The sequence below is a fragment of the Vigna unguiculata genome, chromosome 8 (assembly GCF_004118075.2).
Source record: "Vigna unguiculata cultivar IT97K-499-35 chromosome 8, ASM411807v1, whole genome shotgun sequence".
Lineage (NCBI taxonomy): Eukaryota > Viridiplantae > Streptophyta > Magnoliopsida > Fabales > Fabaceae > Vigna > Vigna unguiculata.
In genome coordinates this window covers 11485570-11629748 of record NC_040286.1, presented here as the reverse complement: position 1 = coordinate 11629748, position 144179 = coordinate 11485570, and the positions used below count along the sequence as shown (strand labels likewise).

General features: G+C 35.8%; 8 protein-coding genes and 2 long non-coding RNA genes across 10 annotated transcripts; 5 read left to right on the top strand and 5 right to left on the bottom strand.

Moving 5' to 3' along the window:
- Nucleotides 1-5699: 5699 nt before the first annotated feature.
- Nucleotides 5700-10406, top strand: LOC114193215. Its single transcript, XR_003606237.1, has 3 exons — nucleotides 5700-5805; nucleotides 10064-10245; nucleotides 10326-10406. It is a non-coding gene; the product is annotated as an uncharacterized LOC114193215 (long non-coding RNA).
- A 10391-nt stretch (nucleotides 10407-20797) lies between these two features.
- On the bottom strand, nucleotides 20798-23021 carry LOC114194834. The gene is made up of 3 exons (XM_028085245.1): nucleotides 22278-23021; nucleotides 21632-22214; nucleotides 20798-21543 (listed from the first exon to the last, which is right to left on the bottom strand). Exons 1-3 carry the CDS (start codon nucleotides 23019-23021, stop codon nucleotides 20798-20800), a joined length of 2073 nt encoding a protein of 690 aa, XP_027941046.1.
- Nucleotides 23022-28758: 5737 nt separating this feature from the next.
- Nucleotides 28759-31264, bottom strand: LOC114193673. The gene is made up of 2 exons (XR_003606291.1): nucleotides 29476-31264; nucleotides 28759-29331 (listed from the first exon to the last, which is right to left on the bottom strand). It is a non-coding gene; the product is annotated as an uncharacterized LOC114193673 (long non-coding RNA).
- Nucleotides 31265-70721: 39457 nt separating this feature from the next.
- On the top strand, nucleotides 70722-76662 carry LOC114194697 (alcohol dehydrogenase 1-like). The gene is made up of 10 exons (XM_028085065.1): nucleotides 70722-70924; nucleotides 72038-72174; nucleotides 73834-73880; nucleotides 74318-74643; nucleotides 74815-74897; nucleotides 74995-75070; nucleotides 75292-75353; nucleotides 75449-75544; nucleotides 75642-75803; nucleotides 76291-76662. Exons 1-10 carry the CDS (start codon nucleotides 70888-70890, stop codon nucleotides 76405-76407), a joined length of 1143 nt encoding a protein of 380 aa, XP_027940866.1. The 5' UTR covers nucleotides 70722-70887; the 3' UTR covers nucleotides 76408-76662.
- Nucleotides 76663-81991: 5329 nt separating this feature from the next.
- Nucleotides 81992-83920, top strand: LOC114194832. Its single transcript, XM_028085244.1, has 5 exons — nucleotides 81992-82368; nucleotides 82616-82748; nucleotides 82869-83417; nucleotides 83505-83696; nucleotides 83756-83920. The coding sequence occupies exons 1-5, from the start codon at nucleotides 81992-81994 to the stop codon at nucleotides 83918-83920; spliced, it is 1416 nt and encodes a 471-aa protein (XP_027941045.1).
- A 693-nt stretch (nucleotides 83921-84613) lies between these two features.
- Nucleotides 84614-85006, bottom strand: LOC114194831. Its single transcript, XM_028085243.1, has one exon. It carries the CDS (start codon nucleotides 85004-85006, stop codon nucleotides 84614-84616), a length of 393 nt encoding a protein of 130 aa, XP_027941044.1.
- Nucleotides 85007-85163: 157 nt separating this feature from the next.
- Nucleotides 85164-86024, bottom strand: LOC114194830 (protein MAIN-LIKE 1-like). Its single transcript, XM_028085242.1, has 3 exons — nucleotides 85933-86024; nucleotides 85803-85839; nucleotides 85164-85724 (listed from the first exon to the last, which is right to left on the bottom strand). Exons 1-3 carry the CDS (start codon nucleotides 86022-86024, stop codon nucleotides 85164-85166), a joined length of 690 nt encoding a protein of 229 aa, XP_027941043.1.
- An 8189-nt stretch (nucleotides 86025-94213) lies between these two features.
- On the top strand, nucleotides 94214-106852 carry LOC114194677 (probable methyltransferase PMT10). Its single transcript, XM_028085040.1, has 9 exons — nucleotides 94214-95061; nucleotides 96369-96518; nucleotides 101746-102016; nucleotides 104395-104505; nucleotides 104701-104860; nucleotides 105144-105401; nucleotides 105542-105664; nucleotides 105945-106022; nucleotides 106098-106852. The coding sequence occupies exons 1-9, from the start codon at nucleotides 94444-94446 to the stop codon at nucleotides 106300-106302; spliced, it is 1974 nt and encodes a 657-aa protein (XP_027940841.1). The 5' UTR covers nucleotides 94214-94443; the 3' UTR covers nucleotides 106303-106852.
- A 1367-nt stretch (nucleotides 106853-108219) lies between these two features.
- Nucleotides 108220-130166, top strand: LOC114195482. Its single transcript, XM_028085970.1, has 6 exons — nucleotides 108220-108419; nucleotides 108756-109770; nucleotides 119402-119734; nucleotides 127525-127614; nucleotides 127743-127787; nucleotides 128990-130166. The coding sequence occupies exons 2-6, from the start codon at nucleotides 108868-108870 to the stop codon at nucleotides 129899-129901; spliced, it is 2283 nt and encodes a 760-aa protein (XP_027941771.1). The 5' UTR covers nucleotides 108220-108419; nucleotides 108756-108867; the 3' UTR covers nucleotides 129902-130166.
- A 1149-nt stretch (nucleotides 130167-131315) lies between these two features.
- Nucleotides 131316-136366, bottom strand: LOC114193383 (tetratricopeptide repeat protein 33). Its single transcript, XM_028083149.1, has 5 exons — nucleotides 136080-136366; nucleotides 133588-133726; nucleotides 133351-133382; nucleotides 132535-132621; nucleotides 131316-131773 (listed from the first exon to the last, which is right to left on the bottom strand). The coding sequence occupies exons 1-5, from the start codon at nucleotides 136266-136268 to the stop codon at nucleotides 131639-131641; spliced, it is 582 nt and encodes a 193-aa protein (XP_027938950.1). The 5' UTR covers nucleotides 136269-136366; the 3' UTR covers nucleotides 131316-131638.
- Between the last annotated feature and the right edge of the window lie 7813 nt (nucleotides 136367-144179).

Below are 144179 nucleotides of genomic sequence, written 5' to 3'. Positions count from 1 at the left end.
ATTGGAGTGTCTTGATGGATGAATATAAGTTAGGATTTTTTGACTTATAATTACACTGATAATTTTTATTGTAGGTACACTATATTATAAAAACTTTTTATATTTGTATACGGGTTGAAGCACACCCCTAGTGTTCCAAATATATACATATATATATCCTTTTGCTGATAAAAGAAAAGTTGCAGATTAAAGTTGTACGAAAGGATACTTTGAAAGTTTAAATTCTTTTATTTGTTATGAGTTTCAAACTTTGAAAGGGTTTATTTTTTTATTTTCTTATCAGCTTTCAAAGGAAACATTAAAAAAAGTTAGTAGATTAGATCTTTAAATAAAATTATCTTTTGTCTGGTTCCAATTAATCAGAAGTGTTCCAATCCGAAATTCATGATAAAATTACAGTTAAGAAGAAAAAGAAATGTACTTTTAATAACCATGCAATGCTTTCTTTTAAACATCGCACAGGGCTAGGGCTGGCCCATTTTTCTTCTTTTCGCACATGTTCACTTTCTGTGTGCACTCCATTGAGTTGACTTCTGTTTTATTTCTGTTTTGGGCTATTACAACATTTTTATCCCCACAACCCATTTGTATGGGTATTGCTTCCTGCACCCCATCAATTTCTTCATGTATCTATCAGTTTTTTTTTTTAATTTCATTCCTACCCTACTGATTTTTATTTGAAGTTGTATCCTTTGTGGAGACTATCCCGTGAGCAGAAGTATTAATTTTATTACAATAAAACTAATAATAACATGACATCAATAAAGTTGAACAGTAAATGGACAACAAAACAATAATAGGAGGGTAAAATGTAAAATTAAACCAATGTCTTTATAATCTTATGGAATATTTAGTAACCTTTTTTCCTTTTCATTTTGAATATTAAATTTAGTCAAGTAATTTAAATTTATAAAAATGTTCATTCTGAATTTTTATGTAATAATAGTCACTACATTTAAATAAGTAAAGTTAGTGTATTGACATATGTTTGACTTGAAATTTAAATAATATTTTAAATTATTATTATTATTTTTTACTTAAATAAGATATAAATAGTCCCTTTGATCTTTTAATACCAGACAGATTTGAGAAGAAATTAATTGCTCTTTTTATAAGGCTTTTTACAATTTATATAAAGTATTAAATTTCTTTCCTTTTCTTTTTCCTATTAATGAATAACGAAATTAATTAACATTAGGGTAAATATGGTATATTTGACCTATTGTTTTAAAATTAGAACAAAACAAATAAATTAATTACTATTTTTTATTTGTTCGATTATGTTAGAAGATCTAGAAACTATATTTGGGTAACCTGGTTGTAATATTTCAATATCATATTTAAACAATTAAAACTCTTCGTAAATTTTATAAAGTTAGAAGAAAAAAGTGTGTCAAATAAATCAAGGCTTATCGGTTACTAGTGATACATTATCCTTTAAGATTATTAAAACAATGATATGAAGTTTTCACACAAGGTGAACTTCATAATGAACTCGGTTTACTCGGTTTATGTGACATTCTTCCAATTGTGTTGAAGGTTCTTTAACATTATCAGTTAAAGTTATGATTAATGTTCTTCTCTCAACATGAACATTATTATTTTGTTTAATGTATATTGAAATTGTGTCTAATATGAAACGTAGTAAAATTAAATTATATAACACAAAAAATAAGTTAATAAAAAGAATTTACGCTTGTAATGTATTTAGAATTTTCAAAATGTTAGACTTCTTATGTAATGAACACAAAAGAACCACAACAAACTTTTGAGGAAGAATTACCAACAACGACCAATGAAATTTAATGTATAAAAGACATTCTTACTCCTACAAATAAGGCGCTAAGTACACTTCTTTTTTCCCAACATCAAATGTCTCTAATAGGTACTTTTGAACCTTTTCACTTTTATTCCCAACGCCTTGAATGGCAATAGGATCAATAAATCCATGTAAATACCTTAAACATTGAAAATAAATCATATAAGAATAACATATTGAATATATTCAAACTTCATAAAAGTAATAAAAGTTTGCTTACAACAACCAAAGTTGTATTACTGATATACATAACATATCAGTGCCAAAGAGAACTTCAAAAATATCCTTTTGACATAAAAAAGGGGTGTTGAAGGTCCTATTTGTGGCTTGAAGAAGCACTTCTAATTGTATAGGTTGCAAGGCGATAGTCGCTGCCATTGCACCAAGTCATTCTAGAATTGTCGGTTGTGGTAATGATTCATTCACATCTTCCTTTTCTTGTACTCTAATTTGTTATACATATTTAAAATATTAAATAACATTAATATACACTTATGTAAATAAATTCATAATTGAATAAGTAAGAGCAATTACCTCCTTTGCAATTACTTTTACTAATCTAACTGGCCAAAGGATAAAATTTCCAGGGACCTGCTCCACTGTCTTAACCTCTTGAGTGGGTACTGGGACTCGAGTAGTAGCATCTCAAACATCTATAATCACTACTCTCGTAATATCATTTGCCATGGTTGCATGGTGTATGGCTATTCATGATTGAAACTAACAACGTTGTTTAACAACATGTGCAGGCTCTTCATCTCCATAACTGTAAAGATGGAATACTTAGATGGATGCAGTGGCGGAACCACGAAGGGACGGGGGAGCCGTGGCCCCCCCAACGTTTTTGATTTTTTTTATTTATATTATATGAATTTTTTTTGTTTTTAATTTTTTAAATTATGTATAAGAAATTTAATGTTTTGGAATTTTTTAAATAATAAAAATATATATTAGGAATAGATAAATATTAAAATAGGTATCTTTTTATTTATTTTATAAAATATAATATTTAATGTTAATAAATAATAAAACATAAAATTAAATTTAATAAAAAATAAATAAATTTATTAAGATATTTTTTATTTTGTCTCTCACTGTTTTTTGAGTTTCTTACGTATTGTATCCACTTTAGACTTTTACTTGTTTTGTTTTCTTTTGTTTATGAAGAAAAAAAGAAAGTTGAACACAAATTCATTATTTTGTTCTCTCATTTTTGTATGCTTTCTTCTATTATTGAAGAGAAAAGTAATTCTTTTTTCTCAATTGATAGTGAAATATTAGTTTAATAATTAATATTATTTTTTATCTCACGAACATTTGGTATATTCATTTTTATAAATATTAAGAAAAAGCAATGCACTAAGTGTTTTTTAATAACTGGTTTTTAATTGTGACTTGATTATCATATATTTTTCTTTTATTAATTACATATCACAATTTTTATTTAGATTATGATAAATTATCTTTTAGTATTTTTTTTAAAACATAAGTATATTGATGAAGAAATAAAAGAATAAATTAATTATTTAAAAGTGATAAAATGGAAGCTAGTGTGAGGAAGAAAATAGAAAAAATCAATCTTTGACAAAAATAAGAAGTCAATTACATCTATTTCATTGATTTTTTAATCTGTCTCGTCTTATTTTAACTCTTCTTGTTTCTACAACTATATCAAAAAGATAATTTTCTACAATGAAAATTATTAAAATAAGACTGCAAAATAATACGGAAGGTGAATTTTTTTTGCTGACGATATGATTATTTACATTAAAAACAAACTATAACTACAAATTTTAGTATTGATTCAATTATTATTAAGTTAAATAATCTTACGGATCCATAATTAAATATATAAATTTTAAATATATTTTGGCACCCCCATAAATATCGAACAAGTTCCGCAACTGTCTATGACAGTTTCTAAAACTTATTTCAATATTATTACTTTTAAATGTCATATATAAAACAATTTATATATATAAATATTTCATTTATTTATGAGATTTTGATACATATATGCAGATTGAACTCACTGCACCAAAAGAATTTGCAAGCCAATGCCCTCTAAATTCTTTCAAATTCTTCAAAACTAAGGAAAGTCCCACTGGATTCTTTGAGATCCAATCCGGATCAACAAACATTCGAACACCTTGGTGGTAAGATTTCTACTTTACATGAGCCAAAAGTTAAAAGTTAATTTTATCAAAGAAAAAAAGAAGATAACTTAGATGAGAAGAGGAGAAGAAGTTAAATTTAAAAAATGCAACTTGTGTAATGGTTGGATTTTGGGTGCAGACGTACATGCATGCATGCACAATGTTCAATGTGTCGGGGAACGTATCCGTAATAAAATAAATAATAAATATTAATATCAGTTCGGAGGCCTCAAAGGGCGGAAAGTTGTCATTTGTTTAGAGTTAGGTTGTCTTATTCACATGTGTACATATCCTTAGTGGGGTGGTTTTTTGACAGTGATGCTTCTATTTGGTTTCAAGTGTACTTTTCAAGTTTGTCAAGCTAATAATAAAAAAAGAGGACATTTTCATAAAGAAATATATAAAAAAGTAGCAGATAGGAAACTTATAGCTATAGTCTCTTAGAATGAAAAGATTTTTAAGTTGCAATGGAGAAGTTTTAGAGAAAGTGAGGACTTCCCAAGATGGAAAGATAAAGATATCAAGTGATGGAAACCTTCTGCATGAGGAAAATGGAACAGCAATTGCAGGTGACATCCGCAACAGTTGGGCTGGTGTTTCAACTCTGCAATCCCTTTTCATTCAAGAACACAACGCAGTTTGTGATTCTCTCAAGGTATAATGATCATAAATTTCATCATGGAAAAAAACATTAACCAATCTTATTAATGAAGAGAAAACACTAACTGATCAATCTTTCAGAAAGATTACCCTGATATGAATGACGGAGAACTTTATCGCCATGCAAGATTGGTGACTTCAGCTGTGATTGCAAAGGTTCACACCATTGATTGGACTGTGGAGCTTCTTAAAACCGATACTCTGCTTGCAGGGATGCGTGGCAATTGGTAAGCCTCTCAACACCACACAATTTTCTCACTGTTTTTTTAATTTATATTGAAAATGTAAAAGAATTTATTTCTTTTTTTTTTTTGAAATTATTGTTTATATTTCAGGTATGGGCTATTGGGGAAGAAGTTTAAGGAAACATTTGGACATGTTGGTGGATCCATCTTGGGAGGATTAGTTGGTTTGAAGAAGCCAGAAAATCATGGTGTCCCATACTCTTTAACTGAAGAATTTGTGAGTGTCTATAGAATGCACCCACTCCTACCTGATAACCTGCAACTGAGAGACATGTCTGCAACTCCTGGCCCAAACAAATCTCTGCCAGTAATCGAAGAGTATGACTATAAAATCTTATCGTAGTCAATGACTACTGAACTGTTATAAATGGTTAATGACAAAAGTTTTTCCATTTGGTATTGTAGAATCCCTATGAAAGACTTGATTGGACTAACAGGAGAGAAGACATTAAAAGAAATAGGAGTTGAAAGACAACTTGTGTCTATGGTGGTCACCAAGCTTGTGTCTTGATAATTGATTTTTAATGATATAAACAAATAATACAACGATATTTCGTTTTATAATTACTATTTTGGTAAGGACAATAATTATAGTGAAGTGATATATAAAATAATAGAAATAGGAAAAAAGAAAGAGATATAAGCTAATTTTGGGGAAACAACCTTTCTTTTACTTTTTCTTTCTTCTTCCCACAAATGTGAAATTTGTTTCCAGCACAACACATGCAAATGTGAAATTTGTTTCCAGCACAACACATGGGCACCATACTCATAATACATGACTTCTCATCTTTATAATCTAACACCTTTTCAGTTTTCTCTTCTTATAATATCCATTCCATTTTCACTCTTCATACACTCCACCATCAAGGTTCGTCTTCTCCGCACCGCCTAACCCTTGCCGGAGTGCCTCTACCGTTCTCAGGTAAGCCCAATCCTCTCCTGGCCTTGCTCTCTATCAGATTCACTGCTTACCATTTTGTTTCATAATTTTTGGATGGATATGATTTTAGTTAGTACATGTTTTTATGATTCTGTGAGTTTTATTTGGAATCGGAAGAAGCCTATTTTGAATGTTGGTGACGTGACCAGTTTCCAATGGAAGGATGCTTTTGGTTGTTGGAGTGAGGTTCTGGAAAATCATTGATTATTTGTTCATTATGGATTGTACCAGTTGCGTTTTCTGAGTTCATTTTTGTGGTGCGTGTGACTTTGCTAGGAGATCTCTTATTAATCCTTTAAGTCACGGTTCTACTTGATACTGATCTCGCATATAAGAAACATCATTTGACTCTTACGATTTAAACATCATTTTCGATATGATTATGACACTGTATACACTATACTGTATAATATGTATAGTATTTATGTATATTAGGATGACTATAAACACTCTTTGTGTTCTATATTAAATCTTAGATATTTTGTAATTTTAATTATTATATACGAGGACTTGTTTTCATGGATATATATATATTTTTAAGATACTTTCAAGAATTAATTAAAAAAATTTAATAATATTTTTTTAATTTAAAACAACGAACAAAGTATGTCTTGCTCATGCTTTGGAAGCATGAACTATGTTTATGATTGATTAGGATCTTTATAAGGATTCATCCTATGTCTAAAAGTTGAAAAAATCATAAGTTGAAATTATTTATACTTTAAAATTAAATCGATAATATATATTCAATTTGAATATTATGAAAGTAACTAATGAAATGTGGGAAAAAAATGTTGATAGTTATTTATTTTGATACCAAATTATAGTAAAACATTTTGGAATAAAATTTTGTTCAATTAACAAATTACAAAATTTAAAAACACTCATTTGTTAAGTTTGTTTAATTAGCTCTCAAAAATACACGAGACTATAAATAAAGATCAATAGTTAATTCATTTTCCATCAACATTCGATCATAATGAATAACTTCATTTTTGCTTTTATAATGTTGTTTTTAGTACATGGTCCTACTAGAGGATTTGATTATTGGAAGATTGCAAAAACTTGGCCACTATAATTCTGTCACAAAAGTCTCTTTATGATTACAAAAACAACATCAATAAAGTTTATTATACATGGTTTATAACCATCTAACAATTTCTTCTCAACAATTTCTTCTCATGACACTCTAATTGTAAATCTAATAAACTACTAGAAAATTTTGACATAAAATTTTTATTTAAATTTATAAACACAATAATATTTTAATATAATACTGAAAATATGATACATTTTATTTTATGTGAAAATATGATATATATTATACTCACCACCTTATAAAATAAAAAGGTATCATCTTTCCAATATCATATCAAAATATTATTGTATTTATAAATTTAAACGAAAACGTTATGTCAGAATTTTATAATAGTTTATTAAATTTATAATTAGAGTGTTGTGAGAAGAAATTGTTAGATGATCATAAATCATGTATAATATACTTTATTGATTTTGTTTTCGTAATCATAAAGAGACTTTTGTGATAGAATTTTGGTGGCCAAATTTATACAGTCTTTGGATGATCAATCCTTTAGTAGAACCATATAATAAAAAAAAACATTATGAAAGAAAAATGAAGTTATTCACTATTCATGGAGAATAAATGAATTATTGATAGCTATTTATAGTCTCATACATCTTGTAAGAGCTAATTAAACAAATTTAAACAGTTAACGTTTTTACATTTTGATTTTATTAATTAAACAAAATTTTATTCTAAAATGTGTTACTATAATTTATATATATATATATAAAAAACATTGAACTGAACTATATGTTTTTCTCCCATTTCATTAGGAACTATATCTTTTTCTCACATTTCATTTTGAACTTTCTTAATTACAAAATATCTGACACTTATTTCTATTATAGCTATCCTAATATACCCAAATACTATACATCTCATATATTTAGTAATTTTAATTATTATATACAAAGACTTTGTTGTCATGGATATATATATTTAACATGTTTTCAAGAATTAATTAAAAAATTTCATTAATATTTTTTTACTTTAAAACAAAGAACAAAGTATGTCTTGCTCATGCTTTGGAAGCATGAACTATGTATATGATTGATTAGGATCTTTATAAGGATTCATCCTATGTCTAAAAGTTAAAAAAATAATCATAAGTTAAAATTATTTATACTTTAAAATTAAATCGATAATTTATATATATATATATATATATATATATATATATATATATATATTCAATTTGAAAATTAAGAAAATAACCAATGAAATGTGGGAAAAAAAATATTGTTGATAGTTTTTTATTTTGATTTAAATTATACTAAAACATTTTAGAATAAAATTTGTTTCGATTAACAAATTACAAAATTTAATAAAACTCATTTGTAAGTTTGGTTAATTAGGTCTAAAAAAATACATGAGACTATAAATAGAGATCAATAGTTCATTCATTCTCCATGAACATTCAATCATAATGAATGACTTCATTTTTGTTTTCATAATTGTTTCCTTATTATATAGTATTATTAGAGGATTTGATTATTGGAAGATTGCATAAACTTGGTCACCAGGATTCTACTATGAAAGTCTTTTCATGACTACAAAAACAAAAGAAAAGTTTACTATACATAGTTTATGACTGTCCAACAATTTATTCTCACGACCATTTAGCTGAAAATCTAATAAACTACTAGACAATTCAGTCATAATGTTTTCATTGAATACAGTAATATTTTGATATGTTATTGGAAAGATGATACCCTTTATTTTACAAGGTGTTGAGTATGATATAAATAATAGAAAATAGGAAAATGATATTATGACTCCCAATTTTTAACTCTCATCCTTTATTCTTTGACGTGACTTAGTGTGGACTATTGATTCTTTCAAAAAAAAAAAAGAATGGTACATTAATCAATGTTTCATACTAAATCACATAAGGGAGAAAGTAATAAGAGTAAAAAAAAAATAGAAGTTGTAATATCATTCATATAACTTGAATTATACATGGAGGACTCTAAAACTCATTCTCCGGCCACAACAAATTTTTTATTGCTAATTTGGTTGCGATATAAATAAATGTTAATATACACTAATTTGTAACCACTATTAGGTGGCTATATCAGTCATATATTTCCAACCAACTTTTTCTGTTGCAATTGAGATGATATGATTTATATCATACTCTCACGTAAAATAAAATATATCATCTTTTCAATATCATATCAAAGTACTATTATATTCATAAATTTAAATGGAAATTTTACATCAAATTCTCTAGTAGTTTATTAGGTTTATAATTAGATGGTTGTGGAGAAAATATTTTATGGTCATAAATCATGTATAGCGAACTTTATTGATGTTGCTTTTGTTGTAGTGATAGATTTTCATAATACAATCCTGATGATCAAGTTTGTACACCAACAAAGTAAATTATTCATATTAAGAGTCTCAATTTTAATGAAAAGATCATTGATTTGTTTCGAAGAATTTAACGAAATTTATCATAAAAGATCGAATTATATTAGTTTTTTCAAAAATCGGGATCAAATTGAGACTAAAAAAATTGGAGGACCAACTTAACATTTTTAAACCAAAACATGAATCAAAAGAATAATTAAACCAAATATTTATTAACATAATTTTTATTTTCCTTTTTATTGTCTTTTTAATTTTTCACAGATTGTAATAATCTCTCACTCTCATATGTCTTCTTTTTGTTTTTAAAGAAAAAAAGTTAGACATAAACTCGTTATATTTCTCATTTATCCTCTTCCTTTCCCGTCTCTTGTCTTACTTGATAATGAAAATATTATTTTTTTATTTCATGAGCTTTTTGTATAGTTTTTTTATGAATATAGAAAAAAATAGTGTATTATGTATTAATAATAATGAATATATTTTTCTTTTAATAATTACATGTTTAAATTTTTTATTAGATTATGATCAATTATTTTTTAGTATTATTTACAAAAAAGGTATATTGATAAATAATGAAAGAATAAATTAATTGTTTAAGAGTGATGAAAATGAAATTATTGATTAAAACAATATAGATTCTACCTCTTCACATATTTTGAAGCATTATACTAATGATAAAAAATGTTCAGTTAAAGAAGTCATTTTTTGAAGCATTATACTAATGATTGAATCTAATGATCTCAAAATTATATTATTTTTGTCCCTCCGACGCTTTTGATCAAGATCCACCACTGGATGGATGCATCACATGAACAGCCCCATAAATCATATAAGCGTAGACATGTGCAATGGGTTAGAATTCTCCCATGTTAACATCACTGCACCAATGGAAAGTCCAAACACCAACGGCATAGATATCTCTGGATCATCCAATGTCTTCGTACACTCTTCCACCATTCAAACCGGTAACTAATCCACCCTGATTCCTATATCACTCTTCATCATCACTTTCCATCCATTAATGAATACACATTATTCATCACAGGTAATGACTGCATCGCCATAAACTCGGGTTCTTCCTTCGTCAATAATATAAGTGACATTTTTTGTGGATCTAGTCACGGCATCAGGTAAGTCCAAGTCCAAGTAAATTACTACATGAGTATTATTATAGTATTATTAGGAGTGTTGAATTCCCTTTGTGGTGTGTTTGGTGAATGAAAAAGAAAGTGTTGGGAGCCTGGGACGTAACGGAGATGATGCCAGAGTTGAAAATGTACACGTGCGGAATTGCACCTTCCTGGGATCTTCGAACGGAGTGAGATTGAAGACATGGAGGGTAAGGATGAAATTAAGGTTAAATGAAAATGAATTAATGAATGAATGATTAATATGATGTTGTTTTTTGGTTAACTAGGAAGCACAGGGTTATGCGAGGAAGATCATATCCATAATGCTTTTATTGTAAGAGAATGCATCATACTCAATAAAATTTTTAATCTTTGCATGACTTTCCTGATAAGATAACAAATATCCCCAAAACAGTGTTTTGGACAATTGAGCAGAGAGGATTAATGTATTTTGGGCATGGCTATACAAAAAATGGGGTATCTACTAACACTCAGAAGTAATGGCAACTAGGTCAACATCTATTGTCTATTGATCCCAAGTGATCTTGGGGATTCCTAGGGCTAACTAGTTATCATAGGAGCTTTGCTTGAGACTACGGAAAAATTGCCAAACCTACAAATCTACTCTTGGAAAAGACAACTTTAACTGGGGTTTGGAAATGCCGACAGTGTTTAGAGTAGAGGTGTCAATTTGGCCCAGCCCACAGGGTTTGGCCCTAGCCCATGTGGGCAGGGTCAAAAAAGCCCACATTGAAAAAAAGCCCTCAACAAAAAAGCTCACAGGGCCAAAAACCCTACAAAAGCCCTGTAGGCCAGGGCCAACCCATGGGTTTTCATCTTCCACACGAAAAATATATTATTTTTTAAAATATATTACTATCTGTGGGATAAGCCCAACGAACCGGACAAGCACGACGACCCGAATAGGTCTAACGACTCGGACCTGCCCTACGACCTCGACAAGAACGACGACTCGAACAGGCCCGATGATCCAAACAGGCCCAACAACCCAAACGGGCCCGACGACCCAAACGGGCCCGAATACAGGACAAACCCGACAACACGGACGGGCCCAACGACATGGAAGGGCCCGACGAACCGGACAGGCTCGATGACCTGGACGGGCCCAATGACCTGGACAGGCCCTATGACCCAAACAAGCCCGACGACCCGAACAGGCCCGACGACCCGTATGGACCCGACGACCCGGACGGGTCCTACAACCCAGACGGGCCTGACGACCCAGATGGGACCGACGACACAAACATGCTCGACAACCCAGACGGGCCGAACGACCCAGATGGGCCTAACGACCAAGACAGGCCATACGACCTAGACGAGCCCGACAACCCGGACAGGCCCGACAACCCGGACCGGCCCAACAACTTGGACGAGACAAACGATATGAACAGGCCCGACGACATGGATGGGCCCGACGATCCGAACGGGTCCAATGATCCAGACAGGCCCAACGACCCCAACGACCCCAACGACCCCAACGACCCCAACGGGCCCGACGACCCAGACGGGCCCGACGACCCAGACGTGCCAGACGACCCGAACGGGCCCAATGACCAAAACGGGCCCAATGATCAGAACGGCCCCGACGGACCCGACGACTCGGACGGGACCAACGACCCAGACAGGCCCAATGATCCAGACATGCCCAACGACCCGAACGGGTCGTCAGGCCCATCCGAGTTTTCGAGCGCGTTCGGGTCGTTAGGCCCGTTCAGGTCGTCGGGCTCGTTCGGGTCGTCGGGCCCGTTCGGGTCGTTTGGCACGTCTAGGTCGTAGGGCCCATCTGGTTTGTCGGGCCCGTTTGGGTCATCGGGCCCGTTCGGGTCGTCTAGCACGTTCGGGTCGTCGGGCTCGTCTGGGTCATCGGGCCTGTTCGGGTCGTCGGGCCCATTCGGGTCGTCAAGCCCGTTCGGGTTATCTGGCACGTCTGGGTCATCGGGCCCGTCTGGTTCGTCGAACCCGTTCGGGTCGTCGGGCCCGTTCGGGTCGTCTGGGTCGTCGGGCTTGTTCGGATCATCGAGCCCGTTTGGCTCGTTGGCCCCGTTCAGGTCGTCAGGCCCGTTTGGATCGTCGGGTCCATACGAGTCGTTGGGCCCGTTCGGGTCGTTGGGCCTGTCTGGATCATTGGGCCCGTTCGGGTCGTCGGCCCGTTCAGATCGTTGGGCTCGTTTGGGTCGTAGGGCCCATCTGGCTCGTCTGGCCCATCCGGGTTTTCGGGCCCGTCCATGTTGTCTGGCATGTCCAAGTTGTCATGCCCGTCCTGGTCGTCGGGCCCATCTTTGTCATCTGGCCCGTTCGGGTTTTCGAGCTCGTCCGTGTTGTCTGCCATGTCCGGGTTATTCGGCCTGTCCTGGTCGTCGGGCTCATCTTGCTCGTCGGGTATGTCCTTGTCATCGGGCCCGTCCTGGTCATTGGGCTCGTCCGGGTCGTCGAGCCTGTCCGGGTCATCGGGCCCGTTCGGGTCACTCAACTTAATCTTTGACTCTGGCTTAATGTAGTATTATTTAGGGGGCTAACCCACCTTAGCCCTAGCCCTAACCCACTAGAGAGGGGGCTTTGGGGGTTGGGGCTTTTTTTTGGTCCCCTCATTTGGGGCCCCCCTAAAAGGGGGCTTTATGAAGAGTGGGCCAGGGCTGGCCCATGAGCTAGGGGCCAAATTGACACCTCTAGTTCAGAGCACTTAAAAATGCTTGACAATCCGGCCATCAATCAAGGTAACTGATTTCTATAAGACTTTAATCATAGAAACAGATGCACCCAGCAGAGGTTTAGAAGTTGCACTAAAACAAGAACAGAAACCAGTGGCTAAGCTTCATTAATAAGGGCCAGCCAATTCAATGCAGTGTTAGGGCTATGGGAAAAAAGGGAGCTAGTTAATATAGTTAAGATATTTATTAGGTTAAAATACTTGGTCTTGTTGCAAAATTTTAATTTGGTCATCGTATTTTTATTAGTCTCAATTAGGTCCTCATTTTTGTAAATTAGTATCAATTAGGTTCTTTCCGTTAGTAGAGAACTAACATCGTTAAGTAGGTGCCACGTGTCAGTTCCTCGTTTTTTTGAATTTTTGTTGAATTTTTGAATTTTTTAAAATTTTTTTAATTGAAAAAAAAAATTATGCCACGTGTCAACCTAATATGGTGACATGTGTCAAATTATTGTATGAATCTCAATTTGGTCCTCATATTTGTTAATTTGATTTGATTTGAGTCTCAAATTTTTTTAAAAATTTTCAATTTCAGACACTTCAAATTTAGACCAAATTTTACTTTTATATAATGTTATGATTATTTTTATTAAAATTGATATTTTTATTAAATATTTTAATAATATTAATTGTATTTAATATTAAAATTTTAAATATATTTATTTTAATTTCTTATAAAATTATTTTAAAATTTTACATTTGAATTTATAAAATTTTTATTTTTAAGCCAACTCTAAAATATTGTTGATATAGAATATTATACAAATATTTCGAATATAAATTTATTAATCTATATATTTATAATTTTAAAATAAAATTTAAATAAAGTTTAATGTAAAATATAAATTTAAATAAATTAAATATTGTTAAAAATATGTAATAGAAATATCACTTGTAATAAAAGTATCATCATTACATTTATAAAAAAAATTAAATTTGTTCTAAATTTGGAGCACATGAAATTAAAATTTTTTAAAAAAATTTGGGACTGAAATCAAATCAAATTAATAAATATGAGGACCAAATTGAGATTCATACAATAATTTGACACGTGTCACCATATTAGATTGACACGTGACACACTACAAACCTGACACACGGCATAAATATTTTTTTAAAAAAATTCAAAAAATTCAAAAACAATTCAAAAAATTCAAAAAAACGAGGAGCTGACACGTGGCGTCTACTTAAGGATGTTAGTTCTCTACTAACGAAAAGGACTTAATTGATACTAATTTACAAAAATGAGGACCTAATTGAGACTAATAAAAATACGAGGACCAAATTGAGATTTTGCAACGAAAACGAGAATTAACGGAGTATTTTAACCAACGAGTTAAACAAATAGGAGAATGTAAAGGAAAAAGGGGGAGTTAAATCTATATTCATTTGTAGATTGAGCATTAGCTCTTTGTGAAAGAAGAAATCTTTTGCGAAGGAGAAACACTTGGAGGAGAGATTTCTCTCCTATTTATTCTTTTCATCCTATTCAATAAAAATCTCTTTTCTTTCTCATTTATATTCTTTGTTCTCAGCGGTATATGAATGAAACTCAATTGCTATGGCGGTAGCTGTGAACAAATGGTATCATAACTTGTTTGGTCTCAACCAATTTGGATGGTTAAGACTTGGATCTTGACAAAGCCCATTAAGAAATACAAAGCTCCTTTGGTACATAACATCATTTATACAAATGGGTTGCCGCAGATTCCTATAACTTAGCTCACTCATTTCAAATACAAATATGTATTATTTGCATGTCTAGCTCCGAGAAAATTAGCCACTAATTTCATTATTCTTACATTGTAAGGCATCTTATTTCTTTTGGTAGTTTCCATGAGTCTAATATAAAGGAATCAGTAGAAGCAAGGAGACTAAGGTTATATCTAGAGCATAGTTTATGCAGTCCTTAATGAGAGTAGAAGAGAACATCGTGTACTGGAACTTCTACAAATTTTTTATCTGGAAAAAAGTAACTTTTTTATTGTTTGTGGTGTCCTACTCATGGAAGCTTCAATATTGTTATAATCCTAGATTCATAGGGTAATTGAAAAGCCTTGTTGCATTCAGGGAAAAGAAATAACGGGAGGACAAGTATGTAGTATTGTAGGACATAATTGTGTCTTCCCCCATGTTAAATCTACATAATGATAAAACCAATTAAGCCATTATCACCAACCCCAGCATATATAAATTTGAATTTCTTAAAAGAAATAATGTGGCTAGTAGCCACTATCATATGATACATATAAGCTTGGACTTGCATTTCTATCAACTACAAGTTAGAAACATCAACAAAAAGACTATAAAGCACCAAAATACCGATCAGAGCAGGAAAAAATGGCAAAAAAAAAAAACAGAAAGTGCCTTGCTTGTTATAATCAGAAAAAAGTTGAAAAGACGGTCGTATAGTTTCAAACACGTATAAAGGTAGATGTGAAGGAAAAGGAAGGGTTAAATCTAAGTCCCATACTAGTGGAGGGACATTTCCTTGTTTTATCTGTAATGCAATCACAACAAAAGTATGACAAATGATCCCTATAATAAGAAATTTAGATATCAAAATAAACTGCTTTCACAACCTAGCAAACTAGCCACCACAACAAAAGGAAAGGAAATACATATTAGGAAATACCTGAATGCAAATTACATGATAATCCTATAGAATCACCCCATCAACTCTTTTGCTAGCCTTTTGATTCCATAGTGGGATCTACAAAAGTTATATAAGTGTAGCTGGAAAACTCTTCAATCAAATATGTAGTGGTAGTGGTAAGAAAAAACATGGATAAATACTTGAACATGCAATTAGTACTCTGCTTGCTTGTAAGCATTACATAACTAGGAAGAAAGCAAAATATATTAAAGATAAATACTGACAATATTATCAAAAACTTTAACATGTTTTTCCTTCACATTCAACTTGCACAGTGAAAGAGCCATAGAATTATTCCCCATCCCACTATTACTCTATATGGTCACTATTTAGCAACAGTAAGCAAGGTATTAATTATATCTTAGAACAGAAAAAAAAAAGCAATTGACGAAAAAAAATCAATAAAACATCAAACAAAAAAACTCAAATACAAAGAGTGTCAAAATTACTATTCACAATAACAATTCTATTCCATAAATTGTAACATCCCTAAAGAATATTAGTAATATTTAATAAATAAAATCAGAAATAAAAATAAATACCTCATTAATAATAAACCATTTCCCAAAAACACAAGAAATTTAAAACTTTAATATACATGTAATAAAAGCAGGAGTCCATGATTATAAAACTGAAGTAATATTCAAATGGGTCCCAAAAGGGTTACAAAATTAGCTCAAAACCAAAATAATAAATATATATATATAAACAAAATCCCATGTTATCCCTCACTCCGAGTCTATGCATCTCCTGGTCCACGTGTCACATCATCTGCTCTCGGATAACGAGTTATCCGTTCATCGCCAGACACACACAGAAAGGGTGAGCTATGCAAAATATACAAAACAGATGCATGAAGTAAATATGTCACCCATCCCAAAATAACATAACTAAAATTTCATGCTTTTCAAATTACCCCACCATGACCTCATAGTCCTTCATGAGTCATATACATGAACTAGGTATTGGGACTTCACTATGCTCCCACGAAACTAACTCATTCGTGGTCTAACCCTATGAGCCTATCCCGCTCATAGTCCTGCCCTACAGAATCATCGTTTGTAGTAAATCATCCAAGCCTCCTCAACTTGGACCCTGGCACGCACGCAATCACCATACTATGGACTCCTCGCCCAATAGTAGCCAACGGGAACATATCAGTTCCTTGCCCATCGCGCGCCCGACACATGTAATCACCATACTAAGGACTCCTCGCCCATTAGTAGCCGATGGGAACTCAACCAGTTCCATGCCCATCATGTGTCCAACCATCAAGCACATCCCAAACCCCTATTGGACTTAGTCCTTCAAGCCAAAATACCACACCACATGCATATACTTCCTATACTTAGGAAAAAGTAGCCAAACTAACACACACAAGCACACACAAACATAGTAATTTGCTTAAACTCGTTGAAGCCAAGGACTCTCGCCCAAGCTAAGCCCTCAGTCTCGCTTAGGCTAGTTCACCTCGCCTAAGCGAGCTTAAAACAATAGCATCAACACATCATCTCGCTTAGGCGAGATCCTCTAGCCTAGGCGAGGTCATCTCTCGCCCAAACACCTAATTCAATCTCACCTGAGCTACAATGCAAGCAAAACATCATACTTGACCACGACATCTCGCTTAGGCGAGACCCTGGTTCGCTCAAACCCACAAAACTCCTCGCTTGGATGAGGTTTCGCGCTCAGAACACCCAGGTCACCTCGCAACCTCGCTTAGGCGAGTGTCTCTTGCCTGAGCGAGAGACCAAGTCGCTCAAGTACCAAAATAGTCGCTTGGGCAACACACTCGACCCCTAAACTAGTAATGAAACCCTGCAACTCTTGCTTAGGCGAGGGTGACCCGCTTGGGCGAGAATTGCAGTATCCCTCTCTTGGTCTTGCGCGAGAACAAACCACAACCATACCAAAATCCAATTTAGGCAATTTCCAAGCATTCTACCCCATCAAGCCATCACAGTAACATGGTTCAGACAGGTTTGCATCAATCAAACTAAAGGTTTGGCCAAAAACCACAACAACAATACCCTAAACCCTTATACCATTCATATAAACCACCCAAAATGACTTTGTGCCTAACTTCAATCCGCCAATTCTCAATTACAGTGTATATTATACCACAATCATACCCTATAGAATCCAATTGGAAGCAAAACGCAGAAAAACGAGCATTAATGGTATACACGTAATACAACACCCCTAACCTGGAATTAGTTATCGAAATTGAGAAAGACAGGACCCTTGATTCACAATTGCCTTCTTGCTTCAGCTCTTGCACACCCAAAACTCAACCTACACTCTCAATCTCGTGCTCCTCTCTATACAAATTCACCACACTGCCAAAACTCTTCCCTTTACCTAAAAGTTGGCTTTTATAGGTGTCTTTAAGATGGGTTTTAAAACTAAAACGAAATTGGGCTTTTTAGTGTGTTTAATTCTCATTTAGGGGTCATTATAGGATGTTTTCCAGCCCCTCTTGGTTCCCCCTTCTAGGTTTCCTTTTTTGCCCTCTCATATTCCCTCCAAAACTACACTTTTAAAAAATAAAGTTCCAATTTCATTCCCAACAAAGTTTGAACCCATGACCACTTAGTCACCCTTCAAGTGCATAACCAATTCAACCAGGTCATGTTAGTGATACACTCTAATCATGATAAGCTTACAATACCAATTCCATACTCATACATATTATTAAAAATCAATAATAAAACAACAACACATAATTGGCATACATAAGACTCAAACCCAAGTTCTCTCACACAATCAAAGTACTCATTTGAGCTAGTACTTTTCCATGTCACATTAAACAATAATTAATGCCATAAAGGCGCTTTCTACCCACATTTATTAATTAATTAATTATTTAATTAATTAATTTTCACAGGTCTTATAATTCCCCCACCTTTAAAAATTTTCGTCCTCGAAAATAGGACTTACCAGCAAAGAGGTGAGGATAAGACTTCCTCATGAGATCTTCCATCTTCCAAGTCATCTCCTGAGTTGCTTCGTCCTAGAGAACCTTCACAGTTCGAATCTCCTTCCCTCTCAGTTGTTTGACTTGAGAATCTAGAATTCTCACTGGTCCAACTTCCAAAGTCAGATTCTCATGCACTTGGACATCATCCTGCTCCAGCACATGAGTAGGATCTGCCACGTACTTCCTCAACTACGATACGTAGAAGATATTGTGCAGGTTTGCCAAGTGAGGTGGCAATGCAATCTTGTACGCCACCAGTCCAATTCGTCTCGTAATCTGATATAGACCGATGAATCGAGGAGTCAACTTCCTCGACTTCAATGCTCTCCCAATACCCGCTGTAGGTGTAACCCTGAGGGACACGTAGTCACTAGCCTCAAACTCAAGTGGCCTCCTCCTCTTATCTGCGTGGGATTTCTGTCGACTCTGAGTTGCACGCATCCGATCCTGTATTACCCTTACTTTCTCAGTAGTCTGTTGTAAGAATTCTTAGTGTCCGACATCTCCTGCCATACAAGGCCTCGTAAGGTGTCATCCCAATGCTGGAATGGTAACTATTATTATAAGTGAACTCCACCAGTGGTAGAACATCGTTCCACGTCCCAAGATGATCCAAGACACATGTTCTCAGTAAGTCCTCCAGAAACTGTATGGTTCTCTCATACTGGCCATCAGTCTGAGGATGATATGCCGAGCTCATTCTTAACTGAGTGCCCAAGGTGTTCTGCAGCGACTGCCAGAACTTCGATGTAAATCTCGGATCTCTATTTGATATGATACTCGCAGGCACACCATGTAATTTGACTATCTCCCTCACATACAACTCTACTAGTTTATCTAGAGACATCTTCTGATTAATGGGTAGAAAGTGTGCGCACTTCGTCAATCTATCCACTATTACCCATATGGAATCATGCCCCCTCACTGACCTTGGTAGATGTGTAACAAAATCCATGGAAATGATGTCCCATTTCCACTGTGGAATATCAAGAGGCTCCAACGTACCACCCGACCTTTGATGCTCTATTTTCGCTTTTTGGCACACTAAACAGGATGCTACATAGTCTGTCACATTAGTTTTCATGCCAGTCCACCAAAAGGTCGCCTTCAAGTCTTTATACATCTTAGTTATACTTGGATGTATGCTAAGACGGCTCTTATGCCCTTCATCCAAGAGCATCTTCCTTAATACCCGACTCCTGGGTACACACACCCTCTCTCTAAAATGCAGGATGTCGTCTTTATCCATCCTGAAATCTTTTCTCTTATCTGTACCTAACTTACCTATTATCTATTGCACCTCTTGATCCTTTCCCTGTTCCACCCGAACCTCATCTAAAAACTCATTGGTAATTCTCAACATGCTATACCGTATATGACTTTCCCCCATATCCAGCCCTAGATTCATGTCTCGGAACCTCTCTATCAACTCCAACTCCTTAATCATTATGGCTGACACATGGATCCCCTTCCTACTCAGGGCATCTGCTACGACATTAGCTTTACTAGGATGGTATAACAGCTCAAAGTCGTAATCCTTTAAGTACTCCATCCATCGCCTCTGCCTCATATTCAACTCTTTCTGGTCGAACCAGTACTTCAGACTCTTGTGATCGTTGAATACTTGGAACTATGCTCCATACAAATAATGCCTCCAAGTCTTGAGGGCAAAGACTACTGCTGCTAGTTCCAAATCATGCGTAGGATAGTTCTCATGCACCTTCAACTGATGAGATGCATATGCGACTGGCCGTTTCTCTTGCATTAACATGCAACCCCGCCCTTGATATGAGGCATCACAATATACCTCAAACGTCTTAGTCGAATCTAAAATAACTAACAGCGGTCCAGTCGTCAACCTTCTCTTCATGTCCTCAAAACAAGTTTCACATTCATCGGTTCAAGCGAAAGGATGATCCTTTATAGTGAGCTACGTTAATGGATTCACCCTCTTGGAGAAACCCTCCACAAATCTTCTGTAGTAGCCTGCCAAACCCAAGAAGCTCCTCACCTTGGTAACTGTCTACGGTCTCTCCCATTTCACCACTGTTTGAATCTTGGCTGGATCCATTGCTATCCCCTGGGCTGATATTACATGACCCAAGAACTGTACCTCCTCGAGCCAAAATTCACACTTCGATAGTTTCCCATACAGTTGTTGCTCCCTGAGGATTTCCAGCACCACTCTCAGGTGATCTGTGTGTTCCTCCCGGCTCTCAAAATATATGAGTATGTCGTCAATAAACATAACGACAAACTGATCCAAGTACGACCGGAAAATTCTGTTCATGTAATCCATGAAGATCGCAGGAGTATTCGTCACCCCAAACGGCATGACCACATATTCATAATGCCTGTAGCGTGACCTGAAAGCCGTCTTCTGCACATCCTCTAGCTTGACCAAGATCTGATGATACCCAGACCTCAAATCTATCTTTGAGAACACCGCAGCTCCCTTCAGCTGATCTAGTAAGTCATCAATCATCGGCAATGGGTACTTATTCTTTATGGTCAGCTTATTCAATTGTCTATAGTCAACAAACAATCTGGAACTGCCATCCTTTTTCTTCACTAACAATATCGGTGCTCCCCACGGTGACGCACTCGGTCTGATGAACTTCTTTTCAAGCAGGTCTTCAATCTGCCTCTTCAGTTCAGCTAACTCGGTTGGCGCCATTCTGTATGGTGCCATAGAAACTGGTCTCGCTCCAGGGATGAGATCAATAGAGAAATTCACATCCCTACTCGGTGACAATTCTGGAATCTCGTCTGGGAAGACATCAGCATACTCATCCACTACTAGTATGCTTCTGATCTGCTCAAATGTGCTCTTCTTGTCTCCTTGAGCCACTATCACCTCTAGCCACCCTAATCGCCTTTTGAGCTGATATCAACTCTAGCCTCAAGGTCTCTGGAAAAATCACACTACGTCTTTCGCAATCAATAACAACGTGATTGCCCGACAACCAATCCATTCCCAGAATTACATCCAAGCCCTCCATTGGCAAGCAGATGAGATTCACCTTGAACCTGCGGCCCACCACTTCCATTAAGCAACCTACACAGACCGAACTGGTAGCCACCTGACCCGAAGATGGAGTTGAAACCAACAACTCACAATCTAAGTCACGTTTTTCCAAGCTCAGATTTGAGACACATGCATCAAAAATAAAGGAATGTGTTGCTCCGGAATGAAACAACACCAATACTACTTTACCAAACAATACACAAGGTTCAAGAATAAGATTACCCAACTGTGTAGCCTCAGTGGTGGTTAGGGCAAAGACTCTGCCAACTGCTCTAGCTTGTTTTGCTGGCGATGCTGCTGGTTTCTTCGCGCCAGGACTCTTCTTTTCATGACAACTATTGGCAAAGTGTCTCAGTTTGTCGCATATAAAACACTTGCGACAATCGCTTGACCCTCCTACTCCACCTGACAGCTGGGGACAATTTCTCTTCAGATAGGGTCCGCCACACTAGTAGCAAGTGGGACCCTAAGATGCCTGTGGTCGGTTGTAAGGCTTTTTCATCTGCTTAGCCTCAACGAAATTTTTTTGATGTCTGCTCACAACTGGACCAGGGCCCTTCTCCAAATGCTCAACACTCTTGTCCTGTTCCACCAAGACTGGGAATCTTCTCCCTCTCAAGGGTGTCACCACCTTCTTCAACTCATGTTTGAGTCCTCGCTCAAACTTCAAGGACCTCCACTCCTTAGTAATGTTCTGCGAGTAGTATCTCGCCAGATGCTTAAACTTGTTGACATACTCTTGCACTGACATATCCCCTTGCTGCAGTGCAAGGAACTCAGCTTCCTTGTCCTGTCTAGCTATATCTGGAAAGTATTTCTCTAGGAAACGAGTCCTGAAGTTGGCCCACGTCACCGGCTCTTCCCGAGTCTCCATCTGTTGTTGCATATCTGTCCACCAATATTCTGCATCCTCATTCAGCAGATAGGTAGCAAACAGAAGCTTCTGCTCATCTTCACAGTTCATCACCCTAAAAATCTTCTCGCATTTGCAGAGCCATGCATCCGCTTCATTAGGAGAGGCTTTGCCAGTGAATTCCGCTGGCTTGTGGCACAAGAAGTCCTCCATGGTCGGCACCCTGATTGGTGCAATTACCGTTCTAGGCTGCGCTGCTATGGGTGGCTGCATCGCATCCACCATCCGGTGAATAGCCTCAACGATGTCATCAGCACCACTACTCCTCCTACTCCTGTTAGCAGTCATAGCCTGGATACGCCACATTACAACTATTAAAAATCAGTCACTTAGTCAAACAAAACCATTCACACCTTTTCAATGTTCAACACAAACACACAACAAACAACCACATTGATAAGCTCACTCCCCACTAGCCCCAAAATATTTAAAAATATTTTCAAAACTTTTGCTCTGATACCAATTGTAACATCCCTAAGGAATATTACTAATATTTAATAAATAAAATCAGAAATAAAAATAAATACCTCATTTAATAATAAACCATTTCCCAAAAATACGGGAAATTTAAAACTTTAATATACATGTAATAAAAGCAGGAGTCCATAATTATAAAACTGAAGTAATATTCAAATGGGTCCCAAAAGGGTTACAAAATTAGCTCAAAACCAATATATATATATATATATATATATATATATATATATATATATATATATATATATATATATATATATATATATATATATATATATATATATATACAAAATCCCATGCTATCCCTCGCTCCGAGTCTATGCATCTCCTGACCCACCTGTCACATCATCTGCTCCCGGATAACGAGTTATCCGATCATCACTAGACACACACAGAAAGGGTGAGTTATGCACAATATTAATGTATCAGCACAATCACATCAGAGGAACACTATCCTTTGATTCCACACCACATGGCCACCACCATGTCATCCATGATCTACGTCTTTAGATGAATACCGTAACGCTAGGTGGAGTTTCCAATAAGAACATAGTTTGTAACGTCCCAAGATTACCAAACTCGTCAGTTAAATACTAAGGAGGGCAATCTATCTGGACTCATCCATATGAGCCACAACTCGCACACTCACACCGGCAACACTCGCCAACTGGAGCCACAACTAAAGAGTTCCTCGTGTTCATCTGCCATCCCGAGCCACAACTCAAGACATAAAACAAGAGGCGGACAACAATTTTATAAATAATATGAGATCTTTTATGCCAATTATATTTTCAACCGGTATAAAAATTAATGTGGTGGCAATTTTGTGATATTGAAAAAGACTTTTTATACCGATTATAGTTAGAATTGGTATAAATTTCGTGTATATATATATATATATATATATATATATATTATCTTTTTTTTTTTTAATTTTAAAAGAGATATTATACTTGTTGACCTTGTAATAGGCACAATATGTTTCTCATTTCCCATTTCTTTCGTTCATCCGCTTTCCTTCACACGGTTCTTCGTTTCCAACATAGTTTTCCCACTTCCCAACAGTCACCGTGCGAAGTCACCTACGAAGTCGCCATCATCGTGTGAAGTCGCCTATTAAGTCGTCGTCACCGTGCGAAGTCGCATCACTGTCGCATTGTGTTATCTTCGTTGTTGAAATCACTTGGTCTCCTAGTTTGTGTCGCCCTCACCGTCCATCTCTTATATGCTTTCTCCATTTAAAGGTCAACATTTGAACCCTAACCACACATTACTGTTGTTTTATTGAATGAGTGAAATTGGTAGATTTGTTCCTTTACAGGAGTTAAGTGTGATTGATGTTGGAGTGAAAACGACCAAGGTTAGTTTTGGTTCTCGTTATTCCTATTATAAATTGCTTAATTGTTCAATTTCTCCTAAAATTTGTTGCGAAATTTCACAATTCTCGTGCAAGTAAAATGTCATGTTTTTAGTTTTATGATTTCCTTCTATGTATGTGTTTATTTATTTATTTTTTCATTTTTGTTATATTAAATATAGTAATATTCTGTAGAATTTTCATTTTTTGGATATTTATTTGTAGTGAGGAGAATGTATACTTCCTTTGCAACAAGCTATGTAGTGATGGAATAGCAAAATCTGAGGGATTTAATCTTTTTGATGTCTTCATTTCCAATGAAAAGAAACAGGCATGTTCTATTTCTTCCTCTGGTTGGTGTTGTATGTTCACTATCTAGTTCAAGGTGATTCATGTAAGACCCGTGAAAATTAATTAATTAAATAATTAATTAATCAATAAATGCGGGTAGAAAGCGCCTTTATGACATTAATTATTGTTTAATATGACGTGGAAAATTACTAGTTCAAATGGTTGAGAGTACTTTGATTGTGTGAGAGGACTTGTGTTTGAGTCCTAAGTATGCCAACTGTGTGTTATTTTAATTTATGCATTATTTTGTTAATATATTTGAATGTTGGACGTGATAATATAATCCTAAAATTTTAGGAATTATCACAAATGTGAATTAGTTGAATTGGTTGTGCATTTGACTTGGTAATTGATGGGTTGTGGGTTCAACCCTTGATGACAACAAATTAATCTCTTTATTTTTGTTATAATATTTGTGGTCTGAATGTGAAAGGGTAGGAAAGCCCTAGAGATAATGGGCAGCCAAGGGAGTTGGGAAAAACAACCCATAATGGCGCTTATGAAAGGTAATAATAGACATTGAAAAGCCAATTTTCATTTTCTTTCTTTTTACCACAATTAGGAGCCATATAAAAGGGAGAGTTAGGCAATTAGAAGGGTTTTATGTTTTAGAAGTTTGAAAAACTAGAGTGAGAAAGGATCACGAATTTTGAGTGGAAAAGTGAATTTGGGAATTGAGAGCAAAGCTGTAATTGATTGGGAGGGTGATAGAGGCCGTACCCCACCAAATTAAAACATATTAAATGCAGTACATGAAAGTGAACCAAGTCGTCTCCCAACGACCAATATTTTCATTCAAAGCCAATTTTCCAGGTGAACACAACAATAAAACACAGGGGGGGGGGGTTGCCAGACAGATTCAGAATGCTAATCAATAAATTAATTTAAATGCTACAGTGACTAAAACCGTATTGACATCCCTGATTCAAACGCAATTTCACTTATCATAGGCCACCAAATTAACGCCAACCCTGCCTTGTCTCAATCCACTAGATAATAATTCACTAAGCGAAAATTACAATCTAGCTTCATTATGCAATTAAGCAATGCACACATCCTTAAATTCGTGACAGCCAAGCTACATACATTAAGCATGAACGTATCTTAAACAAAACACATGCAATTACTCTGTAAATTAAGCATTGACAGATTCACCACATGCATTCCACGAATTCAGAACAAAACATGACAGATTTCACAAAACAAGCACAACCTCAAAGCTTCATTGCATTTTTCATCAAGGAGTCAATACACGAATTTAGCTAGACATGGAAATGAGTAATTAAACACTTCAAAACTGAAATCACAAAAATCAGAACCAAGAACCCTAACTTATCAAATCTGAAAACGCAATTTAAGAGCAAAAATTGAGATTTCAAAGCTTAAATGGAATGCAAAACGGTGTTATCATATATAAATGCGAAAACCCCATGAATGGGTATTGTTCCAAGTCAATAAAACCCACAAAACGAACTGCCCAAGCAAGAAAACGAATTCCAAATGTAAAACCCTCAATGGGTGCTGTCAAATATGCATAAAAACGGTAAAAATGAGCCAAAAACGTGAAAAACCGCAAGGGGGGACGTCCATGGAAGCTTGGAGAACGAAAATGGAGGTTGAAGATGATGGAGCGGTTGCCTCCCTCTCATGCAGACCTAATTCGTGGTCATATCACCCATGCCACTCAGAATTACAAAACTGCCATTATGAGCCGCAGAATTACAAAAATGCCACTCTAGGCCTCAAATGTTGACCCATTGACTTTGCTGACGTGGAAATGACATGGAAATGATGTGGCAATGATGTGGAAAGTTTCTTCAACTAAATATTAATGTCCAAGCTCCAAAATTGCTTCACCCAAATACCTAAAAATAATTAAAAACAAAAATTAGGCCAAATAATGTGAAATTAGTCCAAATTCGGAACAGTGGCCCAATAAAGCCCAACAGATGAAAAACACTCTAATGATGAACAATTAAGCACTAATCAACTGTCTAATGGGTGCACAAAGGCTAGTGGAATAGAAGAAAATAGTGACTCATCAAAATCGACCACACTTACCCTTTTGCACTCCTGGGCAAAATTAAAGAGTAAAGCAAAGCAAGGACATCACAAACATAACAAGAGAGACAAAAAGACACAAGCGGGTAGGTTCATGGATAGTGGATGACATGTGATGGTATGAGCGGGGAGGTTCATACTCGATTACTCTCATGTGGGGATACGAGCGAGGTAGGTTCGTATGTTCCGTGCTCACAGTTGAGAGATGCTGCGTGCGAGGAGGTACGTAGCTTGTGGATCACATGTGTTGGACTACGGGCGGGTAGGTCCATAGAGTAGGACTACGAGCGAGGAGGTTCATAGAGGCAGGACCACGAGCGGGCGTGTTCATGTGAGCATCATGAATCCTGAGTCCATGGCTAACCTTGTTGTATGTTAGAGGTTGAAAAGCCTTGTGGTGTGTTGTGAATGTAAACAAGGTCTAATTATGATAATATGATTGGGTGTTTTATATTATTTAATTTATGTGTTTCCTTACATTGTCGAGCTCACCCTTTCTGTTTGTGCTTGGCGATGATCGTGTAATTTTACACGGGAGCAGTTGATGATACAGGTAATGCTGCTAACACCTGAGACGGAGAGAGGGACTAGCTGGGAATTAGAGCTAGGGATTTACTATGTTTTAAAGTTTTATTTGGGACTTGTAATAACCTTTGGAATTACTTTTATTGAATGATTGTCGCATTGAATATTAAATTTTGTTTTGTCCCCATGACGGGAATTAATAAAGTTGCAACGTTCAAACTTCTTTTTATATTTTTAAATATTTAATTAAGTAATATCTATTAGGGATGTTACATCAACCCTAGTCGAAGGTGCAACATGTCTTCTTAGGTTGAAGGTCGAGACGATTCGACCCAGAATGATGGTCGGCCACTAGTGCAGTGAAGGGTTTCTGCAGCGGTTATTTTGGTCATTTGACCTTGGTTTAGGACCTAAGGCATATCCAGCCAAGGTAAAAAAGGGTTACCTTTTTGTCTCATATCTCAACACCAAAGAGTTGGCTCTAGGATAAAACTTGCCACAACACCAAAGAATATCACCCTAGCAAAAAACTACATGAATGAGAAGATAGAACATTTTCTCATAACTAATATGAGAGAATACAAAAGAATAAACTATTGCTACTTTATTATGGTAGCAAAAAGCACACTTACTACCCAAAGGTTGCCTTTCAAGTAGCCTAGTGAGTTCAAAGCATCGTAAGCCAAATCAAAGAACAATATGTTGAGCATCAAACCAGTAGCAAAAGACTTCAGTGGAATAATTTCCTAAAGCATACTTGAGTAAACTAACCAACAAATGGAATTTGGAAATAGAGGGGTATAACAATTATTGTCAACACCCAATTTCGTCCGGATAAAATAAATTGTTGTTTGACCTAGATAATAATTAGGAAGAAAGTTAAAAAAAAAATACAAAAAAATAAATATTTAATTGAGCATAAATACATATTTCTTTTTTACTTTTTATCTTATTTCAACTTTATTTTCATCTTCTTTTTGTTTTGTTTTTGTTTTAAATTCGTTTTACTTTTATTTTATGGTTTTTATTTTATTTTATTTTATTACTATTATTATTGTTATTATCTTATATTATTTTAACCTTTTTTTTAATTTTATTTTGAATTTTTGTCTTATTTTATTCTTTCTCTTTATTTGGTTTCATTTTTATTTTTGCTTAGTTTTATTTTATAATCTTTGGGTTTAATATGTTTTACCGTACTTTTTTTCATTTTAGCCTTTTTTTATCTTTCTTTTTTATTTAGTCGTTTGTTTTAAAAAGAAAAGTTTTCCCTTTTTTTTATGCATATCCATTTTCATTTTCTTAACAACCCAATTCCTTTTTTATGTACCTGCACCATTCGTTTTCTTTTTCTTACCTTGTTTTCATTTCGTTCAAAAGCCTATCAAGTTTCTACCATGTTTACGTCATCTTATTTCGTTTTTACACTTTTTTTTAGATTAATTCTCACACCCACTTTTCTCTCTTTGCATTCTAAAATTCTCCCAATCACTCGCTTCCACGTTGCCACGTGTTACATGTTTTCTCCCTCAACTTATTTTCTAAACCATGCAAAAAAGGGCTCTTTTTTCTCCTGCACCAGCACAACCTACTGGTTGCAGCTCTTTCTTACACCATCATCTCTCCACGTTGGTTTCATGCATCAACACACGGTTTCACGCATTAACCTTCATACATCTCCTTTGTTTTAATCAAAAACTGTCGTTCTTGTGGATTCCCTCAATGATCAACACGCAACCGCCAACAAGGAATCTTTCTCTCCTATAACACGTTTGCCTTTATCTTTCCTGGGAGGCCCAACACTTACTCACACTGAACAACAACCCAAAGTCTACTCTCCTCCACCTACACACACAACTTCCAAGTATCAGAAAAGCACACACGGTGAGAGCACAAAAAGAGAACAAAATGAGAGAGAAAAAGAAGAAGAACAGAGGAGATTGCGAGATTGCGAGAAGAAAGGAACTGTCATAGGCATTGAGGATGTACAAGAGGTACACTTGCATCTTGAACGAACAGACCAAGACCACCACCAGGAGCTTCCGAGAAGTAAGCATCGTTTGTACCTTCAATACTTATGTGTCAACTTGATTAGTTGTTAGTTGTGTGTTGGATCGGTTGTATTTGATCTGTTACTGGTTCACGATTCCAATATGTTTATGTGTGGAGACCGTTGTTGCATTAATGGTTGAAAACGAGACATACACTAAACCCGTCCTCCATTCAACTAACGCTTCACTTTGTCCTCAGAGCCAACCCCTACACTAACACTTTCACTTCCTTCTTCAATACTCTGCATACCCAACACCCTAGCATTGACTACGACCCCATTCTACACATTTTCATTCTCCTACAACCTGCACATAACCACAAACTGCACATAACAACATTCATCTCTCTCGCCATCATCAACATCACGCCCTCACCTCCACCAAACAAAATCCGCATATACACTTAATTCATTTCCCAAACTCCAGCACCTTCATTCAAATTCTAACCATCAGCCTCCATCATCATTTTCACATTCACCTGCATAAAAAAACCAGAATAAAAAACAGATTCACTATCCTCCAATTATCACCACCTTCCCGCCGCACTCAACACAAACAACAATCCTTCCCAAAATCACCATCACCGTCACGCACTCTTCCACCATCAATTAATCTTTTTTCTCATCTTTATCATTCACCTGCGCAAAATCAAAGAACAGACCCCCAATTCCAGTGCCAAACAGCCACATCCAATCGGAACAAAGAGATAAAAAAAAAAACGAATTGAAGCAGTCACCGACGGCTTCGCCGCCGGCGAGTCAGGGTTTCTCGCAGAGGACTCGTGTGCAAACTGGTGCTAGGGTTGAGCCGCGTTGACGCGAGGAGAAGGGAACTGAACTAGAATCTCCAGCGGTGTTCCTAGTTCCCAACAGCGGCGCTGCGACGGCGGTCTGGGTCGCGGTGAGCTGAGCATTGTCGGCAGTGGCTTTGGGCGTCGGAGCAGCGGCCGTTCGAGTCGTGCCTGGGAGGAGGGAGAGTGAAGGTCGCGTATCCTGGGCTCTCGTCGAGGTCTGTGGTGGCGTCGCTGTCGCCGTCTTTGGGTGGTTGCAGCGGGGAGACGATATCTCGGGTTGGATGCGTGCGCGAAAGGGAGTCGTTGAGCCGCCGGGAACGAGGGCGACGTCTCCGGCGTCAATAGGCGCCGCGGTGGTGTGGTGATGCAACGGTGAAGGTGGTCGTTGATGGTGGTCGGCGTCGTCGCCGGCGTCCCTGGCCTGCCGGAGTAAGTGAGGTGTTGATGATGATTGGTCATGGTTTTGGTTCCATGCGGAAGAGGGAGAGAGGGAGGTGACTTGCCTCTTGTGTTTTTTCAGCAGCTAGGGTTTAGGTCAATTGGTTTCACTTGCCACGACTTTTTTTGTTTTTTCGCCTTGCACCCCCATAGTTTCATCTTGCACCTACCATTATTTCGTTTTGGGCTAGAATACTGTTTACGTTCTGCAACCCCTATTTGGATTGTATTATTTGTTTTTCACACCCTCTTTGCATTAGGAACTCCTTCGTGTACCCCCGTTTTTAATTCCTGCACCTCCATCTTGTGTTTGCTTAGCACACCCCTTTATTTACTGCACGCACCCCACCTGTTACTTCATACACCTTTCACATGTGATATTCATGCACCCCATATCTTTGTCTATTGTTTTTGGGCTTGTTGTTGTGTTTACTTTGTGCACCCTCACTAATGACTCATGTACCCCATATTTTATTTTCCACTTTTATTTCTTCTTAAATATTTTCATCCTTTTATTTATTTTATTATTATAAAAAAAAACAAATATATTTGAAAATTATAAAAAATTGCAAAAAATAGAAAAATCAAAAAAGTAAAAATGTTTTCTTTCGCTTCATTGTGTTTGTCCGGTCGCTCGCACCGTGTGACACTTATTTTCTAAACATACCAAAAATAATTTTCTTTCCCTTCTAGTGTCTGTTCGACCGCTCGCGTTGTGTGACACCTATTTTCAAATAATTCGAAAATGCCAAAAAAATATAAAATTTCAAAACATAAAAAACATCAACATTTGCAAACAAACAAGCTTTTAAGAACTACGTGATCCTTGATTCTCCGTTGTAAGATACGTAAGAGCAAGGCCAGTCCTTGTCAGGTTCACCTCCAAAAAATCAAATCATTTTCTTAATAGTTTTCCAAATATCTTTTAAAGAACTACATAACCCTGATTTCTCATTTTGAATGAGAATACGTAGGACCAAGGTCAATCCTTGTCGGGCCCAAAAATTAAAAAAAATATTTTTGTTTCTTTTTTAACATTTTTTACTCATTATTTTTTGGAAAAATTAACATTTTGAAAATCACATCAACTTTGCATATTCAATTAAAGGTACCGCCCTCGGGCGGGCGTTGCAGGGTGCTAACACCTTCCCTAAGCGTAATCGACTCCCGGATCCGAAATCTGGTTTTTCGCAGACTTGTCTTATCTTTACGGTTTTCCATAGTTTTCCAGAATAACTATGGTGGTGACTCCAATCTCTTTTCAAACCTCATTTTCTTTTTTGGTTCGTCGTCCCGTCGCGATTCCGGTTGCAATAATTATAAATCAATCAATACATTCTCATAACTTAAGGAGAAAAAAAAAACACCACTCTCTACGGAGGCACCCCCTATGTCTTCATCGCAACTGAAGTTGTTGAGAGTAAGAATGGCAGGCGTTCCAAAGGGATTGATTTCAGGAGAATGAGCGTCGTTGGATCTACATGAAGTTGCATGTGTGAGAAGTGTCGTCACATTCAATAAGTAAAACAAAATCACGAACGTAACAATATTTTTCATTGCTCAATAACTATATATATATATATATATATATATATATATCAAACAACCATCTTTTTCATATTCTTGAGTGTTTAGGTGACATATGCAGCATTGAGCATGTTTGCATAATCAATTAGAACATGTCTTGGTTGTTCTTTTACATTGTTCTTGCTCCAAATCTCAAATATGCATTTTTGCATTTTTTTTTCCAGTATTTCAGTCGACTGTTTTTCTATTTCAACCGATTGATTAGACTAGTACAAAATATGTTTAGTAAAATCAATCGACTAACTCTGTTTTTGACCGATTGAAAGCATATTGTCTAGAGGTTTTTGCATTCAAACTTGGTGATTGAATTGATTCAATTCAAGATAGTTTTTAGCCTTTAAAGATTGCCTAAATTTTTAACTAGTTAATTCACCCCCCTACTTGGTATTTCAACCATTTCAAAACTTATAGAAGAAACCCATAGTGTTACCAGAATCAAATAGATATATTTAAATGTTCGAAGCCTTCAAGTTAATCAGGAACAAACTAACATTTTCTAAAACCCCAAAACCAGTTGTTTGTTATACATGAAGATTTATAATTGGCAGAGCTACTTTATTTAACTAGTTTTTCTCTAAAGTTTTAAAAACAAAATTCATATTATTCACATTAGCGGCTGACACAAGCATATTATTCATATTAGCAAATATAACTCACCTTCACAGTATCTTCAAGAACACAAAGAATGAACTTCCTAATTTGTGATGTCTTCACCGATTTGCCCTAATGCGAAATTAAAACCAATGAACCAGTGAGAATCATAAATCTTAAAGATCCTCAATTAAGTTTTACATGTGGTATCAGAGCATAGGTTGTAGGATTTATGATTCTCCTTTTATGATGTTCGTTTCCAATTTTTATGAACCCTAATTAAAGTTTGAAGGGTTATTTAAGTTTTCCGCTACTTTAGAATTGAATGTGAATGACATGGTTGGAAACGAGAATTGATTCTCGCTTGGAATTGTATGTGATGGTGATTTTATTTTTTTTTTATTTTTTTTGTCATTGAATAAAAGAAAAGAAAAGAAAAAAACGGTTGCATGAACGTGAATAATGTGTGAATGCATGAGCCTTCAAATTTGGAGTGAAAATTGTTACGTGAGTGAACGTGTGAAAATTGGAAGTTTTCCAATTTCATAAATTTCATAATGTGTGAACCGTGTAATTAGTGGTTTTGTTAAATTATGTTTATTTATTTATTAAGATTAAAGTGTAATATTTTTATTGGTTTATGTTACCAATGAAATAAATATTAATTATTTTATTTATATAAATAATTAATATTTTAATTTTAATTTGCAATAATATTTATGTTTGTTATTGTTAAATTAAAATTAATGAGGATGCTATATAAAGTTTATAGCAATTAAATGTGTATTTATTTATTTGAAATTAAGTATGATAAATTTTGTTAGTCACCAAAGTGGCCAAAATTTTAAAGTTTATATGATTTCAAATTATTAATGTTTTTTATTTTAATTACCCATAGTATGGATGCTAAATTATGAATAATTAAATTTATGGGTTAATTAAAATTCATTAATTATAAGACATTTAAAGATCGCCCAAAGGTTGATTAATTGTTCTCATAATTAATGAACATGATTGTAGATAATTTTGTATGCGTCACTAATTTTATTTATATATTTATATACCCAAAGGTAGTAGGTGATTCTAGTTGATGCATATTTTAATTATCAATAATGTTATAATGTGATTAGCATCATTATGTTTATGTTTGTGTATTATTGGATCTCCCAAAGGAGAACATTAGTATGCATAGAATGATTGTTTATATATGAATCTGTTTTTACGTTTAGTTTTATGACTCAAAGCATTAATGTTAGGCATGTGTTAATTGCAGTCTCTGTTCCGGTATCTTTACACGCGCTTGCTTTGTCTGTTCCAGTCTTTAATGGGTTGAATTTCCCTGACTGGAGTGAGCAAGTCCAATTTCACTTAGGTGTGTTGGATCTTGATCTAGCTCTTCTAGTTGAAAAGCCGGCTGCTATCACGGATGCTAGTAGCAATGAAGAGAAAACCCATTATAAAGCCTGGGTAAGATCAAACAGACTTAGCTTAATGTTTATGAGAATGAGCATAGCAAGCAATATAAAATCAGCTCTTCCCAAAACTGATGACGCAAAAGAATTTATGAAATTTGTGGAAGAGCGCTCCCAAACTGTTGATAAGTCTCTCGCTGGGACACTGATGAGTACGTTGACCACTATGAAGTTTGACGGTTCGCGTACTATGCATGAGCATGTGATCGAGATGACAAATATCGCAGCAAGACTTAAGTCTTTAGGAATGGCAGTGGATGAAGGTTTTCTCGTGCAGTTCATTCTGAACTCATTACCGTCTGAGTATGGTCCGTTCCAGATGAACTATAACACCATGAAAGACAAATGGAATGTACATGAATTGCACAGTATGCTAGTTGAGGAGGAGACCCGACTGAAGAACTTAGGAAGCCACTCTATTCAATATGTGAAGAATCAATGAGCTGTTGGAAAGAAAGTTGCTAAGAAACATGGAAAGGGTAAAGGACCACTGAAGATTGACGAGTCCTCAACCAAAATCCAGAAGAAAAATGACAAATGTCATTTCTGCGGGAAGTCTGGACATTTCCAGAAGGACTGCATAAAGCGTAAGGCTTGGTTCGAAAAGAAAGGTGAGCATAATGCTTATGTATGTTTTGAATCAAACTTAACTGAAGTTCCCCATAATACGTGGTGGATTGATTCTGGATGTACGATTCATGTTTCTAATGTGATGCAGGGATTTCTTACAACCCAAACCATAAACCCAAATGAGAAGTTTGTCTTCATGGGCAATAAAGAGAAAGTTCCAGTGGAAGCGGTCGGGACTTATCGTCTAATCCTCGACACTGGATATCACTTAGACCTTATGGATACTTTTTATATACCTAGTATCACTAGGAATTTAATTTCTTTGTCTAAGCTTGATATTGCTGGATATTCTTTTAAGTTTGGGAATGATTGTTTCAGTTTGTTTAAGCGTACTTTTATGATTGGATCTGGTACACTTTATGATGGTTTATATAAATTGAATTTGGATAATTTATATGCTGAAACTCTTATGACTATGCATCACAATGTTGGTACTAAACGTAGTTTAGTGGATGAACGATCTGCTTACTTGTGGCATAAACGTTTGGGACATATTTCCAAAGAAAGAATGCAAAGATTAGTAAAGAATGAAATCCTTCCGGATTTAGATTTTACTGATCTGAATGTGTGTGTGGATTGTATTAAAGGCAAACAAACTAAACACATAAAGAAAGGAGCCACGAGAAGCACTCAGCTTCTTGAAATCATACACACCGATATATGTGGTCCGTTTGATGTAAATTCTTTCAATAAAGAGAAGTATTTCATCACCTTTATTGATGATTTTTTGCGTTATGGGACGTGTCTGTCTACTGCATGAGAAATCTCAATCAGTAAATGCCTTGGAAGTTTATATAAATGAAGTGGAAAGGCAATTAGACAGAAAGGTGAAAATCGTAAGGTCTGATAGAGGTGGTGAATATTATGGAAGATATGATGAAAGTGGACAACACCCTGGTCCGTTCGCTAAGTTCCTTGAGAAACGTGGTATTTGTGCTCAATACACAATGCCAGGCACACCACAACAAAATGGTGTATCAGAAAGGCGTAATCGAACCTTAATGGATATGGTTAGGAGTATGTTAAGTAATTCATGTTTACCTGTATCATTGTGGATGTATGCTTTAAAGGCTGCCATGTATTTGTTGAACAGGGTTCCTAGTAAAGCTGTTCAAAAGACTCCTTTTGAGTTATGGACGAATAGGAAACCCAGTTTGAGACACCTGCATGTTTGGGGTTGTCAGGCAGAAGTAAGAATATACAATCCGCAAGAAAAGAAACTGGATGAAAGAACAATCAGTGGATTTTTCATTGGTTATCCAGAAAAATCAAAGGGGGTACATGTTTTACTGTCCTACCCATAGTACTAGAATCGTTGAAACTGGAAATGCTCGATTCATTGAAAATGGCGAAACCAGTGGGAGTGAAGCTTCACGAAATGTGGAGATTAAGGAAGTTAGAGTACAAGTTCCTATAACTAGTACTTCTTTATCAAGAGTTGTTGTTCCACATGTTGTAGAAACTCACAACAATCAAGAAGAACAACAAATTAATGATCCCGAGGTTAATAATGAACCAATAGTAGAACAACCACAAGAAATAGTATTAAGAAGATCTCACAGAGATAGAAAGTCTGCTATTTCGAATGATTATGTGGTTTATCTACAAGAGTCAGAAAATGACTTAAGTATTAATAATGATCCAATTTCTTTTTCAGAAGCCATTAATGGTGATAATTCTGATAAGTGGTTAGATGCCATGAAAGATGAGCTTAAATCAATGGCACATAATGACGTATGGGACCTTGTGGAATTGCCAGAAGGATGCAAGAGAGTTGGGTGTAAATGGGTCTTTAAGACTAAGCGTGACTCTCAAGGCAATATTGAACGTTACAAGGCCCGTCTTGTTGCCAAAGGTTTTACTCAGAAAGATGGCATTGACTATAAGGAAACATTTTCGCCTGTTTCTAAGAAAGATTCTTTTAGAATTATCATGGCATTAGTAGCTCATTATGATCTTGAGTTGCATCAAATGGATGTTAAAACTGCTTTTCTGAATGGGGATTTAGAAGAAGATGTCTATATGGACTAACCGGTGGGGTTCGCTGAAGAAGGAAAGGAGCACATGGTGTGTAAACTTAAGAGATCAATATATGGACTTAAACAAGTTTCTCGGCAATGTGTCAACACCCAATTTTGTCCGGGTTATTTTTTTTATTTTTTTATTTTTTTTATTTTTATTTTTTCTTTTCATCTTATTTTACTTTTATTTTTATTATTATTCTATTTTTATTTTATTTTATTTTTTGTTTTATATTTTTATTTTGTTTTATTTTATTTTATTTTTATTTTATTTTATTTTGTTTTAATATTATTTTATTTATTTTTATTTTATGTACAATTTTCTTTATTTTCCTTTTTTACTTTTTATTATTTAAGAAAAAATAAAATGAAAAAAAAAAGAAGACCAAGAGGTTAACGTAAGGTCTCTGATGGTTATGGGTGGTAGCTAGCTGGCCATGGTCATGATGGCTGAAGAAGGAAGGAGCAGGAAACAACATCTGCTTTCAGCTTATCCCATGTCTCGAGGTGGGAAAGGAACAAAGCAGATGCACAACAAATATCATGAGGGATCCCTTCATTCAGCAGATTGGAACTTCTTCACTCATGGAGGCTTTCCCGCATTCTGTTCTCTAAAAAACAAAAACAACACCTTCATCCTAACATTCTCAACACCATATAACCCAGCCCAATACCACCGTGAATCATGATCACCTCCATAGCCTGTCAATACCACTTGCATCATCACCACCTCCATTAACCATCATCACCATCCCCACTCTTCTCCATTATCATCTTCCATCACCTTCAACCTGCAATCAGAAAAATCAAGCAAACCCACTTCACCGCCACTCTTCATCTTCTTCCGATCACATACATCAAATCAGAAATGGAGAAATAGGAAAAAACAGAAACGACGGCGGCGATGCCGCCGGCGAGTCGGAACTCTGAACGGTGGGGTGTGATCGCGTGACGTTTGCGGACCTAGTCACAGTGTGACTGGCGCAGTGGTGGCGAGTGGCAGAGGCTAGGATGCCTTTCTCTCTCACGGGAAGAAGAAACAAGAAAAAGTGGTGATTCGGGAAGCTTGGCAGCACCGGCGGCATCGACATTCATGGCGGTGGTCACAGCGGTGGTCACATACGTTTCGTTAGCATCATCTTGAAGGAGAAACAACCTCTGTCTCGCGCGTTGGAGAAAAAGGGAGAAAGAGATGCGCCGCCGATTAAGCTCCTGGCGGTGGTCGACGTTGTTGCTAGGGCCCCCTCGCCGGCCGGAACGAGTGCAGCGTAGGTGGGTTTGTCTTGTTGGTGCTGTGAGGCAGTGAAGTTGTCTGGCCGTGAATGAGGGTTGGTGTGAAGGAGAAGAAACTCTCTTTAGGGTTTTGCTTTCTATGAGTTATTTTTGGGTTTAGGTTTAAATCTGCTCCCATTAACTTCTTGCACCACCATTTTTAATATTTTCAGTGTATTGTTTCAGGTCTTACTCTGTGCACCCCCTTTTTTTCCTTTATCTTGCACCCATGTTTTAATTTTTGCTGCGAGTACCCCTGATATTTACTAACCTCGCACCCCTGCCTCACTTGTTCCATACTTTACTCTGCGTACCCCCTTTTCCTTTACCTCACACCCCTGTTTTAATTTTATCTACGAGTACCCCCTGATTTTACTAACCTCGCACCTCTACCACCCTTGTTTCATGTTTTACTTCGTGTACCACCATAATTGATAACCTTGCACCCCTATTCATGTTTATCTTATTTTGGGTCTATGTTTTATGTTTACTTCATGCACCTCACACATTACTTATGCACCCTATTATTATTATTATTATTATTATTTTCTTTCACTTTTGTCCTTTTTGTTATTAAATTTTATTTTATCCTTTTTTTTTGTTATTTATCTATTATTTTTTTTTCTCTCCAAAAAAAAAGAGAAAACAATTTTTTTAAATTATAAAAATTAAAAAAAATAGAAAAAAATGTAAAAAATGAAAATATTCTCTTTTGTTTTATTGTGTCTGTCCGGTCGTCCGCACCGTGTGACACTCATTTTCAAAAAACCAAAAATAGTTTTCTTTCTCTTTCAGTGTCTGTCCGGTCGCCCGCACCGTGTGACACTTATTTTCTAAAAAATACCAAAAGTAATTTCATTTCCCTTTTAGTGTCTGTCCGACCGCTCGCGTCGTATGACACATATTTTCAAGTAATTCAAAAATACCAAAAAAAATATACAAAATTTTCAAAGTACAAAAATATCAACATTTTCAAGCAAAAAGTCTTTTTTTTAAGAACTACGTGATCCTTGATTCTCCCCTGTGAGATACGTAGGAGCAAGGCCATTCCTTGTCAGGTTCACCTCCAAAAAATTAAATCATTTTCCCAATTGTTTTCCAAATCGTTTCTCTTTAAGAACTACGTAACCCTGATTTCTCATTTTTTAAGTGAGAATACGTAGGACCAAGGTCAATCCTTGTCGGGCCCAAAAATTAAAACAATATTTTTGTTTCTTTTTAGTATTATTTGTGTCATTATTTTGAAAATCACATCAACTTTGCATTTTTAATTAAAGGTAACGCCCTCAGGCGGGCGCGGTAGGGTGGTAACACCTTCCCTACGCGTAACCGACTTCCGAATCCAAAATATGGTTTTTTTCGCAGACTTGTCTTATCTTTATGGTTTTCCATAGTTTTCCAGAATAACTATGGTGGCGACTCCCAAATCTTTTTTAAACCCGTTTTCTTTTTCGGTTCGCCATCCCGTCGCGATTCCGGATGCGACAGCTGGCGACTCCACTGGGGATGCTAGAGAGTCAAGCCATTTAATTATATATGCAAACTTGATGTGGTTTTTCCTTATGTTTTCTTTCCTCTTTCTTTTTATTTGTTTATTATTGTCTTTATTTGCATGTGTATATATTTGTCTCTTGGAATAATTGTTTGTGAATTGTTTTGCTTATTTGTTACATATTTGTCTGGGAAATTTTTTGACTATTTTGCATGTGGGGTTATGGTATGCATCACTCTCTCTCCACACACACACACATTGTGCTGTGCATATCATGAGTGGGGCCTTATACCCAGGTCTGTGTAACTTAGAATTAGAGGGGATTGTGTAGCGATGCCACAGTGGATGAACTTCCCAAGTGGTCATTGTGAGAACCCCAACTAGAGTTTGCTTGTTTCCTTGATACTCTCACTCCTTGTTGTATACCAACTGTTGTGGGAAATATCATGAAATGGGCCATAGCTCTATTGACCTTGATCCTTAAGTTTAGGGAACCATCCCGGTGAGCGCATATACTTTACTTTAGATCCATTAGGCGCTAAACCTCTGTTAAGGCATAAAGGGAGATTGCTTGCTTTAATCCTCACCTTTTGTGTGCATAATGTACATGTGAATAAGTGCCTATTGAGGCACAATCATGCATAGCATTTTTGTATCATATATCACATCTCATGAAAATAAGCGTCTCTTGAGGTATAAACATGCATTTCATTATGTCACTCTGTATATCATGCATTTCATTATGTCACTCTACATATCATGCATTTCATTATGTCACTCCGCATATCATGCATGATGTTTCCAAATACTTGTATCACATTTCATCATCATATCATGGGAATAAATGCCTCTTGAGGCACATGCATGGTACTCTTTAATCGCATCGACATACAAGTGAGTAAGTGCCTCTTGGGCACAAACTTGCGTTGCAATTGTTGTTTTTAGTCATAGTGGCATGTACATAGTTTTTTTTAATCCATATCATGCATCTCACCTCATATGAATAAACAGACTCTGCAAAAGAGAGGAAGGAAATAAAAAGGTTGTTGCATTTTGAGTCATTTGTTTTTCTAGCAAATCATCAAATTCACTTCTTGAAAAAAAAAAGAGAATAATGGGGTGTCACGCTTTTCTGGGGTCAAATGTTTAATCAAGAATAACGACTTGACTTTTTCTTTTGATACGTTCGTGTGCGCATGGTTTGAAACAGTCCATCCTTCGGCTTCCCTACAATGAAGGATTTGTCCTATCAACATTGACATTACCTAAGTTGATAAACATAAACCCTTAGAGTTGGCAAATTTTCTAAGTTTATCCTTGTCTACACTTGTTGGGTGGTCCTTGAATCCATCGAGACAAAAAAAAATTTCGTTAAAAAAAAGGAAAATGAGAAAAGAAAATAAAGTTTGCTAGACTCAAAACCAAAAAAGGCAGTTTTGGCAAAAAAAAAACAAAAAAAAAACACGCTTTGGTCAAATCAGTAGGTTTAATGAATAGATAATGTTTGATATCATATCTTTTGAAGCATTTGTCCAATCTGCATAACATGAGATTTTCAAACTCATCCTTTTTTCATTACATTTTCACCATAAAGCCTACATTTTGAATTTCATGGAGGATCAACATAAAAGGGGCACACTGGCCTGGATAGACTGCGAGCAAATCTCTTAGCATGAAAATAAAAAATAAAAAATGTCTGCTAGACTGAAGACCTGAAAGGGTGGTTTAGGCAAAAAAAAAAAAGACAAGAATAAAAGTAAGGGACAACCTGTAACATGAACCAATTTTCTTCATGAGTTGAAACTTCTTGAAAGAGAAAATAATCATGTTTTGGAAATGATGTGTGGCCATGTTTCTTTATCATAAAACACAAAATGTGAACCTTTGTTACCCCTTTGAGACTTAAAAGAGCAATTTTTGTTTTCAAATTACCTCGAACAAGGGTCACCTCACATTGATGATTTACACTTTTGTTTGACAAACGGTTCACCAATAAAAAAATCCATGAGAATCAAAAAGTTTGAAAAAGACAAAAAAAATGATGATGATGATTCGGTTACATCAAGAAGAAAAAGAAGGAGGATCAATGTTAGAAAAAAGGAGAAATGGTGAACACATAAGAGGCAAATGAATTTATGATGCAGCATTATTCAAAGATCATTCTTCCAAGATACCATCACATCTTTTTAAGTTTTTACTATCCACATTTGCTTTCATACCCTTAGCCTTGACCACGATACAAGCATAATAAAGCCCATACAGATCCAAGACTGATTGTCGGTACCTTTCAAAAAGTTTAATTCATGGAAATCATATTGACGTGCTGAAAGGTTTGTCCAAAATAAAAAAAAGAGAAAGAAAATAAAATTGAAAAATATGTTTTGAGATTTGCTTTCACTGATTCAGACAGTTTTTCATTCACATGTGCCTAAAGCTCCTTAAAATAAGCCTGTTTAATCAATTAGATAAGGGGCATCCTCCTTCGTTGTTTCATTCTCACCCTCTTCATGGATTTCATCTTCAATCCTACCATATCCTCTACTCTCAGCCCAAACTTGTCCAACAATTTCATACAATTGTCCGACCCTTTTCTCTAAAATCCAAACTAGACAGTTGTTTCATTTCTCCATTCATATGACCAGTCATAGGGCAATCTCACCTTGATTATCATGGTCACGCTAGGGGCAGCTTTTGATATCCTAATCTTTTTCCACCACTCCATGCCTTACCATAATTGGGGCAGATCAGACACAATTTGTGCTTCAATCTAGGTCCTCAAGTCAAAGAAATCTTTGAACTCCTCTTAATTTGTCTAACCCTTTTCATCATAAATGGAGTAAGTCAAACACATTTTGTACCCTAGGCCAATCCATACTCTCACACTCGGTCAACTTTTGAAGTCCATATCATTTTCTTCATGTCATTAGTAGCTGGGGCAAGCCCAAACATACTTGGTGCCCTAAGACTAAATCAAACTGAGTCAGCTCCCTAGTCGGCCCTCGTCATCTCATCCAACCCCTTCCAAGCCATCAGAAATTTCATACATGTTGTTTAGATAATGCTTCAAAAGAAATAAAAAAAAAAGTTTTTCAATAAATTGATGAGACCAAAGAGTTGATTTCAAAAGAAAAAAAATGAAAGAAAAATAATGTCTCATGAAGAAAGGAACACCCTATTATCAGACCGAAGGCAAGTCAAAGAAAAATAAACCAACTGGGGCAATCCTTTTCACCTAATCCTTTCCATTTCCACTACCTCTTTTGAAATAACATCCATCATTCAAATTCTTCTTCAAACACCAAAACTGGGGCAGTTTTGTGAGTCTCACTTGAATTTCTCACCCCAAATGCTCATCAATCCCCATCTTCTGAAATAAAACCCATTGTTTGATCAAGATCTTTTGTGTATACCAGAACTGGGGCAGTTTCGTGGGTTTTTGCGTGAATATCTCACCTTAACATTCATTGATCAATATCCTTATACCCTTTTTCTCATACACCATAACTGGGGCAGTTTTTGGGATTCTTGTGCTTGTCAACCTGATATTCACATATTGCTTCTCCTTTGAAGGGTGTGTGGAGACAACGTGCCCACACGACTATCTCAGTCTCCTTCAAACTCTTTCCAAACATTTCTAGCTTTCACTCACTTGTGAATTCAAACATGTGTGCACTGATATCATAAAAGAGAAAGTCAAAGATATACTCATTTCAGATGTTAGACCTCGATAAATGTGACATTCCTCACTTTCATGAAACAGTGAAAATAAATGAGTTTGATGATTGCAAACGAAACAGTTGGCTCATACTTGCATAGGATAATCAAAGGAAAAAACACAACCAACTTTGTTTTCATTAGGCATTCAACTTTTCGTGCATATCTGGGTTTCGACACCCTGATCCCTGCACCAAGGTTTTGACACCTTGTTTTCTCTTGCATATCGAGGTTACGACACCTTGACCCTGCCCCAAGGTTCTGACACCTTGTTTCTTATGCATATCGGGGTTACGACACCCTCATCCCTGCGCCAAGGTTACGATGCCTTGTTTCTCTTACATATCAGGGTTACGTCACCCTGATCCCTACACCAAGGTTTTGACACCTTAGTTCTCCTACATATCGGGGTTACAACACCCTGATCCCTGCACTAAGGTTTCAACATCTTGTCTCTCTCGTCTAAGTTAGGGTTCCTACGCTTTGTCAAGGTTCTACATCTTGTTTTTCTCCTTATTAAGTTGGGGTTTCAACATTTTGTCAAAGTTTCAACAACTTGTTTCTTCTCTTTGAAAACATGGCTACCAATGTTTGAACGCCTTGTCAACTATCTTTTGCAATCATTACTCCATTTCAAAATAGGTTGATTTTCATCCTACTTATCTCCACAACAATGAGTGTGATGATTGAAAATAGAACAATTGACTCTAGCAAAAATTTTCAAAATGCAGAGCATAACAAGTTTTTCATCATGCATTCGTGCATTTCATGATCTTGATCTCTACAATAATGTTTTGATTCCTTGTGCTTAAAAATAAGAAAACATGCTTTCTATCATGCATAACCATTTGCATGTCATATCATCATGTCGTGTGTTGACACCAGATTCGAAAAGCAAAAACCTTGACATCATGAACATGCAATCATTTTCATGCATCATACATCTTCAACCATTGTTTCTTCTGAAGGAATCAATCTACAAAAATTATCTTGAGTTTTCTCAAATTAAGGATCATCTTCAAAGTCCTATATATCCTCTGAGCCCAGTTTCGTACTGGCCCACCAAGCCCGGTTTCGTACTGGCCCATCAAGCCTAGTTCTGTCTGGCCCACCAAGCCCAGTTTTGTACTGGCCCACCAAGCCCAGTTTTATCTGGCCCAAGCCCAGCTCCGTACTAGCCACCAAGCCCAGCTCTGTACTGGCCCACCAAGCCAAGTTTTGCACTGGCCATAAACCATAGCTCCGTACTAGCCTACCAAGACCATCTCACTTGGCCCGCTAAGCCTATCTCGTGACCCTCTCCTTAGGAATGGTCAACTCTTGTGTTCTCCTTTCGGACAACGACCCTCTCTTTGAGATTGGTCAAGTCCAGATCCTCCTTTCATCAAGGCCCTCTCCGATGGAATGGTCATTGATTTTCTTATGCTTACATCAAGGCCCTCTCCGATGGAATGGTCATTGATTTTCTTATGTTCACATCAAGGCCCTCTCCCATGGAATGGTCATTGATTTTTGTCACACCAAGGCCCTCTCCGATGGAATAGTCATTGATTTTCTTATGTTTACATCAAGGCTCTCTCCGATGGAATGGTCATTGATTTTCTTATGTTTACAGCAAGACCCTCTCCGATGGAATGGTCATTGTTTTCTCTCTTTATCAAGGCCCTCTCCAATGGAATGGTCATTGATTTTTGTCACATCAAGGCCCTCTCCGATGGAATGGTCATTGATTTTCTTGTTTACATTAAGACCCTCTCCGATGGAATGGTCATTAATCTCTTTGTCACATTAAGACCCTCTCCTATGGAATGGTTGAGTCTTGTTTTTACTTTCCATATCATGAGCCTCTTCACAGAATTGGTCGCCAGATCCGTGTGAATCTATTTTTACTCATCTTTTTCCTCTTGAAAATCCGGACAAAATTAGTGTCTTTATCTTTACTTATCTTTTAATGCGATCATTTGAAAATGTCACATTTTCATATTATCTAATAAAATTTAAGTAAAGAGGGGCAGCTGTCAACACCCAATTTTGTCCGGGTTATTTTTTTTTATTTTTTTTTATTTTTTCTTTTTTCTTTTCATCTTATTTTACTTTTATTTTTATTATTATTCTATTTTATTTTATTTTTATTTTTTGTTTTATATTTTTATTTTGTTTTATTTTATTTTATTTTATTTTATTTTTATTTTATTTTTTATTTTATTTTGTTTTAATATTATTTTATTTATTTTTATTTTATGTACAATTTTCTTTATTTTCCTTTTTTACTTTTTATTATTTAAGAAAAAATAAAATGAAAAAAAAGAAGACCAAGAGGTTAACGTAAGGTCTCTGATGGTTATGGGTGGTAGCTAGCTGGCCATGGTCATGATGGCTGAAGAAGGAAGGAGCAGGAAGCAACATCTGCTTTCAGCTTATCCCATGTCTCGAGGTGGGAAAGGAACAAAGCAGATGCACAACAAATATCATGAGGGATCCCTTCATTCAGTAGATTGGAACTTCTTCACTCATGGAGGCTTTCCCGCATTCTGTTCTCTAAAAAACAAAAACAACACCTTCATCCTAACATTCTCAACACCATATAACCCAGCCCAATACCACCGTGAATCATGATCACCTCCATAGCCTGTCAATACCACTTGCATCATCACCACCTCCATTAACCATCATCACCATCCCCACTCTTCTCCATTATCATCTTCCATCACCTTCAACCTGCAATCAGAAAAATCAAGCAAACCCACTTCACCGCCACTCTTCATCTTCTTCCGATCACATACATCAAATCAGAAATGGAGAAATAGGAAAAAACAGAAACGACGGCGGCGATGCCGCCGGCGAGTCGGAACTCTGAACGGTGGGGTGTGATCGCGTCACGTTTGCGGACCTAGTCACAGTGTGACTGGCGCGGTGGTGGCGAGTGGCAGAGGCTAGGACGCCTTTCTCTCTCACGGGAAGAAGAAACAAGAAAAAGTGGTGATTCGGGAAGCTTGGCAGCACCGGCGGCATCGACATTCACGGCGGTGGTCACGGCGGTGGTCACATACGCTTCGTTAGCATCATCTTGAAGGAGAAACAACCTCTGTCTCGTGCGTTGGAGAAAAAGGGAGAAAGAGATGCGCCGCCGATTAAGCTCCTGGCGGTGGTCGACGTTGTCGCTAGGGCCCCCTCGCCGGCCGGAACGAGTGCAGCGTAGGTGAGTTTGTCTTGTTGGTGCTGTGAGGCAGTGAAGTTGTCTGGCCGTGAATGAGGGTTGGTGTGAAGGAGAAGAAACTCTCTTTAGGGTATTGCTTTCTATGAGTTATTTTTGGGTTTAGGTTTAAATCTGCTCCCATTAACTTCTTGCACCATTTTTAATATTTTCAGTGTATTGTTTCAGGTCTTACTCTGTGCACCCCCTTTTTTTCCTTTATCTTGCACCCCTGTTTTAATTTTCGCTGCGAGTACCTCTGATATTTACTAACCTTGCACCCCTGCCTCACTTGTTCCATACTTTACTCTGCGTACCCCCTTTTCCTTTATCTCACACCCCTGTTTTAATTTTATCTACGAGTACCCCCTGATTTTACTAACCTCGCACCTCTACCACCCTTGTTTCATGTTTTACTTCGTGTACCACCATAATTGATAACCTTGCACCCCTATTCATGTTTATCTTGTTTTGGGCCTATGTTTTATGTTTACTTCATGCACCTCACACATTACTTATGCACCCTATTATTATTATTATTATTATTATTTTCTTTCACTTTTGTCCTTTTTGTTATTAAATTTTATTTTATCCTTTTTTTTTGTTATTTATCTATTATTTTTTTCTCTCCAAAAAAAAAGAGAAAACAATTTTTTTTAAATTATAAAAATTACAAAAAAATAGAAAAAAAATGTAAAAAGTGAAAATATTCTCTTGTTTTATTGTTTCTGTCCGGTCGTCCGCACCGTGTGACACTCATTTTCAAAAAAACCAAAAATAGTTTTCTTTCTCTTTCAGTGTCTGTTCGGTCGCCCGCACCGTGTGACACTTATTTTCTAAAAAATATCAAAAGTAATTTCATTTCCCTTTTAGTGTCTGTCCGACCGCTCGCGTCGTATGACACATATTTTCAAGTAATTCAAAAATACCAAAAAAAATATACAAAATTTTCAAAGTACAAAAATATCAACATTTTCAAGCAAAAAGTCTTTTTTTTTAAGAACTACGTGATCCTTGATTCTCCCCTGTGAGATACGTAGGAGCAAGGCCATTCCTTGTCAGGTTCACCTCCAAAAATATTAAATCATTTTCCCAATTGTTTTCCAAATCGTTTCTCTTTAAGAACTACGTAACCCTGATTTCTCATTTTTTAAGTGAGAATACGTAGGACCAAGGTCAATCCTTGTCGGGCCCAAAAATTAAAACAATATTTTTGTTTCTTTTTAGTATTATTTGTGTCATTATTTTTGGGAAAAATTAATATTTTGAAAATCACATCAACTTTGCATTTTTAATTAAAGGTAACGCCCTCGGGCGGGCGCGGTAGGGTGGTAACACCTTCCCTACGCGTAACCGACTTCCGAATCCAAAATATGGTTTTTTTCGCAGACTTGTCTTATCTTTATGGTTTTCCATAGTTTTCCAGAATAATTGTGGTGGCGACTCCCAAATCTTTTTTAAACCCGTTTTCTTTTTCGGTTTGCCATCCCGTCGCGATTCCGGATGCGACACAATGGTATCTTAAGTTCAATGATACTATTGTGTCCTTTGGATTTAAGGAAAACACCGTTGATCAGTGTATATATCTGAAGGTCAGTGGGAGTAAGTTTATATTTCTGATTCTGTATGTTGATGATATCTTGCTTGCGACTAATGATCTTGGTCTATTAAGTGAGACTAAGATGTTTCTCTCTAATAACTTTGAAGTGAAAGATATGGGTGAGGCATACTATGTGATAGGAATAGAAATATTCCGTGACAGATCACAAGGATTGTTAGGTTTGTCTCAGAATGCATATATTAATAAAGTTTTAGAGAGATTCAGAATGGATAAATGTTCAGCATCTCCTGTTCCAATACAGAAAGGAGACAAGTTTAGTCTCATGCAATGTCCAAAGAATGGTTTGGAACGGAAACAGATGGAAAATATCCCTTATGCATCTGTTGTTGGGAGTTTGATGTATGCTCAAACCTGTACGAGGCCAGATATTAGCTTTGCAGTTGGTATGCTTGGTAGATACCAAAGTAATCCAGGTCTGGAGCATTGGAAAGCTGCAAAGAAAGTTTTAAGATACCTACAAGGAACAAAGAATCACATGCTTACTTATAGAAAATCTGATCACCTTGAGGTGATAGGTTATACAGATTCAGACTTTGCCGGCTGTGTGGATACAAGAAAGTCTACATTTGGTTATGTGTATCTTTTAGCCGGAGGAGCGATTTCATGGAAAAGTGCAAAGCAGTCTGTCATTGCTGCATCCACCATGGAAGCTGAATTTGTGGCATGCTTTGAGGCCACAGTTCAGGCTAATTGGTTGCGGAACTTTATTTCAGGACTTGGAGTAGTCGACAGTATTTCCAAGCCGCTGAAAATTTATTGTGATAATTCTGCAGCAGTCTTCTTTTCTAAAAACGACAAGTATTCTAAAGGTGCTAAACATATGGAGTTGAAATACTTTGCCGTTAAAGAAGAAGTTCAGAAACGTAAAATGTCAATAGAACATATTAGCACAGATCTTATGATTGCTGACCCTTTAACAAAAGGGTTACCGCCCAAATTGTATGCTGGTCATGTAAAGAATATGGGCATTATGTCTACTAGTGAATGTTAAATGTTGAATGTTAATGTTTTGAATGTTTATGTGACACTTTGAGCTCCCTAATGTATAAATTTCTGAAATCTATGTTTTCTTCTTTATGTTTATGCATGCAAATTATGATGAAGAAAACAAATTATGTTATGTTATTGCTTTGTAAAATGACATTATGTTTGAACCCATTATGGACTTCTCGTTTTTAAGGTCATATTAAGGAGAAAGGGATGATATAGTAGTACATGGAAGGGATCATGTCGATCAAATGATGTGTGACCGCCATGAATCTTATTATTTCTGTATCTTTAATTATGAATAATGATGGAACCAATTTATGCAAGGTCTTTTATTGCGCATTATGTTTATGTATTAAATCACATAATGTTATGACATCATATGAGTCAAGTGGGAGAATGTTAGAATTAATTGACGAATTAATTCTATTAGTGACTCATTTGAAATATTATGATGGGCCCAATTGTGATTTAATAAAATATAAAGACTTATTGGTTATTATTATGGGAAGTGATAATAAAATAAAGATAAAGATAAAATAAAAACCAACTTGATGGATGTTGGTTTATTAAAGGAATTGGGGTTCTGTCTCTGGCCATAAGGTTCTTTTCACTGTAACCCATCAAGTACGTGTGAGAAGAGAAAGAAAGGCAAAGAGATAGATTGAGAAACGGTGGTTGAAGAGCATACAAGATTATAAATTTGAAGAACGCATATTTACATGATCTCTCATGGATCAAGGTTAGTGCTCTATTATGTTTTATCGAGTGAGAATCATAAATCTTAAAGATCCTCAATTAAGTTTTACAATTAACTCAAGATAACAACCACGGCAATGGAAGGGAATGATCTTCTTATGAGGAAGGATCGCATCTCTTAGAATTTGAAGAAGAAAAAACATTGAGTCAGAAGAGAGGGTCACGTAGTTTGAAGAAGAACACGTTGAAGACCTAAAATTCTAAAAACAATGTTTAACGTTAACTAACAGAGAGAAGAAACATATTCTTAATTTAAATTTATTTTTAAATAACTTAAAATATTACTTTAAATTTATTTTTAAATAAATTAAAATACTACATTAGAATATTAAAATTTAAATTAATATTAACTAATTCCATGTTATAATAAAATTAATTAATTACAAATTTATTATTATCATTAGGATAAAAACTTAATTATTTACAGTAACATTTATTTAAAAATGTTACCATATTATTATTATGATTATTTATGGTAACATTTTTAATTACCTATGGTAAAAATTTTTAAAAGTATTATTATAATTATTTAAAAGGTAACATTTATAATAAATGTAAAAAATGTTGCAAAATTTAATAAATCTTGTAGTGACATCATTCAAATATAGGACTACGATTAAAAGTGTGTTAACTGCTAATTAATTAACCAACGTTGGATTTATTTTCTACTTTACAAGTGACCATGTTCAAACATAGGAATTAATCTTAATTGAAAAGGTGAAGAGACATAAAGCAGCTTTTTTCAACAACCATCCACCTTTCTCGACATTGTAGTTGATGGTGGCCCATTCTTTTCATGGTTTCAAACCTAATTCTTAGACATGACCTTGCTCTAGAAACTACGATCAAAGAAATTGCTTAAACAACGGGCTTTGCTAACACTAGTTTTATGCAACACCTACAAATTACTTAAATCTTAAGAATAAAAAGTTTTATGCGATTAAGTAATAACTATCTCAGTTATAATTTTTAAAATGATTATCATGAAAATCAACAAAATATGTACAAGAAATATGACAGGAAAAAAGATAAAGCAAGAGAGAAAAAATAAAGCGTGGTTCAGGAAGGTAGTTATGAGAAGATATAAAGAAAGAGAAAAGAAAAAAATAGAAGATTAGAGAAAAGGATGAAGAAGCGTACTTCGTGGTTTTTGGTCATTCCATATTAATACGTTAAAGAAATATTTTGTACTATGGTGATTTAATACTTTTTTTTTCTATTTTGTACTAGGTCGAAGAACCGGCTACATCTCAACTATATGAAGTGATACTAATCATGACTAAGAATTAAAATAAGATTAAACTTTTAATCTCACTAATCAAATCATACTTAATCTGTAGAATATATGGACGATGCTAATATAAGTCTATGGTCTATTGAAAAGTTATAAATAGATTGACATAGAGTATTATTATTCATAAAATATATAAGTGATTTGAGTGACACATCATTCACATCCTACTCGGATAACAAGGTGTATTACTCATTAGATATAAAATATACTCACAATTCACGAAGAAGATATTGGAAGAGATATCATATAGACTCTTGTAAGAACCTTTTGGTACTTACCATGGAGTCGAGTTAGATTGTGAAGAATTATATGGTATCTACAAGGAATATGACAAATATGAACACTAGTTATTACTGAACATAAGGAAGTCTAAAGGATCAAATGACATTGCTTACGAAACTATGAAAGGATCTTGTGGATCTAAAAAGATAAAACACCAAAGAGATTCATGTTTATAACAAAAGAACGAATCCATGAAGAAAAGGCTAGACGCAAAATCCCACATATCTAGGGAACACCAAAACAATGTTAAACAAGTGATGACAAAAAAAAAAGATCCCAAGTCAATTATAGTGTATACTCCCACCACCAAATGATATAATGAGAGCCCTAGAAGCCAAAAGTTATCAAAATATAAGATCCTACTATAATACATAAACTCCTACCTCTTTAATGATCGATGAAACTCGCCACCACCCTTTCATAAATGATATTATGTAAATTATGCTACCTCCACCTAGAAGAGTCTCTCAATCGATTAGTATAACAGGACAACCAACCAAGATGAACACAAGACGTATACGTCATGCAAGTCAGTTATGGACATTGTCATCCTTTTCAAGTGTTCCCTACATCCCTAAAGGGGGTTGCTCTAAGCTAGTTTGCATGGCTTCCACCTAACTCCATTTATTGCATTGACACCTTAGTGGCAAACTTTGGTACATAGTTTGAAACAAGCTTACCACATCTTCTAACGTCCATTGCCCTAGCCAACATCCAACAGAAGAAAGGTGAATATAAGGAGAGAGAAAGCAGAAGAAAGAAAGGAGATATTAAGTAGAAGAACAAAGGATCAAATTTTATTATCTTACACAAAGCATGTACAAGGGTTTATATATGCATGTATACAATGCAATTGTACCAACGGTCAAAACAGAAACAAATAAGCTCTAGTTACGTAACAGCCCCCCGTAAACTCATGGGTGTCCCGTCAATCATGAGTTTAGAGCGAAACTGCATAAATGAAGGTCCAGACAACGGTTTTGTTAGAATATCAACAATTTGTGATGTTGAAGGAATATGATGAAGTTGTAGATGACGCTTTTGAAGGTGATCACGAACAAAATATAGATCGAGCTCAAAGTGCTTTGTTTTAGAATGAAGGACATGATTAAAAGCAAGCATGACAACGCTTTGACTATTTGAAAAAAATGATAGGAACCTTCGGTGAAGCGCCTAGTTCGAAAAGTAGGTTGCAAAACCAAAGAGTTTCTACAGTAACAACTTTTTAAGTTTCTTCGAGAAACCACTTTTTGTTTGCAAGTTGTCCAAGAAATAAGGTTGGAGCCAAAGTAAACCCAAAAACCCGATGTGGATTTTCGATCATCTGGGTCAGCACCCTAGTTAGAATCGCAAAAGGCATGAATGCGAGAATCTGATGAAGGTCGGATGTGAAGGCCAAGGTGTGACGTGCCAGCAATGTAACGTAAAATTCTTTTCACAGCACGCCAATAATGCTCTTAGGGATTATGCATGAACAGGCAAACCTTGTTAATTGAAAATGAGAGTTCAAGACGGGTAATGGTTAGATATTGAAGAGCCCCAACTATGGAATGATATAATTTTGGATATGAAATTGTTGTTGTGCCATCTTGAGACAATTGTAAGGATGAAACCATAGGTGTGGGATATATTTTGGCGTTGTCCATTTTGGCTCTATGTAGAATATCTTTGATGTAGTTTGTTTGAGTAAGAAGAATACTACCATCTGAATCCCAAGTAACCTGGATGCCAAGGAAGTAGTGCAATCGACCTAGATCTTTTAAAGCAAAATTTGTGCGAAGGAGTTAAGTGACAAAATGAATAGCTTTTTGAGGAGCTTCCTGTAACGATTATGTCATTGACATAAACAAGAAGAAATAACGAATGAGTAGATGTGATTTTAATAAATAAAGATGTATCAGATTTTGTGGACTAAAAACCAAGGTTTAGGAGAGTGTGACTTAGCTTAAAAAACCATGATCGTGGCGCTTGTTTAAGGCCATATAACGCTTTGCGTAGCTTGCAGACAAGAGTAGGATCATAAGAAATAAAGTCAGGAGGTTGTTGCATGAAGACATTTTCTTCAAGATCACCGTATAAAAATGCATTGTTGATATTCAACTGATGGATTTCCCATTCAGCAAAGATCGTGTGTGCAAGAATGAGACAAATGGTAGTGGCTTTGATGACCAGACTGAAAGTATCGAGGTAGTCATGTCCAGGAGTTTGTTGAAACCCTTTGGCAACTAAGCGAGGTTTATGCCTCTGAAAACTTCCATCACCATTGAATTTGTTTTTAAAAACCCTATTTACAAATTATTACCATTGCACCTACAGGAAGAGAAGTAAGGGTCCAAGTTTTGTTTGCAAGGAGAGCTTGATACTCTTGTTGCATGGCAGCAAGCCAACCAGAATGTTGCATAGCATGTTTATAAATTGTGGGTTTAGAGGCAATATCAGCAAGAAATGTGCGAGGCTTGAAAATGCTTGCTTTGGCCCTGGTAATCATAGGATGGTGGTTAGTATTGACAAGCGAAGTTTGTATGGGAGATGAAGGTTTGTTTGGGTAGATATGCCAATTGGCGTAGGGGAGGTGTGAGTTGGAAGAATAGTGAGTGTGTGTGGAGTGAAAGAGGTGGAAGAAGAAGCATTACTATTTGTAACAAAAGGGTTATTTGTCGAACCATATGGAAAAACAGTTTCATTAAAAATCACATGTCTGGATATATATGTTTTACCTATGGAAGATAAACATATATACCCTTTATGACGATTATTATATCCTAGAAATAGACATAACTCAGATCACATACTTAATTTGTGTTGATTATAAGGTCTAAGAAGGGGATAACACGCACACCCAAAAACACGAAAGAAACTATAGTTTGGTTGTTTGTGAAACAACTTAGTATAAGGATTATTATTTTCCAAAACAGGTGTAGGCAAAGTATTAATTAGAGTAGTCGCAGAAACAAAAGCTTCATCCCAGTATTTAAGAGGAAGAGACGCACCACTTAGAAGAGCAAGACCAATATTTGTAATGTGACGATGTTTCCTTTCAATATAACCATTTTGTTCATGTGTATGTGGACAAATTAAACAAAAATGAATGCCATATTGTTGAAGCAATTTGTTTAACACAAGAAATTCCTTGGCATTGTTAGTTTGAAGACTTTTAAGTTTAAAACCTGTTTGAGTTTCAGCATATGTTTTAAAATTTATAAAAACAAATTGTGAACGAGCATGCAACAAATACAACCATGTGTAACGAGAGTAGGCATCTATGAAAGCGATGTAGTACCTGGCTCCATTTGTCACAACGATGGGAGTAGGACCCCAAATATCAACAAAAACTAACTCTAAAGGATTATTGTAAATAGTTGTAGATTTTATAAAGGGTAGTTGTTGAGCCTTGGCTAATATACAAGGTTCACAAACATTACGCATTGGAGAACAAGTAATATTACAATTGCGTAAAACATTCATTACAACTGGAAGATAAGCATGTCCAAAACGTGAATGCCACAATTTAAATGAAGATTGTAAAGTAGTATTATGTGATTCAATGATAGGAGCATGAAATTGTTGGAAAACATATAGCCCATTTTTAAGATTTCCTTGCAGCAGAATCTGTTTGGTGGCCTGATTTTTAACATAGCAACGTGTTGGGTAAAATTCAAAATACACATTATTGTCATGCGCAAATTTAGATACACTAAGCAACTTCTTTGAAAGAGAAGGGACATGCAAAAGTTAATGAAGATTAAAACAGTGAGAAATGTGTGGAAATTTGTAGGAAGAGGAACCAATATGAGTGATTTGCATACCTGAATAGTTACCTAGTTAAACTGTTTTGGATCCAATGTAAGATTGTTTATTGGTGAGATTGTTGACATTATTTGTGATATGGTGTGTGGCCCCACTGTCGGGGTACCACACAAAGTCATTAATAAGAGCAGGATTGCCAAGAATGGAGGAGGTATTGTCATCTTGTGAAGAAGATGGAAACGTAGACGTATTAACATGAACGGATGTAGGAGGTTTGTTATCATACTGATGTCAACAGTTTGTGGCAATCTGACCCATCTTGTTGCATATAAGGCATTGAGTGCAGGGATTTTGATTGCTTGGCCATGAAGTGTTGGATGATCCCCAAGAACCTCTTCCAAAGAGTTTGTGTGCCATTAGTACGTTGAGCTCGGTTGCCGCGGTTGAAAGAGCACCCACCTCGCTGGAAAGATCCTTGATATTTGTTCTTGTTGTGAAATTAGTGGTTGTAGAGATGTTTGCTTGAAAAATAGATGAATCATTGAGTTTATGTTTCTCGAAGTGTTCTTCTTGCGCAAGCAAAAGAGCTTTGATATCTTTGACGTTGTACGGATCAAGGCGAGAAGTAACAAAGGTAATGAAAGAATCGTAATCTTCAGATAATCTGTCAAGGATGGCGTCAATATGTTCATCTGCAGATAAGGGAGTGCCTATAGCTACTAAAGAATCGACGATTTTCTTGATGTCAAGATAAACGTTGACAGATCGATCTTTCTTTGATTGACGAAGTTGAACACGCAATTTCTTTATGTGAGCACGCGTATGGAAAGCGTAGTAGGTGGCGAGTTTCTGCCAAATTTGAGATGTGGTTTCAAGACCCACCATCTTGGTGAGAATGGGTGTCGTCATTGATGCAAGAAGCCAAGCCATGATATGTTGATCTTGTTGATAATGATTGATGTACGTCAGGTTGAGAGTGTTGGAGAGACGATTAGTGACGGAGAGAAAGCGAGGAGGAGCATTTGATCCATCAAGATAGTGAAAAAGTTTGAATCCCCTGACAGTAGCTAAGATTTGTTGTTTCCAAATGAGATAATTCTCATCAGATAGTTTCAAAGTAATGGGAGTTGTGAAAGTTTGAGGGGTGAAGGTGATGGATGCTAGAGAGGAAGGAAGAGAAATACTAGTGTATGATGATGGCATGACGGTGAGAAGGTTATGCCCAAAAACTAGCTCTAGATACCATATAAGGAGAGAGAAAGCATAAGAAAGAAAGGAGATCTTAAGCACAAGAACAAAGGATCGAATTTTATTATCTTACAGAAAACATGTACAAGGGTTTATATATGTATGTATACAATGCAACTGTACCAACAGTCAAAACAGAAACATGTAAGCTTCTAGTTACGTAACAATGAACCACTAAGTTTCAATGTAGGTGATCCTTCTTGGTTATTGCGAAGGCAATCAACATTAAGCAATGATAATAAAAAGAAAAAGAATGAAAATAGAACAATAGTAGAAGATCATAAGAAAAATATATATCCATTAATAGAGAAGTTGTGACTACATTAAGATAATTGTTAACTATAACTAGGGATGTCAACGGGACGGGTAGGGTACGGGTAGTAGCTCCCCCGTACCCTACCTGCTGGATAAATATTTGTCCCGTACTCGTATCCATATCCGTCAGGTATCCGTTATGCGGGTACCCATCTAATTTTTTCATATCCGTGGGTATCCACGGGTATCCGCGGGTATTTACAAAAATATTTAAAGAAACAAATATTTAACCATAATTAGTACTTTGATCAACAAGTTCCCTTTCTCCGATTGATTCTTGAAAAACAAAAAAATAAAAAATCACTAACAATTTATAATTGTAGTTTATTTGTGAATGAAATATTAAAGAAATTACTAACTTCATCAATGTCCACCTCTTGCAACATTTAATAAAATTTCATGTTATCATTGTCGAATTTTAATCTAGAAGAGCCTAAAAACATAAGAAGTTCATTAAAAATTTTTAACAATCACTTATTAAAATATCTAAGTAAAAGTGTTAGTTTCATTACCTTCCATCACTACAAGAAAAACCGATATTACCGACGGTCAAAATTCGTCGGTAATGGTCAAAATCCGTCGCTAAATCGACATTACCGACGGATTATCGACGGTCAAAATTTCTTCAGTAAAATGTTTGTCGATAAAATTTTACCGACGGAAATTATGTTTCGTCGGTAATTATCAATAGAAAAATCCGTCAGTAAATTTGTCGGTAATTACCAACGGAAAAATCCATCTGTAATTACCGACCGAAAAATCCGTTCGTAATTACCAAAAAATCCATCGGTAAATTTGTTGCAATGTTCATCTTCTTCCTCATCCCTCTTTCAAAATTTTTGTCGTTTGTTTTCGTAATCGTCGTCGTCGTCGCTACCACCATCACCGCCGCCACTATCGTTGCCTTCGCCGTCGTCTTCTTCTTCTTCCTCTTTCTTCTTCTTCTTCTCCTTCATCTTCTCCTTCTTCCTTTTCTTCTTCTCCTTCTTCCTCTTCTTCTTCTTCTCCTTTTTCTCCTTCTTCTTCTTCTCCTTCTTCTCCATCTCCTTCTTCTCCTTCTTCTTCTCTTTCTCCTTCTTTTTCTTCTTCTTCTCCTTCTTCTCTTCTTCTTCTTCTTCCCTTCTTTTTCTTCTTTTCTTCTTCTTCTCGTCTTCTTAAAAGGTGATATTTGGGCGGGAAAATTTTCGCTTCTTTTATCGACGGATTTTATCGACAGATTTTGGGTTATGTAAGCATCGACGGATTTACCAACGGAAAAATCCGTCGATAATTCAAATTTGGGCGGGAAATTTCTCGTTTTTTTTACCGTCGATAAATTTGTCGGTAATTCAAATTTACCGACAAAAATATATCCGTCAGTAAAATTCCATCAGTAATTTCAGTTTTTTTTGTAGTGCATGTTGGTCCATAACCAGTCTTGGAGACACATCGATGCCTCCACAGTATCTGGAAGTAATATACTCCGTTGTGGGGTAAGAATCTGATCATCATTATTGAATGAAGACTCATAATGTTTTTTACTAATATATATATATATATATATATATATATATATATATATATAAGGATATCTTTTTGAATTAAAGTTTAGCGGGTACGGGTATCCACGGGTATGGATACTATATCCGTACTCGTCCCATTAACATGGGGGTATCAAAAATACTCGTACCCGCGGGTAGCGGGTATCCATATTTAATATTCGCTTTTTACCCTTGTGATTTGTATCCGCGGATACTCGCAAGTACGGATTTTTTTGACATCCCTAACTATAACTGATCAAAAAGAAAAAGAAAAGGATATACATAAAATAAAGATAAAAAAAAACAAAGAAAAACATAAGATTTATCATTTTCATTAATTTCGGGATCTTCACCTAAAGAGCCCTCAGTAACAAATTCACCACCTTGAAAAGGTTCTCCTAATTAGCATCTCCGCAAGGATGTCATTAACAACTATTAACTCACCTTGGTACACATCTATTCAATACCAATGGTTGTGCTAATGTAGACTCAACCAAGTGGAAAGATTATTGAAACTCTATAAATAAATTGACATCTTATATCTTATCACATTCAATAGCATTTATTGGTCATAAAACATGTGATTGACTCGAACATTGAAATATATTCTACAAATATATACCTTATTCAGACAAGAGACTTGTTACTCAAAAGACATTGAATTTCTCGATTATGCAAGAAAATGACATAGGAAAATGTGCTATAAAATTATATCAGTGTTTAACTAAAAATTTAATGTAAAAATTTATATATCTTTTTCTCATATATTACTTAACATATAGGTGCTTATTTCTATTTCAACTCAGTTACATTTTTAATATGTTTGATATATCTTAGGGAAGGATATATGAGGACGTGAGTTTAATCCAAATTTTCAAACATTAGTAAAAGTAAATAAAAATTAAAATATGTATTTTAAGATTATATACATACATTTTATTCATAAAAAAAACTTTTATCACAAGTTTTACTTAGTAAAAGTTATGTAAGAAGTCATGAACTATTATCAATAAAAAATCATAAGAAGAGAAAATACACGTGGATGACGAGAGAAGTAACCATATCTAAGTGTAAGAAAAAATATCTTAAGTGATTTTTTTTTTCACAAATTTCTTCTGAAAACTGGTAATATCGCAGGAAAATATTTTTGATTAAAGATGTAATTTATTGCTTTTTATTTGTAATGTTGATCTATACATATATTATACCATGAATTACTTGTGAAAGGAAAGAATTTTTCATATAATGTTTTATTTTAATTATTCTACTTACCTAGTCCAACCAATATATTTAAGAATATGGCTCAACTTGCTAAATATTATCCATCTAAAGTGATTAAATAATGTTAATAAAGATATTTGTTAGTTTCGATATCGTATATGAGCATAACATATGACTAAATCTCGATAATTTGATAATGTGATATATTGATTTCATAATTATCCATTTATATCAATCATCAATAAAATATATGATTAATTTGATTTTATAATGTATTATTATTATTATCTTATTAATTTATCTTATATGTTATCAGTTTTTATTAGTATTGATATTTTAAATTTTGTGACAGATTTTGTAAAGTTTCAAAAATCCTATAAATACATGTTAGTATTGAATTTTAGAGAATTTTTTACACGTAAATATTTTCTATAATTCAGCCTCAGAATATTCACCAAGAATTCGAGTCATTCAAAATATACACGCTTCAAATCCCAAAGAAGTACCGTATTAAAATAACATAGCATGTACTTTCCTAATAAATTATGAGTATAACAATAAATTTTATATTTAAAAAATGAAAATTAGATTATCAAACCTACTTGAAGCTGTCTAGCCACTTAGGTAAAATCTATAAATTAGCAACACTTGGAAAGAATGGAATGCAAGATCACCACCACGCGCGACACCAAAATTCAACGGATAGAAAAAGCCAATGTCACCACCACCTACATGTCACGTTACATCCTCTTTTTCTGAACATAAAAGTAATAAAATATATTTATCCATACGATTTAATTAAACTAATTAATTAGATCTAGATAATAAAATAAAGCTATTTTAAAAAAACAAAATGAAGCTCTACCATCTTTCAGTGAAATTTTATTCTCAACTTTATATATATATATATATATATATAATATCTTCTTTTAACATATGTATGTAAAAAAAACATGCAGTTTCAAATTTTTTCCCTTTTCTCATTTTCATTAATTTAAAATATAACAACATATCCTTAATATTATTAACTCGAGTGAAATTGGAATGAATTTCTTTAAATGAGAAGATCAGAAATAAGTAAATTTGCGTTTTGCAAACAATGATTAAAAGAAGAAACTTCATGGTTACTAAGATATCAATTCAAAGTCGATTACGAGCATAACTTGATTTTTTTTGTTTGAATCAATAATTGAACTGCTTTTTTTCCTTTTACTTTATCTCTAAGAATGAATATTTTCCGTATCAAATAATCCTTCTAACTGTTTTTTTATTTATTTAAAAACTTTAAACTCGTTCTGATAATTACACATATAAAGTGATTTTGATAGAAGTTGTCTAAATAACATTCATTTAGTCAGCATCAATTATGGCTAAAATATATGAATAAAATCAACATTGCAACAAAAAGATGAAAGGTGAGATAACTATGTGCAAACCTCTCTTGTGAAAAAAAAAATATGTCAATAGTTTCAACGCACTATTAAATATCAATTACAAAGTTACCTAATACTTTATGTAATTTACCTTTAACCTAACTTTGACTCTTTAATAATTGAATTAGTTTTTAAAAATTATTGAAGGTAAGACTTGGTTGGTATTTTTGTAGAAATAAATTTTAAATAGACCAAAGAAAGGGTATAAATATTTATTATTTTTATTGTGTTAATCTATCTAAACTTCAGTTATAAGTATTACTAATTGTTACTATTTATACATGTCTAGAACCACAATACCATCTCTCAATGGATACAATTTTGGTGATAACAAATATATATGTATTATTGTTAGAATTGTGAAACTTCTATATGACCTTACATTCTTTGATTGAAATTAATAATCAATGCTTGCACTAAATCCGTAATTACAAATGTTATTTTACACAAAATCAAAGATAATGTGTAAATTTATATTTGCTTATATAAGCATAATAACTGCCTCAACGTCCAAAGCCTTATGGAAACTTACGATTTCAACAACGCTTAAAATATCTATCTTTTGAAATATTTTAAAAATGTGAATCGACCTTATCAAATTATGTTATTTTATATTATCTTTGCATTGTTTCCTGATTTACAATGTACAACTTTATACTCAGCACAAAAAAATCGTCATCATATAAATGGAGGACTAAATTGAATCAAGGTTTTGAAGAGGAATTAATTTCAATTTTCACTAAAAGTTAAAGGACCTAAAACATATTTAACCCTTAAAAAAATAATGGTAATTTTAAAATTTTAGATAAGCTCTGGTTCCTACAAAACTGAGGCAGATATGTTCAATATGCTTCAATTTTGTTCCTGTTGAAATAATAATAAAATATTAGGGAGCACAAATCATATCTCACCTCAATCATTGACTTCTTTGGCATGGTTACTCCTTGGTTTGGATGCGTCTTTTTTTGTGTTGGTGGATTGGACCCTTAAGGGGTTACCTGCAGAAAGGACTCCAACGATCAAGTCAACGAAAACTCTCTCAAGTCAAATCACAGATTAGTGAATTAATTAAAGTATACCTTTAATTGTTGGGGTCCACATGTATTTATAGAGACATTAATTATGTTTTACCCTTCTTATGGGTTGGGCCCATCTTTATTACGTTGGGCTAATGTTCAGGCTCTGAATGGGCCTAGGCTAGGCCCAAGTTCCAAGCTTGCAATCTGATATCAGAGGCCCCTATGTTATTTACTAAGTATGAAGTGAGCAGATTTTTACTCATGTGTTATTCTGGAAGTGGGCGGTGTTTGCCCTTATGTATGTGTCATTGTTTTGCGTAGTTAACCAATTGTTACACTTTTATTATGGGATTATAAGTTAGCAGTTTAGGCCGGGTAGTTAGTTACACTAGTCCTAATTGCCCAGGTATAGTACATTAGTCCCCCCAGTCTTTGACAGGATAAATCATGTCGAAGGTTATAAGTTGGCGGTTTGAACAGGGTAGTTAGCCATATTGGTCTTACCCGCTTAGGTATAATACATCAGTCCCCCAACGTTTGACAGGATAGGTCATGTTGAAAATGTTTGTTTTATCCTGGTGGTATTTTTTGCAAGAAAAAATTACTTCTTTCTTGGTTTTCTCCTTGGGGTATGGTAGTCCCCTAGTCTTGAGGAGTGGAAACGTCGCTAAGACTTTGTCAGAAGTGATGGGAGTAGTTGAAAGGACGTATGTTGTCAAGAGTCTCATCAAAAAGGGCTTATGCAACCATCATTAATTGTGATGTTTTGTATTCGTAACGTTTAGGCGAGAAAGATTTATTGGGAGCGTAGCTATTTATTATAAATAGTGGTTGAGAAGAAGATTTTTTTCATTCTGCTTCATTTACTTAGATATCAGAAAAGTGCCTTACTTGCGTTTGTGTCTATCCGATATATTCCCTATTTTTGTCGCCATCTTTACTTTACACAAGGTATGTCTAACGATAGTGATAGCATGCCTTCATCTGGTTCGGGTAGTGGGAGTGGAAGGTCAAGGGATGAGGATAGTGGCCATCTAGCTAGTGAGAGGGGAATTCCGATAGAGGTTACTCTTCAAACTAGAATGGATTCGACGGAGAAGGTAGCCGAGAATGAGTTACCAGCAAAAGCCAGATTTGAATGGGTGGCCGCTAACGTGTGGACCCAGTATTCTCTCTTCAAGTGGTCTCAAATACTGAACGCCTTGTTGAATTGCGTACTTGTCCTCGAGAGGGGTACTCGACCAAAGTTAGTATTATTGGAGCGAGTAAGCGTCGTTAAGTGTGTTTGTCATGGCTATGAGGGGGCCAAGGAGTGATTTTTTTATATGTACATGTGTCACTTTTCCCAATTGCATATGTGGATTTCGTTCGATGACTTCACGACGAAGGTACTTCAACTATTGAACGTTGCCCCTACCCAACTACATCCTAATAGTTGGGGTTATCTTCGAGCCTTCCTTGTGTTATTTCATCTCTTTATCTGCAGCCTTCTCCGCAGTGCTTTCTGTATTTTTACGATACTCGGGCTAAAAGTCCAATTACCTGATTGTCATTAATAATTTTTCCTAATATAAGCAAGTTAGACGCCTTTTCACAGTCCTTCAAGCATTTTAAGGACAGGTTTTTCAAGGTAGTCATGAAGGACCCAAGTTGTTCACACTTTTACAACGAAGATGGAAGTACAAAATTCCCTTTTAGTTGGACTGACAACCCATGGTGGTATAAGAATATGAAGAGGGAGGAGTTGTCGGTGGCTGATAGAGAAATGGTGGAAGTTTTGATGAAATTTAGTGATAAGATGCCCACTAAGGACTTAGTTAAAGTTTATTTATCCGTGCACCCTCTTATTGATTTAGAAGGTATCACTTTGTATTTTTACCGTTATGTTTTATGTGAGAGAGATAACCGTTAATGGTTATGTTTCAGTTCATATGGCTCAATTGGGAAAGAAGAACCTGAATTTGTTCAGGACATTGCGTAAGGAGTAGGCTGAGAAGGCCAAAAACATCGTGAATATTGATGTTCCCAACTTGCATGAACTACTAGTTGATGTGCATGTTCATGGAAGATCCAAGAGAAAGGCCTCTGCTCCTGCCCAACATGGTGTTGGGAAGGATTTGAAGAAGATTAAGAGTGTGTTGTTAGGGCCAGAATCTTCTTCTGGGTCAAAAAAGCCTGAGGCATGCTTGATAGAGTTGCTTGAAACCACTGTTCGCCGTGACATTGAGATACATATCCTAGAATCGTTGGTTGCATCTATAGATAACATGGAGCCCAACGCTATGATCAAAACGATGCTCGAGTTTAACAGCAAGGCCTTGATTCTTGGTCGTAGAGTGGGTAGTTTGTTGCAAAAGGAATTGAAGGGAGGGGGTAAAGCTATGGTGGAGGAAATTGAAGAAGAGTTAAAGGCTTAGTCAACCAAACATGAGGAAGAGAAGGCAGGTTGGGAGAAGGAATGCGAAGAGTGGGTATCTGAGAGAAAACGCTTAGGTACTTGGAAAGTTTGATGCTTGGATTCTAAAAGGATGGTTCTCCGATCTCGACTGGTAACATAGCATTCGTTCCATAAACTAGGCTGAAAGGAGACTAGTTGGTGCCTGATTGAGGTGTGCATTTATAGGCCCACAGGACTTCGAGTATTTCCTCTGGCCACTTCCCCTTCTCCTTGTCTAATCTTTTTCGAAGTTTTATTAGAATGACCTTGTTGGCGGCTTCTTCTTGTCCATTTGTTTGGGAATGTTCCACTGAACTTATTATGTGTTTAATTCCTAAACCAATAAAGAATTTCGCGAGCTCTTTATCTATAAATTGTCATTCATTATCTGTTATGATGGTATGTGGCACCTTTTATCTGCATATTATGTCTTTCCAAGCGAACTGTTGGACCTGTTGTGCTGTGATAGTGGCAAGTGGTTTAGCTTCGACCAATTTTGTGAAATAATCAATTCCTATGATGAGAAACTTGACTTGCCCCTTACCAAGATTGAACGGCCATAAGATGTTCATTTCCCACTTTGTGAATGGCCACGAGGATAATATGGAATGTAGCTCCTTTTGTTTTTGATGAATAAGATTGCCATGTTTCTAGCATGGTATACACTTCTTGACGAAGTCGTGGCAATTTGACTCCATAGTTGGCTAATAATAATCAGCTCTTAGGATCCTAGTTGTCATGGACCGTGACCTTGAATAATACCCACATATTCCTTCGCGAATTTCCTTTATGACGTACTGAGCTTGTTGTCTGGTAACACACTTGAGTAATGGTTGTCCATACCCTCCTTTGTCGGCATTATCAGGTAGGTTTCTAGTTTTTAAGTAGTGCACATATGGTGACATACAATCGTGAATTACTTTGAGTGCCAAACATGTGTTTGCTGTGGAGGGTGCCGCCAATGTTTACTGCAGCAAGGACTTGTACTTTCCTTTGTGCTTTGTACTTGCTAGCTTAGATAGGGCATCAACTTGCGTGTTTTGTCCTTTTGATATATGTTCTATTTTTACATCTTCAAATCTGGACTTTATGATATTTTAGACCAGGTGGTAATACTAGACGAGTGTGGAGTCTTTAATTTGAAGGTTGTCGTTTAGGTGGCCCACGGTCAGCTTGGAATCTATCTTGCATGTGAGGACGCGTACTTCGAATTCCTTTGCTAGATATAGTCTAGCTAAGATGGCTTCGTATTCGGCTTGATTGTTAGAGGTTTTGAAGGCGAAATGCAGCGATTTTTTGATAAGTATCTGATTGGGGCCTTCTAGGACAATAACAGCGCCTGCTCCTCTCTGGTTAGAAGATCCATCAACATACAAGGTCCATTGCTCTTCTTGAGGCGCGTGTTGTAGGTCATTGACGAAGTTTAGGAGACATTGAGCTTTGACAGGTCTGTGTGGTTCATATTGAATATTGAATTCGGATAGTTCCACTACCCATGAAGACATTCGTCCAGCTAAATCTGGCTTTTGGAGAATTCTCTTTATAGGTTCTTACAATAACTTGGTGATTCTAAAAGTAGGGTCTGAGCCTTCTTGCTGCGTTTACTAGAGATAGGGCCAACTTCTCGACCATATGATATCTGGTTTTAGGGTCTTGCAGCGACCGACTAACAAAGTATATTGGGTATTGGGTGCCAACAGATTCTTGGGTGATGGCAGCGCTAATCGTTCCTTCCGTGGTCGTGATGTAAACTATCAATGGGAGGTTTATGTTTGGTTTTTGTAGGATTGGGGGGGATGCCAAGATTGTTTTGAGGTCTTGAAAAATATGCTTGCATTGGTCATTCCATGTAAACTTTGCTGATTTTTTGATGAGGTTGATGATGGGTCGGGTTTTTTCGGCTAGCTTGGGGAGAAATCTTGATATGGCGGTAAGACGGCCTGCTAGTCGCTGCACCTCCTTGATGTTCGTTGGGCTTCGCATTTCAATGATAGCTTTGCAATTTTTGGGGTTTGCTTCAATTCCTCACTGTGTGAGCATGAACCCCAAGAAATTCCCATTGTCTACACTGAATAGTGGCTGGTGGTCAGAGGCAGACGTTGTTTGCGAATGGTCCTGGTTTTAGTGCCAATGCCATGCATTGAAGGATAATCTCCTACGTTAGGTTTTTCATTCGGAGAGCAGCCTTTTCGAATCGGTCTATAAAGGCACAAACATCTCATCTTCTTCCTATCTAATGCTAAGGAGGGATAGAGGAGTGGCCTGATGGGGGCGACTTCCAGCAAACTAGGTGGTGAACAGGTGGGATAGGTTGTCGAAACAGTCGATGGAGTATGGGGGCAGGGAAGTGAACCATTCTAGAGTTGGTCCTTTGAGGGAGGTGGGGAATGCCTTACACATAATGGCATCTTCATTTGTGTACAGACTGATGTGGGTGACATAGATCTTGACGTGTTCGTCGGGGTTAGTGTCCCCGGCGTAGCGTTCCAATGTGAAGGCTTCCCATTGGCTGGGGAGAGAGGTTTCGGTTATGCCATCGATAAAAGGGTGACGACGTCTATATGTATAGGGTGGTACAGGGTGGCGAATGATGGTGGGGAAGGTTGAGGTGAAGTGATGAGGTGGGATGTGGGTGGTGGGGAGGTTAGTTGTGTTGTGGGTGGGAAAGGTAGTGGCGTGGTGTGCGGGAATAGTGGTTGGGTTGTGGGTGGGAAGGGTGGTGGCGTGTTGTGCAGGGATAGTGGTTGTATGGTGGGTGGGAATGGATGTTGAGTGGTGGGTAGTGGACGTGCAGGGAGTAGGGTTATACTCGCTTTCTTCTTCAGTAGGTTGGGGAGTAGGGATTTTGGAATATTTTCCCTTCTGGGTGGGATTAGCTTCTATCTTCCTTCTCAGGTTGGAGTTCTCCTGTCTCAGTGCTTCCATCTCATCAGCGTTGCGCTTCTTAAGGTCAGCGAGCTCTTGTTGCATCTTGGTTAGACCTTCCAAGATAGCGGCCAAATTCAGGTTGTTGCCTATAGGCATGCTTGGTCCTGCCTCAGGTTCTTTTGAAATTCCAACTTTGCTACGTGTAGAAACCATCCTTGCAAGTTCTCAGATTGTTGTGGTAAGATACTAACTTATGCCCCACGGTGGGCGCCAATTGTTCCTGCGAAAACAATAACAGAATATCAAGGAGTACAAATCATATCTCACCTCAATCATTGACTTCTTTGGGATGGCTACTCCTTGGTTTAGATGCGCCTTCTTTTAGTGTTGGCAGATTGGACACTTAAGGGGTTACATGCGGAAAGGACTCCGACGATTAAGTCAGCGAAAACTCTCTCAAGTCAAATCACATATTAGTGAATTAATGAAAGCAAACCTTTAGTTGTTGGGGTCCACATGTATTTGTAGAGCCATTAATTATGTTTTACCTTTCTTATGAGTTGGGCCCCTCTTTATTACGTTGGGCTAATGTTCAGGCTCTGAATGGGCCTAGGCTAGGCCCAAGTTCCAAGCTTGCAATCTGATATCAGAGGCCCCTCTATTATTTCCTAAGTATGAAGTGAGTGACTTTTTACTCATGCGTTATTCTAGAAGTGGGCGGTGTTAGCCCTTATATATGTGTCATTGTTTTGCGTAGTTAACAGATTGTTACACTTTTATTCTAAGACTATAAGTTGACGGTTTGGGTCGGCTAGTTAGTTACACTAGTCCTAATCGCCCAAGTATAATACAACAGATTCCAAAATCTATAAATTTTCTAAAATTTCAAAATTGCAACCAAATTTTTATATGTTATGATTTTTAAAATATTGAAACTTAGAAGGTACTGTCAAAACGTAAAACTGCACTAATAATACAATTTTTTTTGAAGACGTCGATTGTAACAAATGATATTATGTCATTGAGATGCAATTAAAGCTTCTTGCAATCTTGGATAAAAGTAATTAAATTGTTATCTGTTTTGGTGCTCTTGAGTGGAGCAAGAGTTTGATATGTGTGATATATGTATATTATATGGTGTGAATTTTTTTTTATGAACAATAAATTATATATTTTAAAATATATAATTTTAAAGTAAACATATAATGTGTGTTTTAAAATTATATATGAATAATTTTAAAATATCAACTCAGCCTTAATTATGTGTGTTCGTGTACATTACAAGAGTAGATGAAATCTTGAGAACTTTCAAGGTAGTACAATAAATATACATATGTACATAAACATATAATGGGGAAATTTTTCAAAAGAAGCAAATTGTTTCTATAATAATTTTTTAACCTCAGAAAAGGATAAGGGTAATGATCCATCTCATTCGTATAAAGAAAGTGTATAGATATCCATGAATAGTTTATGGTTGTTCCATGATAGCTTTAGATAAGATCATAGCCAACTTTGTTTGATTTCATCTTCAAGTATCCATATATAACCATGCATATGAGGTTGTTGTATGAGAATCGTTTTAGCTAAGAGCAGAACAACTTTGTTTGATTCCATTTTCTTGTGTCTACTTCCTTAAACTGTAAGATTCTTTCTGGCACTTTCGGACTTATTAATTCAGACCTTAATTTTTTTGACTTATTGCACGTTTCTTAGTGCATTTTAACTTGTTTAAACAAAAACTGCTTCAATTACTGTAATGACAACAAAATTTGACAGAGATATTTTGTTTGCAGTGATTTAACTTTAGCTTTGTTAGCAGCTCCATGATTGAATAGGGTATAATTTGTGTCTTTCATCTTCTCTTGTCGCCTGCTGCATAATAGCTTTATGGCTTTTATATGAATAATTGAATATTGTTACCATTTTTATTATGAGGTAAATTTCCAAATATGCTATATTTTTTATTTGTTTTATATAACCAATAATTTGATTGTTATCATTTTTATTATGAGGTAAATTTCCAAATGTGTTCTATTTTTTATTTGTTTTATAGAACCTTTAGGTTATTACTCTTCTGTTTATTTTCTCACTTAACTATTTAAAAATTAAAAATCTTTATTTACTCTCTCTTTAGTTTTGTGTAATCACAAAAGAACTTAACTGGCAGAATATGGGAAAAGAAAAACAAAATCACAAGAAATAAATTATATTTTTTTAAATAAAAAACAGAAAGAAAATTTGTGATATTTAAGGAGGATTGAAACATATTTAGACTTATAAATTAAACATGTACTTAGTTTCCCTTTTTTCCAGAAAAAATTAAAACATGTAGTTTAGTTTGTGTAATGTATAAATGATAAATATTTATTTTATATAATTAAAATTTATAATAGCTAATTTTTATATATAAATAATATTATAGCTATATTTTATATAAATAATACATGTGTTAACATATATTAAATTTAAATTACTTTAAAGTGATAGTCTTACAAATATTTTTTCTCTTGCCTATATATATATATATATATTAATTTATTTACAATACATTGATAAGGTAAAGATTTAATACACGAACAACTTATGGATAATTTTTATAATAAATTTGATGACGTTTATTATAAATACTTTAAACAATGATACTTTGAATGGTTTGCTATATTTGTTATCATATTAAAAATCATACAAATATCATAATTGTGAACTAAATATTGATTTTTCCCAAGCAGTTTTGTCCAATAAACCTAGTTGATCTAGCTCTCTTCTATACTTTTTTTTTTCATCTAGATAACTTAATTAATTCAAGATATTTTATTTAAGAAAAACAAATCTAGTTTCTGTACTTAACTAAAGAGTTGGAGGTAACTCACATATTAAACTCAAATCAAATTATTTCAACACTGTCCCAGTTTGATTTTAATCAAATTTTACTTAACTTTTGGTGGGACATCATCTTAGATGAAACTTTAAACATTGTTGGATAAAAATATATTGTCTACTAATTAATTAAAATTATCTTAAGTGTATAATTAAACTATAATTTTATACTTTAAATAAATTTATAATTTGCATGTTTTTTTACAACATGCTTAAATATTTTATAAACTCATCTACTTTAAACTTTAGTTAAATTTCCAGAGCGACTATGATAATAATTTGTGGAACATAATCAAAGAGAATCGTCCTTTATAGTTCTTATCCATTCTCATCATAGCTTGGTGTGGGCCAACAATTGTCTGATATAATGCACATTCCTTTTCAAGTATAGTATTTTTTGGTACAAAATTCCAACTTTTTCCACTATAAATAGAGTATCCATCTTCAATGCAAAATCATCACATCAAGTTTTCAATAATTAATTAATTCCTCTTTGAAAAAAAATATATTGAAGCCATGTCTTCTACTGCTGGTAAAGTCATCAAGTGCAGAGGTGAGCCATCTCCATTTCTGTTTTCTTCAATGTGCTTCTCTGGGTGAAGTTAGGGTTCTCATTTTTTTCATCAAACCAAACAATATATATGGCAAAATCATTGCTTTGGTTTACTTTTAATCGGATTCAGAGTTTTGGGATTAGTTTTCATATATAATTGATGTAAAAATGATCATATTATATAAAGATGAGATGAAAGTGTGGAAATCAAAAGAGTAAAATTTTACGAAAAAAATAATTATCATATATAATTGAGGAAACTCTATGTTGGAGAATGTAGGGTATAAGATAAAATATTAAAATGAATAGAAACATCTAGAGGATGAAACTCTTTTTAGTCAAAAGTGTGGATAGATTTAAAGCTAAAACATTTTAATATGTGTTGGTAAGTGAGTTGTTTATAACTTTTCAAGAGGTTAACTTTCTCATCCTTTTAATAATGAGTCTTGTAAGCCAAAATTTATGATTATGGAGTTTGTCTTTTAAGTTTCTTAATACACTCTACTTCTAAATGTATCTTAAGATTATATAATATTTATGTACTTATGCTTTTCTAAATGTGAGATTTATTTATATATTAGTGGGATAATTTCTCTTCTTTGGTTTTGTTTTTGATAAATTATGTTTATACTCCTTTTTTAATATGATATTAAAATTTATTCTAATGATAATTGTTGAAGTTATTCTGTCACTTACTATTGAATCATTCACAAATATTTAATCTCACAAATAAAATATAAATACCTTATTACAAGATGTATATTGAAGATCTCACGTTGACAAGAAATAAGACCAATGACAATCCTTATTCCTTAAAAGGGTATAAATAAGGGAAATGAAAAATAAAGAGAAATTGGTAAAAATTATTCTCTTTATTTTATTAATTGTTGTGTTTTCTTTAAAAACAAATGTTATTTGTTAGTTTTTTAGTGGAATAGTTAAACTTAGGATCTCTCTCACTCTTCTTTCTAAACTTACTAAACTAATTTTATTTTTCTAAATTGTTAAAAGATGATCGAACTTATGATATTTTTCTTCATTATTTTTAATTTAAGTACTAAATCACCTTAGGAGTGGTATTTAATTAGTTGTTGTGTTTGGTGTGAAATGTAGCTGCCGTGGCATGGGAACCAGAGAAGCCACTGTCGATAGAGACGATAGAAGTGGCACCACCTGGGAAAGGAGAAGTGCGTTTGAAAATCCTCTTCAACTCCCTTTGCCGTACTGATGTTTACTGGTGGGATGTTAAGGTAACTGTTACTTTATTTTTTTTTTATTTGTCTTTTTCATATTTTCTAGTATTACTTCTTGAATTTATTGAATCATCTATTATTAAATTGTTATGAGATCATCATTATGATATGTTTACTCCTACATTATGACATGAATTAAAAATAAGATTAATTTAAAACATATAAATAGAGAATATCATTGTTTTAATAGATTTCAATTTTTTAAATTAAATTTTAAGTTTAATTGATTTATATGACATGGTGTTTTTGTTTTATGTGCTTGTACTATATATTTTGATTTTATATTTTTTTGCACGAGCTTTAATATTGGAATATTTCTATTCTAGTACCCTTTTGTAAAAAAAAATGCACTGGACTAATTTTTCAATTTTCCTTAATTATGTTATTTTGATGGCTAATTAAAAATGCCAAAGCGCGATAAACCTATATTCCACGAATTGAAAATTTATTTAAACCTAAATACAAATCACAAAATCAGTTTCTCAAAGTCAAAGGAAGTAATCAACAAAATCGATCTCACCTTTGTTATAAAAAATAAACATTTTTAAATATCTTACATTTTAGCACGTTGGACGACAATGACTCAGAAACGTGGCAAATCGTCACATGCCAATGCATAATTATTCGGAGTGATGTGTAGGACACAGCTTCTCCAAAAAGCAACTATAGACCTCAATGATTAAGATATTCATTCACTCAAAACTTGTTTATTTGTTGTTGTAATTGTACGAGTTTTTAATTTATTTTTTATCGATCTTATTATTCCATAACACTTTTAGTTTATTCCTATAACTATTGACAAAAGTAAACACTCTTAAAATAAATAAAAATTTGTTTTATTATTTAGGTTTTGATTCAAAACTCCGCATCTAAAGTTTTTTATTTTATTGAAAAGACTCTTTCTAACTAATATTAAAATAAGGACAATGATATTTTGACTATTAAATTTTGACAATCTTTCATTTATACTTAGATGTGTTATTTTTTAAGTGATTTTGAAATATAGATAAATGAATAAATGGAAAAATGGGTAGTCACTTAGGAAATGTCATCTCATATCGTAAGAGAAAGTTGTCAAAATTTAATTGTTAAAAAATCATTTTCCTTAAAATAAACAAGTACTACTATGAAGCCTGAACATGTTGTGTCAATGGCGTGTTTCGTGTTCGACACATATCGGACATACATGTCAGTAAAGTGTCCAATTTAAAAGACATTTTTTTATCTTTGATATGATTTTGACATGACTTCAACACAATGTTAATAGCCACAAATTCAATGACTTTTTAAATAATTTATAAACTTGTAAACTTATCACACAAGTTTATATTATTATTATAAAAATAAGAAAAAAATATTATATAATCACTATTTTTCACTTTTTTGGATATTAAATAAATAAATTAGATTTATTTTTGTGTTAGTTAATAACATGTTAATTAAAAGTTTAAAACTAATATATATATATATATATATATATATATATATATATATATATATTCCCGTGTACTATATTTTTTTTAGTTGCATCTTCGTGTTTGTACTATATCGTGTCCGTATCCGGATTTGATAGAAACTAAATCTTACATTACAGGTTCTAATTCCTATTGATGTTTCTGTATGCTAGCATTTATGTCGTTTCGTTTTGCTTTCCAGGGTCAGAATCCGCTGTTTCCTCGTATATTAGGTCATGAAGCTTCAGGGTATGTTGTTACATTCGGTGAAGACTATTTTTCAAGTGATAATTTATTAAATAAATTGTTTTTTGTGGATAGAATATTCCACCTTAAGACTTATTAGTTGACTATCTAATACCCTTAAATTTTCGAATATAATCCTATAAAGACAAGACATGATGATGGGATGAATAAGAGGTTGTCACATTAAAAAAAGTTACTATTTTCTAACAAGTTGATCTTGTCTTGTTTAACCCAGCTTTTACTAAATCGATGCTTAAAACATTAAACTCTCGGAATCGATCTTCTTTTTTCTAAATTATTAACAAGGATTCAATTCATAACCTTTCTCTTCCTTTCTTCTCATCTTAGATTTTATAACTCCTTTTATTATAAATCTTATGAAGAAAAATAAAAAAGTTAGACACATGATTTGATGGTGGTTATGTGAATGAATGAACTAGGATTGTGGAGAGCGTGGGTGAGGGTGTGACCGATCTGAAACCAGGAGATCATGCACTCCCAATATTCACTGGGGAGTGTGGAGAATGCAAATATTGCAAATCAGAAGAGAGCAACCTCTGTGAGCTGCTAAGGATCAACAGTGACAGAGGAGTTATGCTCAGTGATGGCAAAACAAGGTTCTCCAAAAATGGACAACCCATTTACCACTTTCTTGGAACTTCCACATTCAGTGAATACACTGTTCTTCATGCTGGCTGTGTTGCCAAGATCAACCCTGCTGCCCCACTTGACAAAGTTTGTGTTGTCAGTTGCGGATTTTGCACAGGTTTGTCATATATCTACTAATTTCGACTTCAGATTTTTTATTGAGCTTTTTAACACTATTTTTTGCTTTGGGGAACCACATAAAACTACTCTTTAAACTTATAATGCTAACAAAATGTTGCCAACAAAACAATGTGGAATTTGTTAACGTGTGTCAATTTTGTACATGCAGGTTTTGGTGCTACTGTCAATGTTGCAAAACCGAAGCCTAATGATACTGTTGCTGTCTTTGGTTTAGGAGCTGTTGGTCTTTCTGTATGTTTCATATCCTTCACTGCTTTTTTTTTTTCCTGCAAGAAATTAAAAAACCATAATGGCTACAGTTCTTACCTTGTTATACTCTGCATTCTAGGCCTGTGAGGGAGCAAGGGTTTCTGGTGCATCGAGAATCATTGGGGTTGATCTACTTTCCAGTCGATTTGAACAAGGTAGATTCAATTAGGACAAGACATAGATGTGAATGATGCCTTTTAAGTGTTTGTGATATTGTTCCTTAATCAGTGTTATAGTTTTTACCTTGACAGTTAGTGCCTTTAAGAATTATTGAATAGAGAATAGTATGAAACACATACACCTAAATTTTGTTCATTTAATTATGATTCAGATTTAAGTATATCAAATGTCTAATTACATTGCTATTCTTGGTCAGCCAAAAAATTTGGGGTCACTGACTTTGTGAACCCCAAAGAGCACAACAAACCAGTTCAACAGGTTAGTAATAGTTCATACTATGCCGAAAGTAGTTCCAACTTTCACTTCATTTTATAGACTAATTCTCTATCTTGCTATGATATGTGGCATTAAAGGTAATTGCTGAAATGACTGGTGGAGGAGTAGATCGTGCTGTTGAATGCACTGGAAGCATCCAAGCTTCGATCTCAGCATTTGAATGCACTCATGATGTATTTTCCAAACCCAGAGCTATTATTCTTGTTTCTAGCTACATCAGTATGAAGTTGATCTTGTTATTAAACATGAACTTCAAATGTTTCTTCTCAGGGTTGGGGTGTTGCTGTGCTTGTTAGTGTTCCACACAAGGATGCTGAATTCAAAACTCATCCCATGAAGTTCATGGAAGGAAGAACTCTGAAGGGTACCTTCTATGGCCACTTCAAACCCCGCACTGATATTCCTGGTGTTGTGGAGAAGTACCTCAACAAGGTAAATCATAGAGCTATATCATGATTTTAACATCTACCGTCCACATAAAAAAATTGAGTTAAATATGCTTCTAATCTCTAAACTAAAACTTATTTATTTCAAACTTTAATATGTTCACTAACTTTAAAAATAATAGATATAATCATTTTTAATCCATCGAAATTTAATTTATTGTTTTACATGTTAAATAGCATACCAAGTTAATGTTGAAATGTGAATGTAAATAACTTAAACTGTTTTACATATCAAAAGAATTTAACTCGGTTGGTTCGAAAAATTATATCTATTCACTTCTAAAGTTCGGATAACAAACTGCGTTAAAATTTCGGACAAAAACAAATTTTATAAAAGTTGAAGAACTAAAAATATACCCACCCTAAAAAATGTTCACATTTAGTTATATATTATAGTTTAATATGAATTAGTAAGTAGAAGATTGTTGAATAATTTGTGGATGAAATGAGAATGAGTTTAAATGATAATGCAGGAGCTGGAACTGGAGAAACTTATCACTCACAGTGTGCCATTCTCAGAGATCAACACAGCATTTGATCTTATGCTGAAAGGGGAGGGAATAAGGTGTCTGATCCGCATGGAAGAGTGAAGGAGTTATGTTCTCTGGTGTGAGAACAGTGTTTGTCTTTGATGTGAAAAAAGAGAGTTGTTGGAGAATAAATTTGGCACGTAATTCAGTTGTTGAATCTGTGCTATATGTGAGTGTGTAAAGTGGTAATGGAGGTGATGACTTTCTTGGTCATCGTCCTGCTTCTGTCACTTCTTTTGCGAATGGTGTGTCTTGTAACTTTCTTCTGTTTTCTGCAATATATTTATATCTATATTTTCCTTCTTTCTTTATTAATCCTATACCTCATTGCATTTATCCATTTGGTAAGAAGGGAAAAATAGATGAAAAATCAGATCAATGGAAATAGAGTAAAATGTGGTTGGTTTAAGAAAAAATTAGAAAATAAATAAAGGGTAAATAATTGTTTCAATATAATAAATATCGATATGTTTAATTTTTAATATAATAAAAAAATTATTATATTAGTATAAAAAATTAAATTTATTACTTTTATTTGAATTTAGTTAATAGTAAAAATAATTAAACACACATTTAATCTTGGTTAATTATATAAAAATTTAAATTTCGTTAATATTAGTGAATTTGATTAATAATTGAAGTAATTAAATGTATATTAGTTTTTATTAATTTCATGTATGTTTATTAAAGAAAAAAATAACTAATCTTAATATATAATTTGTAAAAAAAATTATTGAAGATAAACATGTGTTAAAGTATTGTTGAATTATTTCTATCATTGATAAAATTTAAATAAAATTAAGAAAATTGAAATTATTGTATTAAAATTGTAATTTATTTTATTATACTATTTATTTATTCATAAATAAAAAATATACTTAGAAGAAAAAGAACAAAAATAACTATAAATCACGCGTTTTTTTTCAACTAAAAGCGATCGCTATTTTTCCTTGCTCACATATGTTTATCTATATTTTATCTTGGGCGATAAGTATATAATATTCATGGTAAGAAAAAATTGTAATCTTCTTAATATATTGTCTAGTATTTGATAATGCATGAAACAAATAACTAAATAATTGAAGATATGACATGTTAATTGAGCTATCACTTTTGTTACGTTCCATTTAATTAATAAACGTAATTAAAGAAACGTTACACATAAATGATACTATATAGCAGTCTTGAGGTCCTTAACCCAACCCCTACAAACTAGACACACCACGATGCTGAAAGAATACAGTTGAAAAGTCTAATCCATACTGGTAGAGAAAGTAAAGCATGACGTGATACATGGGACAAAGTCCTAAAGGAAAACCAAGATCCAGCCCATGCAGATCATGCAACGGAATCATCACCTCCCTGTTGTCCACGATTGTTCCTCGCATCCGCTCACACCTACAAGTTGATGATCATCGCAAGAGAGAGAACCACACAACAGAACACACAACAACAAAAGTAGGGTAAGCTAAAGCACAAAAGATTTCATCCATCAAGTCCAATATAATTTCACAATATCATACACTCACTTAAACCAAGTATGTTATGACTCATCAGGCAATACACTACGACTTGACTCGACTCATCCGGATACATATAACTTGGTCGGATTCAGCGGATGCTTTCACTTGTGGTGGATACCTCTGCTCACCCCCAAGCTGCTCACCCCCGAGCTATGTGTTACAGTGTTACAATAAATCAATTTCCCTCACCACAAGGTTAGCCCTTAGAAGATTTCAGGCCTCCTGCTACTCTCACCACAGGAGCCAGTCCACTCTAGGTGAAACTAACTGACTCCTTAGAGTGTCAGGATGCAACCTTACCTTGAATCCTTACCTAGTTATACAGATGGGGCACCACTATGGACACCCACTAACAAGGGCCATGGAATTACATCCCGACCACTGAAGCGCAACCCTGGAGGTCTCACCTAGAGACCTCCAAGGAATTACACACTGACACGGACCTACATTCATAAATCAGCAATACAAGAACATTAAATCATGTTTACAATTTCATACCAACCCCTGGGATCAATTCCTCATACGTATCACATTTTGAATCCATACCACTGGTCATCACCACCCCATGAGTCTAGGGCCTCATCTCATATCAATACCATGTTACTTTAATTCCAATCCACGTACATAGAATTCAACTCATCTCGTTATCATGCCACATTAATAATGCCCATCTCATTTAGTTCACATGCCAATTCTCATACCAAACCAATAATCTACAATTCATGAATCATGCTACGCATACATAATACTCCATTATATACATGTCTCTCATTACAACATTCATACCCAAACCAATACCAATCATCCAAGGATAAACAAGCATCTAAATACAGCACTGTCTCACCCAACACCTCGCTCAGGCTGAAGGGTCTCGCTCAAGCGAGCCCCCTTCGCCCAGGCGAGGGCTCAAAAAGCATCCAGAAATCAACGTGAGATCTCGCTTAGGTGAGACCTCTCTCGCCTGAGCGAGATACTCGCTCGCTCAAAAAGAAGAGTGGGTCGCCTGGGCGACCTTTCGCGTAAAAAGGGTTTGGGCGAGTCCCTGGTCATCTCGCCTAGGGGAGACTGGCCCGCTTGGGCGAGATTCACAGGTCTCGCCACTGTTTTCCTGCAACAGTTCCTCGCTCCAGCCCAAACAACATATTCATACAACAATTTCAAGCGTTCAGAACCAAAATAGCAACACACCAACCACACAAACTCGAAATAACAGTCAAACAATGAAGGAAACGGGACATATGAGTAAGGTCTTAGCTTCCCTACCTGGAAAATGATAAGCACGAGATCTCGACCCCTAAACAGCGGAGAACGGCAACACAAGGGGTGACTCAAGGTAATGGAGTACAAGTCCTCTTAACTCAACGTGACAGTGGAAGCAAACCCTAGCGGAGGGGGGTTGACAGTTGTAGTCTTAGGTTCTCTGAAATGAATGGAAAATGAGACTTAGGACAACTAAGATTGATTTTTATCTACTGGACCAGCCCTTAGGCCCACTTACAAGGGCAGCCCTTTTAGTTTAGGGCTGAAAGATAAGGAGCAATCTTAACAGGCCTTAGAACTTTTGTCATGAACTAGTGCAACTTTGAAAACATGTCAAGCATAAAAAAAAGTATAATTCATATGATGAAAAAAAATTACAAGAAAATGATTAGGCTGAGCATAAAAATATTACTTAGTGAGTTTTGAGGACTCTTGTGAGAAGAGCAACCCAATTACATAACTAAAGTCTAAACGGGGCCTTCTTCCTACACCCCAAAAAATTCTTCTATACCCCCAAAAATTACAGTTTTGACCCTATTAAACTTTTTACCTGTCTCGGTGGTTGAGAGAATTGAAATTCAATTTACTGCGGGCCAATTTCTTTTATTACTCAACACTGCACCCCCAAATAATATGTCTCTGTTCCATTTTCTTTCTTGTGCTTCCTCTGTTCAATTCTTCGGTTGTTATTCTCTACACTTTGTCCAGTGGTCCCAGGTTTCCCTCTCTTTCATTTGAAGGTGCTCTATCCAGTGGTGGTGTCCCTGCTTTCACTGCTTCAGTTGCTCCAAGCTCATTCCATACGTGGTTCTCAATTTGTTAAAGCTTTTCTTGTTCTCTTGCACGTTACAGGTTAGTATTCCTTCATGTTTTTATTAATGGTTTGTTGGAATCTTGGAATTTTGTCTCTTGTGTTGGATATTTTATTTTGTGATCACTACGGATGTGGAGATCCGTTTCAAGAAAATGTGAAATGGATGTCAACATCTGTTATGTATTTTTTTTCCTATTACGGATGTCGAGATCCGTTTCAGAAAGATGTGAAACGGATGTCGACATCCGTTTCAAATTTTTTTGAAACGACATTCATTTCATTTTTTTTTGCTTTTTTTTACGAAACGGATGTCGAGATTTGTTTAAGGAAAATGTGAAATGGATGTCGACATTCGTTTCACATTTTTCTGAAACGGATCTCGACATTCGTTTCGTGTTTTTTTTTCTTGTTGAAGATGTCATAGCGAGGCAAGCGAGGCAAAGAAGCACTGAGGTAAAACCAAGATACAAAATGTTGTAATGAGAGCTTGAGGTTGGAGAGCTTGAGGTTGGAGTGCACGTGACAGTGGAGGTTAGAGTGCAGGTGACAGTGTGTTTGAGTGTGTGTTGTGTGCGTGGTGAGAGAGTCCACTGAGTGTGGTTTTAGTGTGTGCATGAGTGAAGTACGTTATGTGCGTGAGTTTATGTGAGTTTGTGAGGTTGTGTGTTGTGTGAATGGTGAGAGAGTGCAGTGAGTGAGTGTGGTTTTAGTGTGTGCGTGAGTGAGGTGCAATGGTGTGCGTGAGTTTGTGAGGTAGTGTGTGTTGTGTGCGTGAGTGAGAGAGTGTAGTGAGTGTGGTTTTAGTGTGTGCGTGAGTGAGGTGCAGTGGTGTGCGTGAGTTTGTGAGGTAGTGTGTGTTATGTGCTAGGTGAGAGAGTCTAGTGAGGTTCAGTGGTTGTGTTTCAGCTAGGTGAGAGAGTCCAGTGTGTGTGCTAGGTTGTGTGCGTGAGTTTGTGTTTGTGTTTGTTTCTTTTATTTTGAGCTAAGGATAATTTTTTCTCCTGTTGCATTGCATATTTTGGTTATCTACTTGCATATTTTGCTTATGTGCTTGCCTTAATCGAGTTTTTTTTGTATTAAAATATTTTCTTTTTATTATAGCTCATCATGGAAGATCATCATTTTAGTTATTTGAGTTTCTTGGATACTCAAATGGATTCTCAAGTAAATTGTAATCTTATGTCAGACTTTTCTGATTTCGTTCATGATATCTGCGAACAAGATTATACATCTCACTTTACAATTGATGATATCTTCCCAACACGTGAAGATTTAATTAAGTGGGTTAGAGGGATTGCTTTTAATCTTGGATTTGTTGTTATTATGCTAAGATCAGATAAATATAATGGACAACCCGGAAGAAAGACCCATGTATTACTAGGTTGTGAAAGAGGTGGAAAATATAGAAAATGTAAATGTGATGTAGAACCTAGTTTATCTGGGATAAGAAAATGTGATTGTCCCTTTAGATTGAGAGGCAAACCCATCTCTCAAGGGGAGGGATGGGTGTTGAATGTAAAATGTGGTTACCATAATCATGATGTCTCATCTACTCTAGTTGGTCACCCCTATGCGGGTAGGTTGAAGTCCCTGAACACTCGTTGCTTGTTGATATGACTAAAAGTCAAGTAAAACCTGCAAATATACTTCTCACTCTCAAAGAAAAAGATGAGTGTAATGTGACAACTTTGAAGCAAGTATATAATGCAAGATATAGGTACAAACGTTCAGTAAGAGGTTCAAGGACCGAGTTGCAACAGTTAATGTTGATGTTGGAACGTGATCACTATATCCATTTTAGTAGATGTGTTGATGAATCTGATGTGGTTAACGATCTGTTCTGGACCAATCCTGATGTTGTGAAGTTGTTAAATTCATTCAATATTGTGTTCTTAATGGATAGTACTTACAAAACCAACAAATATTGGTTGCCATTGCTTGAGATTGTTGGTGTCACCTCAACAGGTTTAACTTTCTCAGTCGCGTTTGCATTTTAATCCAGCAAAATAATTTCACTTGGACTCTTGAAAGGCTAAGAGTTCTGTTTATGACGTCTGAGGGTGGTCCACAAGTCATTATAACTGGCAGGGATCTGGCTCTAATGAATGTTGTTGGCGTTGTGTTCCCTAAGTGTTATCATCTTCTATGTCGTTTCCATATTCAAAAAAATGTGCAGGCAGAGTGCAAAATGTTAGTGAATTCTGTTGATGCATGGGATGTTGTACTGCAAGCATGGGAGAATGTTATGGACTGTGAAGATGAGTTAAAGTTTAACGATTGTGTTAATCATCTTGAGCTTGTTTTCCAGTCATGGCCTGTATTTTTTGAATATGTTAATGACTCGTGGATCATTCCTTACAAGAAATACTTTGTGAAAGCGTGGACGAACAAAGTTATACATTTAGGGAATACAACATCAAACAGGTATGTTTGCATCTTCTTATTAATTCATTTTTTTATTAATGGTTTATATGATTCCATGTATAAATTGTATTAGGGTTGAGTCTACTCACTGGAGCCTCAAGAAAGTTCTTAGAAGTACTATGGAAAACCTTTGTTCGTGTTGGGATGGAATTCACAACGTTATTATCTTGCAACATAACTAAATAAAGGTGTCTTTTGAAAGAAGTCTTAATCTGATGAGTGACTCTTACAAGACATTGAGTTATAGAAGATTAGTGGGATATGTTTCTAGATCTGCCTTAGAACTCCTTGCTCCAAAGTTAGAAAGAGTTAAGAAAATTGGATTCGATACTAGTCGTTGTGGCTGCATTCTCAAACAAACTTATGGTCTTCATGTGCATGTGAATTAGCACGATATGACCCTGGGATGATTCCTTTCCAAGAAATTCATGTCATGTGGACTAGGTTGAGCTTCTCAAATGTGTCCTTTTTCACAATCCGAATGGCAATTATCTATTCAGAGCGAGGTTGATCTACTACTTAATATTTTCAAAGAAGTTGACATTGTAGGAAAAGTCACCATCAAACATAAATTACTTGACATAGTTTACCCTTCGATGACATCAATGTTGCCGCCAGCGAGTAAAATTAAGACGAAGGGTGGACCTAAAAGTCATCGATCAAAGAAGTCAACCAAACGTGATCCCTCATATTTTGAGCATGTTGACGCCTTCATTGAGTCATCAAGACAAGACACGTGTGTTGCAAAAACAGAAAACAAGTTGAAGACCAAAGGTGTAATCCAAGAAAAGATAATACACATGCTAGAACAGTTCAATCTTGTTTTTCAGCCTTATATAATGGATTTTGTGGATGTAGTGGCAGATGGTCATTGTGGGTATAGATGCACCGCTGCATTGCTCGGTATAGGTGAGGAGTCATGGCCTCTAATCAAACATGATTTATACAAAGAACTTAGTCAATGGCGAGATGAATATGCTACATTAGTTGGAGGTTATGATCGTCTGGAAGAACTAAGAAAGTCTTTGCTAGTTCATTCACCATCAGGGGTATGACTTCTATACACTAATGTTGAAACTTATTTATTAAATGTTTTTATCATTTTGTTTGATTATAATCTAATTAATTACATACAGGCTAATCTAGACAAGTTAATGACTATACCAGACATGGGTTATGCGATTGCTAATCGATATAATGTAATCTTCGTGTGCTTGTCATCAGTTCAGAATTTGACGATATTCTCACTTCGTACATCCGCACCTATTTTGCAAAGTCAACATCGACTAATTTGTATCGGATATGTTTACGGTTCTCATTTTGTGCAGGTATATATATTTTTTTTCAAAGAACTTTATTTCTTTATTGACTAATTACATATTTACAGGTTCGTCTACAAGAAGGTTGTCCATTATCGATGGTGGATATCATATCATCTAGCAATTGTTATCCAAAGGCAAAGGGGTGGGCATCATTTTATAGAGATAGGATGCATGCATTCATAGATTTACACGTAGTGGATCGTAGATATGTAGATCTTATGAAAGACTGATATTTGTTAATTGTATTAAATTTTTGACTGTTGTAGTTTATTTTAGGAAATTTCATATTGTAATGTACTTTTAAAAAATACGTTTGTAATTATTTTACTAATATATAAGATACTAACTTCTCTGGCCAATGGACGGATATATTTTGGCCTTATTGCTAACAAAATAGACGTATGAATTTGTAATCATAAATATATGAAATAATTTAATATAAAATCCAATAAAAATGTAAATTCTAACACCAAATACAAACATAAAGTAAATCGGCTATCCAGATGTAGATGGTCGTCGACCTCGAAGTCTACGTCCTCCTCTAGTCTCTTCCTCTTCTGTTGCATCACGAGCTATCTGTAATAACTCATGTGTGCGATCCCAAGAATTGTGCCCTCACTAATGTCTCTACAATCTATCATCCGCTGATAATACCAAGTTAATGTCCAATATTTAAGTTACTAATATGAACAAATAAATTTGTTACATACCAATAAACCACCAGAAGATGATGACCCTAACGTCCTCTGAACTAGTATGTCATCTGGCAAATTTCGACGAAGTCGCATAACCACAACCCTTGGTTGCTCGGCCTCAACTCCGCATAAAATGTAAGGATGGGAGACCCTCCTAAACCACTGCAAATATCCATCCGAACATGAAAAAGGAGCTGGCGCGGAGAACACCTGAACTACGACAAACTATTAGTAGTCTTTCCACCAATCATCATTAGTCGGAAAGTCCAACATGGGAAGCGAACTCGACGGTCGTGGAATAGGCTGCATGAAGCCAAATTGTCGCAGCACACGCTTCAGCAGATGACGGTGTACGAGGATACCAAGCTTGAGGTAGCCAGAAAACATGGCAGATACAACAAGTGGTCGACCAGCCCTATGTGCTACATATGGGTTCCAAATCACCCCATCATATGTCAAGGCATCCAACTGAACTCTAACATCAGCTATAGCAGAAGTAGCGCGTCCAGTGATATAACGTCTAGCACGGGGTTCGGTCTCCACATATGTATCCCGTAATTGCTTCCTTCCCAATGTAGGGAAGTGCTCGTATATCCAAGCATGTATCAAATAACATTTCATTTAACTATTCTGATATAAAAGAAAAAACAAGTAAAATATTTAACAAAATGTAATATAAAATGGTACATGTAGAAGAGGTAGGTATCAACTAATTGCTTTGTATTTGCAAAGTTGGCATCTCCTAGATGCTCATATAAGTAGACAAGAGCGCAACTCCTCAAGCATATCTACGACATGTAGGGAGATCTCTAAATAGCTCGAAATGGGTACGGACATAGGTGGCACTTTTATTAGCAAATATCGTGCACCCTACAAGGTGCAAAAGATATGCGCGTGCAACAAACTCCCATAGCTCGTTATCACAACAACTATCATACAAATCTCTCAACCAGCTAAGTCTGACTTGTCCACCACGACTTTGATTCAACTCATTGCAAGCCATGGTTTGATCAACACCAAGAAGTGTCATCAAAATCTCAATTGAATCTTCATATTTAAGATTTTCAGTGGAGCAAAATTGTCTAGTGATGGGAAGATGAAGGAGCGACCAGACGTCATCTAAAGTGATGGTCATCTCACAAATTGGTAGATGAAAAGTATTAGTCTCGGGATGCCATCTCTCCACGAAACCCAATATTAACCCAACATCGGGATATTCATATAAAATATCGCATAGAGGCGATAATCCAAAAGCTACCACAAAGGGGAGAACAAAAGGGTGAGGAGGTCCTAATTTTTTCACTTTTTTAATGTGGGAGACTACTTTCACAACACGATCCTAAGAAAAAATAAACATAAAACAATAAAAATACATAACAACAATAAAATAAAACATTTATAAAAATTTCTTACTAACCTGACCATCACATGATCTGTGCAACATGATCCTGGTACTGAGTCAATAAAGAAGTATCAGAGGGACCACCTGGAAATCCTGCACCATTGTTATCAATCCCCTGCTCCTCGTCCTAAGGAACATCGGAAACCTCATGCTCAACGACATCATCCTGAACAACATCAGCCTCGTGTTGAACCCTTTTACGACCTGAAGAGGTCGATCTCCTCCGTGCAGTACCATGTGCAGAACTCTCGGGTGCATTGTGTGAACTATAAGACCCACTTTTTTCAGCCCTAATGTTTAAGGGCCAACCCTAATTTGTTGGGCCTAAAGCTGGCCCATAGGGTGCCCAAAGACCCTAAACAACCCTAACCCTCTCATTTCAGCTCACTTTGCAAAAACAGCACCTTGCTCACGTTCTTTTTCTCTCAGCAGTGCTCTACTAGGGTTTGAGTGAGAGCCCCTTTCCTCCAAGTTTGCAGTGTGTTTCCCTCATGTAAGTTAGACTTCACTCTTCTCTTATATTTTCCTTTGCCAATTGCATTGTTCTGTCTTGAGTCATCCTTATGGACTCATTCTTGCTCTTGTGTTCGTGCTTCCAGCTTGCGAAGCTATCCTTGGAGTTGTAGTACCATTTTGCTTGCTTAAGCCTCCTCCCAGTAGCTTTTGATAAGGTAAAGGAAGCTAGGGTTTACATTTTCTTGATATTCTGCTTATTTTTCTTGTTTGTTTTGATGGCTTTGGTACTTAAATTAGATTGTTGGTTGTATGAAACTGTGTGGTATGTATATGCTTGGCTGAAACAGGTGTGACAGGTGCGAATAGGCGAGAAACCTACTAATCTCGTTCAAGCGGGTGACCCTCGCCTAAGCGAGAGTAGCAAGAACTCACCCCTGGTTCCAACGCGAGTTGTCGCTTAGGCGACTGATTGTGTTTTTGAGCAAGAAGTGGTCTCACTTAGGCGAGACGCTTATGCCTGAGCGAGAACTCGTTGGAACCTTGCATCGCACACTATCGAACTCTCACCTAGGCGAGAAGGGCTCGCTTGAGCAAAAGTACCCCTTTTACCTGAGCAAGAACCTTTAGCTTGGGCGAAGGCTCGGGCAAGAGGTGTTGTGTTGGCTAATGTTATTCCATGATTGTTTTGAATGTCTTTTTGCTCTTAGTATGGGGTAAGGCTTGCTATGTATGCTTGAATGAGACTGATTGGCATGTGTTATTATGTATTAGGTCATGACTTGGTTGGGATGAACATTGGTATGCATTTATAAAGGATGAGGTTGATGAAATATTGTTATGTAGAGCATGAAAGGGAGAAAAACATGACCGGTTTGGTTGGTTGGCTGAATTATCACATGAGATTTTTGGGTGCATGAGGTGAGACATGATTCTGGTGTGCTTAGGACGTAATTCTACGTTGGTTGCGTGGTGGTGCCTCATTTGGTCAGGACGTAATTCCATGACTCTCTAGGTGAGATCTCATGGTGGTGCCTCATTGGTCAGGACGTAATTCCATGACCCCTGTTAGTGAGAGTTTATGGTGGTGCCTCATTTATATAATTTAGTAAGGATTCAAGGTAAGGATTGCATCCTGACACTCTAAAGAGTCAGTTAGTCTCACATAGAGCGTACTGACTCGAGTTGTGAGAGTAGCAGGAGGCCTAGAACGCTTTAAGGGCTAACCTTGTGTGGGGGGGATGAAACATTGTAACAATTAGCTTGGTAGAGCAACTCGGTAGAGTAGTAAAGGTCACCACAAGTGCAAACATCCGCTGAATCTGACTAATTATATGTATCTGGATGAGTCGTGTCATGAGTCTTAGTGTATTGTTTGCAAGTCATAACATGATTGGTTGACATAAGCATCTTGGACTATGAAATTGTATGTAACTGTATGTTAAATCATTTTTTTGTTCTAGCTTACCCTTTGTTTGTTTGATTGTTATGTGTGTGGATTTCTCTCTTTGCAATGATCATCAATTTATTGATATGAGCAGATGCGAGAAATCCTCGTGGTCAACAGGGGAATGGTGACTCCGTTGCATAGCCTGCCTAGGCTAGATTCTGTTTAATTGGGCTTTTCTCTTAGGGCTATGGCCCATGTATTGCCTTATCCTAGAACTTTATTTGGAATAATTTAGATTCCTTACTCTATTTTGTTACTGGCATTGTGGTGTGCCTTAGTTTCTTTCCTGTTTTCTTGTGGACAACTGTAAGGAGTAACGTTTATACTCTAGGACCGTGCTTACTATATTATTCTGTGTGACATTTTCTTTAATTATGGTTATTAATTAAATGGGGTGTTACATGAACTGCGTCTAGATAAATTACCTCGTGTCCTAACCATATCTATAATTAAAAGTATCAAAATTTCGGTAACCAAATATAGCAACATGTAAACAAAGAAAAATCACCAACAAACAACAATATCACTCAAATTCAAATTAACAATAACATATACTAATGCATCATGCACAATTGATACGCAATTGAAACACAAGAAAAAAAATATGTAAATGCTGCTTCTGCCTCTACCATTTGTCTTCATTTTTCCCTACTAAGACCCTACAAGTACCTTCCAAGTTTTGATATTCAAAATTAAGAGAAAAATAATTTGTTTTCACATAGAAGTTAAAAACTATCTAGCAAGAATATTTTATTATATTTTTTTACTTATTTATTCATTCAGAAATTATGAATGTGATTCTGATAGTGCAAATAATTAATATTAGGGGTCAAAAGCGGTTGTTTTGATTCCTCTAATCTATACATTTTACTGTAATATATTTGGTTAAAAATGAATTTTTATTTTAATATTTTGCTATTGAAGTTGATGGAACAAAATATATAGGAAATACGATCGAGAACCATCAAACTATTTAATTGTTGTTGTTTATTAAGGATGTCAAATTATGAACTGTGGGAGGAACCATTATTGTGACACCATGATTGGCTTGTGAGGAACATGAAAAAGTCTTACAAAAAAACAAAATATAAAAGAAAAAACATGAAACGAATGTCAAAATCCGGTTCAAACTTTTAAAAACGGATCTCGACATCCAAATGCTCAAAAAAAGCAAAAAAAAAAAAACATGAAACGAATGTTGACATCCGTTTCAGACTTATATGAAACGAATCTCGACATCCGGAACGCTGAAAAAACAAAAAAAACATGAAACGGATGTCGACATCCGTTTCAGATTTTAATGAAATGGATCTCGACATCCGTTTTGCTAAAAAAAAACATGAAACAAATGTCGACATCCATTCAGATTTTAATGAAATGGATCTCGACATCCGTTTTGCTAAACAACAAAAAAAAATACATGAAACGAATGTCGACATCCGTTTCAGACTTTTATGAAACGGATTTCGACATCCGTTTTGGTCACTTTCATAGAAAAAAAATTTGACTCTCGCAGTTCATATTAAACATGAATCTTTGATTATATTTTCTAAATAAACAACATATTCATGCATCTATTGCACACACCACGTTCCGTAAAATCAAATTAAAAAATACATGGTATAGAATAACTTAACTGGATTAATTCTTGGTTGTTTGGCTATTGGCAGTGTTGTTGGCAATGGAGTGTGCGTGGGGCTGCAAACTCAAACAAAGAGGAGAGAGGGGTGCGCCAATACAAAAGACACAAAACGGGGGAGAGGCAATGCGAGAAGGAAACGAGAGTGTGAATGTGGAGGCGTGGAGGAAGGAAACCGAAAGTGTGAGTGGAGGGCTGGAGGAGGAAGCAGCAACAAATAAAGCAATTAAAAGCTGCTAGGTTTAGGGTTTAGGTCAAACTGAAAAAGTAGACCAGGGGTGCAGGGAATCTAATTCCTTTTTGGGGTGCATTTTGAGGGGTGGAGGGGAGTGGTTTTTGGGGTGCAGAGTGTCGTGGTGTTAAATGAAGAGAGAGTTACTTTTACATTTTACTATGGACAAAGATGAAAATATGTAAATTTTTAGAGGTATTGAAAAAATAGTTAGAGGTGTAGGGAGAAGGCCCCAATCTAAACATAAGGCTTTTACTTCATGCACCAACCCAATTACATAACTAAAGTCTAAACATAAGGCTTTTACTACATGCACACAACCCAATTACATAACTAAAGTCTAAGGCTTTTACTATATAACCCAATCACGGAACCCACAATTTTTGTGTACCTCATCAAATTTTCAAAATAACCATTTTAATTTTTATAAAAGTGATTTCCAACTATGTATTTTGAAAATTTTCTAAATTTTCGGAATAATATTTTGAAAGCAAAATTTCTGGAACAAAAAGTTTTAAATAAAAAACAAAAGGGAAAATGAGAAATAAAAGACGGAACTGCAACAAATTAAAAGTGAGGATGGATGTGAGAAAGAAAAATGATATCAATATTTTTAATTATTAATCACAGGACAAAATTAATTTAGTTTTGCTCAGTTTCATATATTTTATTTTATTGAGTTCCCTGGAAATTATTTATGGGGGCACGAGACATTACAACTCAAAATTTAACTCCCAATTTAAAGCGCGCAAAGGTGGATCTACACAACCACGCTGTCCTTGTGGCCACATAAATATAAAAAACAATATTTTTATAATTTTTTAAATCAATTTGTGTGGTTGATTATTGGAAATTGATTTATTGCATTCTCTTTTATAGTTTTGTCCACCCATAAAACACCAACATTGTTTTTAAATAATAATAATAGTATTACTCTTTGAAACTAATATGCCCTATTAAAAACCATAAGTGAACATAAAGGTTTTTATCAGAATTTTATTACTATAATAATTTTATTGCATAAAGATATAAACAAATAAAATGTAAATCCATTTTTAATTTATGTAAAGTTAGTGAATCTGATTTTTATTCTCACAAAGTTTTTCTATACTTACAAAATTTAAAATCGCTGTTATTAATTCTAATAACGTATGTAAATATATGTTTTAATTCTCGTAATATTTTGTTTTTCACTTTTCAAAATTTCAAATAAATATTTAGTTTCTTAATATTCATTTTAAAATAAATAAATGCTTTATTTTAGAAATGTCGCATACTAATGACAAATCAATAAATAAATGGCCTATTTATATTTCGTTCAATAAATAAATTTTTAACTAATATTAGAGATATAGTAGTGCTTTTTTAAATTAAAATAAATAATTTTGTTTATCATAATCAAAACTGAATGTTTAGCCTTAAAAGACAAAAATTCAAATCATACTATTTAAAATTGATTTAAACGAGTTATCTTATATCTATATTCATACAATCTATTTAATTATATTTGAATCAAATATAAATTGATAATATTTTGAAAATCTAAAACTAAAATTTATTACGTCATTTCAAGTTATGAATATTAGATTGGACCATATTCAAATCAACTAAAATTAAGTTAGGTTCATGTTAGGTAAGGTTAGACCAATTTGGATTAAAGTTAAGCTAATTCGGTTCGAGCTCAGTTGAATTGAGTTAGATCATGTCTAGATGGAGTTGAATCAACACAAGCACAATTCAAGTCGAGTTAACTCGAACCCAAATCGAGTATAGTTAACCTAGGTCCAAGTTGAACCGAGTTAGGGTAAGCCCAAATTCAGTCGAGTCAGGATGGGTGCAAGTTCATATAATATGAGGTTGATCCATATTTAGTCAATTTGGGCTAAGATCAAGTTGGTTTTAGTCTTATAAAGACCAACTCAAGCCTCGCCCTATTAAGAGTAGACCCAACCCAATCAAGATTGAATAAAGTCAAGCCAAAGTTAAGTCAAGCCAATTGGGACTCGAGACAAACTAAGTTAGCCCATCAAGACCATGTCAGGCTTGGCCACATCAAGACTCCAGTAGGCCTAAGTTAAGCCAAATTTTCCTTAAGCCTAGATTGAGCCGAGTCAGCTCAAGCCCAAGTCAAGTCGAGTCGAATAAGCTCGGGGTCAGGTCGAACCAAGTTAGTTTGGACCAAACTTAGTAAACTTAGCTAAAACAATGTTGGCTTAAGTCCATTTAAGTAAAGTCAAACCATGCTTAGATTGTACTGAGTCAACCTTGGCCCTAGTCGACCCTTGTCACTCCAAACTAAGGTAAAGTCGAGTTGACTTGAACTAAGGTCGAACCAAGTTGATTTAGACAAGTTCGAGATGATTCAGTAAGATCCTAGGCTGAGTCGAGCTGGCTTAAAATGAAGTCGAGCTAAGCCGGTCTGAACATTGATTCAACTTGGGCCTATGTTGAAGCAAGTCAGTCCAAGCCCATGTCAAACATAGTTGCCTTGAGCTCGTGTCTTTGTTCGAGGTTGAGCTGAGTCTATCCAAGTTGAGGTCGAGTTAGGTCGTTTTGAGCTCTTGTAGTGCTGAATTGACCCAGGCATAAGTCAAGCTGAGTCCAACCAAACAATTTGGAGAAAAAGATTGATTTGGTGACTTTAGAAGGGAGGTTGAAAGAAGTTATGCGTTCAACTTCCCTGCTAATAAAAACTTGCAATTAACATTTGATGATCAAAAAAATATAAAATTGAGTTTGAACTAGGTGGGAGCAAGATGGGTTGGACTAGGTATGACCATGTCGAGTTAGGCCTGTGTTGGCTTGAGCACTTGACCTACATCGAGTTAGGCTATGTCAAGTGAGACGAGTTAATCTCAAGTCAAGTTGGTGAGTCCAGTCTCACCTCTAGTCAAGTTTTGTTGGACCTAAGTTAGACTGAGTTTGTTTGAGATTATGTTAAGTCATACCCAAATTGAACACAATAGGTTGAGTTCTCAAGTCAAACTCAAGTGACATTGAGATACGTTAACTAGGTTGAACTTATGCTTAACCAATATGCCTATATGGTATAAAAGGGCGGAACATCATATTGGCAAGGGGAGCCACGACTCCCCCAAAATATTTTGAATTTTTTTTATATATTTATATATTTTTTAAATTATAATTATATATTATTTATATTAATTTTATATTATGGAAAATAATAATAAAAAATAAAATAAAAAGTTTAATGGAAACATTGATTTATAAAAGATATTAGGATTTTGTTTTTGCTATAAGATATTTCTACCATGTAAGTTATTATGAAAGTGTGTGAAGAGAAAAAAAAAATACAAAGAGATAGATTGGGAAACAGAGGTTGGAGAACACATAAATTGAGTTGCATGATCTCTTACATATCAATGTTAGTATCTTATAATGATTTATGTATGTTAGATTCATGATTCTTCTTAGGATGTTTATCCCAAATTAATGTAAACCCTAATTATGATTTTAGAGATTCTTTTATGAGATTGGTATGAATCTAATTACAATTTCCCCAAATTAGTATAATACTTAATTATGAAATTTAGGGATTTTGTGTTTTCCTCCTATGGTAAATTTTAAAGTTTTGAATTTAATTAAACTGATATGAGTTTTGTTATGTTTTGTAATGTGATAATTGTGATTTGTGAATATAAATTTTATCTTTTTCTAAATAGGTGAGGGGTGATAGATTTATACTAGAAAAATTGTGATAAAGAGTAAAATAATTGATTCTTTTTTTTTTAAGGAGGAAGGTTTGTTATAAAAATGAAAAAAAAAATGCATCTATGTTTACTAAACTTGAGAAGTTTCATAATAACTAAGAATTGAAGACAATGAAAAACAAATCTCTAACATTCCTAAAGTTATATATAATGAATTTAAAAATTCATTGGAACGCGATCCAGGAAAAACGTCCTCAAATTTCACAATACCCACCAATACGAAGGGTTTATCTAAAATGGTATTATATTCATGGTTTGATATCATGAAATAATAGCGAATGATAATCATATGTTTTTGAATTCTACTATTATTAGTGCTTGTTTTAAGTAGAAGAAATGAAGAAAAAGAAATGAAGAGTTTTTTTTTAACAAAAAAAAATTTATATATATAAAAAAATCTAATTTGACACTCTTAAATTTTTTGTTAAAGTTTCGACACTGATGATATAAATATTAAGATATAAATATTAAGTTAAATGATATAGATAGTAAGTTAAATTAATCTCTCGTCGAGTAAATTAGTTGATTCTACATTGAATTATTTTAATTTACAAAATAGATTTAATAAATATTTAATTCATGGAGTGAAAATTTTGAATATTTAGTTAAAAATATATATAGATTTTAAATTCATTCTATCTCGATTAAATCTAGACTAAATTTTGAAAAATTGAATCCAAAAGTATTCCTCACACAGACCCCAGAATGTTTTTTCAGTGCTCAAACTAACAAACAATATAACATGAACCATGATGGAACCTACTAAAATTATGCAGGATAACATAGTAAACAAGTTTTTCTATTCTGAGTTACACCTTCAATAATCTAAATTCAAAATGGATAATTCCGTAATTGAATTTTAAAGATGATATCTAAACATCCTGAAGCTGGAAGTATTAATTTTTACGTCTATTTTTCTTTCCTCTTCTCAGTTTTGGATTCTGAGAGAGAGTATCTTTTTCACCCATTCACCGATCCTATTTGTCACCATTTCTTGCGTCCAACACAACAACACAATAACTACACAAACACGCGATCTCATTAACTAAAGCATGTTCTCACTCACTCTCCTACCAATCTCATTTCTGGTCTCAACTCCGAAGTGAGATCCACACTTTCATCTCTTCTTCTCTTTCACACACTCAAACCAAATGAAGTCCCTTTGGTCCATGGATTTTCTCAAAACCTCATCTGTTGTTAGAGTCACCGCCCTCACACTCTTCTCCCTCACCCTCTTTCTCTTCCTCTTCACGCATTTCTCCCCCACTTCTTACTCTTCCTTCGCCTTCTCCTCTTCTGCCGCCGTCGATGCACCCTCGCCGGAGCAGCCACCACCTCCTCCTCCTCCTCCTCCGCCGACTCCGCTGGCGATGGCGCCTCATCTTCCGGAGCCGAAATTGTCTCGTGAGCCGCCGTTACCGCCGGTGGAGCGAATGGGGGTGTTGGACGGGAACGGCGTGATGACGGAGGATTTCAGAGTGGGGGAGTTAGATCCGGGTTTGGATGAGGAAGGGCAAAACGGCAGCGTTTTTGTAAAGGAGAGTGGTGGTGTGAGGGAGAAAGTGGAGAAGTATAAGATGTGTGATGTGAGGATGGTGGATTATGTGCCGTGTTTGGATAATGAGGAAGTGATGAAGAAGTTTGAAGGGAGCGTGAGAGGGGAGAAGTACGAGCGGCATTGCCCCCAAGAAGGGATGGGCCTCAACTGTCTGGTGCCGCCGCCCAAGGGTTACCGGAGGCCCGTACTTTGGCCCAAAAGCAGAGACGAGGTACTTGCTCTGTAAGTTTTTTGTTTCTTTGTGAAATGCTTTTTTTTTTTGTCTTCTTTCTTTGGGTGGTTGGTGAGTTGCATTTGGGTTTTGGTGAGTAGTGATTTTGATGAAATGACTGATTAGTTAGCACGCTTTTTTGCATGGATGGTCATAGGCCAAGGACTGCTCGCGAACATGTTTAGTTTTTGTTTTATGTGAAAGGATGTTTTGTCTGATGTTGCTGGTGAATTTGAGAAGGGTTGTTTGGTTGTAGTTTTGGTGAGTGGTGATTTTGAAAGGGGTGAGAAGTTGGCACATGTTAGTACATGGATGGCCTTGGCCAAAGTACAGCTCACTAATGTGTTCAGTTTTTGTTTCATATGAAACGTTGTTTTGTGTTCTCTAGATGGTGAACTTGAGCAGGGGTGTTTGGTTGTGGCTTTGATGAGAGTGGTGATTTTTGAAAGAGTTAATTAGTTAGCACGCTGGACATGGATGGTCATTGAGAGCTTGTGAGCACATTCTAAGATAATGTATGCTTTGTTCAAGGAGAATGCTAAGTGCTAACCTATAAGGGTAGGAGTTAAGGATTAAGGTGGAAGGTTTTCGTGAGAAAGTGTTACCAATGTACCCTTCTAAGTGTTTTTCTATGTAAAAAATAGAATGTATATATTAATTGTTTAACCAATGAACTAAGTAGTGGGAGCCTTTTCTGAAATGAAAAAATGCATGATTTTTGTTGAGATGCTTGTGTGTTAGCGAGAAGGTAAAATGAATGAGCTGGAGATGAACAGTGATTAATTGGTAGCAGGTGATAGAAATTTAACTGATAGGGATCGTGGAATTTGCATTCTTTTTAATCTGAACCTTCATCATTAGGATAATCTGGAAAATAATTCTTCTTTTCATCTAGAGTCTTAAGCACCGATAAGAAGAATGTATTAAATGATTTTTAGTTATGTGAAGAGTGAGAGAGGGAGACCAAGGACTTTCGAAGAAATTGTTATGAGTAATCTCATGGTAAATAATATTCCTAAGAATTTGGTTTTTAACTGAGTACAATAGTAATGTGTGATCCATGTAACCACTCTAACCTAGCAGGATAAGACTTTTGTTGTTAGTCTTTGGTATTTTGAAGTTTGATTTATATCTTAATGAGATGCTGGGAGCTGAATCTGATTTTGTGGTCAAAATTTACTGAATTTTCTCTTTATTTTGTTAATCTTGATTTAACAAACACGTGAACTTTAAATTTTGTATCATCTCACACTTTTCAATTGGTTTGGATTGGGAAGAAAGGGTTGTTAACATGTGCTTAATTACAGGTTTGGTTTAGTAATGTACCCCATACACGTTTGGTTGAGGATAAAGGTGGACAAAATTGGATAGCAATAAAGAATGATAAATTTGTTTTTCCTGGTGGTGGAACTCAATTTATACATGGTGCAGATAAATACCTGGATCAGATTTCTGAGGTTAGTCACTTATTTAAATTTGTTCTGATATTTGTTGCTGTTAGAATTATTACCTATACCTATTGTATCATTAACCCTATGTGTAGGGTGTTGAGTGTGGGAAACTACCTACTGCCATATCTACTGTTGCATGTAATCATGCCTAGTATCTTAGAGTAGTCTTTTCATATCTTTTCATATGTACGTGCTTGCTTCACTATAAATAGAAGAGGAAGAGAGTGGTACTGTTGTCCACTACTCATATTTTAAAGTCTCAGTCTCAAGTTGGTATCAGAGCGGGTCGATCCCGCTCTGGTTTCTGTCTCAGCTGGTCCGTCACCGCTGTCCGCGGTTGATCGCCGTTAGTCACCGCCGCTGTCCGCGGCTGTCTAAGTTCGGTTAACCTCGTTTCTGAACTACCCAACACTGTCAAACAACTTCTCAACACTGTCCGCCACTGTCTGCGTCCTCCGCCGCTGTCCGCCACCGTCCGCCGCCGTCCGTCGCCGTCCGCCGCCGTCCACCGACGCAGTTCCGTCCGGAAACCACCGGATCTGAACCGCCTCTCCGCGCGACAGCCAACCCCGCCGGTGTCGCAGGTAGCGCCGTCGCCACGCGCCTCCACGCGCGTCTTCTCTGTTCGCTGCAGTCAGGCGCGTGCCGCTCACGCGCCGCCTTCCCGTCGCCAGTTCGTCGTCGCGCCACCTCCGTCGCCGTCGTCGGAGCCTCCTCTACCCGTTTTGACCATCAAATCTCTGTTCCGGTGAAGTTCAGTAGCACCTCTTGTGGAAATCGTCCCTTTCGAAGTCGAAAATCGTCACTGTTTCACTGTTTTCGTCACTGTTTTACTGTTTTCCGAGATCCTCTCTTTATCATGGCCACTGGAGGAACTGGGAGTGCTATTTCATTCTCTGGAAGCCCCTGCATTACGTCCGAGAAACTAAATGGCCAAAATTACTTATCTTGGTCCGCTGCCGTCGAGATGTGGTTTCTCGGTCAAGGACACCACGAACACCTTGAGAAAGATGGCAGCCACGTACCTTCTGAAAAAGCTGAACAGTGGAAACAAGCGGATTTCCAACTATGTGCTCTATTGTGGCAATCGGTGGAACCACGACTTTTGATGTCCCTACGGGCCTTCAAAACTTGCCACTCGTTTTGGAAGCGAACTCAGAATATCTATGCAAATGATATTCAACGCCTCTATGATTCGGCGAACAAGTTGGCATCTATGAAAATGACTAACCATGATATGATGTCATTCATGAATGACGCTCAAGCTGCTGTGGAAGAACTCCGAATGTTCTTGGAAGTCGACTCTCTAGATGAAATGAAGAAAAAGCTTGACAAGTACTATATGGTAATGATCCTCCGCGCTATACACCCAGACTTTAATCATATCCGAGATCAGCTTTTGACCTCTCATGAGGTTCCTTCCATGGAAACTTTGATCTCCCGCATGATACGTGTTCCAACTCTTCAAACTCCCGAAACTCTTGCTGTAGTGGAACCATCTGTCATGGTTGCCACCCGAGGAAGAGGAGGTCGTGGAACTAGAGGAGGTGGACGTGGAGGTCGTGGGCGTCCTCAGTGTACGTATTGTAAAAGGATGGGTCATACCCAAGAAAACTGCTACACTTTACATGGATTTCCTGCCAAAACAGCCAATGTCTCCCAGGCAGAGACTACTGACTCCAAGTTCACTGAGGACGAGTATCAAGAGTACCTACGCCTCAAATCCAACAGCTTGGCACAGTCATCCCAAGCTCCAAGTACATCAACTGTTTGCATCTCTCAATCCATGGAAGGTCACAATTCATGGGTAATTGACTCTGGTGCTTCTGATCACATTTCTGGTAATACCTCCTTGTTCTCAACCATCTCATTCCAAGAAAAATCTCATTTTATAACCCTCGCAAATGGTTCTAAAACATCCTCAAAGGGAGTCGGTCAAGCCATCTTATCTCCGTCCTTAAATCTAAAATCTGTCCTTTTTGTCCCTAATTGTCCTTTCAATTTAATTTCCTTAAGTCAGTTAACCAAAACATTGAATTGCTCTGTAACCTTCGATGACAAATCTTTTGTTATACAGGAGCGTGGCTCGGGGAGACGGATTGGAGAAGGATATGAAGCGGGCGGATTATACCATTTTGGATCTCGTCCACGTGTGTCATGTGTTGCAGCCCCCAATCCTAAAATGTTACATGATCGGCTTGGTCACCCTCACTTGTCCAAGTTAAAGAAAATGTTTCCTGAACTTAGTCGTCTCCAGACTTTAGAATGTGAGTCATGTCAACTAGGAAAACATGTTAGATCTACCTTTCCTAAAAGATCTCAATCAAAGTGTACTTCTAGTTTTTCTGTCATCCATTCCGATATCTGGGGACCTAGTCGTGTCTCATCTTTTGGCTTTAGGTATTTTGTTACTTTCATTGATGAATATTCGAGATGTACTTGGGTTTATCTTATGAAAGATCGTTCTGAATTATTATCCCTCTTCACATCCTTTTTGAATGAAATCAAGAATCAATTTGGTCAAGTAATTAAAATCTTAAGAAGTGACAATGCCAAAGAGTATTTTTCGTCTGCTCTTTCTAATGTTTTGAGTTCCCATGGTATCCTGCACCAGTCTACTTGTCCTCATACGCCACAACAAAATGGTATAGCAGAAAGGAAAAATCGACACTTAGTTGAAACTGCTCGTACCCTTTTGCTTAGTGCCAACGTTCCTGTCCATCACTGGGGAGATGCCATCTTAACTGCAGGTTTTCTTATTAATCGGATGCCATCTTCCTCTCTCAATCATAAGGTCCCTTTCTCCATTCTGTTTCCAGACAATCCTCTCTTTAACACTCCCCCTAGAGTTTTTGGTTGTGTATGTTTTGTTCATGACATGTCTCCCGGGTTAGACAAGCTTTCTGCTCGCTCTCTCAAATGTGTTTTCTTGGGCTATTCACGACTTCAAAAAGGGTATCGATGTTACTCTCCTGAAACCAAGAAATATTACATGTCTGCCAATGTTACATTTTTTGAACAGACCCCTTACTTCTCTCCATCTGTTCAAGATGTCCATGTCATCCAGCAGGTCCTTCCTATTCCCGTGGTTGAATACAATATTTCCAATGTCCCTGTCCCTCCAAGTCTCGACCAAAGTCCTCCTGAGCCATCATCTCCACCTATTGACTCTCTCCAACACAGGACGCCGACGAATAGTCCAGTTGTTCAAGAACATGGTGAATCCCCTACTTCAGATTCTTCTCCCTCGTCTCTTGATCCCATGACTCCTGATGAAGGTGATTCAGGTTGGCCCATTGCTCTCAGAAAAGGTACTCGTTCCTCTCGAAATCCACATCCCATTTATAATTTTCTTAGCTATCACCGATTATCGCCTTCCTATTGTTCACTTTTATCCTCAGTGTCTTCTGTTGTTATTCCCAAAAATGTGAATGAAGCACTTGATCATCCTGGATGGCGACAAGCCATGATTGCAGAGATGCAGGCTCTTGAAAGCAATCATACTTGGGAGCTCGTGCCCCTCCCTTTGGGTAAGAAGGCTGTTGGTTGTCGATGGGTGTATGCAATTAAAGTTGGCCCTGATGGTCAGGTTGATCGACTCAAAGCCCGATTGGTTGCAAAAGGGTACACTCAGGTTTATGGCCTTGACTATTGTGACACCTTCTCTCCCGTGGCCAAGATGACTACTATTCGCCTCTTCTTTGCAATGGCAGCAATTCGTCACTGGCCTCTTCATCAATTGGATATCAAAAATGCCTTCCTTCATGGTGATCTTGAGGAGGAAGTTTACATGGAGCAACCTCCTGGGTTTGTTGCTCAGGGGGAGTCTGGTATGGTATGCAAATTGCATCGATCTTTATATGGCCTCAAACAATCACCACGAGCTTGGTTTGGAAAATTCAGCTCCATTGTTCAGAAATTTGGGTTAAGGCGCAGTGAGGCAGATCACTCAGTCTTTTACAAACATACCTCTCCTGGGAAATGTGTCTACCTAATAGTATATGTTGATGATATTGTTATTACAGGAAATGATACTACTGGAATATCTCAACTGAAGGAGCACTTGTGTAAACATTTTCAAACCAAGGATCTCGGAAGCCTCAAATACTTCTTGGGCATTGAAGTAGCTCAGTCAAAAGATGGAGTTGTAATCTCTCAAAGGAAATATGCTCTTGATATATTACAAGAAACAGGTATGATTGACTGCAGACCAGTAGAGAGTCCTATGGACCCGAATCAGAAGTTAACAACAGTAGAAGGCGAATTATTCTCCGATCCAGAGAGATATAGGAGGCTCGTTGGAAAGTTAATTTATCTCACTATTACGAGGCCTGATCTATCTTTCGCAGTTGGAATTGTTAGCCAGTTTATGCAGACTCCATGTCTTGGACATTGGAATGCCATCATCCGTATTTTAAGGTACCTCAAGAAGGCTCCAGGGCAAGGTTTGCTATATGAAGATAAAGGAAATGTTCAAATCTCTGGGTACTGTGATGCTGATTGGGCAGGCTCTCCTATTGACAGACGCTCTACTACGGGATATTGTGTCCTCCTCGGAGGAAATGTTATCTCTTGGAAAAGTAAGAAGCAAAATGTAGTGGCTCGATCCACCGCTGAAGCTGAATATCGGGCAATGGCGTCTCTCACGTGTGAACTCATATGGGTAAAGCAATTTCTTCGAGAGCTTAACTTCTGTGAAATTCAGACCATGAAGATGTATTGTGACAACCAGGCTGCTCTCCACATTGCATCAAATCCAGTGTTTCATGAGAGAACTAAACACATAGAAATTGACTGCCACTTTGTTCGAGAAAAATTGATGACCAAGGAAATTTGTACTGAGTTCGTTGGGTCAAATGACCAACTTGCAGATGTGTTGACCAAGTCATTAAGGGGACCTCGGATTGAGTTCATTTGTTCCAAGCTTGGTTCATACGATTTGTATGCTCCAGCTTGAGGGGGAGTGTTAGAATTATTACCTATACCTATTGTATCATTAACCCTATGTGTAGGGTGTTGAGTGTGGGAAACTACCTACTGCCATATCTACTGTTGCATGTAATCATGCCTAGTATCTTAGAGTAGTCTTTTCATATCTTTTCATATGTACGTGCTTGCTTCACTATAAATAGAAGAGGAAGAGAGTGGTACTGTTGTCCACTACTCATATTTTAAAGTCTCAGTCTCAAGTGTTGCTAACATATTGAGAGCATTTTTGAAATTGAATGTGCAGATGGTTCCTGACATTTCATTTGGTAAAAACACCAGAGTTGCATTAGACGTTGGCTGTGGAGTGGCAAGTTTTGGTGCTTTTTTGATGCAACGTAATGTGACCACTCTTTCAATAGCTCCAAAAGATGTTCATGAAAATCAGATTCAATTTGCGCTCGAGCGAGGTGTGCCTTCCATGGCAGCAGTATTTGCTACACACCGTTTGTTATTCCCAAGCCAGGCATTTGACCTCATCCACTGCTCAAGATGCAGAATTAATTGGACTCGTGATGGTACTTCCTCTCTAATTTTTCCTTTTATCTCTCATTGTTTACCTCCTAATTTTTGTATGTTTTTTTTAAAGTTTATACGAAAACAAAACATATAGGACCTTGTGACTGAAACAATTCTTTGCAGATAGGGGCTTGTGCTGTGTTGGATAATGCCATCTTGTAACATGGTGGCTATGAGGGATTCCATTGTTTGTTTGTGTGCATAAGGGTAGTAGTGGTAGGGGAGGGCTTAATATCAATATGAGTGGCGTCAGGTAATAGAGGATTGTGGGGACAATCTGGGAGTAGGCCATTGGGTGTGCGAAAGGCATGTTGAAATTCATTGATGAGGGTTATGGGGGCAAGATTTGAAGTGGAGAGCGGGGAGGGAGAAACTATGTTATGGTCAAAGTGATGATAAGTGAGCAAGTTTAGAGATGCAATGGAGTCTATGTGTAGAAGCGAGAGATTTTTGTGGATAGATGTTATTGTGCAGTGGTTAGATGTAGATCCGAAAAGGGTAAAATGAGAGTTGTAATGGGTTAAAAAAAGCGTAGGAGTGGAAAAATCAGCTATCATGGGGCCTAAGGTTGAAACTAATCCATGCCTAGCACCACATCAGCCCCTTCAATAGGGATAAGGTAAAAAGGGATGATGGAGTGTGATTGAATAGATATTGTGCCTTGGGGGAAGCCATAACCGAAAAGGGTGTGATTGAATAGAACATTCAATATGGTCTTCATTGCCAACCATAGCCGAGAGGGGTATGGTGAACAATTGCAAGAGAGAAGCTCACCGGGGTAGTAGTGTATTATGAGAACTATCAATGTCTACCAAGATTGTGATGGGTAATTTCGCAATATATTTGAACCTTGAAACTTGAAACTGTGAGAAGAATGTGTGCCGTTGATGACTTGAAAGGATTAGTTGAAATGAAGCAGATCATGGATTTCATTGATTATAGGGAGGTTTGGACTAGGGTTTGTGTTTGGTGGGGGGTCAAAATCCTTGTCTAGCAAGAGGAGAAATGTGTGGTTATATACATTTTTGACCCGGATTGAAAACTTTTCATCATAGTTGTAACATGCGCCAGCTGCTTATTGTTCTTGAAGTTCGGCATAGGTGAGTTTTTTTATGGGTATGGATGAAGCGGCGGAAGTAATGGATTGGGCTTGGATGGGGCTAGTTGGAGGTAAAAGGTGTTGAGATGGTTATGGGAGGGACGGTGTCAATTATGAGTATTTAGGTTTTGAATGTTGGATTTTGGGTATTTGGTAAAATTAGTACTAGTCAGCTGGATGACTAGTTCTCAACAAATCTTGGGTATAAGGCCGGAAATAAAACAGCTAAGGGTCGTTTTCAGGGTAAACTAAATTACTCTGTTCTATAGCTTTTGAAAAGTGGCTTCGTAATAGGAGACTGAACCATGTTGGCACAACTTGAAGCTTGATGGTTAGTAGAAGGGCGAAAAGATAACTCTAAAGCCCTAGCCTAAGTTGGCTAATCAACCAACTTGTGATTTTGGTACATACATTTAAACCCGACCTTAAGCATCTTCTTACATGAAAAAAGCAGCCATGTGGAGGCAGAATTCCCAAGGTATTTGGTAAAAATTAAAGTACTAGTTAGCTTGAAACAACCAATCTAGAGGGTCTGTGTCCTGAAATGGGGGTAGTTGGATTGGAGCTTGGGGAAATGAAAAGGGAAGGATGGGGTAGGTGGGAAAGATGCACGGGTTTGGGAAGTAGTTGTGGTATTGGCAGTTGTATAGACTACTTGAGAAGGGTTTGGACCGGATGATGACTTTGATATTTGCAAAGGCATGGTTATGGATTGGTTCATGGCTTTGTGGTCAGTAGCAGTGAGAGGTGGGGAACAAGGTTTGACTCGTTTTTAAATTCTAAGGAGGTTTGGTGAGTTTCCATGGTATTTTGAAGTGTGGTATGGGGAGTTTCATTAAAATCACGACCAAATGTGAATTGAGTCTATAGAGCAGATAATTTTTTCAAGATAATCTAGAGGGTTTCTTCCATGTCTTGGGTGGGTTTGGGAGGCATGGAGATGGGAAATGAAAACATCAATTTTATACGAAGTGCACAGTAGGTTAAGGAAAACATAAAAGAGCAAATCTATTAAAATTCTTAAAAGAGATAATACATCACAGCTCACTGTAGATAGCACACCATCATTTGCTGTTTTTGATCAGCAATGTGACAAACAATTTATGTAAGTATTTGAGCTACCCTTTGGAATGAATTGTTCTCAGACTAAGATGTAACCAAAGTTATATATATTGACTTAATAAACTTGAGAAAAAAATATATGAAAGTTGGATCACAATTATGCTTAATGCTTCAGTTCTTTGTACTGATATTCTGTTTTATATGGCTTTAATGGAGATGGAATTTTGCTTCTTGAGGCCAACAGGCTCCTGAGAGCAGGTGGCTACTTTGTCTGGGCAGCACAGCCTGTTTACAAACATGAAGATGCCCTTCAAGAGCAATGGAAAGGTAGTTCATACTTTCTGTTTACCTAACAGCAGTAATATTTTCAATGGGTAATGGGTTGATAGATACTTAAATGTTGAGGGTCAACTATTTTCTCACTCCATTCTTTCTGTAATTAACATGATATGGTATAAATGACCTAGATCATATTGACCTTTGATATTTAATTTTAAACCCAACGGTCTTTGGACTGAACAGAAATGGAGAACTTGACAACTCGAATTTGTTGGGAACTTGTAAGAAAGGAGGGTTATATTGCTATATGGCGGAAGCCTATGAACAATAACTGCTACCTTAGTCGAGACATGGCTGTGCATCCTCCATTATGTGAGTCCAATGATGATCCAGATAATGTTTGGTATGACACTGTATATATTGTTTAATTTTGCAAAATATCTTTCATTTGTGGTCTTCATTATTACTTGAACTGGAATGTAAAAAATAGGAGTCAGTGATGTCAAAAGATTCATTGTCATTCCAAGAAAGTTTACTGAAAGTTATAATAAAGAAATTGTTTCAACTTTGGCCTTCTACATGGATCCATACCGTAAAAGTTTGACTTGTCAATTAGAATTTTATGCCTGCATTTCTTTACAATCACAAAATATCAGTACTTATGATAGCCACAAAACAATTTGCAGGTATGTCGATCTTAAGGCTTGCATCACTCAATTACCTAGTAATGGATTTGGAGCAAATGTTACAGAGTGGCCTTTGCGTCTCCATGAACCACCAAAAAGGCTCCAAAGCATCCAATTGGATGCCATTGTATCCAGAGATGAACTTTTCAGGGCTGATACAAAATATTGGTTTGAAATAATAGACAGTTATGTTCGGGCTTTCCGTTGGAAGGAGTATAACCTGAGAAATGTAATGGACATGAGGGCGGGATTTGGAGGGTATGGGAGTATTACTTTTCTCGTTATCTCTATCTGATTTTTTGTTACATTTGCCAGTTATTTGGCTTCTATAGAATGATTGTCTGACCTTGCTGTTATCTCTGTGTATTATGACATTATTTTCACTCTGATAATTGCAGGGTTGCTGCTGCACTGCATGATCTCCGTATTGACTGTTGGGTTATGAATGTTGTCCCTGTTAGTGGATTCAATACCTTGCCTGTTATATATGACCGTGGGCTGATAGGAGTTGTGCATGATTGGTACGTGATTTTCGTCTTTACACTATGAAGGTTGATATGTAATGTGCTTTTATGTCTAATTTAAGTTAGTTGAGAGAGCTCACTGAGAATTTGGAGGCATTTGAGCATAACAAGCAATTAATCACATACTGCCAGAACGAGATCTAAACTAGAAGAGATAAACCAATCTATAGCATTAGTTTATTTATTTATTCTACTTTTGAAACCAGTTCCAAATATTTTCACGTTTCTGTTTTTATTTTCTTAATTTTTACTGAGTAGGGAATTTTTGCCTTGACAGGTGTGAACCATTTGACACCTACCCTAGAACATATGATCTGCTCCATGCAGCAGGTCTTTTCTCTGTTGAAAAGAAGAGGTGTGTATCACACTATACTTTTTCCTTTATAGACACGTCCCATTATTAGTGTTTGATAAACGAATTGCTTCTCAGGAAAAAGTGTAACATCTCAAGCATTATGCTTGAGATGGATCGGATGCTAAGACCAGGAGGGCGTGTATATATACGTGACACCACATTTATTATTGGTGAACTTGAAGAAATTGCAACTGCATTGGGATGGTCAAGTTCCTTAAATGATGTAGGAGAGGGTCCCTATTCAAGTTGGAAGATATTAAGGTCTGAGAAACCATTCTGAGTTGCTCAATTGTGTCAGAAACATTTTTGAAGAAATGTTTGTAAATTGGCTCATGCAACCGGAACACGGCACTCCACCTGATATCTCATTCTGTGCCAGAAATGTGAGCAAAACTAACCCTGTTCATGTAATTTTCTAAGAAAATCGTCTATTTGCCAAAACTGGTAGTCTTCATACAGTGTTGGATCCCTACTAACAGTTTTCTTCTAAACACTTGACACACAAAAAAAGAAGAATATTTGCCTTGTATCAATCACTACAGTATTGGTCATATGTTTAGGTGATAATTTTGTGTAATTGATCTTCGTGTAATGTAAGCTCAAGTTATAGTGTAGAATAGACCAAATGTTTGAAATTTGTTTATTGTGTGACAGTAAAGCTTCACCTGTAATGTTCTCTGTTCCCTCACTGCCACAAACTAGGGTTTGATAGTGTTTGTTGTTGTGACAAGATGACTGTCAAGAGTAATTAGCTTGTTAGAAACAAATCTCTACACTGTAGTATTGTATCTTTTATTTATTTATTTATTCAGATCCAATAAGTTACTTTATTCGTACTCTTCTACTATTCTTTTATCTGTATGATGTGTTATTCCATCAACTAGGAATTACTTGCATATCTTCTCAGTTTTCTGATAATGGCTGAATGTTGGAAATCGTATGTAGACACTGATAACATAACTAGTAATTATTAACTTTTACATTTCAGTTCTTGACAGTCTATGTGATCTTCAATATACATATATTATATTGTACGCTCACTTAGTTGTTCTCCTTCAAGGTTCATTTCAAGGTTCATAAAATGATTATAAGCTTCACCAAACTTCTAATCATGTCAGTAGTATGAATTTCTAATTAGTTTTTCATTTGGTAGCTAATAATTACGATATTCATAAAGTAACTTCACAATTCATCCTCCAACATTATCCACTATTTTGCCACAATTTAAATGGATAATCACGTCGTTCAATTCTAATTATAGTCAATTGTAAATTCTTCTTGTAACGTCTATATTTGTCAACTCTTTCACAACTTAACAATATATATGCTTTCTTTTATTATTGACCATTTGTTGTATATGACCTTAATATTACAATAACAAATCCTATCTTAAATGTTAGCTCATGAACTTTTCAAACATATCATTCCGTGTACCAAACACTTATACAAATTATGATTACTACTTTTCGTAACATAAGCATCATTATTTTCATATTAAAATTTAGTACTTTCTAGAACATGTAATCCAAAAGTTGAAAACTAACTTCTAGATTAGATAATGCAAAAGTTAAAATATGGAAGTAAATATGGAAATAGGAATTACTTCTACATACTTCCACATTGATCAATATGGAAGTATATATGACAATTTAAAAGTTTGTTTGGTTTCATATTATGTAATCTAAGTTAAATTTACAATTTAGGATTGTACAATCATAATTTTTCTGGTCTGAGTGCATCTCTCAAATTGGACAATCCGGAATTGAATCTATCATAGCTATGAATTATAAAATCTAGGGTGTTACAATTCGCAACTACGTTGAATGTGAAATTAGTACAATGGAAGACTCAATCTAAAAGACTTTGGAATTATTCTAAAAATAACTCAAAAACTAGTTATACCTTTCTTATTGCTCGAATGCTTTGAATAAAGGAAGCCGAAGAACTAACTCAAAGGAGTTACTTAAGTTCAACCTTTACCTTCAACCACACGCTTGCTAAATCAAATGTAAAAAAAAGAGTAAGAGATCACAAGACACAAATCTAGAGCATCAATGAATGTTTTAGAGGATAAATGAGTTATGATACAAAAATGACAAATTAAACATTAAAAATGACAAATTTTCATGGGCTTTGTCGAAGCCCAACCCCAACCAGAGCCACGTGGATCTTGGAACTATTTTAATTTTTTTAAGGAAAGGACGGAGAAAAGAAATGACCGGGGAAAGAAAGAAAGGAAGAAAGACTGTTGTGTTTAAATAAAACAAGAAGGATAAGAGAGAAGCACCTTCTTCTTCTTCTTTGTTACTGCTTCAACTTCTTAACAACAATTTCACACTTTCACTTTTTTCCAATTCCCGTTGGTTAAGTCACTCGCTCTAATCCCACCTCTGCACTGTAAGCCCTTCTTTTTCCTCTTCAATTTTCGCTCGCTGTTTGCGTTTCCGTTTTTGGTACTCAATTCTTAAATGATAAATGAATAATTAAAGCTTTTGGGGTGCTTTTGTTTTTCACTATTTTTTCTTTGGATGTTTACTGAATTTTGTGGCATGAAAGCGTGTTAGTGTTTTGTTTGTGTTGGCTGTTTTCTAGCTTTTGTTTCTGCTGACGCTGCATTTACCTTAGTGGTTGAAGTTGAGGTGGATGTTTTGATGGTTTATTTGGCTTTTCAGAGTGGAATGTGTGTATTTTAACTGGCGTTGTGTTTGTGCTTTTGGTGTTTGTGGTTTTCAGCGTTGTTGATCGGTGAAGTTGGTGAGAGACAAATCTTGAAGAGTTTTGGATCTGTTTCCTGGGAAACCCTAGTTTTCTGCCGTGAGTATTTGGAAATTGGGATTCTGTGGAGATGCAAGCTGAGGATGGGACTAGCAATGGTGATAAGTGGGCTGGGTTGGGTAGGAGGTCAGATTCTGAAGATGGAGATTACGGGGGGAGAATTCTAGGTGGAAATAATATTGCTGGAGGTGAAGAAGGTCAGGGCTTGAAGGATGAAGCTTTAAAGGATGGGGTTGTGGTTGAAGGTGAAGAAGTTCGGGGTTTGAAGAAAGAAGCTTATGATAGTAGGGTGACAAGTAAAGGTGGGAATGGTATTGCTGAAGGTGAAGAAGTGTGGGTCTTGAAGCGTGAAGCTATAAATAATGGGGTGACGCACGAAGGAGGAAATTGTGTTGCTAATAGGAAAGAAGTTTGGGGTTTGAAGAATGGAACTGTAAATACTGGGTTAACAGTTGAGGGGGGCAATGGTGTTGCTGAAGGTGAAGAAAAAGTTCAGGACTTGAGGAATGAAACTGTAAATAATGGAATGGTTCTTGAGGGTGGAAATGGTGTTGCTGAAGGCGAAGTTTGGGACTTGAAGAATGATGCCACGAATATCAGGGTTGTAGTTGCTGATGGGAATGGTGTTGCTGAAGATGAAGAGGTTTTGGGCTCAAAGAAAGAAGTTATATATAATGGAGTGGCAATTGCTGATGGAAATATTATCGCTTACAGTGGAGAAGATCTGTGCTCAAAGAATAAAGCTGTAAACAATCAGGTGGCAATTGCAGATGGGAGTGGTGTTACTCCAGTTGAAGATGACCGCTTGAAGAATGAAACTGTAGATCATGTAGAGGTACTTACAAATGGATTTGGTGTTGTAGAAGGGAAGTCTGGTGCTGTTGAATGTTTTCGAACATATAAGAGGCGCAAGCATGTAAAACGTGCTTCAGAATTTAAAGTTCAGGAGAACAGCAGAAAACATTTGGAAGTGGTAAGTTACCTGCTGGACCAGTTTTTCCCTACTGCTTTTACAATATTTGTGCCTTTGATGGTTCTGTATATCTATTTGTCATCACTCCGCACAAGATGTTTCATGTGTTACGTATGTCATTTTATAAAATTGTTAGAGGTGGTGATAGCTGGTAGATTGTTGGGTTTATGTTAAAAAGAGGTCAATCAGCTTTTTTTTTTTCGTAAGATGCACATGTGCCTATTACTTGTAGTTATGGAATAATTTACAGGAGTGCTGATATTCAAGGGTATTCCTGTTCTATATGGGTTGGATTGGACTTGTAATTATAAATGTTTTAGTTAAGTAGTTTAAAAAATATGACTATGGAGAGATATTGTCCTTCCTTGGTTAATTATGGATGATTTACTCCGGCTATATTTGGGTGGATGTAGTGTGCGGTGGTTGTTTCTTTAGCTGCTCCCTAAGGCATTTGTTCTAACATACGATATTAGGTTTCTGGTCTTTGGTTTCTTGCTGTGGCTTCTAGGTCTATGGTAGTGAGTATTTGTAGAAGGTTTATTAAGCTGAGTGATGCATTAGAAAAACGTAAAGTAGAATGCTAGTGTTGGTAGAAGAAATATTGAATACTGCTAATCCTTTTGTCTCTGTGCTCTTTAGTCTTATTTTGCTAATGCTTTGAAGATATGGAGTTACTTGGACACAAACACAGATAGGATATGAGTTCAATAAGTATGCCAATGTTAGTAAGAATAACTTAAGTAACCCATCATGAGCTGCATTTGATTCAAGATTAGGTATGTTACTTCTTGTTAAGTTTGTGAATTTAAGAACAAAAATGATGAGTAGAACATCAAATGACAAAATTTGGGGATCATTTCTCTTGTACGTTTTAGATATTGTTCATTGGAGCAGCTATGGCTGGTTAAAATTTTATTAGGTCCAAAATGGAAGTGTACTCAGAGTTAAAACACAAGGGAAAATGTATTTTGGTTGTGGATCATACTTGATATTTTTATTTGTGACAAAAGAGAACTAATTGGCAAAGTCAATGTTTGACATTGCTATTGTGCAAAGATCAAATCCTCATGCATGTACACTGTTGAGTGGAGAATAATTATGTACAAAAGTGAAGCTGAGTTGCAACCTATGCGGTGTATTTTTCATAAACTCTAGGAAAGAGAGAATCATCAAGTTGAAACCATATGCTTTTTAGACAAAACATGATTTCTATTTATATTGAGAAAAAATGAATCAGTACAATAAGTAGAGGAGATTTGATATCCTCTAGTAATAAATATATGATACAGGAATAATAAAAAAGGTTCCTAATAAAACAGATAATCTGGATATTCTTCATTATATAGGGGATCAATTCCGTATTTCTATAATTTTAACACTCCCCTTGAAGTAGAGCATATAAGTTGTATGTTCCCAACTTACTACAAATATAACCAATCCTTACTCAACCAACTATTCACTAGAGTTGACAAATCTAGTAGCCAAATATCCAGGCTCCAATTTTTCTCTTTTGAAATGAGAATCCATCATAGTATGTTTGGTCCTCTCATGAAAGATAGGATTAGAGGCAATGTGTAATGTTGCTTGATTGTCACATTCAAGGTGCATTTGGAAGTTTTCATCAAATGTGAGCTCTTTGAAAAGTTGTTTTAAGCCATATGAGATCAAAAGTGACTAATGTCATTGCCCTATATTCTGCATCTACACTTGAGCTTACCACAACATTTTTGTTTCTTACTTTTCTGCAATGTTAAATTACCTTAAACAATAACACAATTGATTTGCTAGCTAGAAGGGAACCAACTCCCAAATACCACTACTTTAAAGGGCACACATCTTATTAACCATCACTTATCACCATTCTTGGTGAGATAAAGCTTCATCTAGAGATCTAGAAATGGAAATAGAAGATGATAAGGACAAATAAGTATAATGTATGGTGTAAAAAGGATGATAGTTGTGGTTTGTACAGTGGGGAGAAGGGTTATGGGTAAAAGCGTACCTATTTGAATAGCAATTGGTCAGTCATTTTAGAGAATATTAGATTCGGTCCAAAAGATAGTGTTGGGGAAAGATTGAGCATGACCTCTATTATATCATTCTTTGTCCAAGATGGATTGTCGTACTAGAATTTCAATAGGCCATGAACGATGTTGACATACTTCAAGAGGTGTTGGAGAAACATCCCCGAGTTACAATAGAGTCATCTAGTGATGATGAAAGAAGATCGATGGTGGTGGGAAAGTGACTATATATGTCGCCATTGGAATAAACCCTAAACCCTATTATATGGAACAAACTCAAAGAAAGAGATGTTAGTAGTCATGAAATACCTTTGAAGATTAGGAGAGAAACATTGATACTCATTATGAGAGTAATGATATTCTACAAAGACACATTGAACGACCGAGGTAGAAGTTTATCTTGACCAGGTGAGTTTATGCACAAAACATGTGTTACTAGAAACACGTGGAAGAAGACTATGAATGAGGAAAAAGGATAGAGTGGTGGGGTACCCAATCATTAAGACAAACGATGGCAACTAATTAATAAGGTAACATACTATAAGGACGACATCCACCCAAAATTATGAAGAAGATGAATTTGAAGAAGTGTTTGAGTATAGTTTCAATTATATGTTTGTTTTGTCGTTCATACAATCCATTTTGTTGAGGAGTACGAGGACATGAAGTTATGTAAAGGATAGCATTAGATGGCATGAATTGTTGGAATTGGATACTAGAGGACTCTGCTATCTTGACATTAGATTGTCAATGTCTTGTTTAGCAATCCCATCTCCTAAGCTTTTACATGAATGCTCGGGTCATCCACGTTTATCAAAATTGAAAAGTATGATTCCCGAACTCAACAAACTCCAAAACCATATTTGGAATACATATCAATTAAGAAAGTATGAATGTGAGTCATGTCAATTAGGAAAATATATCCGGTCTTCTTTTCCAAAAAGAAATGAAACAAGATGTAACTTTGTCTTCTCTATAGTTTATTTTACCATTTGGGGTCCAAGCCGAATCTCATCCTTTGGGTTTCAGTATTTTGTAACTTTTGTTGATGAATGTTCTCATTGTACTTGAGTTTACTTAATGAAGGATTGGTCTGAACTTTTAAATAATTGTGTCTATCCTTGGTAAAACTAAAAACCAATTTATCAAGATCTTAAGGGGTGGTAATGCCAAATAATACTTTTTTTGTAGTTTTCCACTCTTTGTATATCCTTTTCCTAACACTGTTCCATTTTCGCCCAATAATCCAAATTCATCTCATTAGCCCAATTCACATGGACCATCACGCCTCCTCTTATCACTTACCAACGACGGATTCAAATGATTGGTCCAATACCTCATGGTGTGTCCTTTTCATCAAGTCCTTTACCATTCGTACTACATCTCCTAATTATGAAGATTCTAGTTGGCCTATTTCCATTCCGAAATGTACTCGCTATACGCACAATCCTCATCCTATTTACAATTTTCTAAGCCATCATTGTTTGAGCCCTTTCTATTTTTTCTCCTCTTTATCTTTCATTACCATTCCTAAAAATGTGACGGAGGTACTTAATCATTTTGGATGGCGACAAACCATGATTGTTGAGATACATGCTCTTGAACATAATGGCACATGGGACTTGGTTACTCTTTCACTTGGACAGAAGATTGTTGGTCGTCGTTGGGCCCAATGGTGTAATTGATCGCCTCAAAACTAGATTGGTGGCCAAAGGGTATACTCAAATCTATGATCTTGATTATGGTGATACTTTTTCTCTCTTACCTAAATTGACTATTGTTCGCCTCTTCTTTGTTGTGACAATTATGGCATTGGCCTCTCCATCAATTACATATCCAAAATGTTTTTCTTCATGGTGATTTAAAATAGGAGATTTACATGAAACTTGACAATCATTTTATTCGAGAGAAGATGTTATCCAAAGAAGTTTTTGTACCAAGCATGTTGGATCTGTTGGAAAATTACTATATGCTATACCTATGAGCTGTACCTATCTTTCTAGGTTGGTCTTTGCTCTTTCCTATGCTCATTGTATCATAACTTTATCAATATAAATCGGATAACATATGAAAGGAGTGTTCAATCTCTCAGACTCTCAAATATAGTCTCCTTTATTTCTCAACTGGTGCGATTGAGGGCATGGGAAGAAAGCATGATAGATTCTGTTGAGATGTAATATTTTATTTTATCATGTATGGGATCTTTTCTTTAGGGTTAGGGTTAGGACTGGGCCTTGACTCTTTGTATTCTGCTTACTATCTTCTTATATAAACAGTAGTAAAACAGTAACAGTGACAAGTTTTTCACTGTTTCATTTATCTGAAATCTCTTCAAGATGGTATCAAGAGCCAGAACATGAGTCTGGTTCATCTTCACTGTTTGTCACAGTGACTGTCATCGTCCGCCGTCTTCCGCAACTGTCCGCCGCCGTCCGCCGCGCCGTCCGCCGTCGCCGCCGTCGCCGCCGGCGTGTATACTCCGGTGAAGTCAGGGTTAGGTGCGCCTCGAGGAGCGCAACCCATCCCCGCAAGTCACGTCCCCGGAAACCTCCGCACGCGCCGCCACGCTCCGCTTCTCTCCGGCGACTTTCAAGCGCGTGTACACCATGCGCCGCCTTCCCGGCGCCGGAATCGCGCCGCGCCACCGTCGTTCGTCTCGCCGGAGCCTCCTGGTCTTATATCTGCTCTTGGTTCTCTGTTTCGGTGACCATATCTTGAACCTAGGGTTTCTTCTCAAAAGTTAAGTTTTTTTTTTAATGGCTTCTACGGGTGGATTGTCTCCCTCTCTATCAGCTACTCCTATTATTACCTCTGTGAAACTGAACTGGAAAAATTACTCCTCTTGGTCAGCTTCGGTGGAGTTGTGGTTTCTTGGTCAAGGTTATCATGATCATCTTGAAAAAGAGGTCTCTAATATTTCAGAGGAAGAGAAACCTAAGTGGCAGAAATTGGATTTTCAGTTGTGTGCTGTTTTATGGCAATCAGTTGAGCAAGGGGTCTTAGACATTTTGAGACCTTACAAGACATGCTTCTCTTTTTGGAAAAGGGCACAAGATATTTTTGCTAACGATATTCAACGCCTCTTTGATGCAACTCAAAGAGTAGCCTCACTCAAACAAATCAATCATGATATGGTTTCTCATATAGGAAAGGCTAGGGCAGCAGTAGAAGAATTGAAGAGTTTTTTTGTGGCTGATTCATTAGAAGATATCAACAAAAAACTTGATAAGTTTTACATGGTCTTAATTCTGAGGAGCCTACACTCGACTTTTGATCATGTGCGTGATCAAGTTTTAGCCGGTGATCAAATCCCTTCGATGGACAACTTAGTTACTAGACTTCTTCGTGTACCTACATTGGTCAAAGATGAAAGTTCAACTGATGTTTTTGAAACATCAGCAATGGTAGCACCACGAGGAAGAGGAGGAGGTCGGAGCAACCGTGGAGGACGTGGTGGTCGAAGTGGGCGTCCTCAATGCTCATATTGTAATAGAATGGGCCATACCCAAGACAAGTGTTACTCCTTACATGGTTTTCCCGATAAAGCTGCTCATGTGTCCAAGTCTGATCATTCAGAATCTAGAATTTCTGATGAAGAGTACCAAGAATTCTTGAGGTACAAATCTGAGAAATCCAACAATCCTGGCTCATCCTCTTCAATGTCAACTGCATGCATCTCTCAATCTGTGGAAGGTCTTAGTCCATGGATTCTTGACTCAGGTGCCTCAGATCATGTCTCTGGTAACATTTCCTCATTTTCCTCCATTTCCTCTCCCAAAAGTCCTCATTTTATTACTGTTGCAAGTGGATCCAAAGTGGCATCTCAAGGAATTGGCAAAGTTTCTTTATCACCTTCACTAAATTTAAACTCTGTTTTGTACATTCCTCATTGTCCTTACAATTTAATCTCTTTGAGTCAATTGACTTGTTCCTTAAATTGTTCTGTAACCTTTACTGCTAATTCCTTTGCTATACAGGAACATGGTACGGGTCGTCTGATTGGAGAAGGACATGAGTCACGGGGACTTTATTTCCTAAAACCAAGCTCCTCAGTATCTTGTTTTGCAACTTCATCCCCAAAACTTTTGCATGATCGTTTAGGTCACCCAAATTTGTCTAAGTTGAAGATGATGGTTCCGAGTCTCAAACACATTCAAGCCTTAGATTGTGAATCGTGTCAGTTAGGAAAGCATGTTAGATCTTCCTTCCCTAAAAAGTCTGAGACACGATGTAATTTTGCTTTTTCTACTGTTCATTCTGATGTTTGGGGACCAAGTCGTGTCACTTCTTTTGGTTTTAACTATTTTGTAACGTTCATTGATGAATTCTCTCGATGTACTTGGGTTTATCTAATGAAAGAAAGATCGGAACTTTTATCCATATTTGTGTCCTTCTTTAATGAAATTAAGAACCAATTTGGGAAGACAATTAAAATTCTCAGAAGTGATAATGCTAAGGAATATTTTTCTGCTGCGTTTTCCTCATTTTTATCTTCCCAAGGAATTTTACATCAGTCAACATGTCCTCATACTCCACAACAAAATGGCATAGCCGAAAGAAAGAATAGACACCTTATCGAAACTGCACGCTCTCTCATGTTGAATACCAATGTTCCTATTCATCATTGGGGAGATGCAGTCCTCACTGCTTGTTTTCTAATCAATAGGATGCCTTCTTCTTCTATTGAAAATAAAATTCCTCACTCGATAATTTTTCCAAATGATCCTTTGTATCGTGTTTCTCCATGTGTGTTTGGATGTACTTGTTTTGTTCATAATGTCTCTCCAGGTCTTCATAAACTTTCTGCAAAGGCTATTAAGTGTGTCTTTTTGGGATATTCTCGCCTTCAGAAAGGGTATAAATGTTATTCTCCCTCAACCAAAAGGTATTATATGTCTGCTGATGTTACATTCTTTGAGGACACACCTTTTTTCTTGTCCTCCATGGAGGAGAGTTCTTCTATTCAACAAGTCCTTCCTTTACCATCCTGTGATCCCTTGGTTCTTCCTGAAACTCAACCTCAAAATGCCAATGACATTGTTCAACCACCTCTTCTCACATATCAGCGTCGCACTCCAGTGACTCCTTCCTTGCCTGAAGACCCCTGTGACTCAAATCCTTCTCCACCAGATTCTCGAATCATGGATCCTTCATCCTCTTCATCTTCTCTTGACTCCGATCACACTTGGCTATTGCCCTTCGGAAAGGTACTCGCTCTACTCGTAATCCACATCCTATTTATAACTTTTTGAGTTATCATCGTTTGTCTCCTCCATATTTCTCTTTTGTTTCCTCCTTGTCTACCGTTAAGGTTCCTAAGAATGTTGATGAGGCACTTGGTCATCCTGGATGGAGACAAGCCATGATTGATGAAATGCAGGCACTTGAACACAGTGGGACTTGGGAACTTGTCTCTCTTCCTCCTGGTAAGAAGTCTGTGGGCTGTAGATGGGTCTATGCTATTAAGGTTGGTCCGACTGGTGCTGTAGACCGACTCAAAGCCCGTCTCGTCGCTAAGGGGTATACTCAGGTATACGGTCTTGACTATTGTGATACTTTTTCTCCTGTGGCTAAAATAAGTTCTGTTCGTCTTTTCCTTGCTATGGCTGCCATTCGCCAATGGCCTCTGTATCAGTTGGACATTAAAAATGCCTTTCTTCATGGTGATCTGGAAGAGGAGATATACATGGAGCAACCTCCTGGGTTTGTTGCTCAGGGGGAGTCTGGGTTAGTTTGTAAGTTGCATCGTTCTCTCTATGGCTTGAAGCAATCTCCTCGAGCTTGGTTTGGTAAATTTAGTCGTGTTGTGCAGAATTTTGGATTGAAACGTTGTGAAGCGGATCATTCAGTATTTTATGGTCATACTTCTCCTGACAAATGTGTTTATCTTATGGTTTATGTTGATGATATTGTTATCACAGGAAATGATATCACTAGAATTACTCAATTGAAGAACCATTTGTTTAGCCACTTTCAGACCAAAGATTTGGGTCGTCTTAAATATTTTCTTGGTATTGAAGTGGCGCAATCAAGAGAAGGTGTCATCATTGCACAGAGAAAATATGCTCTTGATATTTTGGAAGAAACAGGTCTGACAAATTGCAAGCCCATTGATAGCCCTATGGACTCAAATCAAAAATTAACAAGAGATCAAGGTGAACTTTTCTCAGATCCGAGAGATATAAAAGGTTGGTTGGAAAACTCATCTACCTTACTATAACAAGACCTGATCTTTCTTATCCAGTGGGAGTTGTTAGTCAATTTATGCAAAATCCCCACATTGATCATTGGAATGCTGTGATTCGCATTCTCAGATATGTAAAAGGGAACCCAGGACAAGGATTGTTGTATGAGAACAAGGGAAGTACTCAAGTTGAAGCGTATTGTGATGCAGATTGGGCTGGTTGTCCAATTGATAGAAGATCTACCACAGGGTATTGTGTATTCCTTGGAGGGAACCTTGTATCTTGGAAAAGTAAGAAACAAAGTGTTGTTGCTCGATCTAGTGCAGAGGCGGAATATCGATCTATGGCTCTAGCTACATGTGAACTAGTATGGATTAAACAACTCCTTCAAGAGTTGAAATTTTGTGAAAATGAGCAGATGAAGTTATATTGTGACAACCAAGCAGCCCTTCACATTGCCTCCAATCCGGTGTTTCATGAGAGAACAAAGCATATAGAAATTGATTGTCATTTTGTTAGAGAGAAATTACTATCCAAGGATCTTGTTACAGAGTTTGTCGGCTCTAATGAACAACTTGCAGACATTCTGACTAAATCTTTAAGAGGGCCTAGAATTCAATTTATATGTTCCAAGCTTGGAGCATATGATCTATATGCTCCAGCTTGAGGGGGAGTGTTGAGATGTAATATTTTATTTTATCATGTATGGGATCTTTTCTTTAGGGTTAGGGTTAGGACTGGGCCTTGACTCTTTGTATTCTGCTTACTATCTTATATAAACAGTAGTAAAACAGTAACAGTGACAAGTTTTTCACTGTTTCATTTATCTGAAATCTCTTCAAGAGATTCTTTTCCTTTTTGTTACCTTACATTATAATAATTTGCTTCATTGCAAATAATTAGTCCAGCCAAGGGGTTAAATTTGTCAGCTCATTTTTTTGCTTGAATTGCATTATTTTTTGACAGTTGCTATTATAATAGTATTTGTATTTAATGTGGGAATAGGAAGAGAGGAAATTTTTCTTTACCAAGATTTGTGCCTCACACTAAAACAAAATCATGACTCTGGCCTTGGTCCAGACGTTACTTCAAGCACACTAAACACTCCTGGTTCTTTCTGCAAAGTTGTTTTTGAACTTTTTACGCTATATACTTTATTCTTTCTGCAGAAACTGTGATTTGATTGTAGGCAAGACTTAAATAGATTATTTACTTGACCATTGGGGGAATGTCGTGCTAAAGCATTTATATCATTCATTAATCAATGATAATGGTGGTATGGAATGGTGTATAAGAGAAGCACTTATGATTCATCCTAAAATTAGTTGTGCCACTATAATGACTGTTGATCAGTTAGAAGTTCACTTATCATGCATACAGGACCAGTTCCTTCAGTTTTACTTTTCTCATTTTTTTCTGCAGGAAACTTTTAAAATTGATAATAATGGTCAAGAACGTTCTTCGGATTTAGAGTGTTTGCTTTATAGATTACAGAGTGAAGCTAATGGGCAAGAAAATGCTGTGCATAATGGATTTTCTACTGAGCCTGATGGCCATGGTGCAACTGAAAGGTGTCAGCGTTTGTTCTGTGATATCTTAGCATCTGAGAAGTTCAGTTCATTATGTAAAATATTGCTTGAAAATTTCCAAGAAATGAAACCTGAAACTGTAGTCGACTTTAGCCTGATAAACTCCAGGATGAAGGAACAAGCTTATGATGAATCACCTACACTTTTCTTATCTGATCTTCAACAGGTAATTTATAACAGTAGCTTGCCTCTTGTTACAACTTTTACATAGCTATGATTTTTCTTGAAAATTTGAAATTTTTTTGTAACTGAATATGTGCTTTAATTGAGTGCCATGATGGTGATGTGCTTGTTCTTTTATTTTTGGTGAAAATCTTGTTCTTAGTTTTAGTTATAGTGTTTCATGAAAACTCAATCAACAATCATGAATATTTTTTGCATCCAATGATTTGGATTAGTTGGCTCTTACCTTACACAAAAATATTCTTTCATGCAGAGAAAGAGTTCCTTGGTTGCCCTTTAACAAAGTAACTCTAACTTCAAAGTAATAATTACACAAAGATCCCTAGAATCTTCTAACAACTTCTAGTAGAACACTTAATATACTACTAACACTACCCCTCAAGTTGATATATGGATATCTATCATTTCTAGCTTGCATGTGAGGTCAGAAATCATTGAGTGGAAAAAACTTTTATGAACAGATCTAGTAATTGATGCCTAGATGAAACATAGGAAGTAGTGATAAGACCACTATCCAGTTTCTCTTTAATCAAGTGTCGTTCTATCTATGTGTGTTTGGTCCTATCATGTTGAATTGGATTGTGAGAATGCTAATAGCTGACTAATTATCACAATAAAGCATCATGGGTTCGTCATAAGCCACTTTAAGATCATTTAGACTAATTCTCAACCATAGCAATTCACACAACCCATGTGCTATAGCTCGGAATTCAACCTCTACACTAGACCTCACAACAAAATGATTTCCTTGACCAAGAAACCATAACTCCACAATAGCATACCAAGATGAGTAATTTTTCCAGTTCAATTTTGCAGTGGTAATAGTAGGAGTAGCAGGTAGAGAGGAAGTCATTCCATTAGTAGAAGCCATTCCAAAAAAAACCTAACTTGAGAAGAAACCCTAGGTGAAAGCTATGGCGACCAAAATAGAGGAACAAGAGCAGAAAGACGTCCATGAGGATTCGGCGAGACGAACGACGGTGGTGGGGTGCGATTCTGGCACCAGGAAGGCAGCGCATGGTAGACAAGCGTTTGAAATGTCATCGAAAAAAGGCGGCACGTGCGGAGGATTTAGAGGCTGTGACTTCCAGGGATGAGTTGCGCTCCTTGAGGCACACCTAACCATGACTTTGCTGGAGTAGATACGTCGGCAACACTGACGGCTGCGGCAGACGGCGGACATGCAACGATGGACGGTGCCTGTGACAAACAATGAAGATGAACCAGAGGAGATGTTCTGGCTCTTGATACCAAGTTGAAGAGATTTTGGAGAAATAAAACAATGAATTTTTATCTCATTGTTATAGTTTTACCATGGTATGTATAAAGTACAAAGAAGCAGAATACAAAGAGTCAAGGCACAACCCTAACCCTAATCCTAAAGATGGGTTCCCATACATGAATAATAGTAAAACAAAAAAACATTACATCTTAGCATTAGGAATATGTAGAACATTTTTCAGAACTATTGTTGGGTTTATTTGGACATCTCCTTGACCAGCTATAGCTATTAGTTTCCATTAGCTATGGATATTTTCTTGTTGTTAGGACATGGGCAATATCTGGAAAAGTATTTAGGGAAGGGTGTTATATGATTTGTGGCTTCGCATTCTAAAACCCAATAGTGGGTACATGGTATATTTGAGACATTAAATCTAATCGAAAATTGTAATCTAGTAGAATATGTCAATGAACACATACTTATGGATTTTTCCAATTTATTAAGGAAGGATCTTACTCTTTCTAGCTCCTCACGATTGAGTTGGATAGATCCTCCTTGATTTTCAGGAACAACAACATGCTGCTTGACCCCCTCTCTTTGGAGGAGCTCCTTTGTATCCCTAATCTTTGCTTTGAAGTTTTCCTTGCAACTTCCAACATTTTTCCCTAGTGTGGTGTGGCTTGTTGCAATAAGTACACCATACTCCTTCATTTCTTCTCCAACTTCATAAGAAAGGCTCTTTTCCTTTGGTAAGCAACCATTGTTGTTTCTTCGGCAATCATTGCTGAATGTTTTGCAATAGAAGTCTCTAGCAGTAGACGACGGCTACTTTCTTCACTCTGAGTAATTGCCATGACTTCATTGAGTTATGGCACCTTCTCCTTTCCCAATATTTGAAATCTGACTTGATCATATTCTTGGTTTAGACCTACCAAGAAATCATACACCCCATCCTGGTCAATGTACTCTCTTAGAATTTCCAAATTCTCATAACACTTGACCTTAATGACCTTATAGTGATCCAATTCCATCCACAAAGCTTGCTGGTTTACACACTGTTCTGCCTATTTCCCTAAGCAAATCTATGACATTTTTGTTGAGAAATGAAGATTCCTTTCTTAGAGTAGGCTACTTCAATTCCCAAAAAATACTTGAGTTTCCCTAGAATCTTTATTTCAAATTCTGCTGCAAGACATGTCGCAAGACATTCACTCAACTTCTGCTGCTCTCTCTTGCCTTCTTCGGTTAAAATAAGATCATCTACATAAACCAGCAAAATAGTTACTTCCCCTGAAACTGAATGTTTGAAAAAAAGAGTATGGTCTCCCTGATTCTGTTTATAACCCAAACTTGTTATCACATTAGTGAATCTACCGAACCATGCTCTAGGAGATTGTTTTAGTCCATATAAGGTCTTTTCTAGTTTGCATATAGTTCCTGAGCCTGCCATTTCATCATAACATGGATGTAACTCCATGTAAATTTCCTCTTCAAGATTTTCATGTAGGAACACATTCTTTACATCAAATTGTTGTAAGTCCCAATCATTATTCACTGTTAATGATAATATGACCGACTATATTCATTTTTGCAACCGGAGCAAAAGTTTCCAAGTAACCACCCTATAAGTATGTGTAAATCCTTTAGTCACTAATCTTGCCTTGTAAACTGTTCCATCTACTTCAAAATAAATACCCATTTGCACCCTATTGCCTTTTTCCCTCTAGGTAAGATAGCAAGCTTCCAAGTCTTATTTTTGTTCAATGCTTCCATTTCAACATCCATGGCTTGTTTCCATATTTTATAAGATAATGCTTCAGATACAGAAGATGGTATGAATATGTTATTCAGATTTGTAAGGAAAGTTTTATGGGTAGGAGAGAGTTGTTTGAAGGATAGAAAATTTGATAAAGGATAAACAAGTTTTCTTTATAAGAGCAATAGGTAGGTCAAGGTCATTAGGTTGGCTAAGGTTTTCTTGTTGTACTTCTGAGGTTTCCAAAATTCCAGTATCACATTCATTAAACAAATTTACAGAACTAGTAGATGTTACCTCATGTTGTGGTACTGGATTGGATTCTTGAACATGACTAGAAGCTGGAATGACCCTCATTTTTCTCCTTGAATACACTAGATTTTTCTCAAATTTTCTACCATTAGTAATCTCCGTTTCAAATTGGGTGTTTGAATTTGTTGGGGTTCAATCTTAAGTTCAGTTTTGGTCAAAGTAGTTTCGGTCTCTAGTTGTATTTCAATTTCAGGTTGGGTTGGACTAATATCGGGTTTGTCCATGTTCACCACACTAGGATTAATTTCAGGTCTTGAGAATATTAGAAGCTCATCTTCCCTTAAAGGTTTATCTTCCTTTCTTATACCCTCCCCCTGAAGATGAGATACCTTAAAATAACTTTCCTGTTCAGGAAAAGTGTCAAGGAGCATGCTGTTATGCTAGCCAACATTAATTTTAGATTTTATATTTACTGTGGCTTAATTAGTAGAGAAGGTAGAAGAGGGAGCAACAATAATGGCTATGACTTCATTCAGAGTTGGAACTCTTTCTTTGCCTAGAATTTGAATCTGAACTTGATCATATTCGGGATTTAGGCCAACCATGAAATCATACACACGGTCTTGCTCAATATACTCATTGAGTAGAACTGAATCCTTTGAAAATTTTTTCTTTTATCATACGATAATGATCCAATTCCATCCATAGGGACTTGAGTTGATTAGCATATTCAGTGACAAATTTATTACGTTGTTTAGCTCCCACAATTTTTACTACTTCATACATTTGGGTAGCATCCTTAGCCTTTGAGTAGGTTTGTTCTTCTGTTTTCCAAATCTCCTTGGATGAGTTTAGAAACATACATGTGTCACTAATCTCAGGTATCATGGAATTCCAAAAGCCACACCATAATCATTGAACTTCTTCCCATGATTTGAATCTGGTTTCTGTTTCATTAGGAGGATTTACTGTCAGATGGCTGCCCTTGCCTTTGCCTTTTTAATATGGTTCGTGTAAGTTGGGACCATTTAAGATAGTTCTTTCCGTTCAATCCGTATGTAGAGTGAATATTATACAATTCTCCATTATTAGGGAGTTTGTCACCTTAATCAGGGACAAAACTCACCATCTCGAGAAGCAAGAATAATGGAATGAAAAACAAAGTGCAGCAATGAAGGCTGCAAGAAGACGGTCGTAGATGCAGTGAAGACTGCATGAAGATGCAGTGAAGACTGCGTGAAGATGCAGTGATGAAGGCTGCAGTGACAAGTAGAAGCAGCGATGAAGGTTGCAGTGGAAAAAAACAGAGGCAGCAATGAAGACTAGAGTTTGGAAAATAGACGCAGCGATGAATCGGAGTGGGTCAAGGTTGCGCAGTAGTGGTGATTGCGATTTGGGGTTTTAGGCTACGGTCAGAGGCTCCTGGATAAGGAGCTCTGATACCATCTTAAAATTAGAAGGGAATGATATTTTTAAAATTAGAAGGGAATGATATTTTTATTCCTTATTGATGATCATTAGGCCAACTTACCTATTTAAACATATACATATATAACAGAACATGTCCTTAGAAAGAATAAATCCCTATAATTACGGATTTTATTCTTGTTAGAATTATTACTTCTATTGTATCATTAAACCTATGTATAGTGTGTAAAGTGGGGGAAACCTCTACTGCTGTATCTAATTATGCACCTAGGATCCTAGTGCAGTCTCTTCGTCTTCCATGTACTTGTGTTGGAAGTACCACATCGACTAGAGATAAGGCCAATTCATAATATATAAGTGAGGTGCAAACTTCACCTTAGAAGCTGGTTTTGTGGGGTTGAGTTAGGCTTAAAGCCCACTTCTAACATGGTTCTAACATGGTATCAGAGCCAAGTTAGAGCCTATCCTAGTGAACGTTCTTGGACATTCTGTTCCACCCGATATCGGGGCGCTAACGAACCACCCACTATTTTCTTGTCCCACGCACGAGATGAATATACTTTGGCGTGAGGGGGTGTGTTGGAAGTACAACATCGATAGAGATAAAGCCAATTCATAATATATAAATGAGGTGCAAACCTTACCTTACAAGCCGGTTTTTGGGGTTGAGTTAGGCTTAAAGTCCACTTCTAACATGGTATCAGAGCCAAGTTAGAGCCTATCCTAGCGAGCTTTCTTGGACATTCTGTTCCACCCGATATTGGGCCACTAAGGGACCACCCATTAATTTCTTCTCCCACGCACAAGACGAATATACCTCGGCGTGAGCGGGTGTGTTGGAAGTCCCACATCGACTAGAGATAAGGCCATTTCATAATATATAAGTAAGGTGCAAATCTCACCTTACAAGCCGGTTTTGTGGGGTTGAGTTAGGCTTAAAGCCCACTTCTAACAACTTGTATATGTTTTCATTATAAATAGAAGAGAGTGAGAGTGGTCCTAAAAGTATTCTTATTACAATCTTCCTAACATTAAAACAGAATCTGAACTAATTAAGCCACAATAAATAAATAAAAAACTACAATCAAGGTTGGCTAGTGTAACAGCTTGCTCCTTGACAATATCACTTCTGGTGCCCTGTATGGCTGCCATGGTTTTTACCATCACATCATAAATGTGTGCAACATCTTTCCTTAGAATATTGTTCCTTTATTGCAATCCATATGGCTTTCTGCTGAATTTAGAAACAAACATGTGTAACTGATTTCTAGAGCCCATTGAGTTCCAAAACCATGCCATGATCATAGAGTCTCCTTCATCCCATGACTTGAATGTAGGATCATCTTCAGCAGGGGCATCATTGGTTAAATGGCTAGCCTTTCCTTTTCCTTTCAAGATGGTCTTAATGACTTGAGACCATTTTAGATAATTTTTTTCATTCGATCAATAGGCTGAATGAACACTTTATAATTCTATTGCATTGTGGGGCTTGTCTCTATTTTTCATTTCAGCCATTACAATTATGTACAATTAAGGAACAAAATAATTGATAAGTGAACTAGACAAAGATGCAAGATGCACAATAATGGATGTATGAGATTGTGGAGCAATGAAGGTTGATTAAACACACACTCAGAACATGCAACCATGAAGATTGCAATTAGTTTTATTGCAATTAGGTTTACACCACAATGAAGACTGCAATTAAATCACACGATCAAAAGGTCCAAGAAGTATAAGGGCTTTGATACCATCTCAAGTTTAGAAAAAATAATATAGAATCTTATTCTGTGTCATTACATACGACCGATATTTATACATACATACATATATATTTTGGATAATTTTTGAAACAAGCACAACCTGTTCTAGGAAACAAATCCCTGAGATTGGAGGATTGATATGCTAGTAATAAAACCAAGATACAACCAATATACATAATTAAACTAATAGGAATAAAATCTAAAACTTCCTAAAATATCTTGATATTCTTTAAGCAGAGTTTGCATCCATAAAATTTCAGCAGTTGTTTGAACAAGACCTGGCAACAGCAGCTTGTTTCTTAGCCACCTGGAGATGGGATTTGATATAAGAAAACTAGCAGGAATAAAATCCCTGAGATTGCAGGATAGATATGCTAGTAATAAAACCAAGATACAACCAATATACACAATTAAACTAGTAGGAATAAGATCTAAAACTTCCTAAAATATCTCGATATTCTTTAAGCAGAGTTTGAATCCATATAATTTCAGCAGTTGTTTGAGCAAGACCTGGCAACAACAGCTTGTTTCTTAGACCACCTAGAGATGGGATTTAATATAAGAAAAATGACAGCACAGGAGGTGGACCTGCGATCATTAGGATCTGTAGCCCAATCTGTATTAGGAAAAGCTTGTAACTTGTAAGGGAAAAGGAGAGGCAGATGTCATAGGAGTAGTATTATGAAGACCATGTAAAATACTAACTATCATATTATTCATGCACTAGTAAAAATACTTATCATAGTACTTAAGAGGAAGACCATGTAAAATACTACCTATAATATCAAATCCGAATTCTAAAATGGTATGAGAGCCTGCTCTAGATCTATTATTGGGCCACCTATCATATTTTTCATGCACCAGTGTTGAGCTGGGGCTGGGGGTTGATGTATTTCAAGTCTTGCACTGACTATTGATAAGGCCAACCTAATGTATATGAATAAGGGACAGGCTGGTTTAGTGGATGAATTAGACTTAAGTCCAAATTAGTAGAATACAATACAGGTAGTGAGAAGGTTCATCCATGATTCCTTGGCCTATATTTGATACACCCAAATCAGATATAATCAGATCGTCAAGAGCTAATTAATGAGTGCCGTCAGACTTTACTAATTTAGCAAAAAAGGATAGTTCCTAAAAATTTTATCAACTACTAATTTCTTAAGATGAATAAATTATTATAAATCCTATATCAACATGATTGCATCAGAGCCATCCATTATCTTTGCCTAATCAGAACTGTCCACAATCTTCAGGGTATTTCTTTACAGTGTTTGTTTATTTCTAGCCTGAGTAGGTAACAGGAGAATTTAATCTTATTTTACATGACTCGGCCTTGTTGATATTCTTAGGTTTGGCAGAAGCTTCAAAATACTGGCCATCAGATTGTTGCTATAGCCAGGAGCCTCTCCAACTTGTCAAAAGCTTCCTTCCGTGAGCGGGTAAAGAAAACTGTTGTTAATAATTTTCCAGTTCCATAATATCTTCATTGCTTCCGAATTATATTCACTTTTAGCTGGGTTACGACTTTTTCTGTCCTTTATAAATCATATCTTTTCTATATTGTCAGGTTGTGATTTCAGCGCACAGATCCTTTGAAGACGGAAAACAAGTGGTAAGAGTATCAATATTTTATTCTGATATTTCATGTGCTGATCATGCATATATCTGGATCGAGTTTAAAAAATCTGATGTTTAGATAAATTGACTTAAAGCGCCTTTGATCTAGTAATCAGATAAAATTTGTGCATATTCCAAATCCTCTCACACTAATGCCACTATTCTATGCACATGTACAAGAGTATTATTTTTCTCTTGATATTGTAAGTTGCAGTTTTTGTATTGTAAGATTCAGTATAAAATAAAAATACATGTATATACCCTGGTGTTTTTTAAAACAAAATGAAAGGTGGGCCATGTTTCAGTTTTTGTGTAAAAACATGAAATAAAATTATGAAGCAAACCCCAAATAGTCTTTAACCTCAAGTGCAGAAGTTTCTCTGTGGACTATATAAATAATGCAAACTTCAAATTCCACTAAGGCTGTTTTTAACTTTGGCTTGCTTTCCCTTGTTGGTCTCCCATTTCACCATTAATAATAAAGAAACAAGTTGCAAGCCTTCTAGCTACTGAAAGAGACCAATGCTGTCTATTATGTGACAGAGACACATGATGTTGATTGTTAATCAATTCTAATTGAAAGCACTAGAGCTTAGACAAATAATGATTGTCTTTTTTGTTCAGTTTTGTCTTGGTTATATCATATTCATCGTTGTAGCATCAATTTCTGTTGCATTATTCTGCATGATCAAAGACCAAAGGTGCCTCTATTGTCTTCTATCTTTTTTCTTTTTGATTTCCTCTTAAAAACTAAATGAGTGTAGAATGAGTTGTCATTGTTTAGTATGGCCAAAATTTATTGCTTATCCGTCCTGCGGTAACCCCACCCAATTTGTCTGGCAATTTCTTAGGTGAAATGCTGGGTAATGAAAACATTAATCCCTATATATTGAAACTTTTCGCTACCTTTAAAACATTATTTTCCTCCGGTTGATAGATACGAGAAGTGTAATTAATTTTTCCTCTGGCGTCTAAATTTTGCTGTGTTCAGAACACACTTGTGACTTGTTTGATTTTTAAGACTTATGTGTTTAAGTATCTTCCTAGGTTTTGCAAGTTTTAACTATCCATGGTGCATGGATTGTTTATGCTGTTCAATCAGAGTACCAAATGCACTTCACTTGATTTGAAATTTTGCTTGAGATTTATTAAACCGGTGTTGATTTTTTATGTTATGTCAAATGGCTGTGTAACCAGGAATCAATCTCTCACATGAAGCCGGAACGGAGACTGGAATGTGTTACATTCAAAATTGGCAGCTGCAGGCATTGTGGAGACAAAGCAGAAGGTGTAGACTGTTTGGTTTGTGATTCATGTGAAGAGGTATATCATCTGTCTTGTATTGAGCCTGCTGTGGAAGAAATACCCCGCAAAAGCTGGTTCTGTGCCAATTGTACTGCCAGGGGAATTGGATGTCAACATGAGAACTGTGTGGTGTGTGAACGGTTGAATGTCCCAAAGAAACTGGACGACATTGTTGGCAGGGAAATCATCCCTGCAAAAGAAGAAAACCCAAATGAATTGGAGGAGAATTCAAATTGTACTTGTGATGGGATTCCAGTTTCCACAGGTCCAAGACATCTTTCTGTCTGCAAAATTTGTAAAATGGTGGTGCATCATGGAAAAATAAAAATCTGTGGTCACTTATTTTGCCCCAGTAAATACTACCATGTAAGGTGTTTGTCTAGTAAGCAGCTTAGGACATACGGTCACTGTTGGTATTGCCCTTCTTGTATATGCCAAGTCTGCTTCACCGACAAAGATGATGATAAGATTGTTCTCTGTGACGGCTGTGATCATGCATACCATATGTACTGTTTGAAACCTCCGCTGAATTTGATTCCTGTGGGGAAATGGTTCTGCATAAAATGTGATGCAGGGATATTAGCAATACGTAAGGCAAGAAAGGCACACGAGAGCAAGAAAGGGAAAATTGGTCAGAAGGATTTAAAGCCAAATGAAGACATTGACAAGAAATGGAGCAGAAAACGTGAACGGGAATCTGATAAAGTTGGAGGAATGGAGATGCTTATAACTGCAGCAAATACTCTGAATTCTGAAGAGAAAATGAATGCAATCCAGATTGAGTCAGAGAGAACATTAACATAAGGGCGTATGTGCTAACTGCTAATACCTAATGTTTTCTATTTCCTGCATTTGTTTTAGATAACTCATTTTCTTAGGCTGTAAAACTACGATAGATTTTACTGACTTTTGGATACATGCCGTTTGGTGAGAAAGGATTTTAGAGGCCAAAGAGCATAATGCATCAATAGAAACTGTGATACATGAAGTCTTGGTCCTTTTTGCAGGTCATATAGCATTGTAATATATGTGGATGATATGAAAATTGATTGGCTACTTTTTTTCTCCATGCAGAATATAACGTTCTGATTGTCATGTTTTGGTAAGCCATGTTCTTTATATTAATGTCGATGTCCGGTTTGTTGATAATAAAAAGGGGTGTGTTTTTGTTTCAGTATAAGAAGTTCTGGAGTGATTTATTGATCATATATTGAGTTAATCTAAAGCCAATAACTATTAGGACTTTTAATTACAGAAGTGTTACTTGGTGATCCTGTAGCTTGGCTCTGACCTGTGTGTTATGAATAATAGTTTGTTGATGATACTTTTTAGAGGGGAAAATAGTGAATTTGTAAATTTAATGTAAATTGGACCAACACGTGCAAAGTAAACCTTCACTTTATTTCCTATTATTTTAATTTAATTATTCGCTTTTAAAATTGATATGAAAGAAAAGAAAAAAATATTTTAAGTCTCTAATTGTTGAACCAAGACTACAATCAACTAAACAAAAACAACTTTTTCCACCCGTACAACACACCACAAGAGGGGAGTCTTTTTATCATTCACCATTTGTTGACAAGACACTTTCAATGCGAAAATTAACACCAAGATTTGTTCTTATCTCATTCTCTTCTCTCTCTATATTCCTTTCCAAAGTGGATAAATTAGGGCAAACAATTAATTTTTTAGTTCATTGGTTTGAATTATAAACTATTGGTAGCCTACTAATAGGAGAGCATCCCCTCATTAAACTCCATTCTAATAATTATAGTTTATTACATATTAAAATTCAATTATTATTCAATCTAAATATGAAGAATATTGTCTTGAACCTTATCTTCCACTTCTATTATCTAGAGTTTCATCGAGATATTGGAGTACTTCGATAAATAAATTCTAACTCAGTAAATTTAAATTTTTTTAAAACTAGTTCCTTTTTCATTACGAGACAATGTAGTATTTTATCTTAAATATAATTAAAAAATGTATTTATGAGATATAAAAACCTAATGTTAGACTCAAAAATCACCTTAATTGTAGGTCAATAGAAAAAGTTGTTTTTGATATAAAACTGTTAAACAAGAAAGTATATCTTCTATTTTACACTTCTGTTTATACAACAACTCCATTTTCCGAATTTAGTTACATAATACAAAAATAATGAAGGTTAGAAACCTTAGAATAAGTGACTTAAATTGAAAACAATTCGATTAAATTTATACATAAACAGTACACATTAGGTTGAGTCTAGATATGTTCAATATTTTGACTGCATTGGTTGTTTTTCCCTTTTTTTTCCAGTGGCGGCTCTAAATTTGGGAATGATTGAATTTCAACCATTTTGAAAATATTATACGAAACAACCATCTTTACACTATCACATTAACATAACCATTGCGCCACCTTTTACCACCTAATGAACTTTTTTTGAGTATTGAGCTACTGAAAAGTACACAGACTGAAATTTGCTATATCTACAGCAACTAGCATAACCAAATATTACGTTGAATCATAACTTTTGCCCTTGCTTATATACCTTCACTGGTTTTCATCCTTTTCACCCACCACATAGCGATTTTGAGTGGCACTCAAACCAGATGAATGAAGTTGCTTTCTCTTCTTTACAAGATGTAAAGAGGTTTTCCTATCTTCTTTAGCTTCCTCGTAATCAGGCTGCACAATCATAAACTTTGTTCAGTATCCATCTAAAACTGGAGAAAATATGAATATCCGTGGTGATTCAGCTTAAGCTTCAGAAGAGACCATGCATATATACCAGGAACCTAAATTTCCACAAAAGACCTCAAACCCAAAAGTAAATGACAATTCTCATTTAGTTCTGCTAATTAAAATATTGAAGTTGTGATCGATCACTGAGTAGTTTCTCCACATACTACTGCTCCAAAATGTGTTTTAGTGAAGATGTGATTTGTAAACTTATTTACCACTTTATTTAACCAGTATATTTGAATGCCAATTATAGGAAGTCAATCATCTGGTTCTTGAATTTATAAATATAAATCCAAGGTCAATACTGGATTATCTAACCCAAGTACCAAGCAAGCTAGATCGGATTCAGTAACCTTTTTTCAAGAAAAGTCACGTAACTTTAGTTAACTGGTTTGTTTTATATTTGTTTTTAGGAAAATTGAAGTTGACTATTCAACACATAGAGTTACATGACTTTTCTCGGGAAAAAGACTGAATCCGTCCTCCAAGCAAGCACCATGAAGACACTATAAAAAAAGATTAAGAACTGAATATTATTGTGATAATGAGTGCAAGAAGTACACATGTATGCACGTACATAGGGAGACTATTCTAATATTTATTGATTATAACTTTTTTGCTGTGAAAAGGAAACTAAATTACCTTGAAATAAATTCATACAAATAAAAAAGGAAAGAAAATCATGTGCTTCAACAATTACTAACCTTGAGAGCTAAAGCTCGGTCAAAGCTTTCAATAGCATTATCTGGCTCACCAAAATTCAGTTGTGTTCTGCCAAGTGTGACCCATGCCTGGAAGGATCAAAATTGAATTGCATGATTCAACTATGAAACTGAAATGTACTAGCTTTGCTCTAGTAGGCATTATCACGGTGATTCAAAATCAAACTTTGGCATATTTTCTAGTTAAGACCATAAGTCCTACAAATACAACCAGCAAAAAGTTTGATATAAAATGTAACATAGTGATCATGTACCAAATCATAACACAGACATAGAGCATAGAAAGCCAAAAAGTTAGAACATTTTATCTCATAATCAAGAAAAATCTAACATGGTTCTAGATCATACACTTACATTTTCAATGCTGATTCCTTTACAGTACCGATCACACTCATCACTTAAGCATATACATTACAAGAACAAATGTGAATCAGGTGACAGTGAAACTCAATTTCAAATATATCTTCATACTACTAGTTTTTTTGGATTCAATAAAAAAAAAAGACAAACAGCATATAATTGCCTCAGATTTCAACCCATAATTGGAGATCAAAATGAGGAAGACCAATTATATGCATGAGATAGATCACATACACACAGGTCAAAGTTTTTCTGAGTTTAAGAATTTTCTGAGAGAATCTTTCAAATTCCACACATCCATTGTCAAACAATAATTATATACTTATTTAGGCACAAAACTACCTGAAACTAAATAATGTACATAAATATCATTAGTAGGAAGGAATATTGTAAAAGTCACAATGTGTAATGGTTAATTCAAATAAAATAGTATCATACCTCAGCCCATGATGGGTCCAATTCAGTCGCTCCTGTCAAGTAGAGGGCACATAGATTAACAAATTTCAAGCACTAAACAACTAACAGTTTAACAATCAGCAGAAGAAAAGCTTCACATAAATAGTCTACTTCTTTGCAGAATTAAATATATAATAAATTGGAATAAATTGTAATTTAAATTTTCATTAGATTAGATTCAATACACAAGATTAAACAAAATCAAGTTCCCAGACGCACGAGTTGCAGCCTTTAGAGCATTCCAAGTGTCTCCAATTTCCAGTAAAACTTGGGCTTTTTGTTCATGCAAAATTGGAACATCAGGTGCCAACACAAGAGCAGCTTCCCATTTACTTAGTGCTTTCTGGTACTTCCCATCCTGCAAGAACAAGATGTTATTAACTACAAAACAAGGCACTGACAAAGACATAAAACATCACAAGGAGACACCAAGTTTTAAAAATTGTTGGACAAGAACATGGCATATATACCCATAGATAATTGAAATCTAAGAAAAAAGAACGGACACATGACTAGAGAATTAGGACAAGGATCAAAACTGTCGGAGGAGATCTGGGAATCCTGGATGAGAGAAGGAGCCCAAGGCAAAGGCTAACAAATTCATAATTGAGAGATTTTGTGTCCTGATACTCTAAGAGAAAGAGAATAATGATGGGGAGATTATTAGTGTGACGACCATTTCTCTTCATTCTTCATGGAATATTTAGTTGTTCCCTGCCTTGTCCTTACATTACATCACTGTAATCGATTACTAGTCCTCCTACTTCATACATTTGGTGTTGGTTATTGATAGATCGAAGAAGCAATAACCACACGTTTTTTTCACTTTTAGCTTGATTACAGTTTCAAGATTAAAATAAGTAGATATATATCATACGTTTCAAATTGGAATGTAGCCCGTGACAGATGAAATTGAGACATAACAAAAGCACATGTCTTATTTATCGTTTTTACTATTAACAATCTCTTGAAAGCATAAAGTGACCAAATTCTATATAAGTTGTAAAGCAAGTCATTAATTGTGGAACCAAAATAATCTTGCTGTTGTCTAGATGAACCGATAAAATGCTACTCCCAACTGTAAGTAAATGTCTAAGAGATTGCCACCATAGCTGTGTCCATATAGCTGAAATGCAAGTGACTTACAAATAGAATACTCATCAACAATACTTCGACTGATAATTGTGATCGTAATTTACTTTAAACAAAACTTTTTTCCAGGTAGAGTAGCTTAATCTGGAAAAAGCTTGAAAAAAAAAATTCAATAATCAAATTGGTATCTAGAGCTAACTTATAGAAGCAAAATCTCAGACTCAAACAGATGAAGGTCTTGTTTGGATTATCTTCTGAACAAGCAATTATACGAACACAGAGTCAAATGAATTAAGCTTCTCTAATACGCTAAAATCAACTTATACAGTTCAACTTTTATAGAAGTTCTCTTAATAAACTTTTTCAAAGACTTATTTTTACTTACGCATTAGTTAATTTTAACTTATGGAAAAGTTTAGTTCATATTACTTAGTGATTTGATTCGGTTATAAGTTCTCGTTGAACAAGATTATTCAGACAAGATCTAACAACGTTTCCAAGTATACTTGCATAAATTGGAAAAAAGCTAGGACATACATTAAGTTTGACATGAAATGGGAAGGAATTTCAAGATATGTAAGGGAGAGTGAAGGCAAGATTTTCATACTCTAATTCTCTGATTCCTGATTGCGATAAAATCATTTAAAGTCTTCCAAAATAGCCACCCACAGTTAATTTTTTTAACAGAGTCCTTATATATTTCATTTTTTTTATAGGCCACTGAATTCCAACCATCATTAACATTAAGGATCAATATGATAGCTCAGATGGAGACAAAGCATGGAGACTAAGAGTTTGTTGATAGCTTTATGATGGTATACTAACCGAGGAGCGACCAGTAAAAAGGTTGGGATTGTTTTGAACACAAATTCAAAATGCTTGTCTCCAATATAAGATAATTTTTACATTCTCTCAATTCGTGTTTATAAAACTGTGTTGCACGATTCTATTTGTTAAATAGAGTGCTGTAGTTTATCAAAGCCATCAATATGCTCATATCGATTAACAAAAGTTAACAAAGTTTTAACCGTTCCTACCTGGAGAGGACTTAAGTAATGGTTAAAATCCTCTAGTCTACACAAACTTATTACGCACAAGGGAAAAGAACTTTTACAATTACAAGGTAATACAAATTTACAATCACCTATCACGCATCACAAACTATTACGTATGTAAATTTATTAACTGTTATAATATCTACGTTATATTAAATGTGATTTTTGATTGGTTTTCACTTGAAAGTATAAAGGTGTTTAAAATCCAATGTACTGGGAAAAACCCACAAGAAAAGTGCTTAATGTATAGTGTAGTTAAACTCTTAAGAAAAATACTAGTATGAAACTTTCAGCCTTAACATTCACGTTCAGAAAAGCAAATCAGAGTGGGAAAAACATCAATTTTCTATATAAATCATAAATTCAGCGACCCTTGTCTCATTAAATTGATAAAAGTTCAGAAAAACGATTCAATTTTAGTCATATTTTCCCACCCCAAGTTCTTGTACGCAGCTTTCACAATTCTAATTTATCTTAGTCCACCTTTCGCTTTTACAAAATAAATAATAAATAAACAACTGAACCTAAGACATCAACATGGGTATGTGTAATAAAGAAACATACCATAGCGAGCTTGTCTCCTTGAGCTTGGAATTCATCCGCCAATTGTGCAGCACGAGATTGGTCGGGATCGGGAACACGCGCGCCATCTTGTGAATGGGGTTGGTCGTTATGCTCGAAGGGAAGGTCAGTGAAGTGAGACAACGTGGGTAAACAACGTTTCTTCTTGTTGTTCTTCCAAGTCACTTTCATTTCCACGGCCAGTTCCTTCTTCAACGTTTCTGTATCGAAAGAACATGGTTTCTTCTCTCTATCACATTCTCGTAACTTCACTTTTTCCTTCTGTGTTCTTCTTCACGGGCCTCTGGGTTTGTTAATAGAGAATTTCTTTCTGCACCACATAAATTTCTCCTACACCTTCCAAAATTTTGACATACCTATTTTACCCTCTATGGTTTGTATATTTTTAAAGCTATCAAAACTACATTTTTGTATTTCATTTCCACAGCGCTGCTTTGAAAAATCTAAGCATTATCAGGATACTGTTGAAGATAAAAGTTTTTGGATAAGGTATCTGATTTGGTGAGCATTAGATGTTTTCTTTGAAGATGGGAGCAAAAGTAAATTTATTATTGATTTTTAAATTATTTCTAAACGGTAATTTAGAAGTTTTTCATATTAAACAATTCAAAATAAAAAATTTAGTTACAATTTATATAATTTGAAAGTAAAAAAGATGGTGTTGGATTGTGTCGTCCATAAGTAAATACATGAAGTATATTTATCATTCAAAATATGCATAAAATTTATATTTTGAATTACACAATTTATAATGAAATTTTATATTTCAGTTGACCAATATTGAAGGTAAAATTACATTTTGGGTTACTGAAAATTTTATGTTTTATATTGATTATTTGGAAAGAAGGTAAATTCTTATTTTAGGTCATGTAATGTAGAATACAATTTTTACCTTTTAGATCGATAAATCTAAAATGTAAAATTTTATTTCAGATTTTGTAGTCCATAAATATAATTTTGTTTGGCATAAATGATTATGTGCTTGAAAGTTATTACGGTGATTATGTTTGACAACAAAATGGCTGATAAGGCTTGGAATAAAAAATCAAATAACAGTAATATGTTGATTGGTATGGATAAATTGAGAGTCAACAACAAATGAAATAGAGAAATAGTGAAGCCTTCACAACAAACAAGGTAAGTAAAATATGTTATTATTTGTGTCAAAAATTTGACAAGTGACATATATTTTGATATTGTAATGTATTTTTGTAGGTATTGAGCGAGATAATATACTTAAATGGATTTGTAGGATAAAATTTAAGTTTGAGTTATTTATTGTCATATGAAGATATATACAAAAAATGTGGACAATAAGAAAGGAAGACATATTTATTGTTAGGACGTAAAACAAAGCAGAAAACACATGTGTTACAAGAAGGACTTATAAGTCATTGTAACTAGAACAAGAAAATGTGATTATTCTTTTAAACTACATGGTAAATTAGTGTGTAATAGAGGTGTGTGGATTGTGAAATTTCTATGTAGAAATCATATTCATGAGCTGGTGGATGCATTAGTATAAGTCATTCATATATTGACAAATTAAAACTTAGTGAACAATTTTAAAATATTGACATGATTAAGAGTTTAGTGAAACTCATAAACATTTTACTAACTTTAATATGATTCAAAAATAAAAATGAATGTGTTTTTTCGTTTCATTTTAACCTAGTAAGAATGTGTGTTCAACATTTTAAAATTGTTTGCTTTAGTGGGTAATAATTAAGATATAAACATACAAGATAATTCCTTAGGAAATGCAACAAGTAATAGGTGTGTTTATATGCATGTCTTATGCTTACTACATATGCATACAAATATTTAAAACTGTGTTTAATTTAATGGGTGGAAGTTGCTCCTTAAAAGTTTGCAGAAATTTAAATTTTAACTTGAATCTCAAGATACATTTAAATGAAGTTTGTATTTGACTCAAATCTTTTGACAATAAATGATAAAAATATTCTTTGTATCATATTTAAGTTTCATCAATATTCTTTAAACTCATGCTAGTTTAAAGTCTTTAATTATACTTGTTGTTTGGTCACTGTTATTCACTTAAAACATAATGAAAAAGTACATGGTGATGTATCACTTATTAAACGAAACATACAAGATTTACTATATTTAACCACTCAATTTAAATAATTCGAGAGTGATGTCTTCCCTCAAGTCTTTTTCATTGTTTTTTTTTCTTTAGTAAATGAAATTAGTATATATTTTTTCTGAAACTTTTAACATTCTTAGTCAATTTCACATGAATAAGAATGTTAAAAGAAAGTGTAGAATGTTAGTGGATTATGTAAAGACACGGGAGGTCGTCTTGGATGAATGGGTATGATGCTTGTGCAAGTAGTGTGCAAGAAAGTGTAATTGGAAAGCAAAGTTCTTCATTTTAAGAAGATATTGATCTATCTTCATTCTCCTTTGCGAGTGTTGTGAAATTATAACTTTAGGTGGATTGTCCTTGATTTTGTGATTGTGCTTACTAGGTTTTGGACTTCACCCCAAAGTTCTGTAGAGGTTTCACAATTCAACAATTGTGTTGCAATGTCGATGGCCATTATATTTCTTAACCACCTTAGGGGAGCATAGTTTCGTGCAATCTAATCTTCATAGTCAGGATTGTCTCTTTGAGTTTTGTCACTTGCAGTGACAAACTATTTTGTACATTCTTCTGTTCCTAGTACATAGCCATCACGTTTGCAACCTTTAATCAATGGAAGAACTAATGAGTTCCATAAGAGATAGTTATATCTATCCAGCCTAACATAGATAGTTGTGGATAGGTCATTTTTTTTTTATTTGTGTTGGTTGCGGAAAACATGATTGGATCGAGAGCCTTCAAGTTTTAAAGCTTTGACACCAAGAAAGAGAAAAGAATAGAAATTTGACTTGATTATTCATATGATAGATTAGATTGTGTGCTTATATACACACATTGCAATATAATTGTAATCATATAATAACGCTAGCATTACAATGAACAATATAAAGACAAAATTGATCATGATAGTTGCACATTACAAAACCAAGTCATGGCATAATATTATGGATATTGATTTTAATTAGAAGAATCACAACTTTCTATAACTGAAATACATGTTGTGCCTTTTACGTTGATCATCTTCCATTACCAAAGTCAATTAATTCATGTTCTCTCAAGCTATCATATTCAGTATTTTGTTGGTCGCTACTATCACCATGTTCATAAGAACTTTGTGTCTCATGAAGTAAGTATTGACTCTCCTCAAAGTTTTTGCTTGTAGTGATCCAAGGGCGTTTCTTCATAAGCTTTATTCCTTTAGTTCCATTGTCACTTCCTTCATGCTAGGCCTTTCTTCCCTTGTAAGTCTTAGGCATCTAGCAACAAGAATAGCAACCTTCATAATCTCTTGATAGTTTTCTTCATCCAAAAGACCAACCTGAAGAATATTAAACAAACGATCCTCTTTCAAGCTACATAGAAAGTGAACTGCAAGACTTTGTTTCTCTTTTGCCTTGTTAAAAGAGAACGGTTTCTCCCCTATAAGCAGTTCTACAAGCACTACCCCAAAACTATAAACATCACTCTTTTTTATCAACTAGCTTGATTGCATGTACTCTGGGTCTAAATACCCCAAGATCCCTTGTACAATTGTAGCTATCTCAGTTTATTATTTGGAACCAATCTTAAAGCTCCAAAGTTAGAGACTTTGGCAGTGTAATTATCATTTAAGAGTATGTTAGCAGTCTTCACATCTCTGTGGATGATGTGTATAGAAGCTTCTGAGTGTAGATATGACAAAGCTGCAACTACTTTTATAGCTATCCTTAGGCGTGTTTTCCATGAAACATTGACTCCATGACCTTGGTTATGTAAATAATAAAAAAGGGTGCCATTATTAACAAATTCATAGACCAATAAAGGAACTTTTGTCTCTAGACAACATCCTAAGAGTTTGACCACATTCCTATGGTTAATCTGTGACAGTATAATGACCTCATTGATGAATTGTTCCACGTGGCTCTGATCCACTATTTTGGACTTTTTGATTGCTACAACTTTGTTGTTTAAGAGAACTCCTTTGAAAATTGTACCATAACCTCCTTTACCTATGATTAAGCTCTCATCGAAACTGTTTGTGGCTTTCTTGTGTTGCTCTAAATTGAATATTGTAGTGGTCTTAGACGAGTCTATTCTTGTGGAGAGTTGCTCTCTCATAATGATGTATCTGTTCTATTGAAAAGACTTTTGCTTTAAACATAATAATTAATCATATAGCTGCACTTATTACCAAAAAACAATCACACAATAGAGTGATAAAATTTTAATAACCCATTGTTTTTTATAAAAAAAAATACATATCTTTTAAAAAGTAAAACATTTACTTGAATAACATAATAGTATTTTAAGTTAAAAAATTTTAAAAATTAAATTATTAATATATTCTCTGTGAAAAGAGTATTTTTTTTCTTAAACGATTTCATAATAACACTCCCTTTTCATATAACCACGCAACTTATTTTATTAATTTTGTGTTGAATAACATTTTTTAATATTAAAATATTGAATGGAAGTATAAATTAAATTATTCAATAAAAAAAATTAATGAAATAGGTTATATGAGAGTTAAATTAAAAAAATAAAATAGATTTTTAAAATATCACATGCCTTCTAACTAAAAACATTGGTGGCTTAAGGGAAGAAAAACTAGGGATGACAATTCGGGGAGGACAAGGCAAGTTGGCCCGTAGGTCTGCAGAAAAAATGTGGGATAGATTGGGATGTTGAACTCGCTGGCCTGCATAGGCCCGCAATCGCATGGGCTAAAGTTTACTTAATAGGTTGTGAGTGTTAGTTTTGAAATGGTTGAAATGCCAAGAAGGGGGGGGGGGGTTTGAATTGGCTAGTTAAAAATTTAGGCTATCTTTGAAATCTAAAAGCCACCTTTAATTGAATCAATTAGATCACCAAGTTAGGATGCAAAAGCTACTGGACTGTATACTTTCAATCGGTCAAAAATAGAGTTAATCGACTGATTTTACTAAACATATTCTATTCTGGTATAATCAACCGATTGAAACAGAAAAATAGTCGATTGAAATACTGAGAAAAATGTAGAAATGCAGATTCGAGTTTTAAACCAGGAACAGTGCACAAGAATGATCAAGACAGGTTCTAAATGATTATGCAAATATGCTCACTGCTGCAGATGTCATGAAAATATGCAAGAACAAGAAAAAGATGATTAAAACACATGTTCTTTAAACTTTAAATGAATATGCAAGAGAGAAAGGTTAGAGAAGAGATGACTTCAAGATAGTTCAAAAGGGCTTCATTAAATCTTCATTAAATCTTCAAGAAGCATACCACCTTGGCTTCACATGTCAACATTATCCCCCTAATTTGATGAAGCCAACCTCTATCTTCTTCTATCTATCTTCTTCTATCTTCCATTGCATATTGCTTCCATTGGTTAGGTACCATTAAGTTGATGAAGTGACATCTAATCTTGAAACTTGTAAATCTGAAAAACATTTACAGTAGCAATACACACAAGCTAGCAAGCATACAAATATGCACATGCTCCCCCTATCAATAATATGGGTTTAAGTTCATATTTGATTATTGATTCCAATTTTAATGCTTCTACTTAGTTCAATGATCAATTTTCCATTTTGCAATTTTTCTCCCCCTTTGGATTCGTCAAACAGAACAAATGCATAAAAAGCACAAACATTGCATATCATTTCATTAATAATAGAACACAATACAACCAACAGAAACTAAAAACAGAGAATAAAACCATAAAGCTGATACAATCAGCCGATTGGAAATAAAAACAACCAACTGAAACTGACAGAGCTCAAACTGAAAAATCACAAACACATGAATGCAATGAATGATCCTAAAAGCCAACACACTCAGTCATCCTAAGGATCATTTTTGGTCTGGAAAGAGGTCAACATGCCATGGATATCATGGATTTGGCTATCCAATGCATTGAATCTCTTATTGCAATAGTTGTGATGTGCATGTTGGGACACATTAAGCTCATGCAGCTGGTTCAACACCATCCTCTCAAAATGTGAGTACACAGGGCCTCTATCCTTTGGAGGGTTGTAGGGAATTAAATCCATAGGTCCAGTAGTTGGTTCTTCCTCTTGATTTGCACCACTTAGGCTAGCTTCATGGTCATGTGCACCCCCAACTACAACACCAACAGCTGTCCATGCATTTCCCACATTGAGAAAGCCCATTTTGTGCATATTTTAGTTGGAGGTATGGTTCAGCAGTCCAATTGACTCTTCTAGCTCATCCTCTACATCAATTCCAAAGTGTTCAATGAATTTTGATACCAAAACCACATATGGTAGCCTAAAATTCGTGAGTCTCTTGGCCTTGAGCATGTGATCATGAAACACATATCCAATCCGCTTGAATGTTGTGTTGGACACAGTACATGAGAATCAAATCTCCCTTATCCAATGTTGAATGGTTGCTACCATGTGGAACAAGGACTTTTGTCACTTGCACACCCGTTAATTTGAGTCCAACCACATCTTTCCAAGCTTTCTTGTTGATCTCCATGTGAAAACCCTTGATGCTTGACAACAACATGTCATTTTTGAACTCCAAGTTTGTGAAAAACACCTTCACCAAGTCTGGATAAATTTTCCCTGAAAGTTCAAGAAATGACTTCAACCTTTGATGCTTCAATTGTTGAAATAGGCTCTCAAAGCCTTTATCTCTCAGCCACGAGAATCTCAACACCTTAGGAATGCTGATTTGCTTCCTTTTCATCTCAATGAGGAACACTTGAATGTTGTCCTTATGATCCTCAAACCATGCTTCAATTCTCCCATGATGTTCTTGATTTGGAGACCTTGGGGTAGGAGGAGTGGAGTGCTCATCATCAGATTGTGTAACTCTTTGTTGATGACGAGGCATGATGAGTGTGGGTATGGTTGTTTCTAAGAAATGTATGATGAAAATGCAGCAATACAAGTGTAGTATTTATAATTGAACAGGCTGATTTTCAGAAATAGTTGATTAAATGGTGCAGATTTTCCTAATTAATCCGTTTTATGTTACCCAAACCAAATTAATGTAGTCCAAAACAGTATCTCACGCATTCATGGTGTTTTCAATGTATTTATCAATAGGCTAAATATGACAGTTTTCAATTTTTGCATACAACAACAGATTTTTATGAAACTAAGGCATGAATCCATAAGATTAACATGCTAAAAACACATCAGACTACATTCTTCATGTCTAATATGCCTAGTTCAGTTCTTAGCTTGTTAAACCTATCTTTAGTCAATGGTTTTGTAAACAAATCAACTAATTGATTTTTAGTTTTAACAAATTGAATTTCACAATCTCCCTTTTGAACATGATCACAAATGAAATGATGCATAATCTCTATATGCTTGGTTTTACAATGTTGTATTGGATTCTTGGGTAAGTTGATGGCACTAGTATTATCACAATATAAAGGTACCTTGCTTAGCTTTACACCATAGTCCAAAAGTTGATGCTTCAACCATATGATTTATGCATAGCCATGCCCAACAGCACTATACTCAGCTTCAGCAGTGGAGAGTGCCACACATGCTTGCTTTTTGCTATTCCATGGGATTAGACTTAATCCAAGTAGATGGCAAATGCCACTTGTGCTTTTCCTATCCAACTTGCACCCTGCATAGTCCGAATCTTAAAAGCCACTAAGAGTTATGTTAGAATCACATGGATACCATAAACCAACATTGGTTGTTCCCTTGAGGTACCTTAGAATCCTTTTTGCAGCTTTAAAGTGTGATTCCTTTGGATTTGCTTAGAATCTAACACATAAGCATACTCCAAACTGAATATCTGGCCTACTTGCTGTAAGATAGAGCAAAGACCCAATCAACCATCTATATTTGGTTGAATCCACTGGTTGGCCAACCTCATCTGCATCCATAAGACAATTTGTAGCAATTAGAGTGGCAACTTCCTTGCAATCCTCCATTTTGAACTTTTTCAACAAGTCAAAATAGTATTTTGATTGGTTTATAAATGTTCCATGCTTGAGTTGCTTGACTTGCAACCCA

What these genes read in the sequence shown, in the direction of transcription:
- LOC114194697 (XM_028085065.1), top strand. Translation starts at nt 70,888, where the DNA reads ATGTCTTCTACTGCTGGTAAAGTCATCAAGTGCAGAG. An exon ending in TTAGGTCATGAAGCTTCAGG is followed by an intron (nt 73,881 to 74,317) that starts GTATGTTGTTAC and finishes TGAATGAACTAG; the next exon opens with GATTGTGGAGAGCGTGGGTG. An exon ending in TGGAGAAGTACCTCAACAAG is followed by an intron (nt 75,804 to 76,290) that starts GTAAATCATAGA and finishes ATGATAATGCAG; the next exon opens with GAGCTGGAACTGGAGAAACT.
- LOC114195482 (XM_028085970.1), top strand. Translation starts at nt 108,868, where the DNA reads ATGCAAGCTGAGGATGGGACTAGCAATGGTGATAAGTGGGCTGGGTTG. An exon ending in TCTTATCTGATCTTCAACAG is followed by an intron (nt 119,735 to 127,524) that starts GTAATTTATAAC and finishes TGATATTCTTAG; the next exon opens with GTTTGGCAGAAGCTTCAAAA. An exon ending in TTGAAGACGGAAAACAAGTG is followed by an intron (nt 127,788 to 128,989) that starts GTAAGAGTATCA and finishes CTGTGTAACCAG; the next exon opens with GAATCAATCTCTCACATGAA.
- LOC114194834 (XM_028085245.1), bottom strand. Translation starts at nt 23,021, where the DNA reads ATGTGGCGTATCCAGGCTATGACTGCTAACAGGAGTAGGAGGAGTAGT. An exon ending in AGCCTTACAACCGACCACAG is followed by an intron (nt 22,215 to 22,277) that starts GCATCTTAGGGT and finishes AATTGTCCCCAG; the next exon opens with CTGTCAGGTGGAGTAGGAGG. An exon ending in GGCGATTAGGGTGGCTAGAG is followed by an intron (nt 21,544 to 21,631) that starts GTGATAGTGGCT and finishes ATGTCTTCCCAG; the next exon opens with ACGAGATTCCAGAATTGTCA.
- LOC114194677 (XM_028085040.1), top strand. Translation starts at nt 94,444, where the DNA reads ATGAAGTCCCTTTGGTCCATGGATTTTCTCAAAACCTCATCTGTTGTT. An exon ending in GATGATCCAGATAATGTTTG is followed by an intron (nt 104,861 to 105,143) that starts GTATGACACTGT and finishes AACAATTTGCAG; the next exon opens with GTATGTCGATCTTAAGGCTT. An exon ending in ATGAGGGCGGGATTTGGAGG is followed by an intron (nt 105,402 to 105,541) that starts GTATGGGAGTAT and finishes TGATAATTGCAG; the next exon opens with GGTTGCTGCTGCACTGCATG.
- LOC114194830 (XM_028085242.1), bottom strand. Translation starts at nt 86,024, where the DNA reads ATGGTACTGCACGGAGGAGATCGACCTCTTCAGGTCGTAAAAGGGTTC. An exon ending in ATGATGTCGTTGAGCATGAG is followed by an intron (nt 85,840 to 85,932) that starts GTTTCCGATGTT and finishes TTATTGACTCAG; the next exon opens with TACCAGGATCATGTTGCACA. An exon ending in ACAGATCATGTGATGGTCAG is followed by an intron (nt 85,725 to 85,802) that starts GTTAGTAAGAAA and finishes ATTTTTTCTTAG; the next exon opens with GATCGTGTTGTGAAAGTAGT.
- LOC114194832 (XM_028085244.1), top strand. Translation starts at nt 81,992, where the DNA reads ATGACGTCTGAGGGTGGTCCACAAGTCATTATAACTGGCAGGGATCTG. An exon ending in GGGAATACAACATCAAACAG is followed by an intron (nt 82,369 to 82,615) that starts GTATGTTTGCAT and finishes ATTGAGTTATAG; the next exon opens with AAGATTAGTGGGATATGTTT. An exon ending in CTTATGGTCTTCATGTGCAT is followed by an intron (nt 82,749 to 82,868) that starts GTGAATTAGCAC and finishes TTATCTATTCAG; the next exon opens with AGCGAGGTTGATCTACTACT.
- LOC114194831 (XM_028085243.1), bottom strand. Translation starts at nt 85,006, where the DNA reads ATGAAATGTTATTTGATACATGCTTGGATATACGAGCACTTCCCTACA.
- LOC114193383 (XM_028083149.1), bottom strand. Translation starts at nt 136,268, where the DNA reads ATGAAAGTGACTTGGAAGAACAACAAGAAGAAACGTTGTTTACCCACG. An exon ending in TGCTCTAAAGGCTGCAACTC is followed by an intron (nt 133,383 to 133,587) that starts GTGCGTCTGGGA and finishes TCTACTTGACAG; the next exon opens with GAGCGACTGAATTGGACCCA. An exon ending in TGGACCCATCATGGGCTGAG is followed by an intron (nt 132,622 to 133,350) that starts GTATGATACTAT and finishes TGATCCTTCCAG; the next exon opens with GCATGGGTCACACTTGGCAG.